This window comes from Arvicanthis niloticus, chromosome 9, assembly GCF_011762505.2.
Source record: "Arvicanthis niloticus isolate mArvNil1 chromosome 9, mArvNil1.pat.X, whole genome shotgun sequence".
In the NCBI taxonomy this organism is placed as follows: Eukaryota; Metazoa; Chordata; class Mammalia; order Rodentia; family Muridae; genus Arvicanthis; species Arvicanthis niloticus.
This window is the reverse complement of record NC_047666.1, coordinates 60,191,027-60,335,205: the sequence shown is the minus strand read 5'-3', so window position 1 is coordinate 60,335,205 and position 144,179 is coordinate 60,191,027. Positions and strand designations below refer to the sequence as shown.

General features: G+C 43.3%; 2 protein-coding genes, 1 non-coding gene and 3 pseudogenes across 7 annotated transcripts; 3 read left to right on the top strand and 3 right to left on the bottom strand.

Moving 5' to 3' along the window:
• Positions 1-14,708: 14,708 nt before the first annotated feature.
• LOC117715739 (dnaJ homolog subfamily B member 11-like) lies at positions 14,709-17,971 on the top strand (annotated as a pseudogene).
• Positions 17,972-31,985: 14,014 nt separating this feature from the next.
• LOC117714667 (alpha-ketoglutarate dehydrogenase component 4 pseudogene) lies at positions 31,986-32,277 on the bottom strand (annotated as a pseudogene).
• A 3,561-nt stretch (positions 32,278-35,838) lies between these two features.
• LOC117715738 (alpha-2-macroglobulin-like protein 1) lies at positions 35,839-103,655 on the top strand (annotated as a pseudogene).
• Phc1 (polyhomeotic homolog 1) lies at positions 103,427-125,133 on the top strand. 4 transcript variants are annotated; one of them, XM_076940516.1, is made up of 15 exons: positions 103,427-103,747; positions 106,180-106,337; positions 107,903-108,013; positions 108,842-108,922; positions 109,553-109,702; positions 110,288-110,443; positions 116,558-117,050; positions 118,748-119,550; positions 120,096-120,243; positions 120,778-120,989; positions 121,848-121,962; positions 122,557-122,665; positions 122,834-122,984; positions 123,374-123,605; positions 124,252-125,133. In XM_076940516.1, the coding sequence occupies exons 1-15, from the start codon at positions 103,711-103,713 to the stop codon at positions 124,404-124,406; spliced, it is 3,111 nt and encodes a 1,036-aa protein (XP_076796631.1). In that variant the 5' UTR covers positions 103,427-103,710; the 3' UTR covers positions 124,407-125,133. The 4 variants fall into 4 exon arrangements, with proteins under 4 accessions (XP_076796631.1, XP_076796633.1, XP_034367252.1 ...); XM_034511361.2 differs by having other exon boundaries at positions 103,429-103,651; XM_076940517.1 differs by lacking the exon at positions 103,427-103,747 and adding an exon at positions 103,763-104,773.
• A 56-nt stretch (positions 125,134-125,189) lies between these two features.
• M6pr (mannose-6-phosphate receptor, cation dependent) lies at positions 125,190-133,882 on the bottom strand. 2 transcript variants are annotated; one of them, XM_034511364.2, is made up of 7 exons: positions 133,587-133,882; positions 130,427-130,606; positions 129,594-129,760; positions 127,846-127,955; positions 127,584-127,714; positions 126,717-126,843; positions 125,190-126,561 (listed from the first exon to the last, which is right to left on the bottom strand). In XM_034511364.2, the coding sequence occupies exons 2-7, from the start codon at positions 130,603-130,605 to the stop codon at positions 126,439-126,441; spliced, it is 837 nt and encodes a 278-aa protein (XP_034367255.1). In that variant the 5' UTR covers position 130,606; positions 133,587-133,882; the 3' UTR covers positions 125,190-126,438. The 2 variants fall into 2 exon arrangements, with proteins under 2 accessions (XP_034367255.1, XP_076796634.1); XM_076940519.1 differs by having other exon boundaries at positions 130,501-130,606; positions 133,587-133,880.
• Positions 133,883-141,077: 7,195 nt separating this feature from the next.
• LOC117715901 (U6 spliceosomal RNA) lies at positions 141,078-141,184 on the bottom strand. The gene has a single exon (XR_004607687.1). It is a non-coding gene; the product is annotated as a U6 spliceosomal RNA (small nuclear RNA).
• Between the last annotated feature and the right edge of the window lie 2,995 nt (positions 141,185-144,179).

Below are 144,179 nucleotides of genomic sequence, written 5' to 3'. Positions count from 1 at the left end.
TATTGGAGTTCTTCCCAGAAAGCCCTCGTATGCAGACTGCCTTGAAGCGCATCCCCTAGTCTCTCCTGTCAGTTTCAGTTTTGTGTTTAGGTGATCAACCCATTTCTCATCAATTTTTGAACAGATTGAAACTTAGAGAACTGGTTTCTGTTTCCGATGGATGGATATCCAGTTTCCCCGGTACACGGGCTGTTGTCCAGTCTGTGCTTTTATAAGGACCTTTGTTGAGAGATAGCTGACTGGGGCTGGGGACTTGATGTAGCTGGTTAAGACTGATTGATACTGCCCAGCAGTGGTGGCACACACCTTTAATCCCAGCACTTGGGAAGCAGAGGCAAGTGGATCTCTGTGAGTTCCAGGCCAGCCTGATCTACAGAGCAAATTCTAGGACAGCCAGGGCTATTATACAGAGCAACCCTCCCTGTGTGCTTAGATTTTTCAAAACCTACTTTATTTAGGATTCTCAAACACTTTAACCTCCTGTCTAGCTCAAAGACCAGAGGTGTGTGTGTGGGGGGGGGAAGGTTAATAGGAAAAGGGCGGTGTGAACCTGTTCAGAAGTAGTTCCTTGGGGCAATTCCACTCTTCTTTGTCAGGATACCAACAGTCCAATTCAATAGCAAACACCAACCATGAATCAGTAGCCCAGCCTTGATCCAACAGAAACAGCAAGGCTCTGCTGAATCACCATATCATTTAGGATACTTTTTCTGGTTTGAGAAGAAAGTGGAATTTTTTATGGTGGTGATATTGAGTTATATATTGTTTTAGGTAGAGTAGCCATTTCTACAGTATGAGTTCTACTGACTGTTGATCACGAGAGATCTTTCCATTTGCTAAAGTGGCTTTCTGAGTTTCTCTCTTCATGGCCTCACCATGTTCGTGGCAGGACTGGTCCACACCCTTAGTTATGTTTATTCAAATATATGTGGATCTATGTGAACATGAAGATGCAGGGACATAGATCTTTCATTTTTGTTAATGACCCTTTCCCCTGACCTCTTCCTTTGTGAGTTTGCTATTGGTATATAGAAAAGTTAGCAATTTTTGTATGAAAAATTTTATATCCTGCTATTTTGCCAAAAGTGTTTTTCAGGGCTATAGTCTTTATGGTCTTTTAAGCATAGAGTCATATGAACCGGAAATAACTTTTTTTTCTTATTTGTATTTTTTTAACTTATTTTTCTTGGTCTGAAACTGTAGATAAGACTCCATGTACTGCATTGAATGAGAGTGGAGAGACTGGACATTTCTGTGTTTCCATGGTTTTAGAGGAAACCTTCCCCATTTAGTATAATGTTGGCTTCCATTTTGTCTTGTAAGCTTTTATTAGGTTTGTATTGGTTACTTTTCTATTGTGAAAATACACTATGACCAAGGCAAATTATTTTAAAAAGCATTTAGTTGGGCTTACAGTTTCAGAGAGTTAGAGTCCATGACCACCATGGCATGGAGTGTGGCAGCAGGCAGGCAGGCAGGCAGGCAGGCAGGCAGGCAGGCAGGCAGGCAGGCAGGCACGGCACTGAAGCAGGCTGTGAGCTCACATCTGGATCCACAAACCGGAAGAAGCAGAAAGTGTACTGAGGATGGCTGGAGGATTTTGACGCCTCAAAGCTTTTCAAACTATTTCCTAATGGCCCTGTGAATTTTATTGGTATCTGTTATAAAGTCCTGTGGGGAAGCGATGGAGCCCTGATTGAATGTGTGTTACTGACATGACCAGGGTCGTGTCAAGGACCTCAATGCCCCAGACCCATGAGTCCAGACATTGTATGTTGAGATGATAGGAACCATAGCTTTGTCCTCCTGGATGACTGCAGCCTGACTGCTCTCCTACAGAGACTTCCTACCAAGATGGGCTAATTTACATTTATTATATAAATTTATCTAATTAATTAATATAATTATTAATTAAATTAATTTATATTAATTTATTTAATTTATTATATACATCCTTATGTATATAATAAACTTTCCACTTCTTTCAGCTGTATATAAGGGTTTCTGAGCTGCTGGCGTGCTTCCATCAGAGTACACTGATCCCAGCTTTTCTATATGCACGGCTGCGATGTCTTCATTCCACACTGGTTCAGTCAGTTCAATCCCAAAGCCATGTGGGTCATGGCTGTGTCTCATTTCCCATCTCTACTTTTATTAATTTGGATATTTCCTTTCCTTTGATTAGTTTAGATAAGAGTTTGTTGGTCTTGCTTAGATTTTTCAAAGAAGCAATTCTATTTCATTGAGTCTTTATATTCTTTTAGTCTCTATGTAATTGATTCTTTCTCTGACTATTAAAAAAAACTTATCATACACATGTGTATGGGGATGTGTGTGTGAATGCAGGTGTCCATAAAGGCCGGAGACATTGGATTCCCTGGAGCTAAAGTTATAAGTTGTTGTGAATTGCCTGATACGGGTGTTAAGAATCAACCAGAGTCCTCTGGAAGAGCAATGCATACCCTTAACCCCTGCACCTCCTCTCTAGCCAACCCTGACCATTACTTTCCACAACTAAGGCTTCTTTGACTGCTCTGGTTTTCCTAACGCTTTGGGGGTGTCTTTACACTGTTTACTTGAGATCTCTCTGACTTTCTAATATAAGCAGAGCCATAAACCTTTCTATTGGTCACATCTTTTATCCCTTTGACAGACTACCCAAAAGAGGCAATTTAAGGGAGAAAGGGATTATTTGGGGGTTCATAGTTTAAAGGATACAGCCTATGAGGGCAGGTAAGACAGAATTCACAATGGCTGTAGCCTGTGACTTAGCTTCTTTACATTCCTATAGACCAGGAAGCAAAAAGCTCAGGTCAGAAACAGGACTGGGCAATAATCCTCAAAACCTGTTCCCCAGTGACTCACTTTCCCCAACAAGGCTACACACATCTTTTCTCATTTTATTTTTTCTTTTCTTTTTTTTCTTTTTCTTTTTTTTCTTTTTCTTTTTTTTTTTTTTTGAGACAGGGTTTCTCTGTATAGCCCTGGCTGTCCTGGAACTCACTCTGTAGACCAGGCTGACCTCGAACTCAGAAATCCACCTGCCTCTGCCTCCCAAGTGCTGGGATTAAAGGCATGCACCACCACTGCCCGGCAGTCGTTTTATTTTTTCAAGACAGAGTTTCCTTGTATAGCCCTGACCACTGGCTCTCTTCAAAGAGCTCCACCTGCCTCCCAAGTGCTGGGATTAAAGGTGTGCACCACTACTGCCCAACCACGGCTACACCTCTTAAAGATTATACCGCCTCCCTAAACAGTGCTGCCCTCTGAAGACATGGTGTTCAACACGTGAGCCATGCGAGACACTGCGGATTCAAAGAATAGCACATTAACTCTGAGAGCTGTCGTGCCTGTACCCCAGTGTTCTGACAAATTGTGCTTTCATTTTATTATGTAGGGGTTTTTTGTATCCCTCAAAAACTACTTTGTGTGTGCATGGTACATACGCACATACACACCACGGTACTCAGAGGGCGACTTTCTAAAGATGGTTCTTTCCATCCATGTTTATGTCATTTCTAGGGATCAAATTCAGGGTCAGTAAGCACATTTACTCACCTGAGCTATCTCCCCAGTCCAGTCTCTGGTCTTGTTCTAGTATGATTTGTTAAAATATAGAAATCATCTTTTTCTTCTATTTCTTATACAGTCTACAATGTGATCTGTTTTAAAGACCATTCTGTAGGCATAATTTTTATTGCAACCTACTTTTAATAAGGGTTCAACCTCTCCTCCAGTCCATCACCCAGCGAGGTTAGTAGAAGAGAAAAGTTATTAGGATATAGAAGTGGACCTGTTCTGCAAAGGTTCTTTGGGAGCAAGCTTGATCTTCTTTGACAGCAGATCAGTCTCATAGCAAACACTAAACATGTCTTAGTGACTGCAGACCAGTCCTCTAGGCAGGCAGATAAGAGGCACGAATCAGCAGCTACAGTTCGGTCCTCTCAGTGAGCTGACATCATTAACAAACAGACAACTGTAGTTCAGTCTTGAAGAATCTCGCCAACCAGCCTGAGGTGAGGCTGCTGAAGCAGTAAGCTGCCACAGGAACCTTGAGAGTAGTTCTTGGTTGAGTTTCTCTCTGTGTCAGAGTTATCACAAGCTGAGCTCAACAGCACTATATGAGGAGAACCAATGCGTGCATGTTTTTAGCGAAGAGTAGTGAGGCGGAGCAAACCAAACCAATGCTCCTCTCCCACTGTCTGTGGGGTCATATTTACACTTCTTCCTCAAGTGTCCTTTTACGTGTCTGCTATATCCAAACATCCTTTCACTGGTGTACAAAACATCATTTGACATAACTAACTTTCCAAAGAACCAGCAATTTCCAAGTCGAAGTTCTATATCCAACTAACAAGAATGTGTATTTTATAGCTGTAGGATAGAATATTCTATAGGTATTTGTTAAACTCGTTTGATCCATAGTCCAGATTAATGCTAATTTTTTTAGTCTGTTGCTTGGTTTTAATTTTTGGCACATATTTTGTATTACAGAGAGTGGAATATTAAAACCATCACTATTTTATGGCCTTATCTGTTCCTTTACATCAATAATGTTTGTTTTATGATATTGAGTACATCAGAACTTGCTGAATATATATTTGCAATCGGTGGCAGTTTGAATAGGCATGACCCCCATAAACCCCAAAACATAAATGTGTTTATGTCTGAATGCTTGGCTTACAGGGAGTTACACTATTAGGAAGTGTGGCCTTGTTGAAATAGGTATGGCCTTGTTGGAGGAAGCATGTCACTATAAGGGCAGGCTTTGAGGTCTCTTATGTTCAAGCTACACTCAATGTGGCACAGAATTCTACTGCCTGTGGATCAGCACCAAGTCTGCCTGGCTGCTGCTACACTTCCTCCATGATGATGATGACAAACCTTTAAAATCCTAAGGCAGCCCCAATTAAATATTTTCATTTATTTTTTTTCTTTTTTTTATTAGATATTTTATTTACACTTCAGATGCCATCCCCTTTCCCCATTCCCCCCCTTAGAAAACCCCTATCACTTGCCCCCTTTTTCTTTTTGCACATATACATTTTTAAAAAAATGTTAATCATAGGCTTTATAAGTTTGGTATTGCTCAATCAGAGGTGTAACCCACTACCCAACCTAGATATATCAACTATCTTTGACTGGTGGAGACACGTGATCATCTGCCTCCCTGTCTCCCCCCTCTTTCTCTCTTTCATCACCTAGCTTCTCCTCTCCTTCTTCTCTTCCTCTTCTTACTCCTTCTCTTCCTCTCAGTACTCCTCCCACCTTAGCTCCTCCTACACATCACCCTTCCTGTTAAAATGAAACTTTTCTCTCAAAATACTATTAGAGCTTAATTATGCCAATTTGTACCTGTGAGGTACAAGATAGTCCTAATACCCAGTCCATCCTTTTGTTGACTAACCAGAACCTCTGTCGTCTCTCCTAACTATAACACTTAGTTCTGAACCTGGCTTTTTCCTTGGCTTTAGGATGAATGTCAGCTGACGACCATCCACTCAAATCTTTTCTCTCAAGGTAAATAGCCAGAATTGGCTATGAGGCTATAAGTTTTCAACCCCGTCAGAAATCCAGAATGACTGAGTTAACTATAATTGTGGGAAGCACAAAGGATAGCTTCTAAAACTTAGCCAATTTATAGAGACCTCTGAACACCTGAAAAGCCCCTATACTACCGAACGTTGGAGCATCAAATCTTTAGCCTTCTGGCCCAGAATCATCTGACAGACCTTGGTGATGCAGGATTATTAAGGACTGATTACTCTGTCTAGGCAGATATAATCAGTTGACTGTTCTCCTTTTCTGGACAGTAATTTGTCTGCAGATGGAAAGAGGCAGTTCTTGTCTAGTAGCTGTCTCACCACAACTGGAGTAACTCCAAAGATGCTCAATTTCTTCTTAGAATTCAATATATGAAGCTGTCAGGAGCAGACAGGTCTCTAATCAAAATGAACATTAATACAGAAATGTTTGTCATGTCAATTCTGTGGATTTCTGATGTTTTGAAAACCAACTATCCATGTAAGGTAATCTGGACTGTTGCCTGTTAACTCCACTCAGCTATTTCTAAATAAAACATAGAAAACACCCTAACAATAAACTCCCACCCATGAATTTGCTGTAGTCCCTTAACTCACAGGCTGACCATCTCAAATCTGTTAAAAAAAAGTTAAAGAAGGACTGGGTCTAAGCCTTGTATTCCTAAGTGTGTTATACTGGTACAATGCCTATAAGGGTAACAATTTTCATCTCACTCTTATATCAATAAGAAGCTCGTACCAATGAAAACCTTAAAATTTGTAATCAAAGTAAATTGGTGCCATTTAAGAATTTATATCTTCATCTTGATACTAATTATACAGATTTCTACTAATAGGTTATGGCTATGCAATAAACCCTAGCTAATCCTCTCTATTCCCACAAAACCACTACTTTTCCCTAGAAAGACAGTCCAACATTTACCACCTTAGTCCCCAAGCCCAGGGAATAGGGGCGTTGACTCTTCATTAGTTTCTTCAAGCTGACTATGGGCATTGAGATATTAGAAGAGGAGTGGGGGGAAGAGCAAATTGATAAGTCTCTGATGCTGTGTCTTCACTGCCTCCAGATGGAATTCCCATACCTCAGAGGTTTGAGCAGGTCTGCCCAGCTTGCTTGTTGAGTAGATACACCAAGGCTGATCATTCTGCAATATACAATTCTCAAAACAAATTTTAGTATCAAGATAGTTTTTTTTTTTAAAAGAGGGCTGACATTTTATTAAGGATGTTGGTTCTAACCGCTTTTCTTTTTTCCCCCCTCTTTTATTGGATATTATATTTACATTTCAAATTTTATCCCCTTACCGCATTCCCCCCACCTCCCAGGAACCCCTTATCCCATCCCCCCTCCTCCTGCTTCTATGGGGGTGTTTACCCACCTACCCCCCAATCCCCCTCCCCACCCTCAGATTACCCCCACACACACTCAGTGCTCAGCCTTCAAGGTACCATTGACCTCATCTCCCACCTATGCCCAACAAGGCCATCCTCCCCTACATGTACAGCTGGAGTCATGTGGCTCTCCATATGTGCTCCTAGGCTGGTGGTTTAGACCCTGGGGAGCTCTGGCTGGTTGGTATTGTTGCTCTCTTCATGAGGCCACCAACCCTTTAGGCTCCTTCAGTTTACTCTCTAACTTCTCCATTGGGAACCTTTGATCAGATTAATGGTTAGCTGTGAGTATCTGCCTCTGGGTATGTCAGACTCTGGGGGACCCCTAATGAGACAGCCTTATCAGGCTGCTGTCAGCTTTCCCTTCCTGACATTTTTGGTGACTGCACATAGAATGAATACCCAGGTGGAATGGTCTCCATATAACCTCTCCTTCAGATTCTGTCCCACACTTTGTCTCCATATTTGCTCCCTTGAGTATTTAGTTACTCGTTCTAAGAAAGACCTAGGCATCCTCACTTGTTCTTTCTTCTTCATGAGCTTCATGTTGTCTGGTAGTTGAATCTTTGTTGTTTCAAAATTTGGGCTAATCTCTGCTTATCAGTGAGTAAATACCATGTGTGTTCTTTTGTGATTGGGTTACCTCACTCAGGATAATATTTTCTAGTTCCATCCATTTACCTAAGAATTTCTCGAATTCGTTATTTTTAATAGCTACGTAATATTCCATTGTGTAAATGTACCACATTTTTTGTATCCATTCCTCTGTTGAAGGGCATCTGGGATCTTTCCAGCTTTTGGCTATTATAAATAAGGCTGCTATGAACATAGTGGAGCATATGTCTTTGTTATATGTTGGGGCATTTTCTGGGTATATGCCCAGGAGTGGTATAGCTGGGTCCTCAGGTAGTGCTATGTCCAATTTTCTGAGGAAGCGCCAGACTGACTTCCAGAGTGGTTGTACCAGTTTGCAACCCCACCAACAATGAAGGAGTGTTCTCTTTCTCCGCATCCTCTCCAGCATCTACTATCATCTGAGTTTTTGATCTTAGCCATTCTGACTGGTGTGAGGTGGTATCTCAGTGTTGTTTTGATTTGCATTTTCCTGATGACTAAGGATGTTGAACATTTCTTAAGGTGCTTCTCTGCCATTCGTGTTTCCTCAGTTGAGAATTCTTTGTTTAGCTCTGTACCCCATTTTTAATGGGGTTATTTTGTTGTTTGGTGTCTAATGTCTTGAGTTCTTTTTATATATTCGATATTAGCCCTCTATCGGATGTAGGATTGGTAATGATCTTTTCCCAATCTGTTGGTTGCCGTTTTGTCTTGTTGACAGTGTCCTTTGCCTTACAGAAGCTTTGCAATTTGATCAGGTCCCATTTGTCGATTCTTGATCTTAGAGCATAAGCCATTGGTGTTCTGTTCAGGAACTTTTCCCCTGTGCCTAAGCATTCGAGGGTCTTCCCCACCTTCTCTTCTATTAATTTCAGTGTATCTGGCTTTATGTGAAGGTCCTTTATCCACTTGGATTTGAGCTTTGTACAAGGGGATAAGAATGGATTAATTTGAATCCTTCTACATGTTGACCTCCAGTTGAGCCAGCACCACTTGTTGAAAATGCTGTCCTTTTTCCACTGGATGGTGTTAGCTCCCTTGTCAAAGATCAAGTGACCGTAGGTGTGCAGGTTCATTTTTGAGTCTTCAATTCTATTCCATTGATCTTCTTGTCTGTCTCTGTACCAATACCATGCAGTTTTTATCACTACTGCTCTGTAGTACAGTTTGAGGTCAGGGATGGTGATTCCCCCAGAAGTTCTTTTATTGTTGAGAATAGTTCTTGCTATCCTAGGTTTTTTGTTATTCCAAATGAATTTGTAAATTGCTCTTTCTATCTCTATGAAGAATTGATTTGGAATTTTGATGGGTATTGCATTGAATCTGTAGATTGCTTTTGGCAGGATGGCCATTTTTACTAAGTTAACCCTGCCTATCCAGGAGCATGGGAGATCTTTCCATCTTCTGAGATCTTCAATTTCTTTCTTCAGAGACTTGAAGTTCTTGTCATACAAATCTTTCACTTGCTTGGTTAGACTCACTCCAAGATATTTTATTTTATTTTATTTTATTTGTGGCTATTGTGAAGGGTGTCATTTCCCTAATTTCTTTCTCAGCCTGTTTATCCTTTGAATAGAGGAAGGCTACTAATTTGTTTGAGTTGATTTTATATCCAGCCACGTTGCTAAAGTTGTTTATCAGGTTTAGGAGTTCTCTGGTGGAAGTTTTAGGGTCACTTAAGTATACTATCATATCATCTGCAAATAGTGAAATTTTGACTTCTTCCTTTCCTATCTGTATCCCTTTGACTTCCTTTTGTTGTCTAATTGCTCTAGCTAGGACTTCCAGTACTATATTGAATAGGTAAGGTGAGAGTGGGCAGCCTTGTCTAGTCCCTGATCTTAGTGGGATTCCTTCAAGATTCTCTCCATTTAGTTTGATGTTGGCTACTGGCTTGCTGTATATTGCTTTTACTATGTTTAGATATGGGCCTTGAATTCCTGATCTTTCCAAGACTTTTAACATGAAGGGATGTTGAATTTTGTCAAATGCTTTCTCAGCGTCTAGTGAGATGACCATGTGGTTTTTTTCTTTAAGTTTATTTATGTAGTGGATTACATTGATGGATTTCCGAATATTGAACCATCCCTGCATTCCTGGGATAAAGCCTACTTGATCTTGATGGATAATTGTTTTGATTTGTTGTTGGATTCGGTTTGCAAGAATTTTATTGAGTATTTTTGCATCAATATTCATAAGTGAGATTGGTCTGTAGTTCTCTTTCTTTGTTGGGTCTTTCTGTGGTTTAGGTATGAGTGTAATGGTAGCTTCATAGAACGAATTGGGTAGTGTTCCTTCTGTTTCTATTCGATGGAATAGCTTGAAGAGGATTGGTATTAGGTCTTCCTTGAAGGTCTGAAAGAATTCTGCGCTGAAACCATCTGGCCCCGGACATTTTTTGGTGGGAAGATTTTTAATGACTGTTTCTATTTCTTTAGGAGTTATGTGACTGTTTAGATGGTTTATCTGCTCCTGGTTTAACTTTGGTACTTGGTATCTATCTAGAAAATTGTTTATTTCATCCAGATTTTCCAATTTTGTTGAGTATAGGCCTTTGTAGTAGGATCTGATGATATTTTTAATTTCCTCTGTTTCTATTGTTATGTCTCCCTTTTCAGTCCTGATTTTATTAATTTGAATACTGTCTCTGCACCCTTTGGTTAGTCTGGCTAAGGGTTTGTCTATCTTGTTGATTTTCTCAAAGAACCAGCTCCTGGTTTTGTTGATATTTTGTATAGTTCTTTTTGTTTCAGCTTGGTTGATTTCAGCCCTGAGTTTGATTATTTCCTGCCGTCTACTCCTCTTGGGTATATTAGCTTCTTTTTGTTCTAATGCTTCAGGTTTGCTGTCAAGTTGTTAATGTATGCTCTTTCCAATTTCTTTTTGTGAGCACTTAGAGCTATGATTTTTCCTCTTAGTGCTGCTTTCAGTGAGTCCCACAAGTTTTGATATGATGTGTCCTCATTTTCATTTAAATCTAAGAAGTCTTTAATTTCTTTCTTTATTTCTTCCTTGACCAAGTTATCATTGAGTAGAGCATTGTTCAGTTTCCAAGTGTATGTGGGCTTTCTGTTGTTTTTGTCCATGTCAAAGACAAGTCTTAGTCCATGGTGGTCTGATAAGGTACTAGGGATTATTTCAATCCTTTTGTATCTGTTGAGGCCTGTTTTGTGACCAATTATATGGTCTATTTTGGAGAAGGTACCATGAGGTGCTGAGAAGAAGGTATATTCTTTTGTTTTAGGATGAAATGTTCTATAGATGTCAGTTAAGTCCAATTGGTTCATAACTTCTGTTAGTTTCATTGTGTCTCGATTTAGTTTCTGTTTCCATGATCTGTCCATAGCTGAGAGTGGGGTGTTGAAATCTCCCACTATTATTGTGTAGGGTGCAATGTATGCTTTAAGCTTTAGTAAAGTTTCTTTTATGTATGTGGGTGCCCTTGCATTTGGGGCATAGATATTCAGAATTGCGAGTTCCTCTTGGTACATTTTTCCTTTGATGAATATGAAGTGTCCTTCTTTTTTTTTTGAATTTATTTATTTATTTTGTGTAAGTACACTGTAGCTGTCTTCAGACACTCATATGAGGGCATCAGATCTCATTATGGATGGTTGTGAGCCACCATGTGGTTGCTGGGATTTGAACTCATGACCTCTGGAAGAGCAGTCAGTTCTCTTAACCACTGAGCCATCTCACCAGCCCATGAAGTGTCCTTCTTTATCTTTTTTGATTACTTCTGGTTGAAAAATGATTTTATTTGATATTAGAATTGCTACTCCAGCTTGTTTCTTGGGACCATTTGCTTGGAAGATTATTTTCCAACCTTTTACTCTGAGGTAGTGCCTGTCTTTTTCACAAAGGTGAGTTTCCTGAATGTAGCAAAATGTTGGGTCCTGTTTATGTATCTAGTCTGATAGTCTATGTCTTTTTATTGGAGACTTGAGTCCATTGATATTAAGAGATATTAAGGAGAAATAAATGTTGTTTCCTCTTATTTTTGTTATTGGCAGTGGAGATATGTTTGTGTAGCTACCTTCTTTTAAGGCTTTTGGAAGATTACTTTCTTGCTTTTTCTAGGTTGTAGTTTCCCTCCTTGTGTTGGATTTTTCCACCAATTATTCTTTGAAGTGCTGGATTTTTGTTGAGATACTGTTTGAATTTGGATTTGTCATGGAATATTTTGGTTTCTCCATCAATAATGATTGAGAGTTTTGCTGGGTATAGTAGTCTGGGCTGGCATTTGTGTTCTCTTAGGGTCTGTATGATATCAGTCCAGGATCTTCTGGCTTTTATGGTCTCTGGTGTGAAGTCTGGTGTGATTCTTATAGGTCTGCCTTTATATGTTACTTTGCCTTTTTCACTTACTGCTTTTAGTATTTTTTCTTTGTTTTGTACATTTGATGTTTTGACTATTATATGGCGGGAAGTATTTCTTTTCTGGTCTAAACTATTTGGAGTTCTGTAGGCTTCTTGTATATTTATGGACATCTCTTTCTTTAGGTTAGGGAAGTTTTCCTCTATAATTTTGTTGAGGATATTTACTGGTCCTTTAAGTTGGGAGTCTTCCCCCTCATCTATACCTATTACCCTTAGGTTTGGCCTTCTCATTGTGTCTTGGATTTCTTGTATACTTTGGGTTAGTAGCTTTTTGTATTTTGCATTTTCTTTGACAGTTGTGTCAATGTTTTACATGGTATCTTCTGCACATGAGATTCTCTCTTCCATCTCTTGTATTCTGTTGGTGACACTTGTGTCTATGACTCCTGATCTTTTTTTAGGTTTTCTATCTCCAGGGTATTGTCCCTTTGTGATTTCTTTATTGTTTCTACTTCCATTTTTAGATCCTGCATGGTTCTGTTTAATTCCTTTTCCCATTTGGTTGCATTTTCTTGCAATTCCTTAAGGTATTTTTGTGTTTCCTCTTTAAGAGTTTCTATCTGTCTACCAGTGCTCTCCTTAAGTTCTTTGAGAGTGTTATTTATGTCTTTCTTAAAGCCCTCTATCATCATCATGAGAAGTGATTTTAATTCTGATTCCTGCTTTTCTGGTGTGATGGGGTGTTCAGGGCTTGCTCTGATGGGGGAGCTGGGTTCTGATGATGTCATGTAACTTTGGTTTTTGTTGCTTACGTTCTTGTGCTTGCCTTTTTGCCATCTGGTTAACTCTAGTGCTGCCTGTACTTGCTGTCTCTGACTGAAGCCAGCCTTTCCAGTTATCTAGCTTGCGTCTGATCTCCTAGGGGTCCAGATGTCTCTGAGATCTTTTCCAGCTGCACTGATTACAGTGGTACCTCTAGGATGCCTCAGGATATGGTGCCTCCAAGGTAGCAGTCCAGCTAGGTGTCTGCTGTTCTGGGTGCAGTGTCTCCTCTAGAATATCTCAGGATATGTTGTCTGACGCTCTGAGTTCAGTTGTTCCTCTGTGGTTGAGTGGACCTTCCAGTATGTCTCAGGTGGAATCCAGGGTCCACACAACAGCAGACCTGGCAGAGGTCTGGTCCAGGCCTCAGATCTGAGAACTAGTTTCTAAGACACTGTCCAAGTTAGAGCGCCTGGGATCCCTGCTTCCTCTGGGTTCTTGGAGGTTGGAGGCAGAGCTGCCATCCAAGATCTGCTCAGTGCTCTGGCCCAGACCGGAAGGAACCCAAATATTTTCATTTATAAAAGTTGCTGTGGTCATGGTGTTGCTTCACAGCAATAAAACTCTAAGACTCTAACTAAGTTGGTATCAGAGACAGAGCTATTGCTGTGATAGGCCTGGCCATGCTTTTGTTTGAAGAAATGTGGATTTTAGGATTTTGTATGAATAAGGCAGTAAGATGCTTTAAATGGGGCTTAACGGGCCACAGTACTAGAAGCACAGAAGACAGTGGTGCCGAGGGTGATTTGTTTGACTCAAGAGGTTTCAGGAGAGAAAAATTTTAATACGTTGCTTAGAGATCATTCTTGTGATATTTTGATGAAGAATGTGGCTGGGTTTTGCCCTTGTCAAACAAACAAACAAACAAACAAACAAACACCCAAACAAACATCTGCTTGAGGCTAAGGTGAAAAGATTTAGATTAATTACATTGCCAAAGGAAATCTCAAAACAGCCTACTACAGACTCTGTCTTGTGGTTTGCTCTTATGAAAAGTGTTTTGATTTCCATTTACTGGAGCAAGCTGAGCAAAGAAAAATACAAAACATGTGGTTCAAGGAGAAAATGGACACCAGGAAGTAGAATAGAGCTAAATCCTGTCTTCAAGGAAATAAACAGCTTAAAGATATTAAATGTAATTGAGGGATTAGTGACCTTGGGATAAGATTCCACCCAGCTAAGCTTCCATCTTATGAGAAGGAATTAAAGAAAAGCTTAGGTCCAGGTATAGTGGTACATATGTTTAATCCCAGCACTCAGGAGGCAAAGGCATGGAGATCTCTGAGTTCAAGGTCAATCTATAGAGCAAGTTCCAGGAAAGCCAAGCTTGGAGAACTAACGAAATCACTGAAAACAGAAAGCTGGTGAAGATACAATTGAACAAGGAGCCGTGTTCCATCCCCCAGCAAGCAGCAGAACTTGGCAACTTCAGTCATGTGGCTCTAGCTTTAGAGTCAAAAATAGAAGAAAGGGGTTATGGAATCTCCGTCAACAACTAAGGAAATCCATTGAGGCCAAGCATGTGGTAGCAGTGTCCCCTCATGGAGGCCCAGAAAGACCATGGTGTGGAACTGTGAAAGGCCACTGTGGAAGCTGTGAGGGTAAAGGGTGGAGCCTGTATTGCTTTGGAAACCCCAAGATGTTAGACATATCAGAGTTATGGGATACCTGTTGTGGGAAAGCTGTTAACAGGGAGTGGAACCAGCCCAAGAGAAATATGTATGTTGTAGTCAACAAGGCTGAAAGGAGTTGAAGATCTGCAAAACTTCTTGATATCAAACATGGAGATACAGGGTGTGGAGTTTGCCCAGCTGGTTTTCAGTTGCTTTGGTCCAGTATTTCCTCACTATGTTCCCTTTTGGAATGGTAATATATATTCTGTGCCATTGTATGTTGGAAGTATGTGATCTGTTTTTTACTTTTATTTTACAGGGGATCACACTTAAGAAATTGTATGACTCTTAGAAGAGACTTTGAACTTTGGACTTTTAAACATTGTTGAGACTGCTATAGACTATGGGGACCTTTGAAGTAGGACTAAATGGATTTTGCACTGTATTATGGCTACAAGCCTATGGGGTCCAGGGAGTGGAATGTGGTGGTTTGAATAGGCCTGGCCCTGTAAGGCCCCCACGAAGGGAGGACCTCACCCAAGCCTCAGGAATTCATGGCCACCCATTAACTCACAAGACACCGAACTTGATGTAATCAGCAAGAGGTATATTTTGATCAACATGTTGAGGTCAAGACCCATGACCCACATAGGGGCAGTGGGGTCTGACCCCAGGGCTTTGGAGACAGAGAGAATTTAAAGCCAAAAACCACAACTGGGTGGGGGAACCACAACCCAGGGGGAGTGAAGGAGGGTTATTGGAGAGCACCTGTGGAAAGTCCCAGCCCATTATTCAGTTTGTGACAGGGTCCAAGGAACAGTCATGGGGAACATTTTGTATAGGCTATTCTCTAAGAGCCTATTCTTAATCAACTATCTATCTTGTGGTCAGCCAAGTTCCTGAAACACAGAGCTCACGACCAAGCTGACCTGCACTCTTGGTTCTGTTCAGTCTGCTAGGAGTTTTTGAAAAGTTTTAACCCTTTCAGCCCCTATAGATTCATGTTTAAATGCTTGGCCCATAGGGAGGTGCACTATTAGGAGGTATGGCCTTGTTGGAGTAGGTGTGGCCTTATAGGAGGAAGTGTGTCACTGAAGGGGAGGACTTTGAAGTCTCTTATGCTCAAGCTACACCCAGTGTGGAACATAGTCTCCTTCTATGTCTCCTTCTATTGTCTCTGGATCAAGATGTACAACTCTCAGCTCCTCCCCCAGCAGCATGTCTGCCTGGATGCTGCCATGCTTCTCACCATGATGATAATGGACTAAACCTCTGAATTTTTAAGCCAGCCCCAATTAAATGTTGTCCTTTATAAGAGTTGCCTTGGTCATGGTGTCTCTTCATAGCAATTGAAACCCTAACTAAGATATAATCATTATTTTTCAGACAGGGTTTCACCATGTAACCATGGCTGTCCTGGAACTCACTATGTGGACCAGGATGGCATTGAACTCACAGAGATTTACCTGTCTCTGCATCCCAAGTATTGGGATTAAAGGTGGGTGCCGCAATGCCCAGCCATTATTATATCTGTTATATGGATTGTTCTCTTTATTAATGTGTAGTGACTCTCTCTCTCTCTCTCTCTCTCTCTCTCTCTCTCTCTCTCTCTCTCTCTCTCTCTCCTTCCTGAATAGTTTTCCAATGAAGACTACCTCATCAGATAACAGAATAACCACTCTAACTTGGTCTCACCTTCCATTTTCTTGGTATAATTACTTTTATCCTTTACTTTAGTCTGTAAGTGTGAGGTGAGTTTTATGTGGACAGCAAACAGTTGGATCTTGTTTTTAACCAAGTAATTCCTTTTACACTTTGAGGGTTTTAGTGATTTTTAAAGATTTATTTAGAGGCATTTGCTGATTCCTGTTGAACTCACTCTGTGGGTCAGACTGGCCTCAGATAATCTTCCTGCCTCTACTTCTCAAGGACTAGGATTAAAACAGTGTAGTTTCTGTATCCCTATAATTTTTTAAAAATCGCTTTTCTTATTGGTTATTCTTATTAGTGTCTGTCCTTTTACATCACCCCTATCAGTGTTGAGAGTTTTCTGGTTTATGGGGTTGAGAACAAACAATTGCTTATTTCCTAGGTCCCCTTTACTTGTCTGTTCTTTATGAGAAGTTTTTCTCTATTGTGTTCTTATGATTGTGACTGTTTTTTACTCTTTTCTGTGCTTAGGATTCATTTAAGAATCTTCTACAGTGCCCGCTTGGTGCTCACGGACTGCCTTAGTTTGTGTTTGTCTGAAATGTTCTTATTTCTCTGTTGATTTTAAAAAGATAACTTCACTAAATACATCAGCCCTCAGTTAGTGCTATTTGCTATTTGCTATTTGATACCACTTTGTGCTCCCCTCGATTTTAGTATTTCTGCTGGATTTGCCATAGTATGTGAATTGGCATTTTTCTCCTGTTGTTTTTAATGCTGGTTCTTTGTTGTGTAGTGTTAGCATTTTGGCTATGTGTCATGGAGAGGTTCTTCTCCAGCACTGGCCAGCTGACAGCAGGCTGAGACGCGTGTGGCCCAGGCAGTGTAGAACCATGGCCCTGCACAGGCTGGACGCTTTCTGTTGCTGTTGTACCTCACATAGGAGCTGGCTACCAGGAGAGATTTCTATAAGATCTTGGGGGTGCCTCAATAGAGGATACTAAAATGGCCTATAAGAAATTAGTTCTGCAGCCTCACCAAAGCCCAAGCCCAGGGAAAATTCCAGAATCCAGGCTCTGATCACGAGGTTTTGTCAAATGGTGAAAAATGAAAATAGTGTGACACTCGTGGTGAGAAAGTCTTGACAAATGGTCATCAGAACTCCTATGGACACATTTTTTTTCATACTTCCATTATTCTTGGAGGAACCCCTTGTCCACAGCACAAAAATACTATAAGAGGAAGTGATGCCATCATAGATTTGGAAGTCATTTCTGGAAGAAATGTATGGAGGAGATTTTGTGGAAGTACTGAGAAACAAGCCTGTAGTCAGACAGGCTACTGGGAAACAAAAAATATCCAACTGTTGACAGGAAGGAAGTGTAAACCACACAGCTGGGCCTAGGGTGCTTCCAAATGACCCCAGAGATGGCCTGTAGTGAGCCTCCTAACATCAAATTAGTGAATGAAGAACAAACACTAGAAGTAGAAATAGAACCTGGGGTGAGAGATAAAATAGAGAACCCCTTTATTAGAGAAGCTGAGCTTCGTGGATGGGAACCCAGAGACCAGTGGTTCCAAATCAAAGTTGTCAAGCACTGAATATTTGAAAAGAAAGGCATAATTAGTACACAAATGTGGTAATCTCACTAGAGGAGGATGTGATTGGCTTTGAGATGGATGTTACTTACCTGGATAATCACAAGATACATATTTTCTAGGATTAGATTACAGGGCCAGGAGCCAAGCTATGGAAGAAAAGGTATAAATGTATCATTTATTTACCTGCTACAGTTGTCATTTTGGAGGTTTACTACTGAATAAGTTCACCCTTTCTAGTTCTTTCTGAACTCTGGCTGGCTTGTTCAACTCAGATGTTCTGGCTCAAACTCTTCTCCAAGCTAGCTGATTCAATCTGGCTTCTCTCAGCTTCTCACTGAATTATTCTGCTTGACCTCAGACTAACTCTGGTATTTGTTCTAATCTGTCTCCTTCTTGTTCTCTAGCTTCAATTAACTCTTGACCTGCACCAAACTGCATGAACCCATGAACAAACTCAGCTCCAGTGCACGGCGCTCACTGCACTGACTCCCTACTGACTAAGCAGAACTGACTCTCTCCCTGAGCTGCTCTTAAATAGCTTTTCTCCTGAGAGCTGGGTGTATTCTATCTTTGACTTATTCTGTCAAATCTTTCTCTGATTTGTTATTTTGTCTGCCCCACAATTAGACATCAATTTGGGGGGTGGGGCTTTAAAGATGTGTAACTAAAGGATTACAGCTAGAGGGATTAAAGGTTTGTACTAAAGGCATGTCTGCATTCCAGCCAGATCAGAGCAGCCATGTTGCTGGATTAAAATCCCTCTATATCTCTCTGTCTAAGCTAAAAATCATACATAGATTTGTACAAAGCCTATTACAACAGAAACAATTATCAGTTCCAGAAACTTAACAGTCCAAATGTCCTCATGAAGATTCGTTGACGCTATGATCCTTCATAACTGCAGTCCTGATCATCTGACCATTTCTGCATAAAGGTTTTCAGTCTGACAGTCTGATGAACAATCTGTCTGTCTTCAGCTAGTTAGCTGAGCTGTCCCCATGCAGAGGGCTTAACTTTCATCATCATCTGCATTGCTGTCTTTTTGCAGCTCTTGCTTCCTGGAGTCATGCCTTTCAGGTGGAAGCTTCTCTTACTCAAATTGGATCTTTATCAATTTTGATGGAACCCATAGTCTTGTATTACCTGTGGAAATATAGACAAAACCTTTTCCCCGTTCTGATATTAAAACATCTTTAAAGTGTACAGGTTGATCTAACTTAGCAGTTTTGTTTGTTTGTTTAGCTAATCTTATTCACCATTTCCATTTATCAAGGTCAATTAGATATTTATTAACCCATATTTATCAAAATCTAGCACTTCTTACCTTTTAAATTAGACAGATACTCACATTCTACACCTGGCTCCATGCCAGCGAGCTAAGCTTCTTACCCACTTAAGTACCTATTAAGACTGTTAAACAATCAAGCCATATTACATAAGATGCCAATATACAATGTCAGTAAAAATAGACATCCATTTTCTGAGATTGAGGGAGTATTAATCTGAGCTCCCCATTGTTGTATTAGGTCTCTTCCCCATTGGTTTATGGCTATATCTACAACATAAAGCTTTAATTGTCCTATTTGACATTCTGGTCCCACACATTTAATTTGTCTTACTCTTTATTTTTCTTGGGATAATGTTCCAATCCCAATATACTGTGTAGATACTTTCTGAAGGGGCCAATATGGATTCTAAGATTCTCATGAGATTATAGTTACATCAGTTCTTGTTCACCAAACCTTCAATTTCAATACCATTTAATTTTGGTCTCTGGCCATTGATAACAGTTTGCAGGAAAAAAAAAATCCCTGTCTTTCAGAATCCTCTTGTTCTTTCAGTTGGAGGTACTTTACCTTTGATGGATAGAAGCAGCAGAAGCTGAGCAATTCTGTCTCCAGCTTAAAACTGCATATTTTTCTTTACATAAGGTATAATTTCAATCTCTCCTTTGAAGTCTTAATCTATAATTCCTGGATGCACAATGAATCCTTGAGCTGTTAGTCTAGTTCTTCCTAAAATCATTCCCATTGTCTTTGGGGTAGAGGCCCATGGACTCTAGTGGGTATTTTATAGTATGAAATTTTTAGTGACAGTGTGAGATTTCTTTACTTGTGGCTAAATCTAGGGCACTGCTTCCTTCTGTAGCATGCATTAGGTCTCTAATACTAAATTTAATTTTCTCTAGTTGCTCTGTGGATTGTTGTCAAGAAATATCTGTGTTGTGCTATTTGTTGCCAGGGTACAAGCAAACCCCTTTTGGGAGTTTCTCATAGTTACAGGATTATCTCGTAGGTAGTTACCAATCAGTAAGGGATTACCTCACAGATTTCCTGGTAATCTGCACTCATTTGTCTAATGCCTACCCTTACCACATCTTCTACAAATCCCAGAAGGCTGAGGTCTTCTAGAGAAGTCTCTGGGAATTCCTTGTCTACAATCCCTTCTCAAATGACTTTGTCTCCCACAGATAAAATAACAGACTTGTTGGTATCTAGGATTATTGGCCATTGCTTGTTCAATTACATAATCATAAGGGTTTTTAAAATTTTTTTCTTTAATATTTATTTATTTATTTATTTAATGTATATGAGTACACTGTTGCTGTCTTCAGACACACTAGAAGAGGTCATCAGATCCCATTACAGATGGTTGTGAGCCACCATGTGGTTGCTGGGAATTGAACTCAAGACCTTTGGAAGAGCAGTCGGTGCTCTTAACCACTGAGCCATCACTCCAGCCTTATTAATCATAAGGGTTAATATCAGCAGTACTTCTAATTCATTCACCCATGGGTCCTGATCATGCTTCTGTAGATCTAAGAACTTTTTTTACACTCTGCATTTGCATTTTTGAAAACTAAAGTTTCCAATTAATATCTGTCTTGAATTTGGATCTGATATTGCCCTTTTCATAAGTGGACACTAATGTAGACTTATATTTTTTTCAAAACCTACTTTAATAAGTATACTTAAATGTTTTAACCTCCCTTCTAGCCCACTACCACCGGAGGTAGTAGAAAGGAAAGGTTAGTAGGGCAAAGGAGGATGAGGACCTGTGGACCTGCTTCAAAATAGCTTTTTAGGGCAAATTCAATCTGTGTTGTCAAGATATCAAAAGTTCAGTTCACATGAATCAACAGTGGCAGCTGAATCCACTCACAAACTTCATTCATGAATAAGCAAACACAGTTTGATCTAGAAAAAACTGAAAGGCTCTTCCAATCTGCCTAAGTCTGAGGAAGCAGCAAGAAGCTGCTGGCACACTACCATTTCTCTCTATGAAGTCACAACAAACAATGATCAGCAAAGAGTGGCAAGGCGAATTAATGCCACACAGCATTGTCCACTGTCTGTTGAATTATATTTTTACCCTATCCAAACATCACTGCCACACAGTGTTGTCCACTGTCTGTTGGGTTATATTTATACCCTTTCCAAACATCACATGTTCTCTCAAGTATTTGCTCTAGCAAAATATCACATGCCCCTTTTCCAGACACTTCTAGAAAAACCACACGTCTCTGTTCTCTGAAAAATATCTTTTCATGTTTCTGCTTCAGCAAAAATATCCTTTCATAAGAGTTTCCAGAAAAAAAATCACATGACACAACTGAGCCTCCAGAAATTTCCACTTTGTATTAATCTATGTAAGAAATCAGTAAAAGTCTCTTTGGGGCTTTGCATAATCTTTGTGAATGACATAGACCCTTTGCCTTGTTGCTCCACTTTAATTCTAAACTGTTAAAGCTACTATAGTACATTGCATAATAGTAGAGTCATCACTTTGCATCTGTTGTCTTAAATCAGCAAATTGACCTTCACCTAACAACTGATCTTTCACAGTATTAACACCTTTAGATTTATTATCATTTTCCATAATTGCAGCTTCTTCTTGCCATCATATCAGCTGTTGTAATTGGAAGCCAGCTTCTAGTATAGCTGCTGCTAAATCTTTTCAGTTTTGGGGAATAATCTTGTTTGGGGGTAGCCCAAGTATTTAACATCTACCTCACATTCCATAAGTTATTATTGTTTCTTAAGAATGTTTAAGATTTTGTCTTTTAAAAGTATTTTAGACTAGTGCATTCTTTGAATTTTTACCTTTTTCTGGCATTTGTTCCCAGGTACCTGGGAAAGCCAGTAGGGGTGGTTACCTTTCCTCAGTTTCATTAAGAGGTGGTACCATAGTTCAATGGGTTGTCTATCTTGATCCTTAATTTCACAAATAACCGTTTCCTGTTCTCTTTTTTCCTCTGTCTCTTGTCTCTCAAGACTTTGTATTATCTAATTTTTCTTGCTGTACAACTGTTTTTTCAACCTTTTTTTGAGAATAAATAAATAAGGATTGCAATTGAAAGTAGGGCAGTTGCAATGAGTACTGTGATGGTCTTTTTGTTTTTTAAAAAGATTTAGTGTGTGTGTGTGTGTGTGTGTGTGTGTGTGTGTGTGTGTGTAAGACACACCAGAAGAAGGTATTGGGTCCCATCATTACAGATGGTTGTGAGCCCCATATAGTTGCTGGGAATTGAACTCAGGACCTCTGGGAGAGCAGTCAGTGTTTTTAACTGCAGAGCCATCTCACCAGCCCCCTGTGATAGCCTTTCCAAATAACCTTTCTATCCCCTCAACTCCTATCCTTAGTGTTAAGGGATCTGAAATGGAGTTTTACTGCAGGAAAAGTCTGTCTATATAATTACAATTGTCTTTTTGGGTGGTGTACCGTGATTCACTCTCTCAGAGACTCCTCCATTGTTTCCTGTTCTGGGCTCAAGGCTCCCACTGCTTCAGAGTCTCCAAAGTCTCTCTGGGAGTCCAGAAAAACTTGAAAAATTGATGCTTCCTCTGGGGATGGTCGTAGGTGAGTTTCTCCTCTGTGGCTTTCTGTTAGACGTCTCCTGTCCCCTGTGACATTTCTGTCAGATGTTCTCAGTTTTCTGCAACGTTGGTGGGCTTCCTTCTCAGATCAAGTTAGGCACCAGATGTAAAAGTAATTTTTATTTTTCCTAATGTAGTTGTTGTTTCAGAGACTTACTGCTCACTCTAGTTCTTTCTAAACTCTGGCTGGCTGGTTCAACTCAGCTGTTCTGGTTCAAACTCCTCTCCAAGTTGACTGATTCAATCTGGCTTTTCTCAGCTTCTCACTGAATTGTTCTGCTTGACCTCAGACTAACTCTGGTATTTGTTCTAATCTGTCTCCTTCTTGTTCTCTAGCTTCAATTAATTCTGTTGACCTGCACTCAACTGCATGAACCCATGAACAAACTCAGCCCCACTTCACTGAACTCAACTGACAGAACTGAACTGACTTTCTCCCTGAGCTGCTCTTAAATAGCTTTTCTCCTGAGAGTTAGGCATATCCTATCTCTGATTCATTCTGTCAAGTCTTTCTCTGATTTGTCATTTTGTCTGCCCCTCAGTTAGACATCATTGTTTGGGATTAAAGGTATGTACTAAAGGATTCCAGCCAAGGGGTTACAGGTGTGTATTAAGGGCATGTGTGCATTCAGATCACACTGACCTAGAAAGCCTTTGAATGTGTTCACAGCAGCCATATTGCTGGATTAAAATTCCTCTATAAAGGGAAAGGGCTTCCCAGCAGTGACAAGGATAAGGGGTTCCTTGATAATCAATTTCAATGTGGATTTTCCAAAAGAACAGCCGATAGAAAGTGGAAGAACATATCCAGCAGCTACTCAAGCAAAGATCAGTGCAGAAGGAAAAAAAAATGGACTGGAGTGTTATTAGGAGTGACGAAAACTGGGCTCGGTTCAAACAAGTCAGTCAATGACACTTATTATCTACAGGTAGGTTTTTTTTCCCCTTTATTTTCAGCCTGCTAGTTTGATTTAAATTCCCCTTAATCATCATAACATGAATAATAAAAAGGCTTAAGGATCTGTCTATTGCATTCAGAGTGAACAGCAGAAGGTTAACTAACACTTCTTCCTTTGGGGATACAATGTCTTGTGCTGCTACCTGAGTTTCAAAAAGTCTCAAGAGAGTGCCAGAGAGAAGAAACCAGATAAGGGTTAGAGACAATTGTTAGCTATTTCAAAATGCAACTGGAGAAGTCTATTTTAAAACACACCCTAGTTTTTGGTTTTGTTTTCCCTTGACTCCTGTTTCCCTTTCCTGTGAGCTGAATGGATAATCCTCCCATCCAGTAAGATGCACACTCAGAGTGCAAAAAAAACAATGAGACTGGGCTATATAAATTAAGGCTATGAAAAGATCCTGTTGTCTTTGAGAGAATGCATTTTCTCATTTCCTTTGGTAATAATAAAATCTGATGTGAGTATTTTACTGTTAAAAATATAACTCTTGCCGGGCGGTGGTGGCGCACGCCTTTAATCCCAGCACTTGGGAGGCAGAGGCAGGCGGATTTCTGAGTTCGAGGCCAGCCTGGTCTACAGAGTGAGTTCCAGGACAGCCAGGGCTATACAGAGAAACCCTGTCTCGAAAAACCAAATATATATATATATATATATATATATATATATATATATATATATATATATATATATAACTCTTGAGCTTGAATGTTGATTTCTTTCTCTAGACTTAGGAAAATGTACATTATAATTTCATTGGATAGATTTTCTATGATTTCAGTTTAGTTTAATTCACTCTTCTAGGGATGCAAGATTTTATCTCTTAATTATGTCCCAGAGATTTTAGAAATTGTGATCATACTTGCTTGTTATTTTTTCATATATATAATTTTATTTTCTGTATGGATGATTTTCTTGCATGTATGTCTGTTTACCACATGTGTGCTTGATGCCCATGGAGGCCAGAAGAAGATTTTGGATACCCTAGATCTGGAGTTACAGACAGTTATGAGCTTCTACATAGATTTTGAGAATTAAATATGGATCCTCTGAGAACACAACCAGTGCTGTTAAGCCATCTCTCCATCCTGACATCCATTATAAAAAAGAATGATCTATTCATTATTCATTGTTGTCCTGACTTCTTCCTCTTTCTTTCTTTCTTTCTTTCTTTCTTTCTTTTTCTTTTTTTTTTCTTTTTTTTTTTTTTTTTTTTAAAAAATGTTCCTCTGTATAGCTCTGGCTGTTCTGGAACTTGCTTTGTAGGCAAGAGATCAGCCTGCCTCTACCTCCAGAGTGCTCAGATTAAAGGTGTGCACCACCACGCCCAGAATCCTGACTCTTTTTGACCAGCATGTTATATGAAGGCATCTTCTAATCCAGAAATCCCAAGTGCTCAACACCACAAAGGATGAATTGGAAATGTATAATAATACATCTGAATAACAATTACAGATTGAATATACACAACAGTTATACCTAAGGCAATATATGCTATATGTTAGTGTTCTGTTGATATAACAAATATAACACAATAGCTGAGATAGTTGATGTGTAAAAAGAAAATTTTCATTTCTGCTGATGGTTTCAAAGCTTTCTGTCCCAGACTGTCCTGTTTGGGAAGTCCTATTCTTTGGGCGTCTGATGGACCTGCTGGAATAGACCCTACAGACATCTGCAAGAGCACATGCTACAGTGACTTAAGAACCTCCCACTCAGATCCACTTCCAAAAAGTTTCACCACCTCTCAATAAAGCCATCTTTAAAGAGGGGCTCTTGGGGAACTTAATGGTTCATAATGCTTTGCAACTTGACAGGCTCTAGAGTCATCTTAGAGACTAATCTTTTGCCTTATCTGTGAGTGGGTTTGTAATTGGGTGAATGGAGGTGGAAAGACCGATGCTATAGCTATATATGAATGACGTCACTCATGAGCTGGGGAGATTGGACTGCGTAAGAAATAGAAAGTGTGCTGAGCACCGGCACTCGTAACCGTCCTCCCCACTCCTCTCCCTCATCCCCATCCTGGTCTCCTGTCTGCAGGTACAAGGTGACCAGTTGCTGCAACTTGCAGCTATCATGACTTCCCTGCTATGATGGACTATACCCTGGAACTTCCAGCCTCCTTCCTTCAGGTGCAAGTAACATAAGTAATATAGACTGACTTACCCAAACCATAGCATAAGACAATATACTATTATGATAATACAGAATTGATGCAATTCTTGTTCTATAAATATATTTGTTTACAATAAACGTCCCAATAGAAAAGCCCTTGCAGGTAATATGATATGTCTAAATATGAGAGAACTCTGACGTCAGAATTCTGGTGTTCTTTCTATCTATCTATCTATCTATCTATCTATCTATCTATCTATCTCTCCTCTCTTTTTGTTTTTGTTTTTTTGAGATAGGATTTCTCTGTAGCCATGGCTGTCCTGGAACTCACTCTGTAGACTAGACTGGCCCCATACTCACAAAGATCTTTCTGCCTCTGACTCCTTGGTGCTTCTATTAAAGGTGTCCTCCTCCGCCGTGCTCCCCTTCCCCCAGCTGAATCCAGACCAAAGCCATGCAAATCAACTCCTTTACAGGATATCTCTTGACATTGCTCAGTACTTCATTCAAAAGTAAAACTGATAGAAAAAAACTGTACCAACTATTTTACATTCTGAAATACTTATATCATGTTAAACACCTCTGTCTCTTCAAACATTTGATTTCTTTACTAGTGGAACTGAAGGAAACACCTTTTTCTTTTGTCACCTGAGACACTCTATCATTGAATAGAGTTTATCTACATCAGGGTTCTCTAGGGGAACAAAATTGACAGAATGTGTGTGTGTATTCATGTGAATACATATGAATACACACATCTATACATCTATATAGATGTACAGATACATACATACACAGAGAGAGAGAGAGAGAGAGAGAGAGAGAGAGAGAGAGAGAGAGAGAGAATGGCTTACAGGTTGTGTTCCAATTAGTCCAACAGTAGTTGTCCACCAGTGAAAGGTCTAAGAATCCATAGTTGTTCAGTCCATGAGGCTGGATGTCTCTGCTAGTCTTCGGCACACTGAAGAATCTTGAAGAAGTAGGCTCTAATCCCAGCAAAGAAATGGACTTGCCAGTGAGAGTGAGGGCAAGCAGGCCAAGAGAGCTTCTTCTTTCATGTTATTTAAATAGGCTGCCAGCAGAAGGCATGGCCTAGATTAAAGAGAGACCTTCCCACCACAAAAAAAAAAAAAAAAAAATCCAGATTAAAAGTGGGTCTTCCCAGTTCAAATGAATAAACACACACACACACACACACACACACACACACACACACACACACACAAACAAACAAAACCTTTCTCACAGGTGTACCCAGCTGCTGCTTGGGTTTTAGTTAAACCCAAATGTTGACAAGCAAGGACAGCGTCACAGAGCTTCGGAGTTCCGTGCTCCCGTGCAACAAGAGTTTGTGCTCATTAGTGTACTCTCCTGCCTCCTGCTCCCCGCCACTTCCCCTGTGGACGGAGATAGATATTAGTAAACCATTATGCAAAACATCATGGAGGTTCCTCAAAAAAATCTAGAATGGAACCTCCTGTGACTGAGCAACCCCACTACGGTGCAAAGGAAAGTGGCCACCGCTCTGCTCCCGGCTTCTAAGACATCACTTTCCAGAGGTCATGTGTGCATGAGATCGAGTGGCTCTTGTCTTTCTGTTCGTCCCTTAATTCACTTAAGGTGACATTCTTCAGTGCAGTGAGCAGTGCTGCAGAGAGCGCACGCACTGTCCTTACTGACACTCCGTGACAGACACTTCCAACACTTCCTTTTGTAGCTGTTGTGAACAGCCGAGAACAGGGTAGTGTGGTCTCTTTGGCGCAATGGGTTCATTCCCTCTGTAGTAAGGTTTCTAGGTCACATGGCCATTTCATTTGAAAAAATTTTTAAAAATTAAGTTCTTAATCTTTTTTAAGGCATCAGTACTGTTTTCCACAATGGCTGGACTGATTTCCAATCTCACCAACAGTGTGCAAAGGCCTCTCAGTTTAGTCCACAGGCGCTGTGTACTGTGCCAGGGAGAAGGTTAGATTCAGCTATACTTGGAATTACTTAACTAGACAATATTTTTAAAATATTTATTTTTTTATTTAATGTATGTGAGTGCACTGTCACTCTCTTCAGACACACCAGAAGAGTGCATCAGATCCCATTACAGATGGTTGTGAGGAATTGAACTCACAATGTGGTTGCTGGGAATTGAACTCAGGACCTCTGGAGAGCAGACAGTGCTCTTAACTGCTAAGCCATCTCCCCTACCCCTTAACTAGACATTTTTCCCCCACCAAATTCCAGGCAGATAATCTGTCTGATAAGCGCCCCTTAAAGAGAGATTTTAGAGTAGATGAAAAGAGATTAAACACAATTAGGGGACCACTTGCCTAGTGTAAGCAGTAGAGTGGACAACAGCCCCACAGGGGGCCACGTGGTCTCCTACAGCAGAGGTGGTCATCGTGAGCCTGGGTGCTGCCCCAGGCAGTGGCAGAACAGAGAAAATCAAGACTTACCCAGTGATCTTTCACGTGTTTCTAACCTGTGCTGGTGATGTGACTGTGCCTTTCTCATGGGCCCTCTGGAGATCTCATATTCTGAAGTTTATTTCAACTGTAGTCTGATTCCAACTAAAAGCAGACATGGAGGGATTCTCTGATTCCAACCCAACGTAGGTAATTTAATTAGACAGTAAATGTAGTTGATTGGAAAGTACTGAGCTGAATGAATCCAACCTAGCACTTAACTATTGAAGCGTAGCTGAAGCTCCTGAGAAGCGAGAACCGCTCTGCAAGCAGTTCAAAGCTGTAAGAATATCCATCTTTCAGGGCACCCCAGGAAGGGGTGGGGGGAAAAGGTACTTTGTATATGTGTTGGTGAGGTTTCAATTGCTGTGACAAAAATCCCTGAGGGGGGAAAAGTTATATAGAGGAAAAATTAATTTTTATTCATGGGCTGAGAGGTTTTAGTCCAAGTTTTTGGACCTGGGGGTGGGCAGCATATTGCTGTGGGGAGCCTGTGGTTAAGCACTGGGCCTACACCATGGTGGTCAGAAAACAAAAAGAGGCAGAGAGGAGACGAGGACATAATTGCTCCAAAGAGCATGCACCCAAATCAAATAACTGTTTTTCCTTTCAGTAAGCCACACCTCCTGAAGGTTCCCCCGGGTCTTTTCTGGGAAGCATTTAGGATCAGAACCAGAACAATATAGGCTGGAAGGTGTATTTAGAGAGAGGCGCTGGGGGCCTTATGGTGGTAGACTTGTCCAGCATGTACCAAGTTTGGTCACAGCACTACAAAAACCCAAACCCAGAAACTCTGGAAGATATTCTAGGGGGAAAAAATAAAACATTCAATTTCATGTTTTTTAAACCCTCATATAATATTACAAGGAAGATTATTTGTAGTAGGCAAGTGTTTGTTTGAGGATTTACTTGGTGTATATCAAAACATTAATTGGATGCAATAGTTTTCCCTTGTGCACAAATCAATCAAAGCCTCCAGGGAGAATCGTGAGGCCTCTGTGCTCAGCAGGCAATGCTAACATTAGCATGTGTGCTCTGCCTGCTGTGTGTATGCGGCAGGAGACTTAGGAGAAATACCAAGGGGTTCTCTTGGATTGTGGAAACAAGTTCCCAAGAGTTTACCTAACGAGGCTCTGAAGGAACACTTATGTCATGCATAACCAGTCTTATGCATGAGCGTACACACACACACACACACACACACACACACAACGTGCGCAAGCGCACATCTGTGTATGTGTGTGTGTGTGTGTGTGCACAGTTGTACCAATATTAATTGAAAGCTTCCAGGTGCCAAGTACTATACAATTACAATTCTTGGGAGACGGAATTAGCCAAACACAGTCTGCCTGGGCTCCAAACATTGCCCAGGGGAGAGCTTTGCAAAGTATAGATTTGAGTCACATTCTGGGTCTTCAGAGGTGAACCAAAGACCCTAAGGTGTGGATTAAATTTAGCATTCATTGTTTTACTATGCATCACTGCTTACGTGGATGGGTTTCAGAAGAAAATTACACACAATAAGACCTTGAAACAACCTCTCCTAGTTTTGAAGTAACTCTCTTTTCCGTTAAAGGAAAATACATCTGGATTCGTTCCATGGAGGGCTCATTAATTCTGGCACCCTGTTTCTTCCACCCCACATGGTTACTATTTTCATTTCCCTCTGGGGAGCAGAGTCCCAATCTAAAATTGCTGATAATAAGGATAATAAGCTCAGAAACGTCCTGGGGGGGGGGGGGACAGATGGAAAACAGTTTCCTGGCCTCTCTCTGTTGGCCATTGGAGAGGGAGAGGTGGGCTTTCGGAAGACTTCTGATCTAAACGCCAGGAGGCCTTTCTGGCCACTGCTCCCTCTTACACTCAGCAGTGGTTCTCAAGCATCATCCCTGGACCAGCATCATTGGACCAGCATCACAAGTTCCGCCTGAGAATTTGGTGCAATATCCAAATTCTTAGAACAATGGACCAAAGAGCCTGAGACAGGGACCTAGGAAAACGTGTTTTACCATTGGGCTGTATTTCCACTACTAATAAAGTAACCGAGACAAAAGCTCCATTCTCACCACATTCTAGAATAGAATATCTGTGGTGGTTTGAGCATGCTTGGCCCAGGAAGTGGAGCTTTCAGGAGGTGTGGCCTTGTTGGAGTAGGTGTGGCCTTGCTAGAGGGAGTGTATCACTCTGGTAGTGAGCAATGAGACCCTCCTCCTAGATGCTTGGAAGCCAGTCTTCTCCTGTTTGTCTTTGGAACAAGATACAGAACTCTCAGCTCCTCCTCCCTGCCTGGATGCTGCCATGCCATGCCACAATGATAATAGACTGATTCTCAAAAATCAGTAAGCCAGCTGCAATAAAATGTTGTCTTTTACAAGAGTTGCCTTAGTAGTGGTGTCTCTTCACAGCCATGGAAACCCAAACTAGGACAGTGTGTAATGTTAGCCATCAGAATGAAGAGTCAGAACGCTAGCAGTCATAAACTCAGCAGCAAGCAAGAGCTCCAAACACACAGACTATTGAGAAGGTCTGGGGAGCAGAAACAGAAGCACTAACTGTGAAAGACACAGAAAGGCAGACAGAAAGTAAGTAAGATACACACACACATACAGACACACAGACACATACACACACATACACACACAGATACATATAGACATACCTATACACGGACACACATATACACACATACATATAGATACACAGACACATACACACACAGAGATACATATAGACATATACACACATATACACAGACACACATATACATACACACTCACACAGACATACACACAGAGAGATACACACACACACACACACACACACAACCAGCCATACCCCATGCTTTCCAATTAGATGCCACACTGAGTCCTTAGGCAAATATGGTAAAACAGTGGTGTCACTCCAAAGGGCTCCGTAGTGTCAGGGTGGAAAGAGTAATGCTCATGACAGGTGACAAAACAAAAATGACCAATGCTGTGTCAGGCTTACAAGGTGCCTGCCATCTCAACACTCAGCCCTGAATAGCTGCTACTGACCCCTCAAGTGTAGTGTGGTGCACAAGGCCACAGGTAACATACAGATGAGTTACTCTTACTGGTTCTATCAAAACCTTACTACAAATAGACCGCAGGCTGCATTTGATCTTTGAGCCACAATTAGCCCCAAACCTGCATATTTCTGACTTAAGTGTTTCCTTTAATATTACTGTTGGCAATAAATTCTCTTTCCTTTCCTTTCCTTTCCTTTCCTTTCCTTTCCTTTCCTTTCCTTTCCTTTCCTTTCCTTTCCTTTCCTTTCCTTTCTCTTTCTTCTTTTCCCCACTGTCTTAAAAAATGTTTTTCTGGGCTGGAGCAATAGCTCAAGGGTTAAGAACATCCTTAATTCTTAACCCTGCAGGCCGCTCCTGCAGAGGATCTGGTTTCAATTTCCAGCACCCACATGGTGGCTCATCAGCACCTGTCACTGCAGTTCTAGAGGATCTGACATACTCTTCTGGCCTCCATGTGCCACAGGCACGCATGTACAATAGAGACATACAGACAGACAAAGCATTTGTACGCAGAAAATAAAATAATTTTTCTTCCTCTCATAGTAGGAAGATACACAGAATTTTGGATTTCCAAGCTTCTTTTCTTTCATCATTTAAATGTTATAATTGTGTCTTTCTGGCTTATGTTGTTTCTCATGAAAACGGTAAATATGGGTTGGACAGCCAAATGAGGTAGCTTAAATTCTTTTTCTAAAACATTATACTCTTTTAATAGTTCATCACTGGTAACATTACACAATCAAGAATAAATTAACAGGTTGGCATTTTAAAATGTTGACTTTAATAAGTGTACAGGTCTGCTTGTGGGGAAGCCACAACGTAGAGATACAAGTGACTACCTGGAGTTTCTACACTTCATTCTTCTTGCAGAATATGTATTAAGGTTGTTTGATATATGATTTTTCATTTGACACTTTGGAAGTCCTTTATTGTAGAGATAACCCTTCTGATGATGAACAGCAGCCATCATGATCACTCTGGACTTCCATACTGGGTAAATTCCATTTCTTCTTGAAGTTTCCTTCCGTATTTCTGAGATAATGTTTTTGTTATTTCTGCAGTGTCTGATGGACCCTGATGCATCAGCAAACCTGGGGACATACTTCCTTTTGAGTGCTATGAAATTACAGGGATATAGAAGGGTAACACAGCACCCCAAAGCTTCTGAGGTGCTGTTATCTCTTCTGTTAGGGAACCTTATTAATGGAGCCTGTGGCTTCGCTACCTGCACGACCCTGCTGGCAGCAGCCATCTTGCTGCCCATCCTGACCCCTGCAGCCATAGCTTGAGTTCTTATCTTCCTGTATGTAGGATATCTGTCTTCCATGATCACCTTTGAGAGTTCCTGTTTAACTCTCATTTTTTTTAACAGTTTGAATATGTGTTTAGGTATATTTTATTTTAATATTTGTCTTTGGAAGTCTCTGACTTGTGAACTTGTTTGACATCTTCCGTTACATCTGCAGGCTTGGCTATAGCTTGGTGACAGAATGCTTGCCTCCCATGTAAAATGTCCAAGATTCAATCCCAGTGCTGAAAAAAAAAAATTATAAAAAGTGCTTGGTGTGGTGGCAAATGCCTGTAATTCCAACTACTCTGGAGAATAAGGCAGGACAGTTTCAGGTCTCCGGCTAGCCTATATATATAGTCTGGACTGTATAGTGAAACCCTGCCTCAAAGTAATTTTTTATTTATATTTGTTTATCTATTTGGTGGGGCATGGGGTAGGGAACATGTCCCAGTATGTTATTCATAGTCAAAGGACAACTTTCAGAAGTCCGTTCACTCCTTCCACCATGTTGGTCTGGAGATTGAATTCAGGTCATCAGGTTTGGCAACCAGCAGTCTTGCTGTCTAAGCCTTTTCACTGCCCTCAAATGCAATTTCCAAGTGGGGTGGGAAGTGTCGAGGATGTACCTCAGAGGTAGATAGCTTACCTCACATGTACAGCTATATGTTGGTCTCCATACCACTCTAACAACAAAAACAAGAATTAAAACAAACAAACAAACCAAAACCATAACAATGTATAACAAAAGAGTAAAACAGCAACTGTTTCCTTTGTGAAAATACAAGGTAGTCGACGGTATCAGACTCAAAGACATCTTAGATATTAGTGCTACTAAAGGAAGACTTTAAAATATATAGAAATTGTATGTTATAAGATCTAATGATGGGCTGGAGAGATGGCCCAGCAGGTAAGAGCACTGACTGCCCTTCCAAAGGTCCTGCGTTCAATTCCCAGCAACCACATGGTGGATCACAACCATCTATAATAAGATCTGGTTTCTGGTGTGTCTGAAGACAGTCACAATGTACTCATAAATAAAATAAATAAATCTTTAAAAAGAAACGATTTAATGAAAAATATGGGTCACGTGCATGAACAGGTAGGGAATTATAAAAGAAAGATGGAAGTTGCAGAATCTAGAAAATAAAAACACAGGTGGGCATGAGGCTATGGGTTCTACGTCAGCTCGAGGAAAGAGGAGGAGGAAGAGGAGGAAGGGTTGGGAGAAGAGGAGGAGGAGATAGTGAACAGCGTGAGAGATGAACAGCTTCCACAAGCCCACAAGGACGTCTAGCTCATGAAACAATCAGTCACTGAGGATGTAAGGCCACAGAAACGAACCAAAGTTAGTGAGGAAGAAACACTGAGCAGAGCACCCGAGGGCTGCAGGACGAAGTCTCGAGCTTGTAGGAAGCTTGGGAGAAGAGAGGACGAAGCAACAGGAGAAATGCGTAGGGTCTGGGGATGTAGCTCAGTTGGCAGAGAGCTCGCCGAGCACAAACCTTGGGTTCAGTCCCCAGCCTAGAGTAAAACCGGATGTGGTGACAAATGCCTGTACTTAATTTCAGCACCCAAGACGCATAGGCAGGAGGGTCAGGAGTTCAAAATTGTCCTCCTTTATTTATGGAGTGAGTTCAAGGCCAGCCTGGGAAATGTGAGACCCTGTTGCTAAATAATAAATAAATAAAGTGTTTGAAGCATGAGAGTCTTCTAGTTTTTTTATCGAATACCCAGCACCATTTTGTATGTGAAATGAAACAAAATTAAGAAAATAGTACTTGTCCCTGGAAATGAGCACGTCTCTCCACAGGTGCGCAGGGCAGTAGACTGAGTCCGTCTCATTAAAAAGGTGTGCTGGAATGAGATTTGGCCAGGATTGCCTCTACTGAACCAGAGCCTCCCAGTTCCCTTGTACGTAGGGCTGTGTCTAGATGTCTCAACACTCCTGTTCCATGGGGTTCAGGCTTCCCATGTACATGCGGATGTACCACATAGGAACCTCTCTTCATGTTCTTGCCTCTCTGTCAGTAAGAGGCATACAGCTGGTACTTTGACAATTGCTGTTTTCACTAGGGTGAAGGGAGCAGAAGCAATGTCCAGAAGAGGGCGTTGGCTCTCAACTGTGTGTGTATAACTCCTCTTCCGTGGGATCCACTATGTGGATGCTGGAAATCAAACTCTGGTCCTCCGGAAGAGCAGCCAGTGCTCTCTCTTAACTGCTGAATCAGCTCTCCAACCCTATAAAACAACTTTTCTGGTTTTAATTTTTCTTTTGATATTTGAGATAGAGTCTTACTATGTATGTAGCCCAAGCTGACCTTGAACTTGAAATCTTTCTCCCTCAGCCTTCTGAATGCTGGGATAACATGTATGAGCACCATACTTGGCCTAAGAAGCATTTTAAAAATTATTGTCATTAAAAAAAAAGTTTTATTTTACATTTACTTATTTGTAACGGGAGATATTTAGAAAATCCATGGGGTGGGCCAGCTAGCTAATCGGCTGGGCGGCTCTGCTTAGCTCCGTCCGCCATGTTCCACACTAGAAGCAGCCAGAAGCCAAGCTCGCCACAGCTAGAAGCGGCTACGCGCACCACAACTAGACCCATGAGATGTCAACCCACCACGCTGTCCCCACAAAGCTCGGCTGAGCCACAGACAATACCCGCCATCCTTGCTGTACCCGGTCGAATGAAGACTCTTAATGCTTAAAGATTATCCAATAGGTCTATATATATTTGGAAATGTTCAATTAACAAGATGCCCACACAATTAGAATTGTTACCCAATATCTAACCTTTTGATAAGTAGCTATCCAGGACTGTTCTCGAACCATCCGTCCTCCTCCATGGTTGCTACGCTCCTTCTCTTCTCCCAACTCCTCACGCTGCCTACTTTTCATACTGCCCAATCAGCAAGCTCCACTGCATATACAATGTAGCAGTAGCAGGAAATTATCTTGCTACACTTATTTATTGTGTGTGCGTACGCACATACACATCTGCAAAGATGAGCACATGGAGGCCAGAGGACAAGCTTTGGGAGTTGTTCCTCTCCCTCTACAATGTGGGTTCGGGGATTAAACTCAGATCATCAGGATTGATGGCAAGCTCCCTCATCTACTGAGCCATCTCCCCAGCCAAACAAGCATTATCTTGTGATGGTTGTATAGTACTGCTTTATGTTAAAATGATAGCTTATTCAACCAAACCTGTATGATTGGGCACTGTATAGACTGAATGTTGTATTTTCTGGGCATCTCACTCCAACTTGTTTCCCCTGGGTAATGGTTTCTGCTTTCTTTGGGGTGTTTCCCTTGCTAGCTCTATGGGTGTCTAGCTAGATTGCCAGTTCTGGTGTCCTATCAGCCTGGCCTTGGGGTGAGTAGGAGGCACAGGCCCTGCTGAGCACAGCACCTTGGCTCTCAGGACTCTCATTGTGATGGCTGTGAGCCACTGTGTAAATGCTGGCATTCAAATGGCTGATTTGAAGTGAAGTAAGTGGGAGCTGGGGCCACAGAACTGGAAGACTGAGCATGGAGGGCCCAGAAACCATCTTTGTTACCCTTGAAGGCAAGTCTGAGTGTGTAACACAGAGTCTGGCCTGAGAGTGGGGACTCTGGAGACAACCTGACAACCTAAACCCAGCTCATAAATAGTCTTCCATTGTTCTGGTTCTTTCCACTCTTTCTTCATGTCCAAAGTGCCTAGTTTCCAGAAGCCTTTTTTGTTTAACTTGCTTTGCTATGGCTCAGATGTTGGACCAGGAAAATATCCTCACTGACTTATATAGCCCATACAACCTGTATTATAAAGAACACAGAAGAACTGGAGTGGCTGCAGCTCCTCCTGCCTCCCCCAGTAAGATGTGTTCCCAGACTAGGAGATGCGAAGACAAAGAACACGCACATCGTAAAGACTTCTGCTGCATGTGGCCAAATTGCTCGCAGCAGGCTATAGGATGTATTTTTTTTTCTCCAGTTCTATGTATGTCTCTATTTCCACACAGTCACACCGATACTAAGAAACATTGACACTTTAAAAACTCCAAACTAGGGGTTGAAAATGGAGCTAGTTTAGTCGATAGTGTGCTCGCTTAACATGTACAGACGCCTGGACTGGATGGCTGGAAACACGTATACCAGGCATCTTGAAGGAAAAACAGAAGTTCCTAATTTAATAGAGGACCATTGCTTTCCTCTCTCCTTCCTTCTCTCCCTTGATCTCTCTCTCTCTCTCTCTCTCTCTCTCTCTCTCTCTCTCTCTCTCTCTTTCTCTCCCTTTCTTTCTTTTTTTATTTTTTTCCTTTTTTAGACTGGATGTCATGTAGTCCAGGGCTTCAAATTTTAAATTCAGTCAAGGCTGGTATTAAATTTCTGACCCTCCTGCCTATCCCTCCAAGTGCTGGGCTTTGTGGCATGAGCCACCACCCAAGGCTACATTTGACTCCCTGCACTGATGGGGTGTCTGTGTTCCTCAGTGTGCTGAACAAAATGATGCAGAGGTGAAGGAGATCCAGGGAGAATGTGAATTTGAAATGAACAGAGAAATGAAAGGAGTACAGGATGTGTTCTGTACTCCTTTGTCTTCCAGGAATATTCAGCCTCTCCCAAAACTAGTGTTGAGGACTGGCTGGACCAGGAGGGATGCTCTAAAGAGTCGAGGATCAGTGGCTCTGTCCTGCTCTACCAGCCTGGCTGTTTAGGATTTAAGTGTGGGGAACATCAGAATTCCTGATTGCTGATCCTGGGGACACTGAGCTCATTCACAGAGATGCAGGCCCCGCTCCTACTGGAAACACTGGTCCTAGTGGTGGCAGCAGGCTCTTTCTGTGAGTCATGGTTGTCAGAGCTGACTGGAGGCCAATGGCTTTCCTCCTCTTCCTCCTTTTCCTCCTCCTCCTCCTCCTATTCTTCTTCTTCTTCTTCTTCTTCTTCTTCTTCTTCTTCTTCTTCTTCTTCTTCTTCTTCTTCTTCTTCTTCTTCTTCTTCTTCCTCCTCCTCCTCCTCCTCCTCCTCCTCTTCTTCTTCTTCTTCTTCTTGCTTGTCTTTCTTAAGCATAAACAAGAGAAGACAAACCCAGAGTTTACTTTACTTCTGTTTATTCTTTTTCCTTTATTCTTTCCCTACAACGAAAATCTGAAACACTAAACTTGAGTATAACAACAAGAAGACTCTATTAAAGTGTGGAAACGTGTGGGCTCTTTGTATCCTGTTCTCTGTGGTAGGCCCACCTTCATCCTCAATACCCCAGCCATGCTTGGGCTTTCAGTGATGGCCACTGGGAAGTGGGGGGGTTTAGAGCTGGGCACTGAGACAGGGGCTGTGTGTCTCTTTCTCCTTTATTATAAAAAATAAGGTTCATGAAGGCAGGGTCTTACTCAGCCTATCTCAGTGCTGGACACTTCTAACGGAAGCAATTGGCTTTTCATTGATGAATGAATCACTGCTGTTCTGAATTTTTTTTCCCTCTGAGTAGAAAAAAAGTACTTGGTAACAATACCAGCCCAGCTTGCCTTTCTCTCTACTCAGAAGGTTCGTTTTGATCTGAGCCCTGGGAACTGTGATATAAAATTCACTATTACCCTGGAGATCACAAGACACAGAAATTACTAGAACAGTTTGGATTGAAGAAGAACTTACACTTGTACCTCATATTCAAAGAGTGAAAAAAGTAAGACTAGACCGTAAAACTAATCCCTCTCTTCCAGGTCTCCTCCCAGGCTGCTCCATAGTCTGACTTCAAATATGGTTCCTGCCATAGAACTTCAGCTGGGTTTTTAATTTTGTCTCCCTTAAACTTCCTTAGTTCCAGGTGGGAGCTTACCCACAATTCCCTTGCCCTTGAATCTCCTTCAGTTCACCCCTAACTTCTAATACTGCTTTTCTTCTTCAAGTGTTGTCATTTTTTCTATTCCTTTATTTTCTTTATTCACTTTACAACCTGATTGCAGACGTCCTCCCTCCTCCCCTCCCAGCCCCACCCTCATGGTCCCTCCTTCACCTACCCTCCTCTTCTCCTCAGAGAAGAGGTGCCCCCTCATGGGTACCAACCCACCCTGGCAGATCAAGCCTTGGCAGGATTAAACACTCCTCTCCCACTGAGACCAGAAAAGGCAGCCTAGATAGGGGAAAGAAATCCAAAGGCAAGACAGGTTCCTCCCACTCCAATTGTTAGGGAACCCACATGAAGACCAAACTGCATATCTGCTACATATGTATAGGGAGCATAGGCCCATCCCATGCATGCTTTTGGTTGGTGATCGAGTCTTTGTGGTCCTGTCTGTAAGCATGGTGGAGTATCATTAATAGTGTGAGGATTTGGCTCTCTTCCATGGGTGGGACTCACATTGGGTCAGTCATTGGTTGGCTCAATCCCCGCTCCATCTTTATCCCTGCAAATCCTGTAGGCAGGACAAATTGTAGACCAAAGGTTTTGTGGGTGTGTTGGCATCCTTTCCTCCACTGGAAGTTTCACCTGAATACAGGAGGTGGCTATTTCAGGCCACCTGCTGATAGGAGTCTCAGCCAGGGTCACCCCATATCTCCCAGGAGCCTCCCCTGTCCCAGGCCTCTGGCTTGTCCCAGAGATGCCTCCCCCATCACTGATTTCCATTCTCTCTCCCAGCTCTCCCTACACCTCTCGCCTCCCAACCAGTTCCCTCTCTCCATACACTTCAGGTATCTATTTATTTCCCCTTCTGAGTAAGAGTCAAGCATCCTCCCTTAGGTCTTCTTCGTTACTTAGTTTCTTTGGGTTTGTGGCTTGTAGCGTGGATATCCTGTACTTTATGGCTAATAGTATCCATTTATAAGTGAGTACATACCATTCATGTCTTTCTGGGTCTGGATTACCTCACTCGGGATGGTGTGTTCTAGTTCTATTCATTTGTCTGTAATTATTCACTGAGGATATGATAACATACATAAGTGATCTCCAAAATTCTACCAGAGAATTCCTACTGCTGATAAACACCTTCATCAAAAGGGCTGGATACAAAATTAACTCAAAAAAAAATAGTGTTAACCCTTCTTTATACAAATGATAAACAAGCTGAGAAAGAAATTAGGGAAACAACACTCTTCACAATAGCCACAAAAAATATAAAATAGCTTTGAGTTACTCTAACCAAGCAAGTGAAGGACATATATGACAAGAACTTCAAGTCTTTCGAGAAAGAAACTGAAGAAAATATCAGAAGATGGAAAGATCTCCCATGCTCATGGATAGGTAGGATTAACATAGTAAAAAGGCCATTTTATCAAAAGCAATCTACAGATTCACTACAATTCCCATCAAAATTTCAACTCAATTCTTACAGACCTTGAAAGAGCAATTCTTAACTTCACATGGAAAAAAAATAAACAGGCTAGCTAAAATAATCTTGAACAATAAAAGAACTTCTGGAGTTATCACCATCCCTGATCTCAAGCTGTACTACAGAGCAATAGTGATAAACAACAACAAAGCAAAACAAATGAAAAAATAAACATGGGATTGGCATAAAAACAGACAGGTTAATCAATGGAATAGAATCAAAGACCCAGAAGACTACAGACACTTGACTTTTGCCAAAGAAGCCAGAACCAAACAATGGACAACAGAAAGCACCTTCAACAAATGGCGCAGGTCTAACTGGATATCTGCATGTAGAAGAATGCAAATAGACCCAGAGTTATCACCCCGCACAAAACTCAAGTCCATGTGGATCAAAGACCTCAACATGAAACCTGACACACTAAATCTAATGGAAGAGAAAGTGGGGAATAGCCTTGAACGCATTGATTAAGGGAACAACTTTCTGAACAGAACGCCAACGGCTCAGGCACTTAAGATCAAGTGCCGTCTTAACACTCTTTATACCTCCGTTTGACTCAGTTCTCACCATCTGTTCTCTCACTGCTGGGTCAAGACTGTTGATTATGTCCCCCCAATGCCCCTACTCTTCTCTAGGGTTCTCCTCTTCTGCCCAGGTCCCCCCACCTGCTGGCGGCATGGAGGATGTGCCTACCATTTGTGTGTCAGGGGTTGGAAACAACCTCAGCTTCAAGGAGGAAAAAAAGTTCTAATTCAAAGGCAAGAAGGGAATGGTACATTTGTGCAGACTGACAAACTAGTCTACACCCAGGCCAGTAGGGTAAGGTGTGCTTGCGTGCATGAGTGCGTGCACGCCTAGGGACAGACAAGGCTAGGGAAATGTCAGTGCATAGTGATGGAGATTTGTGGATTGGATAGCAGGCTTACAAAATATGGAGGGAGACACAGGAAATTGAGGGGATGAAGTTTTCTGGCTTGCTTGTGAGTCTTACTTTAGTAAGCATATGAGTGGAGTTGCTGGTGCTTCCCGTGTCTAACACAAAGATATGGTATCTCCCAGAGGGTGACATTATCACCTGTAGTTGGGTTAATTAGTGGTTCTTATGGGTGAGAAAGTGTCTAGTGTTGGGCTAGAACCCCGTTCTTTTGTTCATTTTTATTTTGCAAGGCATTCCACTCTGAGGTCTCACACTCAGGAGCCCTGGAGAGAAACTGAGAAACTGTGGGCTTCACCTTTCTCTCACACTAAAAAATAAAACAACCTCCCCTCTCCACAGCCTAATGGGGGTTTTCCCGACTCAGAAATATGTGTGAGGAAATAAAACAGGAGGAGGGGAGATTCTGGGAGGGGAGACCCTGCTTGCTAAGGATGCCCACTTCTTTTCTAGTGTTTTCAGAGTTATCACTATGAGCAACAACCTCATTCCAGTGGAGGACAAGGTAAGAGTTCAGCCCAGAAGAGGGAAAGGTGCTCAAACGGCGGAGAATGTAGAGAAGGGGATGCGGGGATGCGGGGATGCGGGGATGCGGGGATGCGGGGATGCGGGGATGCGGGCTGTAGAACTCATGCAGGAAGGAGTACTAGCCTCAGGCACCACACCCCAAACACGAAGCCATGTTAGTGTGGGAAGCCACATAGATGGGAAGCCAGGTTTCAGCGTTACATCCACAAGTCAGTTAGGATAATATTTCCAAAAGATGGCTGCATTCGCTTATGTTTAAAAAGATCTTTCAGGCTGCAAGATGGCTCAGTGGTTAAGAGGCATTGCTGCTGTTCCAGAGGACTGGGGTTCAATTCCCAACACTCACTTGGCAGCTCACAGCCATCTGTAAATTCAGTCCCAGGGGATTTGACACACTCTGACCTCAGCAGGCACTGCGTGAGCATGATTTATGAATGACGTGTTCATACACCTATATGTAGGCAAAATTTCACACACATAAATTAAATAAATCTAATTTTCTCAAGAACTGCCAGATTGATTTCCAAAATGGTGTTACCAGTTTGCAGTCCCATCAGCAATGGATGAGTGTTCCTCTCTCTCCACATCCTCACCAGGATTTGCTGTCACCTGAGTTTTTGATCTTAGCCATTCTGACTGGTGTGAGGTGGTATCTCAGGGTTGTTTTGATTTGCATTTCCCTGATGACTAAGGATGTTGAACATTTCCTTAAGTGCTTCTCAACCATTTAAGATTCTTCAGTTGAGAATTCTCTGTTTAGCTCTGTACCCCATTTTTAATGGGGTTATTTGGCTCTCTGGAATCTAACTTCTTGAGTTCTTTGTATATTTAGTATATAAAATTGGAAATAGTTCTACTTGAAGCTATACCACTCCTGGGCATATACCCAAAAGATGCTCCAACATATAACAAGGACACATGCTCCTCTATGTTCATAGCAGCCTTATTTATAATAGCCAGAAGCTGGAAACAACCCAGATGTCCTTCAACAGAGGAATGGATACAGAAATGTGGTATATTTACACAATGGAGTACTACTCAGCTATTAAAAACAATGACTTCATGGATGGAACTAGAAATATCATCCTGAGTGAGGTAACCCAATCACAAAAGAACACACATGGTATGTACTCACTGATAAGTAGATATTAGCCCCAAAGCTCACATTGCCCATGATGCAACCCTCAGACCGTATAGAGCTTAGGAGGAAGGAAGACCAGGGTGTGAATGCTTCAGTCCTACATTTAGGGGGGAACAGGATGATTGTGGGAGGTAGAGGGAGGGGACCTGGGATTGAGAAAGGAGGAGGAGGAAATAAGGGAGGCAGTATCAGGTACTGGAGGGGATGGGAGAGAAGTACAGAGGGTCAGGAAGTGGAATAAAAATATGTAGCAGTGGAGGATGAGGAACTGGGGGGCAGCCACTGGAGGATCCCAGACACCAGGGAGGCTAGAGCCTCCCAGGACCCAACAGGGATGACTTTCGCTGAAATGCACAACGAAGGGGAGATAGAACCTGAGAGACCACCTCCAGTAGATAGAAACGGCCCCCAGTCGAGGGATGAGGCCACCCATCCATGTCAAAGTTTTTAACCCATATATGTTCCTGTCTAAAGGAAAGACAGGAATAAAAAATGAAACAGAGACTGAAGGAAGCGCCATCTAGGGACCGACCACCTGGGGGAGCTATACTGTCTGCAGACACCAAACCCCAACACTTGCTGTTGCCAAGAGGTGCTTGCTGACAGGAACCCAATGTGGCTGTTCCTTGGGAGGTTCTGCCAACAACTGACCAATGCAGATGTGGGTGCTTGAAGCCAACCATCAGACTGAGCTCGGTGACACTGGTGAGGGAGCTGGTGGAAGGACTGGAGGAATGGAGAGGAATTGCAACCCCATAGGAAGAATAAGGTTGGCTGGCTGGACCACCCAGTGCTCCCAAGGACTAGACCACCAACCAAGGAATGCTGTACAAGGGAGGATCCATGGCTCCAGATACATATGTAGCAGAGGATGGCCTCATCTGGCATCAATGGGAGGAGAGGCCCTTGGTCCTCTGAAGGTTTGATGCCCCTGTTGGAGCAGTGGGGTGGGAGATGGTGGGTGGGAGAACACCCTCACAGAGGCAAAAGGGAGGGGGGCAGACAGATGTGAGATGGGATTATTTATGGAGGGTTAACCAGGAAGGGGAATATCATTTGAGATGTAAACAAATGGAATGAATGATTAAATAAATAAATGAATAAATCTAAACAAAAAAAATATATAAAGTCTTTTTTTTCCAGGAATAATAATTTGGCTTTGCAGTTCAAATGTTAAGACATTAAGACATGTAGTTCTGGGCTGGTGAGATGACTCAGCAGTTAAGAGCACTGACTGCTCTTCCAGAGGTCATGAGTTCAAATCCCAGCAACCACATGATGGCTCAAAACCATCTGTAATGGGATCTGATGCCCTCATATGGGTGTCTGAAGACAGCTACAGTGTACTTTGGGCTGGAGATTGGGGCTGGAGCAAGTGGGGCCCAGAGCGAGCAGGGGCAGAAAGGGAGGGAGGCTGCAGTGAGCAGAGCAAGAGGGAGAAGGAAAGGGGGAAAAAGACATGTAGTTCAGTGGTTGGGATAGAGAGAACAGGGTTTACTTATTAAAAGGAAAAATAAGAGTATGCACTTCTACTATCTTATAAAAATCAAGAGGCAATGCCTTTAATACCAACACTCAGGAGACAGAGGCAGGCAGATTTCTGAGTTCGAGGCCAGCCTGGTCTACAGAGTGAGTTCCAGGACAGTCAGGACTACACAGAGAAACCCTGTCTTGAAAAACAAACAAACAAACAGAAAACAAATAAACAAAAATTAAGAGGCAAGATAGTAAATAAGGTGATTTATAAAGTAGTCAGCTTTCTTCTGGCAACATTAAATGTGAAAAATTAAAAGTACGGTAACTAGGCAAATATACTTCCATATTCCTCCAACTCAGTCCTTACCATTTTGTCTTTTCCTAAAAATCTATATTTTTCGTGTTGCTGGAGATAGAACCGAGTCTGACCCATGATAGGCAAGCACTCCCCCACAGAGTCACATGCTGATTGTAACTTTTTATAATGGGTTTGATCTTATTCTGGGCAAGTTGTGGGTTTTATATGCTTTGGTCCTTGCCTTTGGATGCCCCACTGTAGTCTTTCGGTTTGTTAGAGTGGAACTTAAGTACAGAAACGGCATTTTTTCTGTTTTCTGTCTCCATGGCTTCAGGGGTTCCTTTCCCTGTGTACTTGTTACTGACTGGCAGCCAGAATTACATTGTTCCCCAACTTAGAGTCTTCTAGCTTCTCTGTCCTATCACCTATCACTTCTTTAGCAGAGTTTGATAATGCTATTGGGTTTGGATTTCAAAACTCCAGGGGTAGTCTCAGCCAGTGCTTAGACTCTACTGCCCCCTGGAGGTTGATCAGTAGCTACCTCTGTTAGACTCTTCTTTGCCCAGATTGTTTAAAGGGTTGTGAGTTTTATTTTAAGGCTTGATTTCTCTTCTAAAAGGATTTTTCCCTCCATATTCCACTTACACGGGTCTAGAACTGACATTAACAAAAGGAATTTTACTAAGAAGCCAAAGGAAGAAACAACAAGTTTAAAAAACACGGTAATTTCATACTTGGGACAAGACAGGAGAATGAGTTCGAGCCAGTTTGTCAGTGCTGGGAATTGAACCGGTGATCTTAGCTGCAGAGCCATCTCTCCAAACCCTACCTCTTTTTCTTGGATCCAAGCCTGAAGAACAATGGGTAGAATTAGTTCCCTGCTTTTATCACACAGAGCAGAAAGCCACATATCCAGCCATGTTGTGAACTTTCTCTTTATTGGACACAGCACCCAAACAACAGGATTGCACAGTAGCTGGGAGAGACATCCCAGCACAGCATTGTAGACTTATCCTTTCTACTGGCACCAGAGGCAACGCTGGGCATCTTGACAGTGACAGTGACTGAGGACAAGGCCTTCGGCACCTTCATTGTGGAGGAATGTGGTAGGTGGGGAAGAAACAAGTCAAAAAGCCTTAGGCACGGTCTTGATACAAAATCAGCAAAAGAATCAAGGGGAAGGGGTTGTTTATCCATGTTTTTAGCCAGCGCTGAGTCCAACTTCAGGAACACTGTTTAAACAAGACTCCATTAATCAACTAGCTACTTGCATTACCATTGTTCTCTACACTCCTCTATCAGGTAGCTATGCCAGGACTTCTGTGCCTTTCCCTGTTCTCTATTGTTGCCTAAGTTCAAGGTAGAAGTGTTGGAACTAAAGCAATTACTGACTACGGAGGGATTCTTCTTTGTGGAAATATGTTGCAGATAAGTTCCAGAGCTTTGGTCCTGATGGGGATGAAGTCTTTATCAATGGAGGCCTCGGGGGAGTGTGCGGGGAGGGGTTCTACGGGTGATTTAATGCCACCTGGAGACACAAGTCATGGAGGAAGCTTATAACCGCCCGTGTGCTCTTACTCTCTGTTATTAACTCAGTCAGGATTATGGATTTAATTTCTACTCTGCATGGTGTACCACATTGATATCCCTGGGGAAATGAATGAAAGGAACGTTGGATCTGGTGGCGCAGACCAGTATTCCCAATAGCTTTGGAAGCTGAGGCAGAAGGAAGAAAAGTTCAAGGTCTTTCAGGGCTGTGGAGAAATTTTAAGGCCCATGTCTACCTTCGATCTCATTGGATTAATACTATGGCTTTGGTGGTGGAGGAAGGGACAGATAGGAGGGGTGATGCTTGAGTCATAAAGCAATGACATAAAGAAGTGCCTGGAGATGGCATGCACCTTTAATCCCAGCACCAGGAAAGGAAAGGAAAGGAAAGGAAAGGAAAGGAAAGGAAAGGAAAGGAAAGGAAAGGAAAGGAAAGGAAAGGAAAGGAAAGGAAAGAAAAGGAAAGAAAAAGAAAGGGGGAAGGAAAGGAAAGGAAAAAGGGAAGGAAGGAGAAAGAGGAGAGGCCAGCAAGATAGCTTTGTGGATAAAGGAACCTGCCACTAAGCCCAATGAACAGATTGAATGCCTGAGGCCCACATGATAGGAGAGAATCAACTCCTATAAGCCATAGTGCACACAAACACACACACACACACACACACACACACACACACACACACACACACATACACACACACCTCAAATTTAAGACCAACTGGCCTTATAGCCAGATCCTACTGAAATCAACATTTAAATGAAATTAAACCAAATGATACACACACCCTCAGAGAGGCTGGGCCAGTAGAGGGCTAGAGAGCCCCACTAACTGTACGTACATCGAGTTCTGTATCAGATTGTCACTCTGTGTGTTTCTAGCCTGGGTGTGTAGCTCAACTGTCAGAGTATTGCTCACCATGTACAGAGCCAGATGTGGACCTGACCCCCAGAATCCCACCTTCCAGGTGTGGTGGTGTGTGCCTGAAATGGCAGCACTTGGGAAGCAGAGGCAGGAGAATCAGAAGTTCAGTTTTATTCTTGGCTCCATGATGAATTCCAGGCCAGCCTGGGCGCTGTAAGAACTCCCAAAGCCAACCAAAACCAACAACTTCTGTGTGTTTCTCCAGGCTTGAATCACACCTGCCATTTCATAGGCTTTTTCCTAGAATGTGTTCTTGGAATTTCTGTTATCGCTTCAGTTTGCCTGATACCCCAGCCTCCTCCTGACCTGACCTTAAAACCTGAGAACTTCGCCCCTCAGGTCAGAGTTAGAAGCCACGATGACTCTTTCCTCAAGAACCATCCAGTATTCCTGGCGATTTACAGTGTAAATGGACCCAGCAAGCAGAGCCCAACTGTTGACTACGATGTCCTTGCTCCCTTCACACTGGACACAGCCACCTAGTATCCTATCCCACAGACAGTTGTCTGGAGGTAAACTTACCCCCCCAATGGCAGGGGCATGGGGGGAGCACGCCAGAGAGGAGCCTTCCCTGGAGGAAAAGCTCAAGATTGTTCTTTATAGTTCTCCCTTGGCATATGACTCCCAAACATTCATTTGACGGCCTCACAGAAGGTTTTCCTTAGAGTCTTCCTATTTTTTGTATTAATGGAATGAAAATCCTCATACCTGAACCACTACACACTACTCTTATATTTGTGGTGGTACACACTTTTAACCCCAGCGTAGGCAGATGGGTCTCTGAGTTCGAGGCCAGCAAGCTCGGGCTCTATAGATTAAGTTCCAGGACAGCTGGGACTACACAGAGAGATCCTGTTTCAAAAAAATAGAAACAAACAAACAAACAAAAATCAGTTCACCCTCATTTCTGAGTGATGTTGCATATGAAGTCTGAACAGGGAGCACAGTGGGTCTGACCAAAGTTTCTTCCCTCCTTTCCCTCTTACTTGTAAAAATGGCTCTCGTTGGTCAGTTTTCCACTTTTCTGACAAAACACCTAAAATAAGCAACTTTAGAAGAGGAAACATTTGGGGCTGGAGAGATGGCTCAGCGGTTAAGAGACTGCTCTGCCAGAGGTCCTGAGTTCAGTTCCCAGCCACCACATGGTGGTGGCTCACAACCATCAATAATGAGGTTTGGTGCCCTCTTCTGGCCTGCAGGCATACATGCAGGCAGAACGATGTATACATAATAAATAAATCTAAGAAGACAAAAGAGGAAACATTTAGTTTGGTTCATGGTTTCACAGTTTTTAATCTATGGAAATGTGGTTCTCTGTGTCTGTGGTGGCAGAGCACTTGTGATGGGCAGAAACTGTGTGTGTGGAGGGTCAATATATCCCTTCTCTCATGACCTCACTTCCTGTCATTAGGTTCCATTTCCTAAAGGCTTTTCCACCTCCCAGGAGTGCCACAGGCTGGAAACCAAGCCTTCAATATATGGCCTTTGGGGGACATTCATGATCCAAGCACCAAGCGACCTGCAGATTTTAGATGATCCGTAAGGAAGGGGGATTATGTCAGTTACTAGCAGAACGGCTGTGCAGCGAAAGCCATGAAGCACTCAGTCACTGCTATAGAACAGAAAGTACTCAATGCTTGCCCATCCACAGTGGTCAGTCCGGCAGATGATCTGAGTGGGTTTCCGTATATGTCTGTGAGCTGCTGGCTGAAAGCTGGTGTTCCACTTGTCTCTCGTATTCCGACCTGCTAGCCCACGTGTATGCTCATAGCAGCATGATGTACAGATCCAGAGCTGGCCCACCAGGAATTTCCTGAGTCTCAGGTCAGTATGTGCTAACATCCTGTAGCCATCAATAAGTTACATAGCAGGCATACAGTCAGGCAGAGAGGATGCCATAGAATTACCTGGTGAAAAATATTGGTGCAGGAATGTGATCAATAAGAACCACTGCGGCAGTCATTCTGCCGTGGTATTTAAGCAAGCACATATAATTTGTCTTGTAGCTAATTTAACTAGGTCTTTATTCTAAGCTTCAGTCAATCATTGCATTCAGAAATAACTATTTTTCAATCTCCTCATACTCTATACTTAGTTTTCCTGTCCCTAAAATACAACTTTGGCCATGCTTATCTACCCAGCAGGCACCAGTCTTATGAAGGTATATCACTCACAAGTACCCATTACTTGACAACTATAATTGAGCCTTCTTAGCCCTGGCTTCCATATTGCAATGTTACTACACACCGTTTCATGGATTCTTCACCTGTTTCTTGGCTGGGCCTCTAGTGAAAAACCCAGTTTTCATCTGTCGTTCTTGAGAAGTGACATTTGGAGAGAATTGAAGAGCTCTGGGATTAAGAGCATATATCTCTCTTTCTCCTCCTCTCCTCTGCTCTCCCCCTCCCCTCTTCTCCTTTCCCTTCCCTTACTCTCTTCTTCTCTTCCTTTCAGGGTAAGTTCCACCTGAAAATTTTGGTATGTAACCCAGAGTGTTGGGATTCAGACCCAGGACAAGCAGCTGAGGTACCTAGTTTACATACCAAAGTGGACCTGACCTCTATGTTCTCCCAGCATCCCTCAGTACCTACCTGTTACAAGGTATGGCTTGCTTACCTCACCCTCTACCCTGAACTCTCCAGCCCAGGGGCTGGGCTGCCCTTACTCCAGGAGTTCTTCAATGTATAATCCAGACATATTCTCTTTCTCTCTCTCCCTCCCTCACTTCCTTCTTCCCTCCCTCTGAAATTCCTCTCTCTGTCTCTCTCTGTCTCTGTCTCTGTCTCTGTCTCTCTCTCTCTCTGTCTGTCTCTCTCTCTCTCTCTCTCTCTCTCTCTCTCTCTCTCTCTCTCTCCCTTCATTGCTACCAAAATGCTTGTCTGCACCTACATCCCTCCCACAAAACCACCTGAAGCTTCCAGGGCATTCAGTAGCCAAGAGGCCTGGTGAGGTGTGGCCAGACCCAGGAGGCACTAGTGCACTAGTGGACAATTCCATTGATCCAAAGGATCAATGACCAAGAAATCATCTTCTCCTACTATGTGAGTTGGAAAATGAACACTTGTGAAAGGATGTTGAGAGGGAGGTTAGCCCGAGATGAGAGACAGCCTGGATGGAGATGGAGTACAGGACATGTGTCTAAGTTCAGAATTTTACAGACATTTTTTAAAAGTTAAGACATTGGAAAGCTGGGTATGGTGGTATAGACCCAGAATCCCTAAACTCAGGAGGTCAGAAGTTCAAGGTTGTGATGGTTTGAATAGGTGTGGTCCCCAGAGACTCATGTGTTTGAACAAGCTCATGGCAGCCAGAGAGTGGAAGGTAGTGGTTTGAGTATGTTTGTCCCACAGGGAGTGGTACTGTTAGGAGGTGTGGCCTTGTTGGAGGAAGTGTGTCACTGTGGAGGTGTCTTTGGAGTTCTCCTCCTATGCTCAGGTTCCACCCATTGCAGAAGAGAGATTCCTCCTAACAGCCTGAGAATGCCAGTGTCTCCTGGTTGCCTTCAGATCAAAATGTAGAACTCTCAGCTCCTTCTCCAGCACCATGTCTGCCTGCATGCTGCCATACATTCTGCTGCGCCTGCAATGATGATGATGATGATGATGATGATGATGATGATGATGATGATGATGATGATGGACTAAGCCTGGATCTGTAAGCCAGACCCAGGTAAATGTTTGCCTTGGTCATGGTGTCTCTTCACAGCAATGGAAACCCTAACTAAGACAAAGGTCATTCTTGGCTACATAGAAAGTTCAAGGATAGCCTGAACTACACAATTCCCATCTCAACAAACAACAACACCCAGCTAGGCATGTGCTCCGTGCTTGTAATTTCAGTATTAAGAAGGCAGAGGCAGATGGATCAATTGCAAGTACAAGATCAGATTGACCTCCACACCAACGTCCAGTCTCAAAAAGCGAAAAGGATGAAAGATATTTAGTCCTTTTGTTCAATTAATTTTTTTCATGCAGCACACATTTAATCCTTAACACATACCTCAGTTACAACTCACTGTACCTTAGGAGCCATGAAGATGCTGGATGCTGTGATGTGTTCAGAATTTGCAGGTACCTCCTGGCAACTGTATCACACCATCTTGAAATAAAACAAGGGATGTGGGGGAGAGGATTGAAGACAGAGAAGTTTTGAAGAAGAAACCTAGGGTAACTGTGTGGGCAAACAAAATGAGAGATTAACCCAAAATGTTGCTGGCCAGGGCTGAAGAGAGGAGGGGGAATAGGAGGGGAAGGAGGGAGACTGTGGGACTCAGGCACTGTGCCCCCAGTCCTTCACTGCTGTGTATATACACGGTCACACATAATACAATCTCTGTCTGTCTCTGTGTCTGTGTCTCTCTCTCTCTCTCTCTCTCTCTCTCTCTCTCTCTCTCTCTGTGTGTGTGTGTGTGTGTGTGTGTGTGTGTGTGTGTGTGTGTGTGTGTTGAGCATATAGAGACATCTGTGAGTTCCGGGGTCTTCCAGCCCTAGAACATATTTTGTTTATTTGTTTGTTTGTTTGAGTCAGGATTTTTCTGTGTAGCCCTGCCTGTCCTGAAATTGGCTCTATAGATCAGGTTGGCATTGACGTAGAGATCCAACTGTCTCTGCCTCCCAAGTGTGGGGGTTTAAGGCACGCACCACTATTGCCCAGCTTCTGGACTACGTTCTTAAAGCAAACTAAGAACTGGCATCCATATTAGCCTCATTCGGGAAGCACTACCCCAAATTGGCAGACAGAAAGCAGTGTGTAAAGACTAGCAAGTTACTGGCCACTCATGGTGACAGAAGGAACTAGACTCAAATAAACCTTCAGAAGAGTGACCCGGAGTCTTTCTGTTCCCTTATCTTCTCAATTTCTATGACACTGTCTCCTCTGGATCATTCCAGTTGCTTCTGTCTTCTCTCTGTCTCCAGCAAGCTAAAAACAAATGTCGTGACCCAGCAGAATGAAGGGAGGTGTGCAGAAGATAGCAAGTCACTGAGCATACAGACAGGGTCCTGAGAACAGCAGGGGTCGGGGCTGTGGGGGAGGCCTGGGGGTAATCGAGGGTGGGGACGGGGCCTGAGGTTCAGGTGAGAGCACACAGAACGTGTGTAGGAAGTAGCTTTCTCCTCCTGAGAGCCAGATGCCTGGTCAGCTCTAGACAGCCTAAGATCCATCTCCACCGCACTGGACCACTGCGTAAAGAACGACTGGGAGGATGAATTTTAGCTGACTTTATGCTACCAGGATTGTTAAATGATAAAACTTGGAGATCCTAGGGAAGTTCTGGAGAATGACCTGCCGTGGGGCATCTCTTTTGTTCTCTCTGGTCCTTTGTTTCTGTCCAACCTCCACTCTGGTTCTTAGCCAAGCCTCCACTTGGACAACCGCCATCATCAGGCCCTGTGGGCAGCCCCCTGCCTCCGATAAGCAGATGGCTGCAAGGTAAGGTAAGGTACAGGCTCTGGAAGTGTGACAAGAGCTGGTGTTCACAGTGAGATAGAGACACGGCCCCTAAGTGGGGCCCAGAGGAAAGAAACTGACTTCTGAGCTCTGAGTTGTCTCTCTCTCTCCATTAGTCACCAGGGAAAGGGAGTTCGCAGATGGAAGGGAAGAAACACCTGAGGGTTAAAGGGAACGGTGCGTGCACATACTTCCGGGAGAGAGAGGCGTTACAGTCCTAGTTCCTATGCACAGAGGCAACTGGAGGAGAACGCTAATGATAACCAGAGACTGCGAGGCAGTGTGGACCCCGAGGCCTCATAGACCCTGGAGCAGAGCAGAGGTGAGTGTAGAACAGCTTGTGCAGGTGAACATGCGGCTCTTGTTTCCTCTGTCCCTCTTCTATTTCCGGCCTGAAAACTCTTGCTCTCTCTCGCTGACCTTTATCTCCAGACCGGCCCCTCCCCCTTCCCTCATCATCCACCGCACATTTCCAGCAGAGCTGTCAGAGCTGACGAAATGCTGCAGTTCTTCATGGAGATGTGCTCTGGCAATCAGGTGAGAGGGGAGTAGAGAAGAGGAAAGCAATGAGTTGGGCCGAGCAGCGGTGGCGCGCGTCTTTAGACCCAGCGTTCGAGAGGCGAGGAGGCAAGCGGATCTCTTGAGTTCCATGCTGCCCTGGTCTACAGAGCAAGAGAACAAGCAAGCTTCAGGACTGCCAGGGTTACAAAGAAAAACCCTGTCAAGAAGAAGGAGGAGCCGGGCGGTGGTGGCACACGCCTTTAATCCCAGCACTTGGGAGGCAGAGGCAGGCGGATTTCTGAGTTCGAGGCCAGCCTGGTCTACAGAGTGAGTTCCAGGACAGCCAGGGCTACACAGAGAAATCCTGTCTCGGAAAAAAAAAAAAAAAAAAAAAAAAAAAAAAAAAAAAAAACAAAAAAAAAAAAAAAAAACAAAAAAAGAAGGAGGAGGAGGAGGAAAGGAGAGGGGAGGGGGAAGAGGAGGAAGGAAGGAGTTGGACAAAGAGAAAGATCTTGTGTGTTATGGAGTTGGAGACAAAGCAAGTTCAGTGCGGTGTGAAGAGAATATGGAAGTCGGTTGTCACACTGTACCTGCATTTAGAAAATCTTTAGTGTTTAGATCTATGCTGAAACCTCTTTCTACACACACACACACACACAAATCCTCCTTCTGGTCTCCATCCTCCTGATTCCCCGCTTCCTTCTTCTTCTTCTTCCTTCTTCTCCTCTTCATCCTCCTCTTGCCACCTCCTAAAATCATATCAGAGCTGGGGGTGGATAAGATGACTGTGAATTCAGGAACACTTTAAAGAATGGTTTCTGCTCTCAGAAGTCAAATTCTGAGGACTATCGTTTGTAGAAAGCATAGACATCTTTATTTTTAACGACTATGTGGCTGAGCTAGATCTCATTAGTCATCACATTGAAGTCTCATGCAATGTCATCTTCTTCTCCTTGTGGTTTGGGGACTGGAACTCATGCATGCTTTCTGTCACCCAGCTGCTCACCAAACCACACAAGTGATCTAGTAAGTGTTCTGTCTCCAAGGGAATACGGGTAATAATCATTAGTTTCACCATCAATAAGAAAAAGATATTTTGGTTCAAACCTTGTAGGGTGGAACTCCTTGGCTGTCGGTCTGGTAGTAAGATAAAGACACCTTCCTCGAAGCTTCATTTGTTGGTGTCTGGTGATGATCTGGATATGGGCTTGAAAAACTTTATTAGATTCCCAAGTCAAGAAGCAGTTGCCACCCTCCACACTACATCACCGCTGTTCAGGGAGGTAGGCTGATGCTGTGGGATCCGGGATTCTGAAAACCTCCTCTGCTCTCAGACTGCAGTCTGTCACGTCGGATTAGTTCTGTGTTGTAGACGCAGGACATTTCCAGAATGTCTCTCCAGGAAGAGCCTTTGAAGCCTGGATCCCTTATCCGTTCAATCTCTGGCCACAGCTCTTTGTCCGTACTTCCCCAGTGGCCTTTCTGATCTCTCTTCTCCGTGGAGACCCTTTTCTTTGTATGAGTTCTCTGGTTGGCTCTGAATGTCGTACTAGCCTCCTCCATCATAGCGCGTCTTGTTTTCCAGCGTTTTCTTCTTAGCCTCGTCAGCAGATGGCGGTGTTGCCCCGAAGGCTGGATTAGCATCGCCATCGCCTTCAGACAGAGCGCTCTCAGAGACCTTCCCAGAGACCAGGCTGTGGGAACTGGTTCCAGTAAGTTTCCTGTGAGTGACTGGCGATGGGGGAGAGTGTGCAGAAAACTCAGAATCGTCATTTGGAAAATCTCCGTGTCAGGAACTCCTCCCCCCAGAGAACAGACTCCACACCTACGAAGCGCAGACTGCATGCTCACCCTAAGCCCACATCGATGCTTAAAACCACTATGTTCTCGTTTTGACAAGTCACAAGCCACATAATCATGTCACCCTTCTTTCGTGCCTGAACATCTCCCTTATCGGAAGACTCACATGCAGTGCGGACGCCTCTACTTTTCCTTTTGAAGATCAGTTCTTTCGAAGGCGCTCCCGCTCCTCCTCCTCCCCCCAGCAAACCGCGCTTAGGTTCTTGTGTGTTCTTGGGAAAGGTGATCCAGGCCACGGTTCCGGGTACCATCACTGAGTGGAAGGCTTTGACAATCTACACCTCCCATTCCAGAGCCTTCAGCTGAGCAGACAGCTTTCCGGCCCTTCTCTGTTGATCTGACGCTGCTTTTAAAACTCAGCCAATCGTGGGAAATCTCTCCACCTTACTATCACCGCCTTCAGTTATCTAAAGGACTGTATCAAGGTGAGAGTGGGGATACCGGAAGCAGTGCAGCCCTGGAGTCTCAGGCCCACACCACAAGTCTGACCCTAAACTGGAAGCATACCAGATTTCCCCCCGGAAAGGCCATGTAGGTGTCTCAGGCCCCCGAGTTTCCCTACCACTATCTTCTATGCTTACAGCCACCCTTCCCTCCCCACCCCGTCCCCTCCCTCCTCCCTCTTTCCTTCCTTCATATGTAAGTTGAGTATGTAAGTTGAGCACATGGTTTCAAGTCCCCTAACCAAATGCTCTACCATTGAGCACTTTTTAAATGTATGTTCATTCTTTGACGGTTCCGTATATGAATACATTTTTATCCTTCCTACCTCCCATTATCCTCTCTCATCCCATTCTCACCTCCCAGCCTGCTTTTTATTTTGAGATAGTCTCCATGAAGCTGCTTCCACTGGCCTTGAACTCACTCTGCAGCCCAGACTGGATTTGGACTTGAGCTCCTGACCCAGCCTTCCAAGGAGTGTTTACCGGCCCACACTGCCATGCTCCACTTGCCTATCCTTTATCTCTTAATCATTCAGGTTCAGACTCACGTGACCCCCATCAGATGAGTACCGTGTAGAATCACAGATAAATTATCTGGCCTCCAGCTGCCTGTGAGCTGAGGAAGCAAAGACCTATCAAATTGAGAAATCGAGGACTGGACAGGCTGGGAAGCAGGCAGGGTTTGCTCTGTTTCCTGCTGCATTCACTTGTTTCTGCTTTCCTCCCTTTTGTTTGCCTCTATCCTTTCCTAGGCTGTGTGGTAAGTCAATGAGTGAAGGCTCAAAAGGACCTTCAAACAAACCCATCCAATCTGGAATATCCTGAGCTTTCGTGAAAAGGGAGTTTTTGATACTTAAAACAGGACAAGGACCCACCACAGGACAGTTATTATTCTTTTTTTTTTTTTTTTTTTTTTTTTTTGGGTTTTTCGAGACAGGGTTTCTCTGTGTAGCTCTGGCTGTCCTGGAACTCACTCTGTAGACCAGGCTGGCCTCGAACTCAGAAATCCACCTGCCTCTGCTTCCCAAGTGCTGGGGTTAAAGGTGTGCGCCACCACTGCCCGGTGACAGCTATTATTCTGCTTTAATGTGTTTACCCATTTTTAAAAAATATTTTGTCGGGTTGGAGAGATGGCTCAGTGGTTAAGAACACTGACTGCTCTTCCACAGGTTCTGAGTTCAATCCCCAGAAATCACAGGGTGGATCTCAACCATCTATAATGAGATCCGATGCCTTCTTCTGCTGTGTCTGAAGACAGCTACAGTTTACACATATACATAAAAATAAATAATTAAAAAAATATTTTGTAATAATGTCTTTTCTTCTCCTGTTGTCATTGTCATCTCTGAGGCTTACTGCCTCCGCCTGCTAACCTAGGCCTAGTTCTGGAAACCTGTAGCCTCTGTACACTCTTATCTGGGCTTAGAATGTGTTCAGCCTCTGAGACTTACTGCTGAATAAGCTAACCTTTTCTTTTTTCTTTGTGAACTCTATTGAATCAGCTGAATTGCTCTGCTTGGCCTCAAACTAACTCTGGCAATCTGTTCTAATCTTCTGGCTCCTTCTCATTCTCTGGCTCATTCTGTCTAGCTTGTTCTTTCTTTAACCTGTTTCTGTAAAACTCTTCTGATAAAACTGCCCTCTCTCTCTCTCTCTCTCTCTCTCTCTCTCTCTCTCTCTCCTTTTTCTTGTCTGCACTGCTCTCTTAAGTATCCTCTTTTTCCTGTCTGTTCTTGTGAGAGTTGGGCATATCCTATTCTGTCAAATCTTTCCTTGATTTGTCACTTTGTCTGCCATTCAATTAGACACCACTTTCAGACATGGGCAATGCCCTTCTACAAACTAACTTTACCTTCATGGTTTAGGATTAAGGTGTGTACTAAGGGCGTGTCTGAATTCCAGCCAGAAGGATGAAATGTGTACTCAGACTGCATCACACCACAACTAGAAACAGCTTTTTCAGCCAATAACCCCATCTCATGGTTCACAGTGTGATCAAATATCCTGGAACAATATTCATTTTTTATTCTATGTGTAATGTGTCCATGTCTGAGTGTGTGTCCATGTACCATGTGCATACAGGATCCTGTGGAGGTCAGAAGAGGACATCAGATCCCTGGAACTGGAGTTATAGCTGGTTGTGAGCCATCGTGTCAGTATTGGGAATCGAACCAGGGTACTCGACAAGAGCAGCCAGTGTTCTTAACCTCTGAGTCACCCTTCCAGCTCCTATGCCAACTCATTTAATCTTCATACCAACCAACTGGCTGTTCTCCTGGAGTAAGTACCTGCAGTCAAAATATGGCCTTTGATGTATTAGTTATAAACCACTGTAAAACTTAGTGGGTTGGAAGAACAAACATTTATTTATTTATACACAGTAAGATATATTCCAGGTTGGCCTCATATTGGCTTTGTAGCTGAGGATGGTCTTGAACTTCTGATCCAAGACTCCAGCTCCCAAGTGCTAGGATTATGGACACACTTGGTCTGTATGACATCCAGGTCTCTCGTGAAGCAGTATGGTTGTGGTCTCACCTGAAGACTTGAGAAGAGAAGATTTGCTTTCAAGCCCACTTCAAAGCCTCTGTTTCTGACAGGCACATGGACTGAATGCCACAGTTCTTGGCTTCAGCTGTCAGCTGGAGTTCTCATTCTGTAGCTCACCACAGGAGTCTTCTCTGGGCTGCTTCAACACAAAGCAGCTGCCTTTCCACAGAGCTGGCAAGCCTGCATCCTAGAGAGAACCTGCAGTCTTTGTCTAACAGTAAGAAGAGATAACAAATTACTTCTGCTCTGTCTCTTCAATAAAAATGAGTCACTTGGACTGAGAACCTGCTTCAGTGGTAGAGTGATGATGGCCTAGGATGTGTTACAAGGCCCCCAGTTTCATCCTCAGCACCAAAATGACAGCATAAAACCAAACACCCTTCCCTACTCAATGATGTCACTCAATCCATCCCTGACCTCAAAGCAGGCAACCATCAAAAGGCAGGGCTCCTGCACTCTTGGAAGTCACCTTTCATACTGCATACTACTCACTGGCATCACCCAGGACTATCTGAGAAATGCAGAGTCCAGGCTGCTCTCCAGGCCTCTGAATTTGCACTGTGACAAGATCCCGGGCCTTGCCAGTCTGAGATTCTAAAGGAGAAGAAACCTCCCTGGTCCCTCTGACAGCTGATGCCTTCCCTTCCTTTGTCTCCCCTGAGGTCACGTTAACTCCACTGATATTACAAAGACTCTGCGGCCTGAAGGGAGTTGTCTCTAACAGAAGCTGGAGTGACACTCTCATTAAATCAGTTCTTGTCAAGGTGAGTGTCCTTCAGACGTGGTATCAGAGGTGGAGAAGACAACCACACAGAATGCTCAGTGCCCCTTCCTGCCAGTCAGTTTCACAACCCACATACTCTACCCCTAGTCTGGAAATTTCTGTGTTGTCCTCCCTTGGCCCTCTTTTTTAACCTTTTGACTAATTCGTACCCATAGCCTGTGAAAGTACTCAGTGTGAAGACTGGCTCGCTGCAAATACCCAAATGAATGTTTGCTTCCCTTATTAAAATTAAAATTAAAATTAAAATTAAAATTAAAATTAAAATTAAAATTCATGACTTCATCAGCTGCTGGGTTTTTTAAAATGATTTATTTGTTTATTTTATGTATATGAGTGCACTGTAGCTGTCTTCAGACACATCAGAAGAGGGTATTGGGTCCCATTACAGATGGTTGTGAGCCATCATGTGGTTGCTGGGGATTGAACTCTGGACCTCTGGAAGAGCTCTAAACTGCTGATCCGTCTCTCCAGCACCCAGTTGCTGTATTAATCCATTATTAACTCCATTGTTAAGCCTCTGAATTTTTTTCTAAAGTTGTCCCTAGATGTAGGCTGTGCCTAGAAAGAAATTTATAGACAGAGCCCATCACTAGATTGAAACAAAGTCCTTCTATGCTTTGAAGAAAATCTCTCCTCTTAAATTCTGAGGGAAGCCATGAGAACACAGGGAAGGGCTTCCTCCCTGTCCTTCCTGTTTCTGTTCCCATCATGCTGTTCATCTGATGCTCACCTCATTGTATCATCTCATGGAGAAGACTCACAACCCAAAAGGTGGGCGGACCCGAGAGCATGCCTAGGAAGACATCTCTTGGGCAACGGGATTTTCATAACCAAAAGGATGATTATGCTAGATGCAACAGTGCAACCTGTAATCCCGTTGAGTGCAGAAGCAGGAGGATCACCACAAGTTTGACGTCAACTTGATCTAAACTGAAACTTGTAGGCTACTCAGGGAGAGATCTTGTCATCAAACTAACCAAACCAAAGCAACCAATCAACCAACAAACCAAGCAGAGGAATGTGCAGGACTAGAAGGGAAGGTAGATCTGGGTTATAACCCCTAATGGGATCAAGGAACTGAAGAACAGGATTAAAAGAAGAGGAGGAAGAGGAGGAGCAAGAGGAGAAGGAGGAGGACGAGGAGAAGGAGAAAGAGGAAGAGAAAGGAAAATTCTAAGGAGAATATTTATGACTTCTTGAAACCTCTGTGTGCCACGTGCAGAAAGTACTGGAAAGCACTGGTTATAGAAAAACCTGGAATTCAGAGCTCAACTCAGAATCCCATGATTTTCACCACCCGTTTCTTGTTTCCTCTGTGGTCACAGGAGAGACAGCTTCAGAATATCTCTCCTTAGAGCTCCCTGTGGGTGTTGTTCCTTGCTCCACCTAGGCTTACTTACTGCTCTGCATAAGGAGAGTGGCAGTCTTGCTCAGAAAGGAAGAGGCAGGCTGGATGGAGACTGTACAGGTATAGTGGGGTGGCACATGGACACAAAGTATCCCCAGTCCAATGGAATGAAAGAAGAAGGTCAAATCCTGAGCAACAGCAGTGCCATAGATGGGACTGCCAACCTAGCTTGAAATGAAGCATGGTTTGGGGCTGCAGGTTAACAACACATTCTGCTCTTCCAGAGGACCAGTTTAGTTCCAAGCAACCATGTCAGTTGGCTCAAAATTGCTTGTAAGTGTAGCTCCAGGGGATCTAGCAAACTATTCTGCCCTTTGAGGATATTTGCATGCGCGCGCGCACACACACACACACACACACACACACTGATAAAATACGTCTCTTTTTAAAGGAAGGAGTTGGGGCAGGAGGAAGCTCACTTGTTACAGATATTTGATATATACAGATATCTGATATGTATTTGAGTTTAAGTTATCTATGAACTGGGTAGAAAAAAAGGTAAAATGTTTGCTGCAGCCATTCAACTATGAAGTACTTGTGCTCCACTAGGGAAGGTGATGACCACAGTCAGACAAATAGTGCACTTCACTCCTTTGGGAGAACACTGGGAGTGGACATGGAGTCTGATGTGTCCATCCTGCCCCTGAACCCCTATGTGACCTGAACACGTTCACAGATAACCCCAGCCTTCTGTTCCTTCTGTGAAACATTGATTGTAACCATGTCTCAGGACTGACATGCAGACTAGACTATGCGATATGGAGTTGTCACCACAACATCGCACACCAGACAGGATCCATGCAACTGTTCAGTACTTTCTTTATTCTCTCGCTCCTTCAGTCACTTCTGCTGTTGTGACTGTGGTGTATCAGAAACTCTGACACTGCAGTCATTTGCCTCCTGAGCATATGCTCATGAGACTGGTCTTCACTCTTAAAACATGGGTTATAGCTGGGCAGTGGTGGCGCACGCCTTTAATCCCAGCACTTGGGAGGCAGAGGCAGGTAGATTTCTGAGTTCGAGGCCAGCCTGGTCTACAGAGTGAGTTCCAGGACAGCCAGGGGTACACAGAGAAACCCTGTCTGGAAAAAAACCAAAAAAAAAAAAAAAAAAAACAAAAAACAAAAAACAAAAAACAAAAAAACAAAAACAAAACCCATGGGTTATGTCTTTTGCTTCCGGTCTCTGCCAAATTCTTTTAACACAGTTGATACCAAGTACATGTTTGCAGATCTGAAGTGAACCTAATGTCTGGAACACCAATGAGTCATAGTATCAGGGTAGCTAGCTTATGGGCTGTGTGCTGCATCAGTAGTTATAACTCAGAGAAAGTATCAGCACTCTGGTGTCTGGGCAAATGCGCTTATTTGGGGATAAATTTACGTGCGGTTGAGGAGCTTAAGGACCAAGTAGGGCAGTTTTTGTACTTCACTTGTCATCTCTGGCAACAAAATCCTGCTACTCCCTTAGATGACCTGTGTGCTTTCTCGAGCTCCTGCATCTTGTACAGTCCTGGTGTTAGACTTGCTTGTAAGAAATGTAACTCTTTCCTGATACTTGTTCTTTCGACTGTGAACCCCTTTTTGTTTGTTTTTCTGGTTGGTTTGCTGTATGCTTATGGATGTTTTGTCTGCATGTATGTGTGTATGCATGTTGTCTGGTGCCCACAGAAGTTAGAAAGAGGCCATCAGATCTCCTGGAACTGAAATTACAGATTGTCGTGAGCCACCGTACAGGTCTGGGAACTGAACTCGGGTCCTCTGCAGTCAGAACTCTGAACCACTGAGACACCTTCCTAGCTCCTGGCTCTTTAAAGGTAGTTAAAGTGTAAACTTGTTGTTTTTCCCCAGGACACACAGCAATCACTCACTAAATCATAGCTAATATGTATTAATAAAAAACATAACTCCTCATAAGAATTCCTTCTTTTCTTTTTTTTATGACATCCTTTATTCCTCTATTTGAATCCCAGGAGACCTCATGGACACAGCTCTGTGGCACCTAGGTGGTCTGGTGGAGATGCCCAGAGGCTGTGGAGAGCAGAGCATGGTCATTTTTTGCTCCCATCATCTATGTACCTGGAGAAGACAGGGCTGCTGACAGAGGGGATCCAGTCTCAGGCAGTGGGCTTCCTGGAGACAGGGAAGTTAGGCCATTCTACATTGGACCATCTTTTCTAAGGCTTACAATAGGTTTGTAAGCTAGAGAGAAGTTTAGTCTCTGAAGTGTCCCACATCCTGGAACATCTTAAAGATGTGAGTTGAAGTTGTCATGAGCTCTAAAACCACAGCTTGGTCTGTCGGGGTCTCAGAAGGAACTGTATAAATACAGCAATGGCTCATGTAGTACCTTTGGGAACAGGATAGAAAGAGTAATACATGCTAACGCTGCCTGCTTTCTGACAGGTCCTGTACTCCAAAACCTGTTGCTGGTTACTTGAACCACCCACTCTCTCTTCCTTCTCTCTCTGCAATCTCTGTTCCTCTTGTTCTTTTCCTCTGCCCTTTAATGAGGCTCAGTTTAGCTCACACTTGGTCAAGTTTCTCACTCTCCTCCTGGACCTCATACCTGCCTACTTCACCCTTTTCTAGGTCTCTACTACTCTGTGTCCCCCTCTTGGCCCCCTTCTAGAACCAGAACAAACTAAAATTATGTGCTGTCATCTGGAGACTCCCCTACTTCCTGCTGTGCTTTCTTCTTCAGCCATGTAGGTTGACAGCCTTTGTCACAAAGTGTTTCTGCAAACCTCAGAAACTCATCTTCACTGATGACAAAAAGTATCCAGGATGCCCTCAAGTGGATGGCAGGAAACTAGCTCCCCCGTGGCTGCTGCTACACTATGTGGGAAAGCTCCTGCACACAGCTATCAATGTGGAGATCCACCCCAGGGCCTGCAACCCCCACTGAGTCCGGGTTTAGCCCTACTGTGGGTGATCTTAGTCAAGTGCTTACCAGTCTGGTCCTCAGTCTTCAAATCTGTAGAATGAAAAGAGTCTTTGGAGTTTGATGTTCAGATCAAGGGCATCAGTTGGGAATTTGCCTGAGATGCAAATCCTGACTCCTACCCCAGACCCAGTGAGTGTGAACTGGGAGGTGGAGTCAGGAGTCTGTGGTGATTCTGTTAGATGCTGACATTTCAGACCACTGGGCAGCCTCTGGGTCTCTTGCTATTGCCTCAAACCTAAAGCAAATCCATTTCTCAGTGTCCTTTGTAAGGGGTTTGTTTACTCTGTTCCAGGTAGTGGTTTCAGGACTTGTTTATTTCTTACTGCTTAGAACAAATCATCGAGCTAAGAACCTGTATGCTGCTATCAATCTCATTTACAGATGAAGGCTCAGAGACACAGTAAGTAACCTAACTTGCTCCCACAAAACCAACCCCCTAAAAGTCCAACCACCTCCCAGTAGCACCACAGGCAGGGGACCAAGCCTTCGACACTTGTGCCTTTGCTCTGGCATGTCATTGACAGGTACTTCAAGGAAGTACACAAAAGGAGTTGACCAGAACAACATTCCAAGATTCTGTTTTTTTTTTCCTTTCTTACTAGAGCCAAACAGCCCTCTAAGAAACTCATCACAGGCTGGGCAGTGGTGGCGCACGCCTTTAATCCCAGCACTTGGGAGGCAGAAGCAGGCGGATTTCTGAGTTCAAGGCCAGCCTGGTCTACAGAGTGAGTTCCAGGACAGCCAGGACTACACAGAGAAACCCTGTCTCAAAAAACTAAACAAAACAAACAAACAAAAAAACCAAACAAGAAACTCATCACAGGCTGAATAGATGGCTCAGCCGTTAAAGGCTAGGCTCACAACCAAAAATATAAGAAATTCATCACAGTGCCAATAAGTTCAAAGCATTGGCATGAAAACACCAGTTAAACTCTGTGTCTTTAAATCCTGGGCTTACAGTATTTACAGTATTTTAGCTGTGCAACTGTGGGCAAGGCATTTCATCTTTTTAAGTACTTGTTTTCTTATCTATAGAACAGGGATAATTTAGATTCAGTGCTTTTTTCAAATTTGCTAAGCTCTTTCTAGGAAGGTGGTGTCTTAGTTAGAGTTTCTATTGGTGGGAAGAGACACCATGACCAAGGCAACTCTTTTTTTGGGGGGGGGTTGTTTTGTTTTTCAAGACAGGGTTTCTCCGTGTAGCCCTGGCTGTCCTGGAACTCACTCTGTAGACCAGGCTGGCCTCGAACTCAGAAATCCACCTGCCTCTGCCTCCCAAGTGCTGGGCGTGTGCCACCACCACTTGGCCAAGGCAACTCTTATAAAGGACAACATTTAATTGGGGCTGTCTTACAGGTTCTGAGGTTCAGTCTATTGCCTTCATGTCAGGAAGCATGGCAGCATCCAGGCAGGTATAGCGCTGGAAAAGCTGAAAATTCTACATCTTTATCTGAAGGCTGCTGGAAGACTGACTCTTCAGGCAGCTAGGAGGAGGGTCTCAAAGCCCACCCCCACAGTGACACACCTCTTCTAACAAGGCCACACCTCAATCATGCCACTCCCTGTGTCAAACAACCACAGGTGGTAAGCAGGAAGGGTTTCACTTAACCTTCCCTGGACCAGAGGCTGGCCTGCGTTCTTTGGGGAAGTTCCCTGTGAGACACTTATTCCTTCACCTTTAACTTCTAATCTTCAAACTTCTCTTAGATTTTCTAAATGCCCACTGGGCTAGCAGCTGGCCATCTCAGACTGCCGCATCCTATGGCTCCTTGGCTCACTGTATGTCCTGGGCACTCAAGGCTGCAGAAAGCTCCAATGGAGACCGTTCCTTCTTGCAATCTATGCATTATTCTTGGAGTGTTGACTGCTGTTCTGATATCCCATCTCCCTGTTCCCTGCTAGGGTAGTGTTGATGATGAGGTTTCAATGTGAGTTTCCTAAGCCCTTGTATTGCCTGTTCCTAGAGACATTTATTCATCTTTGTCCCTAGTCACCTTGTTATTATATATCTATATCTATGTCATCTACTTTGTCTGTATCATCTATATCATCCAATCATCAGCTATGTAATCATTTGCATCATATATCATCTATATCATCATCTATATATCATGTATATCATCATTTATATCATGTATATCTAATCATCTATATCATCATCTATATTATCATCTACATCATCTATATCATCATCTACATCATCTATATCACCATCTATATCACCATCTATATCACCATCTATATCATCATCTATATCATCTTCTATATCATCATCTATATCATCATCTATATCATCTTCTATATCATCATCTATATCATCAATATCTATATGATGTGCCCATGTGTAGATTAGAAGACAGTTCACAGGAGTTGATTGTTTCCTTCCACCACATGGACTGTAGATATTCAACTCAGGTCAACAGGTTGGTGCCCAGCAACTTCATCCGTGGAACCACCTGGGTCACTACTTACAAGGTTAAAGTCAAGGAAAATGTGATGGCTTCCGTATGGCTTCCCATTTTATGAGCAATACCTTGTGAATTCGGTTGTTCATCTTTGACCTTTTAGGACGCCATGGTGGGACAAGGTCTACCATGCTTCAGAAAGCCTTCCACTGGCAGCCTCTTCACAAGGCCCTGATTGCTTATAACTTCTCTCTGGCTGAAGAAATGGAAACCAGAGTCCCTTTCTTCACAGGTTAGATCCATTGTCTCTGGTGCGTTGGTCATGCTGGCCGTTCTTCGAAATTGTGAGAGTGTACTGTGAATGAGCCACCATTTTCTGTACCATCCTTTGCCTCACATATATTCAGATTTAGGAATTATTTTGGTAGAAGTTGAGTCATAAGCTCATCTTTGGAAGTTTTGAGAGAAAACCCATTTAAGCCCTCAAAAGACATTGTCATATATTCTGAACATGGGGAATGCATTTCCTGAAGCTGGTCAGATTTATTAGTGGTTAGAATCACTGTTTTGGAGATCTTTTGTGCAAGATCAATTTGGGTATATTTAGAATAATATTAGAAGTTACAACAGAGTCCTAAGTGAAGCATGAGTGCATTTTCTTTATCTGTGTAGGTGGAATTATATCTCTAGGTAACATGTCATCTCAGTTTCCATCTCTGTGAACACCACTACCTCACTGTCCTCTCATATGAACGCAGGATAGATTTTTGTCTTATGTGTACATGACTCTTGCTGAGAGTGGGTGGCACATACCCATTCCCCATAAGATTGATTTATTATGGTTGTCTCCTTTGCCTTATCTTGAGTTGTAAGTAACGTGTTTGCTGTTTTGTTCTTCTGGTTAGATTACATCATTGGGTTATTTATTATCTCAACTTCTTTATACGTAGTCATCTTCCACTCTTCTTATTCCCATGTGTTCTTTTTCTCAGGTTATCCACTGTCATGCTTTACTACTGCTCCAAGTTCTACCTGTCTGTGCTCCCTTGTCTACCTGTCTGTGCTCCCTGGTCTACCTGTCTGTGCTCCCTGGTCTACCTGCCTGTGCTCCATGTTCTACATGACTGTGCTCCCTGGTCTACCTGTCTGTGCTCCCTGGTCTAGCTGCCTGTGCTCCATGTTCTACATAACTGTACTCCCTGGTCTACCTGTCTGTGCTCCATGTTCTACATGACTGTGCTCCATGTTCTACCTTGTCCAGGTCAGCTGGACAATCAAGTGGGACCGTTAGACCCTGTGGAGAGGACTGAGATGCGTGAGAAAATAAGGAGGCACAGCAAGTCAAGAAGTCTGATCAAGCTGGCACAGATTTTATTGTTCACACAGGTTATATCCTCTGAAAACAGGATATGGGGAGGGGTAGGAAAGGAAAGAGGGCTTTGCAGGTAGAGGAACCTAGCTGCAGCTGTGGGGTCTAACTAAGTTATTCTTACAAAGCCTTGCCATTACCAGGGGTTCTAAAAACATCTGTCTAGCAGGATGTTGGCTAAATCTAGAGATCAGGAAGAAGGGTTACTAAGGTGGGTTGCTATGAGGCCTTGTTTGAAGTTGTGAGAACTGACAAGTGAATCATGGAAGGTAAGCAGAAAGAAGAACAGTAGATAGGAAAGCCAAGGGTGAGTGTTTGCCAAGAGTAAGGCCTTGCCATGGCTTCCCACACTACCTGTGTGTGCTCCATGTTCTACCCGATTGTGCTCCATGTTCTACCTGACTATGCTCCCTGGTCTACCTGCTTGTTTTCCATGTTCTACCAGTTGTCTGTGTTCCCTGGTCTACCTGTCTGTGCTCCATGTTCTACCTGACTGTGCTCCATGTTCTACCAGTTGTCTGTGCTCCCTGGTCTACCTGTCTATGCTCCCTGGCCTACCTGACTGTGCTCTATGGTCTACCTGACTGTGCTCCCTGGTCTACCTGTCTGTGCTCCATGTTCTACCTGACTGTGCTCCATGTTCTACCTGACTGTGCTCCATGTTCTACCTGACTATGCTCCCTGGTCTATCTGACTGTGCTCCCTGGTCTACTTGACTGTGCTTCCTGGTCTACCTGATTGTGCTCCCTGGTTTACCTATCTGTGCTCCATGTTCTACCTGACTGTGCTCCATGTTCTACCTGACTGTGCTCCCTGGTCTACCTGACTGTGCTCCCTGGTCTACCTGACTGTGCTCCCTGGTCTACCTGACTGTCCTATCAGTATATTTTATTTGATTGCCCTCATTAGCTTATTTTCTTCTATGGTTTCTTAGTATTTATATGAATCTTTTATCATTTTTTTAAAGATGCTCAGCCTTTGTCTAAATGAAGTAGATGGAGAAAAATTACTGAAATTTTGTTCAGCAACAACTACAAATGCCCCAAACACATAAAACTCTCTTATGAGAAGTTTTTGCCTACTTAATTGCATTAGCCTTGGAATCTATAAACTAATAAGAATGGTTTTCATGTGTTTCTGCATCAAGAATATTTAGAGACTTATGTGTGGTTGTAAGTATGTGTGCATGCATACACATATACACACTCAGGACTAATTAAATCAGCTGATTCTGAGAAATATTTTCTAACCCACAGTTGATTCTTGGCTGACACTTCTTTACTCTACGGTGTGATCTTTACTAAGTGAAAATGAGAGAGGCTGTCAGTTCTTTGCAAACCTTTGCAATGGTGCTCTTTGCTCTGTAAGAGCATTTGTTTCCTGGAGTCAGAAGCCTACTGGTCCAGATGCCAGTCCTTGAAATGAGTCTTTGGATGTGGAACTTACAGCCTATGTATTATTCAGCCCAGGTCACCAAGGACAGCCTGACTCAGGAGGAAGTAGCCAAGGCCATTAGCACAGTGGCCTGGTTGGCCAAGCAACACAATGCATATAGAGGCTTCTCTTCCACTCAGGGGAGCAGCCAACTTCCCTGCCACAGTCAGATAGGCTCACATCAGTGGAGATGGGGAAATATCTCCCTTGCCCTTTGGGCCCTTGTAATCTTATAGAAAGGGAGGAAAGGCTATGAAAAATATATGGAAGGGTTAATAAAATCAGGCTGTGTGACCATGTTGTTTTAAGGTAAGCCTACCAGAGACTATCACATTGGTACTCTTCAAACAGAAAAGAGTACTGCTGGCTGGCAGCTGTGAGGAACTTCTCCAAATCCTGTATCTCGGAGTCTTACAGACCTTTTTCCTTTATGCACAAAAGCCACATGGTGGCTGTCACACTTCAGCCAGCAAGAAACAGAACTACAGAAGTCAAAAAGCAAAACATTCTGGGGCTTTCTTGAAACTATGGATTAAGTCTTTGATCGACTGAGTCTTTGTTTTTATTTTGACAGATACTGAGGGCCTACATGCTGGGTTTTAGTGTCAGAATGGTGTTTCTAACATGATGTCAGTTATGCTAAGGTCTGGCATCCTGCAGGTACTAGAAAGTTAATAAGATCTTTACTCCGAATGTTCACAGTATAGAAGGAAAGCTAGGTCACATTTCATATAAAGGAAGAAGCCAGGCATCATGGTGCACACCTTTAATCCTAGCACTGGGGAGACTGAGACAGGCAGAAACTGTCTCAAAACATCATGTAAATGAAGGAGGATCTGGAATCTAACATCATAAAGGTGCAAAGTATATTAAATTGAATTGACAGAGAGTGTGAGTATGTGTTCACTTCATCAGCTTGAAGGATAAGAGTGGTTTGTGTGTGGCAGGGGTGAGGGTGGGGGTGGGAGGTTGGATCAAACACACTACCATTGAGCTACATGCCGGGTCTAGATTCAAACACACACACACACACACACACACACACACACACACACCCCGGCAAAACAAAACAACAAAAAACCCTAAAAAACCAAACCAAAACCATTTCATAAGTGGTTAAAGGAGAGAGATCTAAATAATATATATAATATATATAATATAATATAATATATATTATATATATTATATATATTATATATAATAATAATATATAAATTATATATAATAATAATATATAAAACTTTGGTAGGCAGGTGTGAAGGGAAAGGGAAATGGTGTGAACTGAGACACCAACCTGTAAAAATGTAAATTGGATACTGGAAAAACTGGTTTAGTCGGAGCCAATGGAACAGAAGTCAGCTGGAAACCAATGAAGTTCATATTATGAAGAGCCTTAGATGGCAGGCTGGCACTGCTGTGCCCATTTCGTGAGCCCCCGTAGACCACCAAGGAGCCAACTCTGATGCAACGTACACAAGGGTCTTTATTCAAGGTTGAGCTCAGGCCATGCCATCATCACTGACCTGGCAGGATGGAAGGGTGAAGCCTGAGCCCATTGCAAGCAAGCATTTATAGAGGCAAGCAAACAAGCAAGGGGGTTTTCAGCTTAGCACACTTCTGATTGGGGGGTTGTGGGGGCTATTATGGAATCTGTTGCCTTTAAAAATGATTGGCTGGTTCTGGGAGCTAAACCATAAACTTTCATAAGTAACTATCACTGGGTACAACTGTAACTTCTGCTTTCCTCTTGATTGGTGGTTGTTAGGGCATGACTTGGAGACCAGTGCTAGGTGCAGGCCTGGTGGTTAACTCCAGTTCTACCTTAGGTCAGGTTCTCTAAGATGAAAGCCTGAACCCAAGATAGAGTTGGTCTGATCTCTCATTAGCTGGTGGTGGCTGTTTTGGTTTTCAACCTGTTGCTTGGTATGTGGTATAATTTAGAGGAGGGAGACCCAGCACCTGAGAGAGACCAGGAGACTTAAATAGAACTGGGAGAGTAGCAGGAAGAGATAAAGAAGAAAGATAGAATTTATGATAAATTCGAGTGTATCAAAAATTATATTAGAAGCTGGGCAATGATGACATATGCCTTTAATTCCAGCACTTGAGAGGCAGAGACAGGCATATTTATGAGTTTGAGGCCTTGTCTGCAGAGAAAGTTCTAGGATAGTCCAGGTACACAGAGAAACCCCAGGCTCAACAAACAAATAATCTTAGTGCTCAAAATAGCACTTGCAAGGCCTCAGGTTTGTATAAATGTAACTTTTATTTTCCAGATGTAAGAGAATGTCTTGGAGGCTTACTGCTGAATAAACTCACCCTTTCTAGCTCTTTCTGAACTTGTCTGGGCTGGTTCAACTCATCTGTTCTGGCATAAACTCCTTTCCAAACTGATTCAATCCAGTTTCTCTCTGCTTGTGACTGAATTGTTCTGCCTGGCCCCTTATTACCTCTCTCTCTCTCTCTCTCTCTCTCTCTCTCTCTCTCTCTCTCTCTCTGTCTTTTCTGTTTCTCCTGTCTCTCTGTGTGTCTGTCTCTTTCTGTGTATGTGTCTGTCTGTGTCTCTCCCCCATGTGTGTCTGTCTCCATCTCTCTCTCTCTCTCTCTCTCTCTCTCTCTCTCTCACACACACACACACACACACACACACACACACACACACACAGATCCTGGATCTTCAGCCAGTAGGAAAGCCCTTCTGTTGACTTGCTTTGGGAAACTGAAACAATAATGATGCCCTGGCTTCTGCTCACACAAAGTTAAACATAGCTTTACAGGGGAAGCTTGTCTGCAGTGTCCACAGGACAGCCCCACGTTCCTACTTCACAGGGCAGTAATGCTATCTAAATATATTTGGTCTTTTGAGGATATGAAAAGTGATGTTCTTTAGTCTGTAATATATATTTTACAGTGTCAAGCATGTAAAAATTCTCACAGTAGAGAGTAGAATATGACAAGTTTTACTGAGGACCGCATTCTCTTCCTCTTTATTGTAATTTATATAAATTGTGTTTTTGAAATGGATAGCTTCAAGCTATACAATATGATACACTCTTAGTGATGGCCTGTCTCTTTCAGAGCTAAAGATTATTGGGACTAGAGAGGTGGCTCAGCGGTTAAGAGCACTGGCTGCTCTTCCAGAGATCCTGAGTTCAATTCTCAGCAACCACATGGTGGCTCACAACCATCTGTAATGAGATCTGAAGACAGCTACAGTGTATGCATATAAATAAAATATTTTTTTAATAAAAGGATTATCACATATCCCAACAGCTAAGAAGCCTGGGACTGAAAGGAAGGATGTCCAAGTGTTCTGGTACTCTTACCAGCCAGCCAGACGCCATCACACAGACTACAGAATAAATAACTGTAGAAGTATGAATGTTCTAGAACTCTCAAGTCCTTGCTGGTTTCTGCTCCAACAAGAGGGCTATAAGACATACAGTGAGCCATTATCTGCTTGCTTCTAGAAATAACCCCTTTGAAGCTAAGTTCTATTTCTAAGCATGAATTTACCAGAATGGCCAGATAACCTAACGCTGTTCAATAACAATATCTTGATGACGCTTATCTATATGTGTAAGTTGTCTGGGTTTCCGTAATAGCTTTTATAGAAGAGGTGAATATAATTCTCTGTATTCTTAGGAGTGTTGTCACCCAAGTTTGCTTCAGCCACCAGGCATACATTTATAGGTCCTTCAGGTTAACTTTCATGGCTCACAAAACAGTAAGCATATGCTTGTTTTACTTTGGGATACTGCAATTGCCCTCCAAGCACTGCGAGGCATCCAGCAATTGCCTACATGACATCTGAGAAAGACAGCGTGGTTACAGAATCTACTGAAAATTTTCAATGCACTTTCAGCACTGAGTCAGCCAACCAACTGGTCCTGCAGCAGGAGGCGCTGCCTGGCATCCCTGCAGGGTGCACTGTGGAGGTCTCTGGCTGGGGTTGTGTCTATGTGCAGGCATGCAGAGAGCCTTGAGAATGGAGTACAAGGAAAGGGAGTGTCGGTACATTCTTTCCTCAAATACAACTTCTCTCTACCTCCTCCCTTCCTCTTTGTCCCTCCTCTCCCCTCCCCCCTCCTTTGGTATCTTCCCTCCCCCACCCTGCCTGCCTTTATCTCTCTCAAGGAAAGTTTTCTGAGGTGCACAGATTTGAAGCCCTTCCTTGCTCTGATTTGGTTAATCTTTCTGCCAGACAGTATTGAGACACACTTTCCCTCCTAACATCAGAGCGGCCTTTAGCCTTCAGGTGGCAACAGGGAAAACTAGTTGTGAACAGTTCACTGCCCCCAGGTCTTTGACTCCTGTTATTCAGACCAGGCAACGAAAGCTGGGGACACCTGAGTCTTGGGAACTGAATATGTGTGTGAAGAGGGGTTTGGGTGTGTGCACATGTTCACACATGTGTGTGAAGATACAGAGTCTATTCTTCCTGCCCGCAGTTATGTGAGGAGTCGCAGCTCATCCAACATGGCCATGTGGAAGTGAAGATGCTGTCTGGGTTCAGTCCATGGAGGGCACCAACCCGTTAGTAGGTGGCTTCTGTTTGTTTGTTTTTTCCCATTTAACTATCTCTTAGGGGACTTGATATTGATGAAACAAAACCCGGCAAAATAGGCACTGTTCTATATATCTATTACACACATGCACACATTTACAATTCAAGATCGGATTATCTGAACGGGCTGCTGAGGTGCATCAGATATATGAAATGGAAGCAGTAATAGTCTTGGTTCTTTTATCCTTTCTTTCTTTCTTTCTTTCTTTCTTTCTTTCTTTCTTTCTTTCTTTTTTTTTTTAAACAGAGTTTCCCTGTACAGCCTTGGCTGACCTGGAACTCATTCTGTAGACCAGGCTGGCTTCAAACTTAGAAATCCACCTGCCTCTGCCTTCCAAGTGCTGGGATCAAAGGCACCACCACTGCCTACCTTGGTTCCTTTTTCTTACTTGTGCAAGGAATGGAACATAGGGCCTTGCACATGCTAGGAAAATACTGTACACCTAGCCTACATAACTCACTTTTTTTTTTTTTTTTTTTTTTTTTTTTAAATTCTGGAGCATTTGAAAGAGGCCAGATGAACAGAGTCATGTTGGCCATGTACAACAACAATATGTAAAACATACTGGAATTCAAAGGTGTGGTAAAAAATAAAATCCATACTAGTTAGTATATATCACATGATAAAAGTAAAATATTGGAAGTTTAAAACTGAATAACACACTTTACCCCAGGGATGGTAAAGAGACTGGCTTTGGTTCTCTCTCTCTCTCTCTCTCTCTCTCTCTCTCTCTCTCTCTCTCTCTCTCTCTCTCTCTCTCTCTCCTCCTCCTCCTCCTCCTCCTCCTCCTCCTCCTCCTCCTCCTCCTCCTCCTAAGTCTGGAAAAGACACACTTAACATTTATTTGGAAGAGGTAGGCACTCAGAACTAACCAAAGAGCTGGACTGTGTTTGCACCCTCAGGCTTCCTTTCAAGTCTGCAAGTCCTAGTGTCATATACACAGACACGCAGGACCTGGGAGTGTGTGGACTGGGGGTGGGGGTGTCTGTTCCATGATGGTACACCATGGAGCCGGTGCCACTCCTGGAGATGAATGTCCTCCACAGACTGATGCCCTGAGCTCTTTACACCATTTGAGATGTCGAATGGCCACATTTAAGAAAGGAAACAGGATATGAAGAGAATTATCATTGTACCAAATGTTGAGAATGTTACTAATCCTCTGTTGAAGTGAAAAATTAAATACATGTTGATTTTAATTATATTTGCAGTGCTGAGGATGGAACCCACAGCTCTACCCTTGAACTATATGCTAAGCCTGTAGTGCTAGCAAGAAGATTAAGTAATTTAGTGATTTAAGACTATAAAAATATTTAGAAGTGTTCCTCATACAAAATAAATCCTCAAATCATGTAGTGTGCCCAGATTCTTTTATTGTAATGCTAAGATTAATTTTAATTCAAACTGTTTTCATTTCAATAAAATTAGAAGTTCTCAAGGACCTACTAACAGTCTAAAATTCGATACAATTTGAAATTTCATCAAATGTTGTTCCACACGGGGAATAAAGTCACCCTTATTTTAGAGCCAACGGACAAGAATGTACCAAACTAAAATTTACTTTTACTATGAATATCCATGTTCCATTTCCAACCCTCTGCCTGGCCCATTCATCTTCCAGAATGGTTTGTTTGCTTGTCATACGGAGGGTCACACCCAAGGCCTCCGCAGTGCTCGGCAAACTCCCTACCTTGGAGCTAGTCTTTGCCTCCTTTTCACTTTGGTTTGTTCGTTTGTTTCTTTTCTTTCCCATTTTTTGACTTGTGTATTTTTACATTGGTGTTTTGCTTGCATGTATTTCTGTGTGAGGGTGTCAGATACCTTGAAACTATAGTTATAGGCAGTTGTGAACTGCCATGTGGGGGCTGGGAATTGAACCTAGGTCTTCTAGAAGAGTAGTCGGTGGTGCTGCCAAACGCAGAGCCATCTCTCCAGCCCCACTTCAGTGTGGTCTGTAGAACAAAGAAGACCATTGTTCTCGTGGAGCTGATGGTCACTGATGTTTTGGCTGCCGTTAATAATTTTCTGTAACACACATGCTAGCAACTGAAAGTTCCTGTAACTCTAAATGTGCTCGTGACACATGTTGACATCTAAAAATGGCTAACGCAGCATTTTCCTCTGAATGAGGACCTCTGAAATCCCCCAAGAATAACCCGCCAATTCATTTCACGGAGGAACAGGCAGAGACAGAAGTTTGGGGTGCAGTAGTATAATTCAGAAAGAAGGAACTTTTTGGAAGGAAGTTTTTGGGGAGAGAACTCTCCTTTAAGATACGGTTATTGTCTTTGTACACTTTTTTCATGAAAGTGTGCTTCCATGGGGTCTTGCTATGTGGCTCAGGCTAGCCTTGAACTTGGGAACCTCCTGCTTCAGTTTCCCAAGTGCTGCATTACGAAATCATGCACTCTTGCATAATATCTCCATAGTTTACATCAGAAAAAAACTAATGGTGGCATTTGTGTGATTCTTTCTATGGGATCATGAATGTATTGGATGTGAGTACATGTGTCTGCCTGTGTACGACCCCACTCCATGTAGGGAAGAGGGGTAGAAGACAACCTTCTACGTATATTTTAGACATAGTCTGTCAATGGCCTGGAGCTCACTAAGTAGTCCAAGATGGCTGCCCACTGAGCCTAGGGACTGCCCTGTCTCCACCTTCCCATCACTGGGAATGCAAGTATGCAGCACCAATCAAGATTCTTTTTATACGAGTTATGGGGAATGAACTCAGTTCCTTATGTCTAGAAGGTAAGTACTTTGCTGACAGAGCCGCCTTTATAGCCTCTTGGGTGATTTTTGTTTGTTTGTTTGTTTTTGGAGACAGGGTTTCTCTGTGTAAATAGTTATGCAACCTTCTTGTTCTTACATTTTTAGAGTTTCTGATTGGAGAAAAGGAATGTTCTCATATAGCCAGTTATCTACATGTGTGAAACAGAGACATGCTGCCCTGTGTGCTGGAGGGTGTTTTTTGTGCACTGTGTATTCAGTGCTGATTTCCATGCCCAGACATCAGGGTGGCCTGGTCAAGCATCTCCAGCCTCAATGCTATATAAAACTTATCTTCCATCCCCCTGGATTGGTTAAAAGTACTGATCAACCATGAGGACTCGTGGACCAGATCGAAGGCCTACTCAGGGTAGAATAGATCAGAATCTGCCCAGTTCTTCATGCTTGCAGCGTTTTTAATAAAAATACCAGGTCTCCAGGTCTTTATTCAGGACTGCAGCAGGTGTAGTAACTGCAGTTATTTGAGAGCAAAAGGGTGTAGAGCCCCCCCCCCCAAGAATTACTTTTACATCTGTGTATTGACTTCCGTGTGTAGACAGACAGCCTAAAGTTGAGTTTTACATATGGATGGAGTTAGGCTTATGCTGCCTTGTTTTCCTGTGTGACTATCCAAGTGACTGAGCATCAAATATAGAAATACCGCCCTTTCCCTAGTCCACAGGTGTGCTACTTTTAAAACAAATAGGGGAATCTTATAAGGATTTTTTGATTGATTTTAGTGTTTTCCAGTGATTTGCACCAGTAATCACAACAGTATCAAGATAAACACAAAAAGTATGCTTATTGTAGTTCTTAATCATTTATGTGTGTGTGTGTGTGTGTTGCGCGCGCGCACATGTGAATGCTGTAGTGCAAGCTGAAGTCAAAGGACAATTTGTAAGAGTGGGTTTTTTCCTTCTACTAGGTGGCTCTCAGAAATTGAACTCAGGCCATCAGGGTTGGTGGTTGTTAGCATACTGTCTAAACTCCACCCCCACAGTTACCTGGCAGCAGGCAGGTATGCTCCGCCCCTCAGTTACCTGGCAACAGCCTGGTAGGCCTGGCCCACTATAAAAGGGGCTGCTTGCCCCCCCTTGCCTCTTGCTTCTCCCTGTCCCCTCACTCCTTCCCTGTTCCCTTCCTCCTCTCTCCACGTGGTCGTGGTCATGCTTGGCCTTCTTCTTCTTCTTCTTCTTCTTCTTCTTCTTCTTCTTCTTCTTCTTCTTCTTCTTCTTCTTCTTCTTCTTCTTCTTCTTCTTCTCCTCCTCCTCCTCCTCCTCCTCCTCCTCTTCTTCTTCCTCTCTCTCTCTCTCTCTCTCTCTCTCTCTCTCTCTCTCCTCTGACTCTTCTGGCTCCCTCCCCATGCCCTGAATAAACTCTATTCTATACTATACCTGTGTGTGACTGGACCCTCAGGGGTTAGAGATGCCTCGCCCTGGGCCCGCTTAGACATCCTCTTAACTTATACTTCTCTACACGCCCAGAGAACATACTCTCTTTAACCGAACCCAGTGACATCACATCTAAGCGACCCCCACAACATTGCCATGGCAACTGCCATACCTTCTCAGAATCCACCTGGCTACCTTCCACCTTTACCTGCGAGAGGCTACATTCACCGCCCATATAAATAGGCAGAGCTCCCTGACCTCTTTCTCTTCTCCCATCTCCCTGCCCCCACCTTTGCCCTATCTCCTAAATAAACCTCACTTGGAACCGTTTGGTCTAGTATGGCCTGTCCTGAGCCAGGTACACACTGAACAATATCAGTGGCAAGTGCACTCACCTGCTGAACAACCACCTTGCCTGCTTAAACTGTGTGATTCTTCTTTAAGATAGCCTGGCTAAATTCTACATTCATTTGAACCTCCATGTAAATTTGATTTGGTTGGAAAAAAAAACAAAAAAAACAAAAAACAAAAAACAAACAAACAAAAAAACCTCTGATGGAAATTTGGGAGGATAACGTTGTTCAAGGTACAGATCTGAAAATGACGAACATCTTTACAATATTAAAATTTTCATTTCACTAAGTGTTAAGGCGAGCCTTGGTTTATTTCAGTAATATTTGCAGATTTCAGCGTCACAGTATCACAGATCTTATATTGAAATTCAAGGCGTTTGGGCACTTTGGGGCTGTCATATTTATTCTTTTTGTTTGTTTGTTTGTTTGTTTTTTGTTTTTTTTCGAGACAGGGTTTCTCTATGTAGTCCCGGCTATCCTGGAACTCACTCTGTAGACCAAGCTGGCCTCGAACTCAGTAATCCACCTGCCTCTGCCTCCCAAGTGCTGGGATTAAAGGCATGCATCACCACCACCCGGCTGTCATATTTATTCTTACATTTGTTTGATATTTAGATTTAAATCCATCAGCCTTGCCAAATTCACTTGCTGTGATGGTTTTCCCTTAGATTCTTTTATATCATCTTGGTCTCCAGTCTAACAGTCCTTGAATAACAGAACCGCAGAGTGCTCTGTGGCGCATGCTCCAGAACCACCACGTCTCATAACAGAAGCACAGAATCCTTTGGTTGCTGGGAGTCCTAATAGTCGACGAGTTGCCATAGATTCTCTGCTAGCTATTGTGCCCATTTGCCAAGGACGGCTCAAAATCAACAACTGGTTAACGTAGGAGATAAGGCTCCACCTTCTTGCCTCAATTTGGCACCATTGTTCACAAACGTCTCAGCTCCCAGACCTTTACAATATTTGTTGTATGCGATTGCAACCCGTCTCTCTCCTTCTCTCCCCAAATCTGCTTTCTTTGTTTCTGTCAGTGCTGATCTGGGAAAAGACACCACTGGCTGCATCCAAATCTGTATCTCAGACTCTGTTTCCTTAACAACCTCATCAGGAACTGTACAGGCAGAGACCGTTCAAGAAAGCAGCCTCTAAATTGTGCTTTGGGGGCTAAGTTACCAACTGACCAGCTGTTAAGGAGAACCTGGTCCTGGTCACTGTGGGTAGATGGACACTTAGGAGCATTGTTATATATGAAAGTCAAACAAACAGTCAGCTTCTCTAGCCAGGGTGTGGGAAAAGCTGAAGACCGAATTCAAACTTTCGTCCTAAGAACAGAGAAGGTTGGCTTCCCAGCAACCAGCCATCTGGTAGACGCAGGGTCAGGTTGGGAGGAATGAGACTTTAAGCCCCAAGATACATTCAAACATTGTGAATAGCCAGCTTCTCCTCAAGCTGATTTGAGGCCTCAAAGGATCTGCTCCTTCCTGCTACCAGGCAGCATTTCTTCTACCTCAAGACACACATGGTCCCTCAAGCATAGGCCTTCTAGTCTTCCACTGGTCACTGTGTGTCTCACTAAAAGCAGAAGTGACAGATAGTGCTGTGGCAGATAACTGAGAAAGGGCTCAAAGGCTCAGAGAGGGCTCATATTAAGGAGTCTGACCCAGAGTACATTGTGCGTGTGATACTGGTTGAGTGAAGCTCTATCAGGCTGGAGGCTAAAGAAGGATGTTCGCAGCCAATGCAGTGTCACGTGCTGCCAACCTCAGCTGCTCAGGGGCTGAGCCAAGATGATCGCAAATCTGCGGCTTACATAGAAAGTTCAAAGGCCAGCCTGCGTAACTGCGTGAGATCTCATTTCAAAATTAAAATTAAAACTTGGTTTGGTATGTGGCTAAGTGGCTATGCTTAGATAGCATAGAGATGGACAGGGAATGGAGCCTGGCTATGAAACGCCAACCTCCCTGGGACCCACATGCCATCCCCTCCCCCCAGGGACCCACATTCTTCAGAGAGGTTCCACCTCCTAAAGAGTCCCACCCAGAACCACTGATTGGAGACCAAATATCCCACATTCAAAGCCCAATATACGTACAAATAGCTCTATGTGTACGTAGCAAAGGAATTTTAAGTAAAGTGTCTAACCTACCTACAGACCAATTCTTCCTTTGTAAAACAGGAGAAATAATATTAACCTCAAAGAGCTAAGAATGAAATGAAATTATATATGTAAAAGCCAATGGCACACATGGGATGCAGAGAGTAGAAGATGACCCAAAAGTTTAAGGCAAGCCTGAACTACGTAGTGAGTTCCGGGTCAGCTGAGGGTACAGAGACTAGACACCATATCAGAACACGTGACTGATTATAGTCTGGTAAACAAAGGGAACTGGAATATTTTACCACGCCACCAACTACTTTTCCAGTCTCCAAAAACCCTCTACCATCAGACTCAAAAACTTTCTCCACCATCAGACTGGTCTTACTTCAGCAATCACAACCGAACTGGCTAAAAGACTCCGACCAGGAAATTTACAGGAGTTATTGATGTGTTTATAAAAAGATAAAGAGATATAGGACCTGTTCTATGGAAGTGTGTGGTGAAGTCCAGGAGAAGGGGATGTTTCAGTGGGCCCATGCATCCCTTCCCCCTGAAGGACCAGCCACAGGGTATAGTATAGAATAGAGTTTATTCAGGGCATGAGGAGGGGAGTTAAGAGGGTAACAGTCAGAGAGAGGCAGAGGTAGAGAGTAAAGAAGTAGAGGACAGCCATGAGCACGTGGAGGTGGGGGGGGGCGGGGACAAGGGGGAAGGGAACCAAAAGATCAAGACATCAAGACAGCAAGAGCAAGAGTGCAAGAAATCGAGAGAGATCGAGAGAGAGAGAGAGAGAGAGAGAGAGAGAGAGAGAGAGAGAGAGAGAGAAGGGGCAAGCAGCCCCTTTTATAGTGGGCCAGGTCTACTTGGCTGTTGCCAGGTAACTGTGGGGAGGAGCATACCTGGCTGTTGCCAGGTAACTGTGGGGGTGGAGTTTACACAGAATGCTAACAGTTCTACTAGCAGAGATTTCATAGAAGGGACTGCCAGAGACTTCTGTAATGGCTAAAGTAATGTTCTAAGTTTAAATTACTGTGCTTAAGAGAGCTATAAAACAAAATGCCGCTAACCCGTGAGCCTTGCTTGCTTAAGGACAGATAGCTCCCTGGGATTCTTGGGGCCGTTGTTTCTGTAAGATAACAAGCCCAAGCACTTTGCTTCTGTAAACGTGCTTGGATGCCTCAACTACATAGGATGTGCTTAATCACATGTAGGTAGAGGTAGGTGGTAGGTACATATGCAGGAAGTATTTCACGATGTATGCCTCTGATTGGACAAATGGAGAAAGTATGTAGCCTTGTGGGGTTTGCCTTTATAACTATCTGACTAAAATAACTTGATACCATGCTCTGGGGATGGACCCAGCCAGTGTCCATTGTTCTGGCCAGCATTTAATAAAGCTTGCTCTAGATTTGGCTCAAAAATTGTGGTCTGGTCATTGTTTTATTCTCACCCGGTGGGATTAACACACCGCAGGCGTCATTAGCATCCCAGCAGCGGCGCCATCAGCATCCCAGCGGGGGACGGAGATGCTGTGGAAGCTAAGCACAAACTCTAGTCAGTTTGAGCACAGCAGTCCGTGTGAAAAGTACAGCACCTGCGGCAGGGAGAGCGTTTTTTCCTCAGCTAGCCACAGTGTAGGGAACAGTCTATACACAATGGGAGCTGGAACCAGGGTTAGTAAACTACCAACATTGAATGAGTACAGCCCAGATCAAGATCAGAGAGACAAAGCAATGGATCAGCCAAGCAGTGGAAAGAACGTTCGAGCCAGTCATCCATCACCTTGGACCCCACCAGCTCTACTTCCTCCCCTGTAGCTATTTCTCACCAGAGTGTGGTAGTGTGGTAGGTCATTGCAGCAGGTGTTCCCAACTCTTCATGCCGCCGCCTCCTCCTCCTCCTCCTCCTTCTTCCTCTTCTTCCTCCTCCTTCCTCTTCTTCTTCCTCCTCCTCCCTCTTCTTCCTCCTCCTTCCTCTTCTTCCTCCTCCTTCCTCTTCTTCCTCCTCCTCCTCCCTCTTCCTTTTCTTCCTCCTCCTTCCTCCTCCTTCCTCCTCCTTCCTCCTCCTTCCTCCTCCTTCCTCCTCCTTCCTCCTCCTTCCTCCTCCTTCCTCCTCCTTCCTCCTCCTTCCTCCTCTTCTTCTTCTTCCTCTTCTTTCTCCTCCTTCCTCCTCTTCCTCCTCTTCCCCTTCCCCTTCTCCTCCTCCTCCTCCTCCTCCTCCTCCTCCTCCTCCTCCTCCTCCTCCTCCTCATTCTTCTTTTGTTACTCTTCTCCAAGCCCCATTTCTCTCACTGTTACACCTCCCAAAGCCCAGAAGTCGACCTATTATATGAAATCTGGGTCGCTATTTTTACCCCCTTCCCCAAACACCTTAAGTACCCGCCTCCTTCATGCCTCCTTCTCCTCTACTTCCCATCTAACAACCTAATACTTACTTCCATACCGTGCTCACTTTCTTTACCTCCTACTCACACTAACATGTTAAAATACACAGTATTACAGGAGTCCCTTTCCTCTCTAAAAACAATTGGTACTTGACAAGTGTCTGTTTTGTGTAAGAAACATTAAATATCTGTCTTTTCTGTCAAACACTGTAAAACCTTGCTTTGAGAAAAGGAATTTACCCCTCCCATAAAACCTTTATGCAAATGCTTTAGCAGCCCCTCACCCTGCAAAGCTTTTGTTTACACAAAGGCCCTGCTGCACTCTCAGAACTTTAGTGACAACCCCTTCCCAGTTCCCCTCCATTCCTTTGAACTGATTGTTTTTAAACTAGCCAGTCATGAAAGTCTGTGAGGTCAGACCCCAGCCAAGACGAAAGTAGCATGAAGAACCAAGACAATTTTTTTCCTCCCCAAATTACCGATCCCACAGTAAGGATCCTCAGTGAAAACAACTAAGACAAAATTCCAGATGCAGAATTCAAAAGAATGACTGTAAATATGATCAAACAACCCAAAAAAAGACATGACTATTTTCCAGGACAAAACAGACAGCTGAAGAAAATATCCAAGTTAGTTTGCAAAATGAAAATAAAACTCAAAAGTGAGATAGAAGACTAAGTATAGAAAGAGGAGGAACCCCTGAATGAATGACGTCCTGAGGGGATTTATAGCTCTGACATAGGCATGGTCATATCAAAAACCCCAATGTCAGGACCTCAGCACCATGGGAGTGGCAGAGGCTTCCCTGGGCAAGGCTCCAAGGGATGGCCAAGCTTACCTCGGGAGTGAACAAGTGACTAGTGTGTACAAAAACTAACAACTAAAACTTCTTTGTTCGGTATGTTTATAGCCTGAGAATACTGGCCCACTGACACTTCCTATTGAGACTTTCCTCTGTGCTCTACACAATAAACACACCAAGGTTGTGGGTTGTGGTAGTATAGGTGCCGTTCCAATGGAGTATGCATAATCCACCTGACCCCAACTTTTCTATAATTGTGTCTGTCCTTTCTTTGTTCCTTTGACACCTCTAGTCAGGCAGGGTTCTAGGACCAAGCCATGAAGGCTTGAAGAAGACAACTGAAGAAAACCAAAATCATGAGAGAAATGGAGAATACAATATGTCAAATAAAAAGTTCAATGGAAACCCTCCCGAATAGAATAGTTCATGTGGAAGAAAGAATATCAGTGTATGAAGACACAGAATTGGAAGACTCAGTCACGGTTAATCATAAAATTTTTTAAATGGATGGATGGAACATATGAGAACTTTGGGACCTTATGAAGAAGCAAAACATAAGTTATAGATATACAAAAAGAATTTTATATGAAAGGCATAGAAAATATTTTTAATAAAATCATAATAGAAAGTTTCTAAACTATAGGGAAATTCTAGATATAAGATATCGATATATACAAGATATCTATATCTATAGATATAGATATAAGAAATACACAGAACACCAAAGAGACAGAACCAGAATAGAAAACACTTATGTCATATTATACCTAAAACACTAAATGTACAGAGAAATGTACAAAGAAAGTATATTGAAGGCTGTAAAAGAGAAGGACCAAGTTGGAGACAAAGACATCCATTAGAATAATTGCTGACTTTTTATTTTAAAACACATAAACAAGAAAGTCTTAGACTGATATCTTTCAAACTCTAGAAAATTACAGTAGCCAACCCTGTTATTAATACTCAGCAGAACTGTCTGTCATAATTGAATGTGAAAGGAAACTTTTCATGAGAAGATCAGGCTAATGAAATTTATAACCACCCAACCATCCCTACAGAGGGTATTGGGAAGAATACTACAGTCTGAAGAGAAACACTCAAGAGACAACAGCAGGAAAAACCCAAATGATCTGAAGTCACCGATTAAACAAAAGAGGACTAAGAAAAGTTTAAACACTACAAAATGAAAAACATGACAGTGAGCAATGCATATTTTTCAATAGTAACTCTGAGTATAAATGTTTTCAGTTTACCCATGAAAAGACACAGCTAGCAGATTGGTTTAGAAAACAGAATCTCAGCCTGGCGGTGGTGGCACAGGCTTTTAATCCCAGCATTTGGGAGACAGAGGCAGGCGGATTTCTGAGTTCAAGGCCAGCCTGATCTACAGAGTGAGTTCCAGGATAGCCAGGACTACACAGAAAATCCCTGTCTCAAAAAAAAAAAAAAAAAAACCAAACAAAAAAACAAAAAACAAAAAAAACCCAAACAAACAAAACACCAAAAAACAAAAAACAAACAAACAAACAAACAAAAATAGAAAACAGAATCTCTTCTTTTGCTGCCTCAAGAAACACATCACAGATAAACACCATTCAGAGGTGAAACGGTGTGAAACAATGTTACAATCAAGTGGAACCAGGAAGCAAACAGGTGTGGCTATTCTAATATCTGACAAAATAGGATTCAAAGAGGGTTATTTCATACTAATCAAGTGAGACACCATCAAGAATATGTCACAATTCTAAATATATATGATCTGAATATAGGTTCATCTAACTTCATAAGGCAAACACTATTAGGTTTAAAATCACACGTTAATGCCAACACAGTAATAGTTGGTGACTATTATACTATAGTTCAGTGCTATACTGTCATCAGTAAGGCTAGAGGGGAAGACTGGAAATCAACAAGAGACTCTACAGAAAACATACAGATGCTTGGAGATTAAGCAATGCACCACTATCTGGGCATTGTGGCACACACATTTAATTTATGCACTCAGGAAGCAGAGGCCAGTGGATTTCTGTGAATCACAGGCCAGTCTGGTTTATATAGTGAGTTTCAGGACAGCCTGGGATATATAGAAAGACCTTGTTTAAAAAATCAAAACAAGAGCCAGGCAGTGGTGATGCAAGCCTTTAATCCCAGCATTTGGGAGGCAGAGACAGGCGGATTTCTGAGTTCAAGGCCAGCCTGGTCTACAGAGTGAGTTCCAGGACAGCCAGGGCTACACTAAGAAACTCTGACTTGAAAAACCATAAATAAATAAATAAATAAATAAATACAACAAACAAAAGCTCACCCTATTGAGGAATGAGTCATTAAAGGCATCAAGAAAGAAAATTTAGAAGTCCTTATAATTAAGTAAAAATGAACACAAAACATAGCTAAAGCTATGGGGCCAGTGAAGTCCTAAGTTAGACATGTCTCACATAAACAGCCTGATGAGGATCCTTAGAGCAGTGGAAAACAAGAACAAGCCAAGCCCCCAAACAGAAGATGGAGAGAAATAATGACGTTCAGAGCAGACACTAATAGGGAAAACAAAACAAAACAAAAAAGCAGTACAGAGAATCAAGGAAACAAAGACTTGGCTCCTAGCTGAACAAAAACTGACAAACCTTTAGATAAATCAGCCAGAGAAGGAGGGTGTGGACCCAAATTTATAACATTAAAGATGAAAAGGAGACATTATAATAGACACCACAGTGGCTTAACGCCTTTAATCTCAGCACTTGGGAGGCAGAGGCAGGTGTATTTCTGAGTTCGAGGCTAGCCTGGTCTATAGAGTGAGTTCCAGGACAGCCAGGGCTACACAGAGAAACCCTGTTTCGAAAAACCAAAAAAAAAAAAAAAAAAAAAAAAAAAAGGGGGCTGTGCCCAGTGGTGGGGCAGACTCCGACCCACAGTTGTGCAGTATATTCCACATGCTGAGGTGGGCTTCAGTGATGCAGTTATCTATAAGTCACTTCTGCTCCTGTAAGTAATCCCTCTCCCACATTCCTGTAAGTACCCCAATAAATCTCACTGGTTCATCAAACTGGACTTTGGTGGTATCCATACTTTGGTAGATTGTTGGTTTTCTAACTGGAATAATTAGACATTTGTTCATATCTCCCCCTGAGAATAGTGACACACAGTGGCTTCTTACGCTCATTGTAACTTGTAGGCCAAATTAGCTATGAGACAAGACAACATCTCAGTGGCCTTCGAGGTCCTTATGGAACACTTCCCTAGCCTCAGCAGTACTCCCAAACCACCATGATCTTGACATATACCTGATTGACCCTGGGAGAAGGCTGTGTCTATGCCTGTCTGTTGGGGATAACATGAGATGTTTAACTGAGTTTGATCTCCTTGATAGAAAATCCCATGGAAAATTTCCCAACTCTATTCTAGGAACCTGAAGTCAAGATGCCCAGATAATCTATCTTAGCTTCTGTTAAACTGCTTGCTTATATAAAACCTCCCCTTGCAGCTGTTCAGTGACATAGAAGGATGTGGTTTTTGCCCTATCAAAATTTCTTACTGGAGCTGGAGAGATGGCTCAGCGGTTAAGAGCACTGACTGTTCTTCCAGAGGTCCTGAGTTCAACTCCCAGCAACCACATGGTGGCTCATAACCGTCTGTAATGGGATCTGATGCCCTCTTCTCGTGTGTTTGAACACAGCTACTGTGTACTCATATACATAAAATAAATAAATAATTATTTAAAAATAAAATAAAAGTTCCTTACTCCAAACACCCCGTGCTACACTTGGGCCCTGAATACCTGAGTGCAGTCTCTGTTGACTAGAATAAAGACTTTCAATTGGTCACAAGGTGTAGATAAGCGGCCATCTCTGACAGGCTGTCTGTAATAGGCTCATATACTTGAATGTTTGGTTTCCAGTGTTTGAGAAGGATTAGAAGGTATAGGCTTCTTGGAAGAGTAGTATCACTGAGGATTGGCTTTGAGATTTCAAAAGCCTATACCAGGCAGGCCCAGTCTCTCTCTCTCTCCCTCTCCCTTTCCCTCCTCCCTCTCTTTCTCCCACCCATCTCTCTCCCCTCTCCCTCTCTCTCTTTCTCTCTGCCTTCAACTTTCAGATCATATGTGAGTTCTCAGCTATTGTTTCAGTGCTATGCCTGCCTGCCACCATGCTTCCACCACGATGATCATGGACTAACCCTCTGAAATTGTAAGCAGAAGTCCAATTAAATGCTTTCTCTTATAAATTTTCTTGCTCATGTTGTCTTCTCCTAGCAGTAGAACAGTAACTAAGATGAGCTTCTTAGCCTCCCAGTGATGTCACAATCTGGTCTTGAACCTCTTACAATAACCATTATCTACACTCTCCAAAATGCTACGGGAACCTTTCTTACTTTATCCTACAACACTCTGACAAATCAACAATGCTACGGCCTCCTCTTGTGCTCCTTTTCAGCTCTTAAGAAACTCCAGAAGACGATGTTTGCTTCTAGTTGGTGACCTGTCTTTGCTGATATGTCAGAGAAGGCGAAAGAGTGGAAGAGCCAAAAGAGACAAAAATAAAAGCCAAAGTTCTCACACTTTAACAATCTGTCCTGACCACTTGTAACTTTACTCTAGTTACCTGTGATGATATCTCACACAAACATTAGGAGTCATTAGTCATTAACCTAACTCCTAATGACTCCTAGGCTTTACCCCAAAGAGACACCCTCAGGAAAGACAACGGATGCTACAAAAACCTGCTACTCAACAAGATCCTGAGATGCCCACTTCTCTGTTCAGATATGACTCCCACACAAACGGCATGTGAGAATTCAGTAATTTCATTTAACTGTATAAAATACCTTCCATTCCTAATGGAAGGAAGCAAAATGTAAATATCAGAACAAGGAAAAAAATGACATAAAAATTTACTAGTAAAAGCATTTCCACTAAGGACTGGCATACAGCTCAGTGTTAAAGTTTGTGCTTATATGGATGAGAGCCTGAGTTCATTCCTAGCTCATTCCTTGCAAGGATGAAGCAGAAGAAGTCATGAATTTGAGGCCAGGTTGGACTACATGGTGAAAGCCTGTCTCACTTTGCCTCCTTACCAATCCTAAGGTCATCTTCATATGTATTGTCTCAATTCTTTTTAAAAAAATATTATTTATTTAATGTATATGAGTACACTGTAGCTGTCTTTAGACAACTACAAAAAAATAAAAAATAAAAAAAAAAGATTACTTCCTGTGGTGGTTTGAATAGGTATGGCCCCATAGATTCATGAGTTTGAATTCTCAACACCATTAGAAAGTGTGGCCTTGTTAGAGTAGGTGTGGCCTTGTTGGAGGAAATGTGTCACTGTTGAGGTGGGCTTTGAGGTACCCTGTATTCAGTGTGACACATAGTCTCTTTCTGCTGCCTGTGGATCAAGATTTAGAACTCACGGCTCCTTATTTAGCACCAAGTCTGTCTCTATGTTGTCATGCTTCCAACCATGATGATAATGGACTAAAGCTCTGAAGCTATAAACCAGCACCAATTACATGTTTTCCTTTATAAGATTTGCTGCGGTCCTGTTGTCTATTCATAGCAATAAAACCCTAACTAAGACAGAAGTTGGTACCGGGGACTGGGGTATTGCCTGCTTTTGTTTGGGGGAATGTGGATTTTAGAATTTTGGGTTAGGAAAGCAGTGGAATGTTTTAAGTGGGGCTTAATGGGCCATCCTAGTAGAAGTATGGAAAACAGTGGTGCTGAGGGTGCTATGGGGGCCTGACTCAAGAGATGTCAGAGGAGCAGAATTTTAGTATGTTGCCTAGAGATCATTCTTACAATGTTTAGGTGAAGAATATGGCTGCTTTTTGCCCTTGTCCAACGAATCTGAGTTAAGACAAGGAGATTTAGATTAAGTATATTGGCAAAGGAAATCTCAAACCAACTTAATATTGACTCTGTGCTGTGGTTCACTCTTATATGAAGAGTGTTTTGATGAAAAGGAGCACACTAAGAAAGAAAATATACAAAATGTATGGTTCAAGGACTAAAGGGATACCAAAAAGTGGATTGGAGCTAAATCCTGTGTTCTAGTAGATAAACAGATTAAATATATTAAGTGGAATTAAGGGAGTGGTGACCTTGGGGCAAGATCCCACCATGCTTGGCTTGTGAAAAGGAATTAAAGAAAAGCTTAGGTCCAGGTGTGGTGGTACATAACTTCAATTCCAGCACTCAGGAGACAGAAGCATGTAGATCTCTTAGTTAAAGGTCAGCCTGGTCTACAAAGCAAGTTCCAGAACAGCCAAGATTAACCAGTGAAGAAAACCACTGAAAACAGAAAGCTGGTGAGCATGTAATTACATGAGGGGGCCATGTTCTAGCCCTAGCAAGGAGCAGAAGTTGGCAGCTTAAGCCATGTGGATCTGTCTTTAGTCAAAGATAAAAGAAAAGGGTTATAGAATCTCCCTCTATGACTTAAGGAAAACAACTGAGTCCAAATATGTGGCAGGGGTGTCCCTGTATAGAGGCCCAGAGGAGTCATTGTATGAAACTGTTAAGATGAACACTGGACTGCCTTGGAGACTGTTGTGGCCCGAGCTGCCCCACATTGGGCGACAAAAATGTTGCGAACCAAGCTGCCCTACGTTGGGTGCCAAAAATGTTGCAAGCCTCTCTAGCCCACTTTTGGGGGCCAGAAATGTTGAGAACTGCACTACCCCACGTTTAGGGTCCAAAATGTCTTGGACCGTTCTGTCAATGTTTGAACCCGCACTACCAAAAGCCTTGGGAGTTAAACTGTTAGAGCTCACACTGCCCCAAGCTGTTCAGGTCCGAGGGTTGGGGTTCAGCAAGAGAGAGAGTGAGGATGGATGCTAAGAATGGAGACCAGACAGAGTGTGATTCAATCCCATTTATTCTTCAGTTTCTCTTCCTAGTCCAAGTCCCAAGTCTTGAGTTCCTAGTCCCTAGTTCCAAGTTCTTCTTCCCAAGCTCCCTTCCAAGTGCCCAGACTCAAGTGCCTAACACCTAATAATATGTTGTTCTCTTCTGTCTGCCTCTGACTTTTTATATGTCTCACTTCTAAGCCATGCCTCTAAGTCACGCTCTTAAGTCACACCCTTAGGTCTTATCTCTAAATCACACCTTAAGTCACATCCTTAAGTCTTGGCTCTAAATCTGATCTCTAAGCTCACACACCCAAGGGAAGATCCTGGGTATCTAAAACAAGATGTTATCAGAGTGTGCACAGCTGTTGCAGGCTGTTGTAATCAAGTCTCTTATCGGGTATATGGCTCAAGATGGGTGCAAGGATGATATCAGCCTTCTGTCGGCTCCCCACAGTTATGGCCTTGTTGGAGTAGGTGTGGTCTTAGTGGAAGAAGTATACTGCTTTGGGGGTGGGCTTTGAGGTTTCCTAGGGTCAAGCTATGCCCAGTGTGAGACACATTCCCCTCTATTACCTCAGTTCAAGATGTAGAACTCTTGCCTCCTCCACCAGCACCATGTCTGCCTGTATACTACAGTGCTTCCTACCATGATGATAATGGACTACAAAGCCTTTGAAACCATAAGCCAGTCCCAATCAAATGTTTTCCTTTATAAGAATTGTCTTGGACATGGTGTCTCTTCACAGCAATAAAACCATAACTAAGAACTTTTACCAAGAAAGAGTGCCTGAACATTGACTTAGCAATGTAAAGAGAATATTAGCAAAGCCACTCCTTATTATCTATAGAGATGGCAGGTGACCCAGATCCCTATGTATCTCTCATTCATAAAAGCCCCTTTCTCCCTCCCCTCACCCACGACCACCTGCAGCAGTTGGAAGAGCTGGTCTTGGACTCATGAGAGCTGGAGAGTTGGCCCTAACCCTCACTTGCTCAGAAGAGAGTGGACCCTGTACCTCACCTGGGCAGCACAATAGAGTTGGCCCTGATGGTAAAGGCATAGGTGAGCCAGCCCCAAGGGCATAGCCCCAAGGGAGAGCTGGCCCGGCCACTCCTGTGCCATGAGGTAGCTTGAGTGAAGGGTTGATGCCCTCTTCACCCTTGCCAGCTGAAGCAGTCAGAAGGGCTGGACCTGAGGTAGTGAGAGTGGGAGACCTACTTCTGCCCCAGCCAGTTGCAGTATTCAGGAAACTGAATACTGACAAACACAGTAGAGCACCTTTCAACAAAGGTGCTAGTGAGCCATCCCTGGGCATGTGAGAGGGGAAGTGCTGTCCCACCCCTTGCTGGCTGCAGCACTGGGTGAGCATCTTGGTAGTCCCGGAGTGCTCGCCCTGGTGGTGCAGGTGCAAGAAAGCTGGCAGGTTGACCAACTCAGCTACCACCCAGGCACAGATCTCCAGGGCTTTGAGTTGGCCCAACCCAAAATCTACCTCATTTGTGAACAGCTGGAGCAAGTGAAAGGGCCAGTTCTGCAGATCCAAAGCTGCAGTTTCAATGAAGAGATGTTTTACATGCTTTGTTTTGTTTATTTAAGTGTATTTCTTTTTCCTTCCTTCCTTCCTTCCTTCCTTCCTTCCTTCCTTCCTTCCTTCCTCCCTCCCTCCCTTCCTTCCTTCCTTTTTTTTTTTTTTTTGTTTTTTAAAGATTATTTTACACACGAGCACTCTATCTGCATGTACACCTGCATACCCATACCAGAAGAGGGCATCAGATCCATAATAGATGGTTGTGAGCCACCATGTAGTTGCGAGATTCAAATTCAGGACCCCTGAAGAACAAAAGTGCTTTTTGTTTTTCGAGACAGGGTTTCTCTGTGTAACCCTGGCTGTCCTGAAACTCACTATGTAGACCAGGCTGGCCTCAAACTCAGAAATTCGCCTGCCTCTGCCTCCCAAGTGCTGGGATTAAAGGCGTGTGCCACCACCACCCGGCTCATACATGTGTTTTCAAACATGGTTTTGAAGTTGGTGTCAGCAGACAAGTCTTCCAGATGACATCCATGCATGCTTTGATTTTGTGTGTTCTTTACAGTGCTAGGGATGGAACCAAGGCCCTTAGTCCTTGTGGGAGTGATAACCATTGAATTACACTGTTGCACTGCATCCTTTGTATTGGGTCTCACATCTTGTGAGTCTCTTAGTGTCCATAGTGTCGCATTGTCACTGCACGTCATTTTCATGGTTCATGTCATTCCATTGACTAGACCAGATTCTTGAATCTAATTTTGTGAGATAATGCCAAATTCTTAAAAATGTTTGTGAAACAGTTTACGCTACCACTATCAAAGAAAGTAAGCCACACTACTTCATGCTAAGACTTGGCACTATCAGATTTATTTTTTAAAAATCAGTTAATTTGGAAAACACAGTGTTTCTTTCTTTCTCCCCCCTCCCCCCCCGGCTTTTTTTTTCTTTTATTTAATGTATGGCTCTTTCTTGCAGCACCTTGGTTATTTGGAAGTCTTGTCATGTAGATTGTCCTGCCATGTTCAACTCTGGTAATAGGGTTATTCTTCCCTTCCTGCTACAGAAAAGGGAAAGCCTTCTTAGAAACTGAAGCCCTGTTTTCTTAAAGTGGGAGAGGATGGAGTGTTTGTCCTTGGCTTGATTTCCTCAACTGCCTTCAGCTCAAAATAACCCTTGTGCCAGAGTGACATATTTTAGGGTGTCGTGCTGATTTGTTACTGGCCACCGGGTTACTGAACAGTTTTTATAGTGTAGAAGGTTAAAAATGCAACAGCCATTATTTTAGCCTTAGAATTCTTAATCTAGGCCCACGGTTTCAAAATGTAGTCAGTCTCTAGACTATTTTACTCCTCTCGGGTCTGTGTGTCAGTAGTTGTCTCCACATTTCCTTCATCTCTTAGCTCTTTCTCAATTTAATTACAAGCATGTCAGGCTGGCTAAGCTGTCTGGCACAGCTCTACCCTAACCATTTTATCTAAGTATCTCCGTGAGAGGATCTGTTGAGTGAGCCCACTCTGAGCTTTGATTTGATCTTGCCACAAAGCCGCAGTCTAATTAGATTTATTCTTCAAGTTTTCCACAAAATTGCCTACAAGTCTCCAAATACATGATTGTAGAAGTTAGGCCTGGGTCTTCCTCCCAGCTCCATGCTCCCAGATGTAAGACTCAGACTCAAAATATATTTACATATGCTTGGCCATATATCTAGATTCTCCTCTGACTAGATCATAACTTATTATAACCCATTTGTTTTAAACTACATTCTGCCATGTATTTGGTTACCTGTGCTCAGGTAACCATTTGTCTGTGTCCTCACATCATCCAGGGCAGAGCTTCTGGTACCTGGCTCTGTCCCAGAATCCTTTCTCCTACAGCATGTTAAACCTCCAGTTTTTGCCGAAAAAACAAATAAATAAATAAAAAATAAATAAACCCCCCGTTTTTCTGCCTAAGCCATAGGCCATAGGCTTCTTTTTGTTTGTTTTTGTTTTGTTTTGTTTTTCGAGACAGGGTTTCTCTGTGTAGACCTGGCTGTCCTGGAACTCACTCTGTAGACCAGGCTGGTCTCGAACTCAGAAATCCGCCTGCCTCTGCCTCCCAAGTGCTGGGCCTCTGCCTCCCAAGTGCTGGGATTAAAGGCTTGCGCCACCACCGCCCGGCTGCCATAGGCTTCTTAATTGACAGGTGATGCATTCATACAATACACAAGGTATCTTCTCTACATATGACCTTAATCTGTTTTTGTTCTGACTAAAAATCATCTGCTAGACAGCCATGGTGGCTTCCAATTGTAATTCTAGCACTAGGGAGATAGAGGCAGGGGGATCATGAATTTGAGGCCATGAGATCCTATCTTGAAAAATCAAATCCAAACTAAACCAGACTAAAGCAAACCAAGCAGAGCTCGTCTTCACTCCGGTCATTTCTTCCTTGTAGTCCTGGTCAGCCCCAGCTGTATGAGCCTAAACTCATGTTTCCTTCTTTTCTCTAGAGTTGTAAGACCATAAAAGTACAATAGCCACCTCACAAGCAAAATACTTCATCCCAGACTTTTAGTGTCCAGGAAGCTTTCTCATTACTCACTAACTGACCCTTAGCTAACACTTACAGCTCACTCTTATTGCAGGCCCTTGAGGCCTACAAACTCTGATAGAAGGTCTGCACTGAGACATTATAAAGAATGATTCTGTGGTCTAAATGAGAGCAGCATTGTCTTTGTTAGAGTTTCTATTGCTGTGATTTAAAAAATAAATAAATAAAATAAGATTAAAAAAAAAAAAAAAACTTCGGCAGGAAGGGGTTTGTTTCACTGAACAGTGTTGTTCCTCTCACAGTTGATCACTGCCAAAAGCCAGTGTAGGAACTCAAGGCAGGAACGGAAGCAGACGCTGTGGGAGAGTGATGCTTACTGGCTTGCTCCTCCTACCTTCCTTAGTTTGTCTTATACACCCCTGGTCTTAGCCTGAGAGCTAACACTGCCTAGGGGTAGCACCAGCTGCAATCCTCAGGGCCCACATCAACCTTTAATCAAGAAATTTCCCCCTCAAGAATCGATGGGGGTGACCTTACCTGTGACTTACAACATTGGGGATATGGAACCTGAAGAGGCCATCTCCTGTAACCAGACAGGAACCCCAGTGGAGCAATAAGGACACCAACATACCCGCAAAACTTCTGACCCAGACTTTATCCCGTTTACAAGAAATGCAGGGACAGGGAGGGGAGCAGAGACTGAGGGAATGGTTCACCAATACCGGCCCAAGTTGAGACCCATCCCTGGACAAGCACCAGTCCTTGGCACTATTAATGATACTTTGTTATGCTTGTAGACAGGAGTCTAGGAAGGCTGCCCTCTGCGAGATCCCATACAGCAGCTGACTCAGACAGATGTAGACACCCACAGCCAAACAGTGCCTGGGTTGAAGACTCTTGTGGAAGAATAGGAGGAAGGATTGCAGGGGTCGAGGTGGGGATACCTGGGATAGGAACTCCACAGGAAGACCAACAGCATCAACTAACCTGGACCCTTGGGGCTCTCAGAGACTGAACCACCAACACGAGCTGGACCTAGGCCTCCCCACACATATGTAGCAGATACGTAGCTTGTTCTTTAGGTGGCTACTGAATAACTGGAGCTGAGGCTATCCCAAAAGCTGCTGCCTGTATATGGGATATGTTCTGCTAGCCGGGCTGCCCTGTCTGGCCTCAGTGGGAGAGGATGCACCTAGCTTCAAAGAAACTTGATGTACTAGGGTGGGAGGATGTCCAGGGAGGCCCCGCCCACTCAGACTGGAAGGGGGAAGGGGGAAAGGATTGTGGGAGGGGGTGACTGAGAGGGGGCAGTGAGTGAAATGTAAGGTGAGTAGGTTAAAAAAAGATAAAAATTAAAAAAATTAAAAAAAGCAAAAAAACAAAAAAAGGAGACTTCCCCATAGGCTTGCTCACAGCTCCATCTTATAGAGGCATTTTTTTAAAGATTTATTTATTTATTTATTTATTCATTCATTTATTTATTTATTTATTTAGTGTATATGAGTATACTGTCACTCTCTTTAGACACACCAGAAGAGGGTATTGGATCCTACTACAGATAGTTGTGAGCCACCATGTGGTTGCTGGGATTTGAACTCAGGACCTCCAGAAGAGTAGTCAGTGCTCTTAATGGCTGAGCCACCTCACCAGCCCCAATGGTCAATTTTGACTCTAACACCTTAGGCATTCACCACCCAAAAAATCACTAATGTGACTGGGCTAAAGGAGGGGAGTCGGTAGCTCACGAGGGCCTTTTCACAGCGTTTTCTCTCTGGATCTGGCTTCTTTTAAGGCTTTCTAGGCAAGCCTCTCAGAAGACACTCAGAAATACAGGCTCATTAACAAACCCCAAAGCTAAAGTAGGTACCGAAACAATGAGCTCTCAGGACATAAGCGAAAGTTAAATGGATTAAAAAAAAAAAATGAAAATGAAAATCAGCTACAGAGTTATTTAATATATATGACTGCAAAGGTCAACATTTGTATGGGGGTGAGGGAGTAGGAGACAGGAAGGATCTTCCTGGATCTTGCTGGCCAGCTGGTCTAAACAATTAGTGTGCCAGGTTTAGAGAGAGACCCTGCCTCAAAAAAATAAGATGGGCAGAGATAGAGGAAGACACTTAGAGAGTCACCCTCTGGTCTCCTTATACACACATGCGCATACACACGAATGTACATAGGCACAACACACACACACACACACACACACACACACACACACACACGGGGATGGGGGAGCTAGGCATCTTGGTACATGCTTGTAATAAGAGGCAGGAGAATCAGGAGATCAAGGTTAGCATAGGCTATAAAGTTCAAGGCTAGTTCAGATCCTGTCTCAAACAACGAACAAACCACACTACCTGTGTACACTGGGACAGTACATTTTTCTGAGCAGGGCTATCGGACCAGTTCATTAGGGAACAGACTGTACACTGCCTAGGACGTTAAGGGACACCTACAGCTCCTGTTGTGCTTACCAGGGGTCAATGAATAGTGGGTGCTGGGAATTGAACCTGTGTTCTCTGGAATAACACCTAGTGCTCTTAACCACTGAGCCATGTCTCCAGCATACAAATTGAATGTCCAGGGTGCATTTTTTTCAGAGAGCCATCTGTCTGAGGTCACATGTTAATACCCTAAAACATTATCCCAGTTCAGACATGAAGTTAATGGAGAGATGGGGTGAGGGGTCGTGGAGAACAGGAATAAACTACAGCAAGGACACTCAGTTATTCCAGAGCTCATCCTTGTCCCTCAGGTCAGGTCAGGTCAGCGCATCTCTGTGCTTCTCTCTGTATCACTTCTTGTGTTCTTCCTTTGTCCTGTGAGTGTCTAGGCTCAGGCTCTTATTGAAACACTGAGTTAGCTAGTGATTCTTGGTATAATCTTTATTTTCCTCTGGCCCTGACCTCCTCTCCAGGGCTTCCTGCAGCACTTGGTATGGTCTGTTCACATTGATTTTTGTTCTTTTAGCCCACTGAATATGTCCCTCTGCCTGATGCCGAAACACAGGCCTCCCTCCCAGCCTTGCCATGTTCTTTTCATTAAAAAGTCCGTTTTAGAAGTATTTATTTTTGTGTGTATGAGTATTTTAATTGCATATATGTCTGTGCACCTTGTGTATGCCTGGTACCCTCAGAAGTCAGAAGAGGGTCCTGGATCCCCTGGAACTGGAGATACAGATGTTTTTGAGTCATTATATGGGTGCTGGGTATCAAACTGGGGTCCTCTGGAAAAGCAAGTGTTCTCAACCGCTGAACAGTCTATCTTGCTCCTTGTCTTGTCTTTTCTCAGATGCCACTTTCTCTGTGAGGTCTTCTTCCCTGGTCACTTCTCTTAAACACTAAGACCCAGCCTTCAGTTTCCCAACAACAGCCCTTAATGTTTCCTCCGGTTGCACTGATAATCATCTAGCAGGCAGTAGGCCTGAGTGAGTTGGTCATCGTCTAACAGGCAGTAGGCCTGAGTGTTAGATTAGTCATCGTCTAACAGGCTGTAGGCCTGAGGTTCTATATGCAGTTTCTTCCACTCCTACTTCACTGTAATACAACCTCCAAGAGGGGAGGAGGCGTTGTGTCTCATCTGCCTCGATGGACATCCACACACAGACATGACTGTCTCTTAGGAGATCTGCAACACAGTCCTGCTGATGCTGAATAAAAGGATGGATTGGATCTAGGGGAGTGGTGTATAGATGAAAGTCCCAGGGTTTCTGCCTTGTGTGAGGGGGAAGCCATTTGCCACCCCTAGGCAGGAGACAGTATGGCTGTGCCTGCGCCTAGTTGTTTTCTCTGATTCCAGCAACTCTAATAGTTACTCAGATTTTTACTTGCTAAAACAATTACCTGAAAGTTCGAACTAGAAGGCAGAAGTTGCTCTCCATTGGTTCTGTCTGGGCTTCATCTCTGACTGATTTCCTATTGACTCAGTTCCTTTATAACTTAGAGAAGGGTATAGATTATTTTACAGGTACAAGTATTTCTTTTGTTGTTGTTGAAGCAAGTGTTTCAAATTCCCATCTAGTGTGAAAAGATAACCCTGAAGTTTTCAGTTCATGTGGGTTGCTAACTGGTTGTATTCAGACCAGCCACCTGCCTCCTGTCATTCTTCTCAAATGCATGTGGGCTGACTTCAATACAGCTTCCTGCATCAATATAAAGTCTTGACCTTCACTGTAAATTTGCATGACTTAAGAGTCTACCTTCTTGAAAATAATACTTTAGAATCATTTTTTTTCACACCACTGAAAGTTGCCATAAAAGAGGATTTCTGTGTGTTTACTTATTAGCACAGACTTACGAGATACCACATTTAGCCCTGTTGCTTTTAAAAATAAAGTCTGGCTCTTATCCGTAGAGGACATGTTCTCTGACATCTCATACTTGCCTGAAACAACTGCAGATAATACGGAACCCTATATATGCTGGATTTTTTTCCCCGATACATACCTAAACAGGATAGTGTCACTTACTAGTACAGTAAGAGACTAGTCATTATAAAACAGGCCAATCATAATCACATACTTCAAGAAAGGTCAGGCAAATGTAGACTGACATGTCTTACTGTACTACCCCCACCTGTTTCGGATGATATGAGAAATAAATGAGGTGGACTGACGTAAGCCTTCCATCAGCATTGTACTGTGTTAGGTGACTATGTAAGGCTTTCTTGAAGACAGGTACTGTACCCAGGGGAGAGTAGAGGATAGTGACACTCATCAGACAGGCCCCATTCTCATCCTTTTCCAGAAGCTGGAAATGCCCTCAGGCCTGTCCTGGACAGAGACAAGAATACCAGAAGGAGCTCTGGCCTCTTATCACTCTCTGACATCACAGCTGCCTGGAAGCTGTGAGGCCTGCTCACCAAGAGAAACTACTGTCCCTTTTAGTGACAGCTTTAAAATTGAAGCTCTGGATTTTCATGGTGAAATTGGTTATATCTATTCCCCTATTATATCAGCCTATCTCTGATATGATTTCAGGGTCTCAGCTCTTGAGGAATGTGGGTATCTAGATAGGGATTAATAGCCTTAGAGATTATTGAGGATAAACCCTCCCTCATGCCCAGATTTGCTCGCCACTTCCCATTTCTCTAGTAACATTAGAAAAGAAAACATCATGATTGTCCCTAATTCTGCTCTGAAGATTAAAAAATTAATCACATACTACTGTCTCCTAGTTTAAGAGTTAATTTAGCTGCCTGGACACATACACCCCAGCATGGTTGTTCACATTTTTAATCCCAGCACTCAGGAGGCAGAAACAGGAATTGTGTTCTAGGCCAGGGCTACTTAATTAAACCATGTCTCAAAACTCCCCCCAAACAACAAAAATGTTAATCCAGCTGGACCTGTCAATCATCTGGCCAAAAGTTTAACCCCCAGGAAAGTAGATTCACATGAAGATGCATATGAAGATTATCCTCTTAAAGAGATAATACCAAAGCAGTAGCTTTTGGGTGGATCTCCACTGTTATGCCCTCAGCTTTTGTGTTTGTGTGTTTCGAGACAGGGTTTCTCTGTGTAGCCCTGACTGCCTTGGAACTCACAGAGATCCACCTGCCTCTCTGCCTGCCAAGTTTTTGAATTCTCTTAAGAAGTTTTCCACGCGCCCCCCCCCCCATCCTTTTCTAAAAGCCCAAGTACCTTTCTTGTTCTACTGCACTTTCCCCGACATTCTAGGCTTCTTGCCTGGTCTCTGACACTCCCTACTCTCCTCTTCCACTAAGCAGCTGCTCACTGACCTCCACTGCTGAACATGCTGACCTTTTTAACCCTGACTCAGAAGCCTGGCTTAGTCTTCTTCTCCATCTTCCTCCACTCAGCAGACATAGAGATTTATATCTTGTTTGCCTTGTTTTTCTTTTAAGCTCTATTCAATAAAATGGTCATTGAGCTTCCTTTTGAGACAGTTAAATTATTATTATTATTTATTATTATTAAGACTAATAACTCATGAAAGGGGACCCTGGAGAACTTGATAAAACCATGACCTGGAGTCAATTTGCTAAGAAAGTTGGACTAAGTGACTGACAGGTAGCAGTATGTTGTGGTCCACCGGAGGGATGATTCAGATCCAGAGTGAGATGAAACAAGGGGCCTGTGGTACAACACAGTATCACTTATGGTGCTACTCAGAGTGTTGCACAACTGAAAGCTTGATTATTATTTGTGGAAAACATTCTTTTATTACATATTTTTGAACATGAGTTACTTGTTATATTACAGCTAGTGTAATACTCTGTTGCAAATTTCCTGCCTTAAATTGACACATGTATTACTTTATAGTTCCACAGGTTAGAAATTTGACATGCATTTCATTGGGTGAATGTCAACGTGTTAGGAAGGCTGTGTTCTCTTTTGTCAGAACTGGGGTGGGGAGGAAGATTCATTCAGTTAATTTTTTTTCCCTAGATTCTAGAAGAGTGGTCCTCAACCTTCCTAATGCTAGGACCCTTTAATACAGTTTTTCATATTGTGGTGACTCTCCCCCCCCCCAAACCACAAAATTATTTGTTGTTACTTCATAACTGTAATTTTACTGTTATAAATCATAATATAAATATCAGATATGCAAAATATCTGATGTGTGACCCCTGTGGAGTCGAGACCTACAGGTTGAGAACCGCTGTTCTAGAGGCTTCTCACGTTGCTTGCTTCATTGCTGCCTGGTGTTCAGCAAGAATGGACTGAGTACCTCTCAGGCCATGCCAACTGCTCTGCATCTTCTGCTTCCCATCCCCGCTTTCACATATATCCCTATCACACTGGGGCTGCTCTGATAACGCTCCGGAATCTCCTGGTGTTTAAAGGGCAGCTGATAAACAGCGTTACTTCCCCTTTGCTGGGCAACGGAGCATACTCACAGGCTTCATGACTGGAAAAAAATTAGGTTCCATTATTCTTATCCCAGCTTACAAGTCGACAACACCAGAAACAAAATTTAGGGAATCTGGGTGTACGTTATTTCTCTTGTTTGCTAAGGCTTCCCCCAAGTTCTTATCCACACAGTGTCTTTTGGATCCATAACTGGAGATATCAACTAAGTCGGAGTGGATCGTCCATTGCAGGCACTTTTAAATGACAAAGACCAAGCTTCCCTACATATTCAGAGCTGAGCACCTGAGAGGAAATTTCACACCTAGCATGCTGTGGCTGGTGGTGGTTCTGAGCTGCGCTGTCACAGACTTAATTTATAATTCGTTCCCCAAAATGAAGGAACACTGAACAATTTAACTTTCCCAAGCTTTATGTTCTCCTTCTGTAAACCTTATAATTGACCCCGAAACAATTGTCTGGAGGGCTAAATACCAGGAGGCCTCTGAAGCTGCAGCAGGAGCTTGAGGCATATTTTGAATTGTTTTCCCCTTAGATGGCTTCCCAAATGCTGAGCTTTCTTGGCCTAGGGAACATGACCCTAGAGAGTATAAATCTGGTGTTGGATCTCATCATGACTCTGTATTCTAACTTCTGAAACACTGACCAGGAGAGTACACTTGAAGCCTTGTAAACATAAATGTAGTGCCCAAAGAATGCTCTTGTCAAATAAATAACTTATTAAACTTACTGATGCATAAATATCACTAAATTATGATTAAATAGTGGTGTAAGCTAAATAAACCATAAAGAATGATTTAGGTAAACTGGAGAATGACAAATATTTATTGGGTTAGCTCTAGCTCTGAAATGCCCTTTTCTCTGCTGAAAACCAAGGGACTTGGACAGTGCTTGGCTCTGAGTCTCAAAATGCTCTTAATGTTCATCTTTCTCTCTTCCAGCTAGACCTTAAGAAGAACTGCCACAAGATGGGATGTGGGAGGTGGGTGATGTGCTGCATTTTAGAATACAGGAGGTCATTGCCTTGTTTCCCTACTACATTCTTCCCATATTTGCATAAAAATGTGCTCCTCATTGTCGCTTCATTAACTGTCACAGGCTTCCCTTGTCAAGTTAGGAGCTATCTCTTCACAGATCAGCTTGAAGAACACAGCTCGCTCAATGCTCAGTGGATGGCCGAGATTCCATTCCCTTACCTTCCGTTTGTTTTAGTTGCAGCCAAATCCCCTTCCAAATCCCAGGAGTTGCAGGAGGGCTTTGCTCTCGCAAAACAGGGCGAATGCATATCCTTTACACCTGCTTAGGCTAATGACCTCCAGTGTCATGTAGAGCAAAGACGTTACCTAACCTCCTCTCTATTGAACCGTTTGTTTTGAAAGAGAAAAGCCTAATTCCAGAAGAACCTTTAAATGAAAATGAGAAAGTTTAACCAAGAGGGGGAGGCAGGGGATTGGAGGGGAAGGGGGTAAGGGGGCGGGTGCTTAAGATCTATTAGGGAACAAAATTGTTTTGCTTGCTTAGGTGGAGGTGAACTGTTCTCAAGGTAATTCAGGGTATGGAAATGATTTTCCTGTGGATGGAGGCTTTCCTGTAAGTTTAATTTGCTGTTGATACTTTGTATCCCCCCCACTAAGTTAAATTTATTTTGGTGGAAGTCACTTAGACCTACGACCCAGAAAACTTAAGAGCTTTGGTGATCTTTACATGATCAACACAGCTTGTGCTGCAATGGGTTATTCCTAGGTTAAAGTCAGATCAGAAGCTGAAAAAAAAAATTATGCCACTTTTCAATCCCCTACTATTATCCAGTAGATAATGAAACCAACGATACTGGAAAGGAAAAAAAAAAAAAAAAAAAAAAAAACCACCAAAAACCTTGAGGTGGATTGTAGCTCTATGTAGCAGTAGCAACTCTTCATTGTTAAGGGGCCTTGGCACAATGGGAACGGGCCTTGACCTATATAAACCCTATAGGTTATTGTAACCTCTGGCATCTGGATTCTTTCTTCTGTGCATATATTACATTTCATATTCAGACTCATTAGTGCTGATAGTTTTCCATAGTAGCTGTGTTTCTTGTCTTGGAGGGATATATAAATCTGAAAACCATCTTTAGATTGTTCTTCTTTGCTATTAAATACTGTCACGGCTCAATAAGCCATTCATAAGCCTCTGCAAGAAAGCTTTAACCTTTTTTGACCTGCCAAAGTTCTAGGTTTGAATTAAGTGGGTAACGTGCCACCTGGTTTTTAACCACGCTATCTCCTTTGCCAGAATGTTTCCATTCATCCCCAGCCAACACCTATCATCCTTGGCCTGGCTGCAAACCCTTTCACCTCTCCACGCCCATTACTACCTCTCCAGTCCTTTGGCTGCCCTTTGGGGCTTGCATACTTGTTTAACTGGTTCCTAGAAGCCTAAAGATCTTTACGGAGATCTGGCTGTACAAATTAAGAGTGGGAGTGATTCAAACACAAATACATCTAATTTATAACGAGAATGCTTCAATTTTTTTCTCTAAATACAAATTAATTACACACGGATTTTCAATGAAGAGTGGACTCGAGAAAACAACTAATTATGGCTGAGGTTAGCAAAAGATTACAGAAAAAGCACAAACCCCAGCTGTTATCACAAGGTAACACCCTACGGTAGGTAAAGGTTAAGGAAAGCAGTTATCTTTGCTGTCTGTGCACTGGTTAAAAAAAAAAAATTCAAGCTTCCATGAGTGACCGGCACACAGTAGGTGTTCAAAGAGCATTGACAGACTGAGAATAACTAAATCCTGTTAAATTTGTGTTACAAATAAAACGAGCCTCCCCCACCATACACTCAGCCTTCCCAAAGGCAGCACCATTGTTCATCTCTTTACACCCCGCCTTTTCCATTGTTTTGGGCGTTCTGATTCTTTCACATGTGCGGGTGACTTTAGAGGTTCAGAAGCACACAATCAACCCTGAAATCAGACTTAAATATTTTTCAAAGCAAGTTGCACCGGGTCCCTGCTTTTAAATGAATTGCAGCTTCTAACGGGTTCAGTTTCTGTGCGGCGTTGTTTCCCGCCTTCTTGGAGTTGAGGCGAGGGATTAAACAATCAGCATTCTCTCGCCGTTCCCTCAATCTCAAAGTTTTTCTTTTCTCCTCTTTCCTTCCCTTTGCTCTATTTCCTTGCACAGACCGTCCTTTCTCAAGCGTCTTTGCTCCGCTTCCTCCCTCTCTGCCTGCTGGTCCCTTTGATCCTTTCTTTCGAGCCCCTATTCCCAGAAGCTGCAGAAAATACCTTCTTTTTCCCCCCTTTCACGTCACTTCCCTCCCCTCTCCTATCTCCCTCTCTTCTCCGAGGTGAGTCCCCCTCTAGAGGCCAGCGCTCTTTTAGCTTCGTGCTTTCAGACGGCGAGCGGAATTCGGAGAGAAAGAAGGGGGGAAGAAAGGAGAAAGAGAGCCAGAGCCAGGGGAAAAAAAAAAAAAAAAAAAAAAAAAAAAAACCCACTCGGGCCTAAAGCGCGGAGGCCCGGGAGCAGCGTCGCCATGGCAACAGGCGCCGACAGGAAGCGAGGGACGCGCGCGAGGGCGGGCGCGGGGAGGGGGCGGGCCGGAGGAGGGGTCGGCTGCCCCGGAAGCACCTCCCCGCAGCCCCCTCCCCGCCTGCCCGCGGCCCCCCGGCCTCGGCCCCCACCCTCGCGGCGGGGCAGGAAGTGACAGGCCCGCGCGAGCCCCCGGCCTGGCGGAGCCGCGGCGCGGCCAGCACCCGGACGGCGGGAGGGGCGGGGAGCGGCGGCCGCGCCGGGCACCTCCCACCGCGCCTGGGCCCCCGCCCCTCCAGGAAGGGGAGGAGGCGGCGCGCCGCCGAGGCCGAGCGACCCCCCCTCCCCCGCCCCTGAGGTGGACGCCCCCCGCGAGGACTCGGGTGCGGAGCCGGGCGCGAAGGTAACCGGGCGGCCGCGGGCCGGGGAGGGGCCGCATCCCGGGGTCTCGGCGGCGCGGGGATGTTTCCTCAGCCACCTCGGCGTGTGCAACGCCCAGGTACCTCCCCCAGCCGCGCTCCTGCCTCCCGCTCTGCTGCGCTCTGCGGTGCTTCGGTGCTGCGCGTCCCGGTCTCCGTGCTTTGCGCTCGCTGTGTTCGGTGCTGTCTGTCCGTCACCTCGTTGCCTCTGACCGCTCGTCTTCTCATTCATTTCTCCCTTCCCGACTTTGGTCCTCCCATCCGAGCATGCTGTCTGCTCATCTCCCTGCCTCTCGCGCTTCGCCGGGCTCCGGGATCTCCCAGTTCCTCGACTTCTGTGTCGCCCCCCACCCTCCGCCTCCCCCTGCTTGCCTCCCTACTATTAGAATGTACATTTTCCTGCTTACCGAGTCCGTTCGTTTCGGGCACAGCACTGTATCCACCCCCTTCTCCCGGTGTGTTTGGTTTCTCTCTGGTTCTGTGAAGAACAAGAACCCCTGGGAGTCTTCCCGAGGCACCCCTCAACCCTTGCTTCTCACTCCATTCTTACTGCAACAGAGTTTTATACTCAAGGGTATTGACTTCTTCCAACACCTGACCCAATAGGCCCAGTAGTATGTCCACCTCAATATTACTTTCTAGTCCCTTCCTATCGGTGTGCATCTTCCCCAGTTGAATCCTTACACACCCACACCCAAATAGTGGTACCGTTTAGGATGGCCTTTCATTCCTCTCAGTTTTAATTATTAATTGAGTTTGCCACCTAAACGGTTTCGCTCTCTTCACTTTCTACATTGAATCTGGAACTCACAACATTCATAATTGAAAAGTGGGGATTTTAAGACATAGATTTGTGTGCCTTCGAGGTTTTTGATGGCAGTTTCCCTGGTGGAAAGACTTTAAATTGGCCCTTCTCTGTTTCACGATCTGGGGGAAATGAGGGCGGCATCGAATTGATGAACGTTTGTTATATAAGCCTCTATTGCAAGTAACAGGGTCTTACGTCTCTGAGTCCAGTGAGATAAGTCCAGTAATCTGTACAACTGTGCTGCCTCTAATCCTTACCCACTTTTTTTCCTTCACATGCTGATATTGAGGATTCATGGGTCTGTATCTGTTCAGTGCTTTGATATTTTGGCAAAAGATGTGGGGAGAAAGGTAGACTGAAATTGGTAGAATTCCCTCTCTGTACCTCTTCCATTATATTCTTGTGTGGAGTGGCATTTGTTCGTTCCTAAAATGGATAGAGTTCTCTGTGGACAGTTAGGTGATGTAGTGATGCCGGGAAGAGAATCGGGAGAAAAAGCAACTTTAACCACCAAGGCCAAGACTTTGACTTTTGCTTACTTGTTTGGGATGCATTCCTGAGATAAGTCCATTCATCTAATGAAACTAGAGATAGCCCGTAGCAGAAATTATGGTCGGACGTTTATATTCCCAAGCCAAATAGTGTTTGGGTGACCTGATATTTCTAGTAGCCTAGTGTTTCAAAAGTAAAGAATATACAGTGTAAGTTTAACGAAAGAACAAAAAATAAGGAGTAAAATGTTATTTTCATGCTGCTTTAGGAAAGTGTCTGTTTGCTTCTCTTGTTTCTTTTTCTTTTTTTATATGTATGTTTTTTTTAAAATTTATTTTTGCTAGTTTTAATGTAGCTGCCAGAGGGTAAATTCTCACACTTTAGTAAAGTTGAATCTTATTCTTTTAAGTTAGAATGCTACTTACTGTTACATACTTGGGAGTGTGTAACATGTTTACTTTGTTACCTTATTTGCTAATAGAGACACTGAATTATATAAGGAGAGGTAACAGTCCTGAGGCTTTAATTAGTAGCTTGGCGTGCAGCCAGTCAGCTACTTTGGGTATGTGGGCAGTAGGCTAGCTCCACTTCCATGACCTGTCCACTCTGTCTACCTCAGCAGTGTCTCAGGGTTCTCCTCCATGAAGTGAGGATAGGGAATGCTCACACCGGGTGACACTGCTTTGAAGACAGATTTTTGTTTTTATTGTTGTTGTTGTTCTGTGAAGAGTAAAAACTTTATACACAGAAGATCCTTGTTCGCTCTATTATAAAATGGGGACTATGCTATTTACCATACAGCACTGTAAAAAATAGCAGAGGTGAAGGGCCTGTGCTGGGCAAGGAAAGAAGGCAACTAGAGGCTTCACCGGGAATGCTGTCCATTGTTAGCGTGATAATGAGAGATGGAGATAAAAATAACAGCAAGGTTTGAATGGGTTGATTTTGAACTGTTGAGAAGTATTGGGGGACGAAAGGTGGCTTTAGTATTGTAGGATTGTGAGGTGCCTTGTTATAGTCTGGCCAGTTTTATTTAATGGTAGCCAGGAGGGGGGTATGTAAAGGTTCTGAAGTGAGCAAGATAGGATTGTGGATTTGGGAATTCTAAGACCTCAGAGGAAGATTCACTTACTGTGATTTTGAATAATAATGACATGAAATGACATTTTCCGCTCAAGGTGTAACTTTAACCTTTTACTGATTCCTGTCTAGGGCTTGAGTCAGAACGCCATTCTTGGGCACCCTGGAACGCTGTCATGGAAACGGAGAGCGAGCAGAACTCTAGCTCCACCAATGGAAGTTCCAGCTCAGGGGCCAGCTCTCGGCCCCAGATAGCACAGATGTCCCTGTATGAACGGCAAGCAGTGCAGGTGAGGCCCAGCTGAGAGGTCTGAGAGTATTGACTTGGGTTAGGCAAAGAGACAAGAAGATCTTCATCCTCAGATTCTTTCCAAGTAGATAAAGAATGAGCTTTCTTCCACTGCAGAATCTTAGCAGTTTACAAAGTTAGAGCAAGCACACCCAGAGTGAAATTTGGTCATTTTGTTTTGTTTTTAGCAATGTACCAAGTTCAAGGCCAGCATGGGCAACTTCGTGAGAACCTGTCTTGAAATAAAACTACAAAGAGATAGATCTGGAGAATGCAGTTCATTGATTTAATACAAAATTCTATAAACATGAATAAATAATAAGGATCAGTGTAGTAATTAGGTTTTAATTAACCATTTCTTTTCATTGTTTAAAAATATTTACTTAATGTGCGTGTGTGTGCGTGCGTGTGTGTGTGTGTGTGTGTGTGTGTGTGTGTTTATAGTGCTGTGTATGTGGAGGTCAGAGGACACTTACGGGTTTTGTTTATGCTGTGCAGTATATACAGGTGCTATTGGCCCCTGAGCTTCTGGTCACATCTCCTGTCTCCATCTGCTGTCTCATAAAGAGTGCTGGGATCATAGGTGTTTTCCACTACACCTGGCCTTTTGTTTTAAGTTGTTCTAAGACTTGAACTCAGGTCCTTACGGTTGTGCAACAGGTACTCTTCCCACAGAACTCTCTTTTCTGCTTCAGTTGTCAGGTTTTCAATTTTGGGCCTTATAAATTATTCTGAGTAATAGAAGTATCAATGACCTTTTTAGACATTTACTTTTGGACAAATAGCAAATTCTATACTTTAAATACCTGTTTGGAAATGAAACATTTTTCTTAAAAGACTGGTGGAAGATTATAATTATTAAAGAATAAGAACATAGCAAAATCCAGCTGACACTAAAATGATCACTGTCATTTTTATAACTAGCCATTGACATTATACAGTAGATATTTGGAAATGTCAGTTACTTGAGAGTGTTGCCTGGTAGAATTGTTCAGAAGTCACTGCTATTTTTTTGGTAGAATTGTTCAGACTGCATTTCTGCCATCTATCTCTAAACACTTAAGGATCTATATCTCTGTGCTAGTTACCTATGGCATATAGCTGTTTCCTTTCATTATTAGTTTGTGTATTTGTTTGAGACATGGCTTACTCTGTTTCCCTGGCTGCCTGGCACTCATCATCATTTTTCTGCTTTCACTTCCAAGTGCCAGGAATATAGGCATCCGCCTCCATGTCTAGCTTCTTTTCCTTATGTCAGTCAGTATCCCATTTATTTGTAGTTTGTCTAGATCTTGTGATATATTTTCAGGTCTTATTTTGAGAAGTAAAAGTTCGTATGCACTGGTTTGCTTTCCTTTCATGTGAGGACAGACCATATAATCAGTTGTCTCTGCTGTTTTAGATGGCTGAATAGACTACTGGATCCAACATTGTAAGGACAAATCAGATGCTGATGATGTCCGTCCTTTGTCTCCTATTGTTCCTCTCCTTCCTGAATCCCTTTGCAACAGGAACACACATAGGAGTTAGGAGTGATGCCTCTGAATATTGTATCCTGTCTTCTAGGCTCTGCAAGCACTGCAGCGGCAACCTAATGCAGCTCAGTATTTCCACCAGTTCATGCTCCAGCAGCAGCTCAGTAATGCCCAGCTGCATAGCCTGGCAGCTGTTCAGCAGGTGAGAGGTCAGCAGCCATCTGGGACAGGAGGGAGGGGTGAGGCACTGCAAGTTTAGGGTAGGGAGTAGTTTGGGCAAGCTGCATCCCACACCAAAGCCTTCCTTTGCCACCAGTACTCTTTGGAGAAAGGATGGTTCTTAGATTATGGGGTTGCAGTATCAACTGTGGGAGACTCTCTAGAGGTGGAATAGCTGTGTTGTAGACCTGTTCTGTCTAATATGTTAGCTACCGGCCATATGTAGCTATTGAGTACTTGAAATGTGGCTAGTTCAAATTGAGGTGACACTGAAATTTTAGAAGACGTCAGTTGACAAAAAGAAGGTAAGAACTCTCGATAATGTCTATGTCAGTTTAATGTTGCGCTGATTATATTTGGGGGCAGAGTTGGATCTCTGAGGTAAAAGCGTATACCTTAAATGGGTAAAACTCTGGTTTCAGTCGCATCTGCCATCCCTCCCCCAAATGATAATATTTGTTTTGTATGTATTATATTAAATAAGTTACTGAAAATTTCATCGTCCTGCTTAATACTTTTTAAGTCTACGTGGTAGCGAATGGCTCATTTGATGCTGTGTCAGACTAGTCTGCATTAGATTGTCAGTGACTGATGTGGGCTGAAGCCGGACTAGCAGAGTACAGGTTGCCTGTCTGCCCTGGTGTTCCCGGGTAGGCTTATGACATATCATGGGTAGTGATGTATTTATTTCATACTCCAACATACAGTCTCTCTGTTCTTATCTGAAATCTCTGTTTTGTTCTATGACTTAATGCTAGAAGACAGGGAGACACAGCCTTTTCATTGTTTCTCTTATACTTCCCTTGTACAGGCTACAATCGCTGCCAGTCGTCAGGCTAGCTCCCCAAACAGCAGCACTGCACAGCAGCAGACTGCCACCACCCAGGCCTCGGTGAGTGCCGCCTCTCCCTGAGGGTAGTGTCTGTCAGGGTCTGGTCTTTGCAGCTGATCTGGGAGGTTGATCCTGTCATCAGTGGGCATTTATTGCTCTTAAGTAGAGATTGGCAAAAAGAACAAAAAGGCCTATTTGAACCTATGTAGAAGTCCTGGTTTTCAGACTGACTTTCCTAGCTAGTCCATACTGGCCTCATACTTACAGGGATCCTCATGTCTCTTCCTCCTGAGTGCTGGTATTACAGACATGCACTACTATGTATGACCTATTATGCATGAGTCTTTAAATGGGCAGGCCTAAAGAAGGAAGGAGAAACTCTTGGAGAAGAAGAGATAAGAAACAAAATGTCGCTTTTCCAGAGAAAGAAAATCTGTTTCATTTCTTTACATTGCCTGCTCAAGTATTAAAATTGGTGATTGTGGGCTTGCTTTCTTTTTGATTGTCTGTTTGCTTTGGTACTATTTCAAAGTAGCTAGGATGAAGGTTTGGATGGAAGTTACTGTTTATTTCCCTTGACTTCATGAAAGTAACATCCTGTTCTTGATTGTTCCTCTCAAGTTGTCAGCGGTGTATTTTCTTTGCTTTCCCCTCAAGTCCTCAGCCCTGGTTCCTTTCTGTACTGTACAGATCAATTTGGCGACGACCTCAGCCGCTCAGCTCATCAGCCGATCCCAGAGTGTGAGCTCCCCCAGTGCTACCACCCTGACTCAGTCTGTGTTACTGGGGAACACCACTTCCCCACCTCTCAACCAGTCCCAGGCCCAGATGTATCTGCGGGTAAGTCATAGCCACAGCCACCATTTCCTAGGGGCATAGTTCATAATTTCTGTTTCCTGGCAAAGGGTGAAAGTATTTTTTTGGTGTTATCGAGGGAACCCAGGGCCTCATGCATACTAGGCAAGTGCTCAGCCCCTGGGCCATCCACATTTTAAGACAAGCCAATCTACTTCCCATGCCTTACGTAGGCTAGAACAAAATGCTTTTAGATAGCATTGAGATCCTCTGCTGGAAGATATGGCATTGATGTTTGCTAACCAGTGTTAGGTGTAGTCTAGTCTTTAAACGTGTGGCTTGGGTGCACACATTACAGGTATCTCTCAGCTAATCTATTTCTGTGTAGAGCTATGTGTTCTGAAATCCTTGCTGTCTAAATGTCTTTGATGTTGACTCTGTTATCATGTTATCATTCGTAGTCATCTGCACATTCTAGGTTTTCCTCTGGATGATTCCTCACGTTTGCAGAAGGAGAGGTTCTGGCTCAGCTGTCTAATACCTGCTGTTTTTTGTCTTGTGGTCCTTTCCTTCCATTTCTTCTGTCTTCTCTTTTCTTCTTTTTACTCTCCTTCCTCCTCTCCTCGCCAGCCACAGCTGGGCAACCTATTGCAGGTTAACCGGACCTTGGGCCGGAATGTGCCTCTAGCCTCCCAGCTCATCCTGATGCCTAATGGGGCAGTGGCTGCAGTCCAGCAGGAGGTGCCACCCGCTCAGTCTCCTGGAGTTCATGCAGATGCAGATCAGGTCAGTGGCACCACTTACTGTGGAGAAGCCCGGGAGCATGAAGGGGATGACCATAGGCAGGCCCCACACTTGGCCCCTTTATTGATTTTTATAATTTTTGTGTCTGTTTCAGCTTCCCTTTTCTCAACTCCTATAAATAAAAACTCCCTTAAAATATTTTGAGTTGATTTGAGCTAAAGCCGGAAGTAGAATCACTTGAAGTGATCCCTATGGATCTGGACGTCTTACAATACAAGTTGATTTTCAGGGCATCCTTTTGTCCTCTGCAGCTTAGTGTCTAATCCCCTCATAGGAATGTCACATGATGATAGGGATGTTGGAGGGAATTCTGTTTAAGTTAGATGTGAAGTAGGCCTGGCTGAGTTGCTGGTAGGATGTTTGGTTCCTTCTGCTCTTGACTTACTATAGTTCTCAACTTTCAGTCTCCTATTCCTGTTCATGTTCCTCAGTAAAGTCTTTCTTCCCATTGCTTTTTGTGACTTTTCCCCAAAATCCATATATTTTAATTTTAAACATGTATGAGATGTAAACTGGGGCCTTATAATGGTTGTCTCATTCATCTAGTCTGTCAAAAACTATATAATATATTGTGCTTGAATATGTGTTTAGAGTTTCAGAGCACTAAAGAGAGATGAGCCAAATATTCAAAGAGCTTATTAAGGGGACAGCAGTATTGTATTACATGCTGCTAACCCTAAGTAACCCCTCAGTTTCCAGAACAGGCTAGTTACTTTACCAGATACTTTAGTGGAGACTTAAGGGCTCGGCTGACTGATATGGAGTGAGGCGAGAACTGAAGAAGAGCAGATCTGAAGGCACCATTCATTTAAAGAAATCAGACCCCGGGGGAGTCTGGGTAGTAAGGACAGCAGGGCTCTGATGTGAATCTGCAGCAGAGCCTGTCATGCATACTGGGTTGATCTCCAGTTTTGTCAAAAAACAAAGAGACAATGAGCTTAATGGTGGAAGGTGCCTAATGGTAGAAGATGTCTGATGGTGGAAGATGTCTGATGGTGGAAGGTGTCTGATGGTGGAAGGTGTCTAATGGTGGAAGGTGTCTGATGGTGGAAGATGTCTAATGGTGGAAGGTGTCTGATGGTGGAAGATGTCTGATGGTGGAAGGAGACTAAAAGCCAAGGAAAGGAGGTTGTAGTTAATTTTATAGGCAGCCGGGCAGTGGTGGTGCCTCATACTCTAGAGGCAGGGCCAGGCAGATTTCTGTGAGTTTGAAGCCAGTCTGGTCAACAAAGAGAGTTCCAGGAGAGCCAGGGCTACACAGAAACCCTGTCTTGAAAAATCACTCCTCAAAACAACAATACCCCCCCCCCCAAAAAAAAAAAAAAAACCAACAAACTTTATAAATAGCAGAGATCATTATTACTGGCTATTAGACAAGAGATGAACAGAATAAGAAAAATTCTTCAGAAAGAATCAAAGGAACAAGTGCCTGCTAAAAGACTCTTGGGAACATCTAGCTATAAAATACCTTTGCAAGCCGTTCAAGCAGTAGAAGGCAAAGAGGAGGCTAGTTATGTTTTCATATCAGTTTTTTAGTCTAACCATCCATCCATCCATCCATCCATCCATCCATCCATCCATCCATCATCCATTCCTTGACACTCAGTATGATCATAGTGGCTACAATGTGCACCTGGTGTCTGGGTTAGGCCCCAGCTCTGCATTTAACTGTAATTTAGATCACCTTGGACATGTGATCTAAATTAAATTAGTCTTTCTACTATGATCTCTTCTTAGATAGAGTGTATGTATGGTGTGTTGTGAGGACTGATTGAGTTGATTATAAGTTCTTGTATCATATCTAGACTAAATGTTTAAGATTGTTAGCTGTTATTATTAGTTAACTATTATCACTATGTAGTTTTGGATGCTTAGGAAAGTCATGATACCTACATTTATGGAGATTGTGGACCTTTAAAGTACTATTAAGCAAACAGTTACCTAATTGGTATACTAATTGCGCCATTAGCAAGATTAAGGTATTCTAAGACTAAAGAAGGGAACTTAGTCTTGGGATGGGCTAGAACCAAGGAGGTGACATTTAAAATGGGCTTTAGAGAAGTTGTCCTTGCATGGTTGTGAGGAGATGCTGAATGCCTGGAGAACCTTTAGACCTCATCTCAAGATCTTAAAGAAGAGTTGGTTTGCTTGAGGACGTACAAGGTGGCTTATTTTCTTGGAGGACTAGACCATTGGAAGGAACCTCACCTCATGGATGGCTTGGGCTTTGTTTAGGATTGTAGGCCTTATATCAAGGATAATTAGGCAGCTTTAGAAAAGTATAAAGCTATAGAAAGGCTTTAGTATGAAAGTAACAGGGAGAGCCGTGTTGTATGTGTTCCTAGGGAAATGAATAATTTAATAGAGAGAGATGGTGTTTGGGTGCACAGCACTGAGGATGGAGGAGTCCATGGATAGGAGAGTAACAAGAGTTACCGAAGGTGGAGGAAACTGGTACAGAGTTTGGGGGACTGAAGGAGTGCCAGGTGGGAGGCCTGAAACGGCACTGTAGAGTGATGGGATGAGCACTGGAGAAGAATTAGGTTAGAGTTCAGTTTGGGACATGGCAAATTAGAGATGTTTTTGAGACATACATGAGGTACTGAGACAGCAGCCCTGGGTGTGATCCTTGAGTTTAGGAGAGCTAGCTTGGAGCTAAATGTGAAAACGGTAGACGTGAGTGACATATCTATGGAAGTTAAGGAAACAGTAACCATTGTAAAGAGAGCATATGGACTGAAGAGAACACATAGTAGAGTTCCGAGGGTTGGGATAAACCCCTGGAAAAGTTGAAGATGTTGGGGTGACTAAGGGAAGCAGGAAGAACAACAAAGAGAAGAGAGGAAAAACGTCTAGACTGTAGTAACATGAAGACAAAGGGACAGTTTCTTACTAGACTTGGTGTGGGTGTGGGTGTAAGGGTGGGAGCCACTCATTTCAGTGTAAAGAGGAAAACAAGAATGGATTTGTTAGTTTGGAGAGAGAACTACTTTAGAGGAGTTGGAGGGGGATTGGACTTGAAGGAATATTGAGTTTAAAGCCAAGGTGGAGAGTGTGAATGGGTACAATGGATGCACAATTATTAGTGGGGGAGGAGGGGGAGGGAGGAGGCTGGGGAAGGGAGAACAAGTAGGGAGAGGGGCACAGGCAGATCACACAGCCAGGAGAGGCTGATAGAGCCAGAGTAAGAGAGTTGTTAGGACAATCTTGAAAAGCAGGAGGACGAGGCTCTGAGCAGAGGATTGTCTTTGGTAGGAGGAAGGGGAGTGAGAGAAGGGTCTGGTAATGCAGGGTCTGGGGTCTTTATTGTTTCTGCAGAGGTAGACGGAGGGGAGCAGAGAGGGTAGCTGTGAGTGTAGGGAGAGTGGAAAAGTGCAATGGCCATTGCAGAAGAGAAGCTGAGGAACCAGGCTAGTTCTCCCTACTGAAGAGAGTTCTAGGCACCTCTGCAAAGCTGGCCTTCTCTCTCCCACTCTTCTGGATTCAAGTCCCTACTTCACCCGGCTGTACTGTTCTGGTTTTCTAAGTGGTTTTCCTGACTAGTCATGACTGCTTATTGTCTTCCATGTTTCTATCAAAGTGACTTTAACACAAACAAACCAACCAACCCTCAGGGATAGCCCAGGTAAAGTGTTCCTGGAAGTGTGAGGGCCTGAACTCAGTATTCACAACCCACATTAAGAACCAGAGCAGAGCATTACATAGGAATAGTGGTTGCTTGTAATTCCAACTGTGGTGGGACAGAAGCAGATGGATCCTGGGCTCCCTGGCCAGTTAGCCTAGTCCATCCAGTATGTAAGTTCCAGGACAATGAGGAACCTTGTCTCAGAAAAGGTGGTGCCTGAGGAATTGCACAGTGGCATCTTTTTATCTACATATGCATGTGTACACATGTGTCCTGTACCTGCATACACATGAGCACCTACATAGACGTGAACACTCACGTAGACACAAAGAAAATAAGAAAAGCATTTTGTTGCTGACTTTTTAAAAAATTATACCTCTAGTACACAAAATTTGATTGGCTCTAGTAGTCTGGTTTATTACCGTCTTACTATTGTTCCTCTCATGCTTCACTTTTTAAAAAATTAAGTTTTAAATAAAAATTCCTTATTTTTGTACTTGTGTGTGCCTGCATGAGTTTATGAAGCACATGCATGCAGGGCTGGGAGGTATAGGTTCTGGGAACTGAACGTGGGTGCTCTATAAGACCAGTAAGTGCCTTACTCTGAGCCATCTAGCCTTTTACTCAATTCTTACTAGAAGTAGCAAGCAGGCGGGGTGGAGCTCAGTGGTGAAGTGCTGGCCTTGTATGCAGAAGAGGTCCTGGTTGAATCCCCAGTGCTACAATCCAAAAACAATGTAAGAAACATTTTCTCACTGTGTCTGTCCTTACCCATGGTATTGAGTGCAGGTGCTGATTTCTAGGGTCATACTTCTCTTGGTCCCCTTTAAGATAGCTTTATTATCTCTTTATGTATTTCTAAAATTTACTTTGAAAATTAATTTTAATAGGAAATTCAAATGTATACACAAAATTTAATCTGTGTTTTTACCATTGAGTTTCAGTAATTACCAATGGGTAATTACTAGGCTCTTGCCCTGACTGTGGATTATTTGAAGCAGATTCTAGATACCATGTGTTTATATATAATATATAACATTATATGTAACAATGTGTAAACAGCATCATGTAATATAAATATTGTTATGTCTTTTGAAATATGTTTTATTTGTATTTAAATTTATAGGAAACTTAGCTATATGTAATCTTTCTGAGAATCCAGTTTCACTTGTGTTTTGCGACAGAACCTTGCTGTTGGTCAGACTAGCCTTAAATAGTGGTCTTGTTTTCCTCTGGCCTCGGCCTCAGTCACATGGACAGCAGCAGCGTGCCTCTGCACCTGGCCTGAGAATGCTTTCTTCATAGCATATTGTCAAGATACTTTTGTTTTCTAGTCATTATTTATAATTTTAATTTTTGTGTAATATTCTGTTGTTCGAATATAGTCCTCTTCTGTGGCTGTTGGTTTGGGTTGTTACTCTGCATGGTCCATCTGCCGTGTGCAGTGTCTCTTGTGCAGTTCTAGTGTGGATGTGTGGGTGTGTAAACATCTGGACAGTCATCATTAGGGTATGCTGACAACAGTCATCATTAAGATGTAGTGACAATTTTTCCTTCACAATATTTTTAAGAAATGAGCGCAGCTACACACTTTATTGTGTTTGTTCTGATTATTATTAATATTGATTGTGATAGTATTCTGATTAATAGAATTAACCAGGTAGCTGTTTTTCTCTCCTTTTGTGTTCATGGCACGCAGCCCTGTTATATTCTGGGACTGTTGATAATAAACAAGACAGATTAAATTTGCTGTTTGTAAGTTACAATTCAGACTGTTTATTGTAACACTCCAGACCCCTAGTGACCTAGCAGAGGGCCTTTGTATCTCCCTAGCCACAGCTGCCTTTCTTGTTTCTTATTTTTCTGTTCCCTGTAACTCAACACAATGAAGTGTTTATATTAAAACATGACATTATGTTTTGGTTCTATGGCTTAGGTATGCCTTTGGGTCTTTCCCTGTGCACCCTCTGAGCCTTGGGACAGACATCATCTGTTTTAGACTTTGGCCTCCCAGTCAGAGTTGATTTTATGTTCTTCTGTAAAGTTGGTCATATTCATGTGTATATTACTGGGTTATCCTTGCTGATTCTCTACTCTAACAAACCGTGCAGCAGGAGCATTTAACTCTTGCTTTCCACTATCCAAGCCAGTACCTGAAGTGTGGTAGGGATTCCATAGATTCTGAGTATGAGAAAAGAAAAAGTCAGAGATATATTTTGAAAGAATTTTGTTGAAATTTGATGATAGACTTGATTGTACATGACAATGTGTTTACAAAGAAGCTCTTTGAAAGACTGGAAAGATCTAATTGGTGTAGAAGTCAGGGCTCCATCAGGTGGACCATGGAGTGTTACGGCGTAAGTAAGTTTTCTTACTTATAAGTCAGTTGCAGGAATCTACACATACACACACACACACACACACACACACACACACACACACACACACACGTATATATTAATATCTTCCAGGTGCAGAACTTGGCAGTGAGGAACCAACAGGCCTCAGCTCAAGGACCCCAAATGCCAGGCTCCACTCAGAAGGCCATCTCTGCTGGAGCATCTCCTGTTTCTGGCCTCTCCCAGGCTTCTAGCCAGGCCCTAGCTGTGGCACAGGCTTCTTCTGGGGCCTCAGGCCAGTCACTCAACCTTAGTCACACTGGTGGAGGCAGTGGGAATGGCCTCCCAGGCACCGCGGGTCCAGGTGGAGGTGGCCAGGCGCCTGGGGGCTTGGGTCAGTTGCCTTCTTCAGGACTGGCTGGTGGAAGCTGTCCCCGGAAGGGCACAGGAGTGGTGCAGCCCTTACCTGCAGCTCAAACAGTGACTGTGAGCCAGGGAAGCCAGACAGAGGCAGAAAATGCAGCGGCCAAGAAGGCAGAAGCAGATGGGAGTGGCCAGCAGAGCGTGGGCATGAACCTGACTCGGACAGCCACACCTGCCCCCAGCCAGACGCTTATTAGCTCAGGTAAGGTGTCACCTTTCATGATGATGTCATTAATTTCTAAGAAGTAATTTGAAATATTTAGAGCAGCCTCACACACATACAAACACTTAAAAAAAACCAACCAACCAACCAACCAACCAACCAACCAACCAACCAACCAAAAAAATACAAACCTGTAGGATATGGAATGGCAGAAGAAAAGAAAATCTTGTCAGTCCTGAACATGCTATCTCTGAGACAGGAGAGTGAATGGATGAAGATCTTAGTCTGCTCTAAGCAGCAAACTACTTATAAAGTATTTGGTGGTTTTTTTTTTTTTTTCAGTTTATTCATTTCTCTCAATTCTGATGGAATTGACAAATGTGCTAGAGATACATCTTTGAAAGGCAGATTTCCTGGTCTTGTGTTACATATGGTACTGAATAAAGAATGAATTCTCTCCTTTTCAGTAGGTAGTTCATGTAGCTATAGTGTAAGTACCTAAGGACACAAAAGACAGCAAGTGGAGCTGTGGCTTAGTGTGGTTGACTTGTGGTTGTTTGTATCAGTGATAAGGACAAACTTGAATTAATAATAACAATAACCCTAGTTTGTATTTGCTTTGAGACTGGGTCAAATATAGCCTTTGTCTATACGTGGTAATGTTGGATTTTTGTTTGTTTGTTTCCACCATGCTAATTAATCATTGATGTAATTGAATAATTTCATCACAAAAATTACCACTATTAGATACTTACATACCTTAGCTTTTCTGTTCCCAAAGAGCTTTCAGAACACATGCATTGTGTGTTGTTTGGACAGTCTGGTAACATGCAGGGCAGAGACTGTCAACTCCAGTTTGTACCAGAGGAGACAGTGGTCAGAGCCTCTATCTGCCTTTAAGACTTTTTAGGTGGTGACTTAATGTGATGAACTTTAAAAATGGAGGCATCAGAGAGGACGGTGATAACTTTAACTCTGGGTATTTATTCTGTTGGTAAATATTAAATACATCTTATATATTAAACACCAGAATGAGTTCTAAGGATATCAAAGTGACTAAACATGAATTCAACCTTGAGATAATGAAGGAAGGAGTCAACTGTTCTTTGCAGAGTGGAAGGGTAGGGTGGTTATAGCAAAATAAAGAACAGAAATGACTGAAGATTACTGCTGATTTAGGGGGCTACACTGCAGTCATCGCCTCCTTCCTTTCTTCCTTTCTTTCTCTCTCTCTCTTTCTCCCTCCCTCCTCCTCTTTCTTTCTTTCTTTCTTTCTTTCTTTCTTTCTTTCTTTCTTTCTTTCTTTCTTTCTTTCTTTGATATTTGGGGTGAATCTAGGCTTTGAACATGCTGAACCAAGTTTCTATCACAGAGCTACACCTAGTCCTGTCTTTTTAACTTTGTAGTTTGAGAAACAGTTCACTGAGTTGCTCAGGCAGACCTTGACTTGCCTGAGGACTCCTGAGTACTTGAGCTTCCAGGCTGCGCCCTTTATTTTAGCCTTGAGATCTTTGTCCTGGAGGTAGTCAGTAATATCTGACTCAAGAGAAGAGAGTGTGAATAAAGGGATGTTCAAGCTCCAGGCAGGCTAGATTTCCATTCACTGTCATGAGATTTTCATTCATTGAGTCTTACCTTAGATATAATTTACAGAGATGCTTTTGTTCTAATTTATAAGGAGTATTATTGTCTGCTTCTTTAATTCTTTGTCCCATCCTGGCTTGCTTCACACATAGCTACATACACACAGATCCAGCCCCATTCACTGATTCAGCAACAGCAGCAGATTCATCTCCAGCAGAAGCAAGTGGTGATCCAGCAGCAGATTGCCATCCACCACCAGCAACAGTTCCAACACCGCCAGTCCCAGCTGCTTCACACAGCTACACACCTCCAGTTGGCTCAGCAGCAGCAGCAACAGCAGCAGCAGCAGCAGCAGCAGCAGCAACAACAACAACAGCAGCAGCAAGCAACAACCCTCACTGCCCCTCAGCCACCCCAGGTCCCACCTACTCAGCAGGTCCCACCTTCCCAATCGCAACAGCAAGCCCAGACTCTGGTGGTCCAACCCATGCTTCAGTCTTCTCCCCTATCTCTTCCACCTGAACCAACCCCCAAACCACCCATTCCCATTCAGTCCAAACCTCCTGTAGCTCCTATCAAACCTCCTCAACTAGGAGCTGCTAAGATGTCAGCTACACAGCAGCCACCACCACATATCCCTGTGCAAGTTGTCGGTACTCGGCAGCCAGGTACAGCCCAGGCACAGGCTTTGGGATTAGCACAGCTGACAGCTGCTGTACCTACTTCCCGGGGAATGCCAGGGGCAGTCCAGCCTGGCCAGGCCCATCTGGCCTCCTCGCCACCTTCATCACAGGCTCCTGGTGCACTTCAAGAATGTCCTCCTGCATTGGCCACTGGGATGACTCTTGCTCCTGTGCAGGGAACAGCACATGTGGTAAAGGGTGGGCCTACAGCCTCCTCTCCTGTTGTGGCCCAGGTTCCTGCTGCTTTCTACATGCAGTCGGTGCACCTGCCGGTGAGTGATGCTTGGTCATTTTGAAGGTATTACATCAACATCTTAGTGGGCTTGGGACTGAGTGGAAATAGCACTTAGTTTAATAGGAGAATGAAGAGTTGGGAAGGCGAATGATGGCATGCATGTGCTCTCTTTTTAAAAGGGTGAGATGTTTATATATATATACATACACACATATATATACGTATATATGTATATATGTATATATATATGTATATGTATTTATATATAAAATGTTTAAACTTCAAATTCCTAAGTTACTCTCTTGGGGTGTTTATATATACGCTGATACCGTCAAGAGCTCTTTAACTAGATCCAGCTTTATAAAGCCAACAGTTCTTAGTTGGTCTAAAATGAGTCTTTCAGTCCCCTAGCCAGGACTTAGTGATGACTTTCTTGTCCTGATGCAGAAGTTACACATATTGGGGTGACTAAGAAGTTTAGTGTATCAAAGGAAGTAAACAGATTTGGGCATCTGGAACCGCAGTTAAAGTTTTTCTTTCACACCCAAATCCTAGCTACTTTCTTAGTTATTCCTCTTCTAGGGTAAAGCCCAGACCTTGGCTGTGAAACGCAAAGCGGAGTCTGAGGAGGAGAGAGATGACCTCTCCGCTTTGGGCTCTGTGCTTCCTACAAAGGCCTCACCAGCAGCAGACAGCCCGAAGGTAATAGAGGAGAAGAACAGTCTTGGAGGTGAGTAGCAACTTCTAAAAGCTTACTGGTGCCAGAAAAACAAACAAGTATTTCAGTGAGTCAAAAGATAAGTCTAATTTAGTAAAAAAAAATGGGCCAGAACTTGGTGAGCAATAAACAAATACAGACAAGGGGCTGGAGAGATGGCTCAGAAATTAAGAGCACTGACTGCTCTTCTAGAGGTCCTGAGTTCAACTCCCGGCAACCACATGATGGCTCACAACCATATGCAATGGGATCTGATACTCTCTTCTGGTGTGTCTGAAGACAGCGACAGTGTACTCACATACATAAAATAAACTTTCTCTCTCTCTCTCTCTCTCTCTCTCTCTCTCTCTCTCTCTCTCTCTCTCTCTCTCTCTTTCTTTGTTTCTTTCAAACCCAAAAAGCCAGAAACAAAAACAAAAACCCAAATATAGACACATGGGCTTCGTGGTGACTGATGGGAGAGAAGAGCCTGTTGTGGAGCATCAGGCTTGGTAATGGGCGAGTCAGCTGTGTCATCTACATGCTCCTTCTGTGTTTGTTTTTCAGAGAAAGCAGAACCGTTGGCCAGTTTGAATGCTAACCCTCCGAACAGTGATCTAGTAGCCTTGGCCCCCACCCAGTCAGCACCACCACCTACTCTGGCCTTGGTGTCCAGACAGATGGGTGACTCAAAACCCCCACAGGCCATTGTGAAGCCCCAGATTCTCACACACATCATCGAAGGCTTTGTTATCCAGGAAGGAGCTGAGCCTTTCCCGGTGAGGGCAGGGCCTGCCTGGAAGTGGGACTGGGAAGGGAGAGGTGATCTCATTTTTTTTTTTTTTTTCTTTTTCTTTTCCTCACATTCCTCTAAAAGAAGGAAAGTGCAGAACTGTTTCATCATTAGAGAATGGTTCATTACGCTGCTTACTTAGAGGGTGAGGGACACAAGTGAAAATACTGAGAACAGAAGAAAAGGTAGCTTTTAAAACTATAGTGTTTGGTTGACTCTGTTAGGTCGCTTTGTAATGAAGGAAACCAGGAGCAAAACCCAGTGATCTTGACTCTTGCATTCATTGCAGCTTTGTGGAGGAAAGGTCATGCATGATATGGGGGGGTTAGTGTAAGAACCTAATTCTCCAGTGACTTAGATGGAAAAAGCCAGCTAGAGGCCTTTGTCTGCCGTCTTGAAAGGTCCTGGGGCTGGAGAGATGCCTCAGCAGTTAAATGAATATATTGTTCTTTCCGATGACCTGAGTTGCGTTCCTAGCACCCATGTCACCAATTGTACCAACTCTAGCACTTGAGTGTCTGACTCTAGGCATGGCGCACACTTTTAATTTGATCCCTTAGGTGGCAGAAGAGCAGCCAGATCTCTGAATTCAAGGCCAGCCTGGTCTACATAGCAACTTCCAGGATAGCTAGGGCCATATAATTAGACTGTACCTCAACCCCTGCCCCCCCTACCCACACCTCCTTAAAAAAAAAAAAAAGAAACCAAGAAAATAATGAGATTCCCTTAGAGGCATATTTGGTCATCAACTCAGAGCTTATCCCAGCAGGGACAAGGAGACTATAAAAGGCTATAGAGGGCAGAAAGGGATTATGCTGCCTTAACTGCTCTTTCTCTGGGACAGGTGGGATGTTCTCAGTTCCTGAAAGAAACCGAGAAGCCACTACAGGCTGGCCTTCCAACAGGGCTGAATGAGAGTCAGTCAAGTGGCCCTTTGGGAGGCGACAGCCCCTCTGTAGGTAAGTGTAGGATGCTCATGGCGATACTTGATGGGTGTGAGGATTGAGCCCAGGGTGTAGCACACACTGTGTAAGTTCTACAAGTGACCAGCATCCCTAGATTTCATCCTGTAGAGACAAAGGCTCATCATAGCCCAGACTGAGCTTTAAGTTGAAACCCTTCTAAGTCTGCGGATTTATATGCATGGGCCCCCACACCCACTACCCACATTTCCACACACACCCAGTCAGTCCTTGTTTATTTAAAGGAAGAATTTAAGTAAGGTCATTCTATGCACTGCTGAGTATGTGGAACCATACAAAAGAAGGAACTTTACCAAGTAAAAGGAATGGGGGGCTTAGTTTATACCGGTTAAGGCTATAGTCACCTTCTTGCCTCCATTCCCTATGTGCTGGGGTTATAGGCCTGTACTCATGTTTCAGTCCATATACTTCTTGAGAGTCAAACCTTTAAGGTGTTTGCTGTTAGGGATTTTCAGTTACACTGTGTAGATCTTTGCAGAAAACTCTGAGGAAAATTAGTACTGAGCTATGGACCTAATAAATGAGGGGCAGCAGAAACCTGTGGTGAGTCAAGAATGCCTTGTTTTTCAGAGTTAGATAAGAAGGCAAATCTCCTCAAGTGTGAGTACTGTGGGAAGTACGCCCCAGCAGAGCAGTTTCGAGGCTCTAAGAGGTTCTGCTCCATGACGTGTGCAAAGAGGTACTGTGGCTACCAGCCAGCTCACCTTCATGGGGTTTCCCACTGAATGCTGTCCCTTCTCATAGCCGATATTTTATATATACCTCTTTGCTTTTCCTTCTGTTCATCAAGTTAGTATGTCATTCCTACAGCACTGTGACAGCAATCTTGTATGTCCCTCATCTGTAGGTACAATGTGAGCTGTAGCCACCAGTTCCGCTTGAAGAGGAAAAAAATGAAAGAGTTTCAGGAAGCCAGCTATGCACGCGTTCGGAGGCGTGGACCCCGCCGCAGCTCCTCTGACATTGCTCGTGCTAAGATCCAGGGCAAGCGCCATCGGGTGAGCTGCTATTGCAGAGCCAGCTAGCGTGTAAAATGCCCCCTCCCCCGGAGTTCCTTTCCTGAGGTAAAAGCCCTGGATACAGAACTCTGAGAACTCTAGTTTGACACTGACTTTATTGATCCATATTGTAAGCGGCTCTGTCCTGTCTCCTTTCACCTGACTACAAGTTTGTGTAACCATGAGTCCGTTACTACACTTGAAAGAATTCAGGGGACACTCCGCGAGTTCACACTTGAATGGTGCTTCAGAGTAGTTGTGCATCAGCAAGTGAAGTACAGCTTTAGCTGACCTGTTCAGACAAAGCTTTTCTGTAGCCTGCTGTAGTTGGGGAGAGAAGGAACTCATGGTGCTGTTCTTACTGGCCTGTTTTGCTATCTCCTCTCAAGGGTCAAGAGGACTCTAGCCGGGGCTCAGATAATTCCAGCTATGATGAAGCACTCTCCCCAACATCTCCTGGGTCACTGCCAGTAAGAGCTGGGCACGGAGAACGAGATCTAGGAAACACCATAACAACCCCATCCACACCAGAGTTACAGGGCATCAATCCTATGTTCTTGTCCAGTAACGCTAGCCAGTGGAGCGTCGAGGAGGTCTGCGAGTTTATCGCTTCTCTGCAAGGTACTGGGGGAGGTGGTGGACCTGGGTCTGCGGAAGGGCCACATTTTCCCTAGGTCATCCAACCAGGCTGACTTAGAAGCTGCTGGGCTGTCTGGCACTTTCTCAGTCCTATAGTGTAGCTTACTAATTACCTCCTCAGTCGACACCATTGATCAGTGTCCACAGTTCTTTGGTATGTTTTTACTTTGAATTAACCATATTTCTCACTTGGAGTTTTTGGATGATGTCTCTATTTGGTGTGAGTAACTGAGTATACATGACTTCCAGAGGAGTCCATTAGGAAAGACCTCTGACTTTGTCCAAGGCAGGACTGTCCCCATTAAACACCATTGTTCTTTGGTATTTGTCCCTCTGTGAAAATGCTGGAAAAGTTGTTCATCTTTTAACTAGTGTTAAAGAAACCATGAGTATAGCTTTTATCTTTTTGAGTTTTGAGGTTACTTTTTTGATGAACTTGTTGCTTGCTTGATGGTATATGGAGTAGCTTGCAGCTCTGATCTCACTTGCGTTCAGAGCTTGCTTCAGACCTTTCTACTACTGAAGTGAGGACAGTGTTTTGGATAGCCATCACTAGGCCTGTTTTAGTTTCTTTCCGTCTTTTGATGCTACCATGCAGTTTCACATGGGTTCCCACCTTTTCTTTTAGGCTGCCAAGAGATTGCAGAAGAGTTTCGTTCCCAGGAGATTGATGGACAGGCCCTTTTATTACTTAAAGAAGAACATCTTATGAGTGCCATGAACATCAAATTAGGTCCTGCTCTTAAGATTTGTGCCAAGATCAATGTCCTCAAGGAGACTTAAGTGACCTTCTGCACAACTCAGCCTAAGGCGGACGCCCAACTGTTGCGATTATAGCCTGGGAAGAGCTGTTCCTTGTGTGACCTGTGGGGTTTGGAGGCAGAACTGCAAGGATTGGTTGCTGGTGCTACACAGTGGCAGCTTTGACACTCTCTGGGTTTCACTTAAACAACAAAAACCTCTCACTATTCACACCTGCCCTAATCCAATTTTTAAGCAGGCAGACTAGTGACTAACTGCTCAGCCTTATCCTGGAGTGGACTAGCCAGCATCTCACTTCCCCAAGGAGGAATGTCTTGTATGGTAAAGCAAGGAAATGGGTGAAATGTAGGTTTGCCTCCCCAATGGGAGCGGTCAGCTGTCCTAGCTTATGACATGAGTAGCAGACTTGGCACTCTCCTGGAGTCTCCTTGTGGCTATAGCTCAGTTTTCTTTTATTGTTTTCTCCCTTAATACTCCTGAATATTTCTTTGGCATCCATGGCAGGGTCACCAGCCATTGGAGACACACTTGGTTGGTATCTGCTTTGCTGCAGAGACAAACAGTGTTTGGCAGGTGTGTGGCTGTTGTCATCTTCAACCCTTTCTTTTCCATTCCGACTCCGCTGTCCTAGCTTTACACACAGGAGTGTGTGGGGCTGAGGTCAGGATTCTAAGCACCTGCCTTAGGCACTGTTCCTTATTAAACAAAATATTAAATATTTTTTTCCTCAGTAAAAGGATGAAAATTCGTCTCCATTGTCTTACTGAATTGCAGTTTTCTCCTTAACAAATGACAATGCCAGCAGGTTTTTTATGTTTTTTAATTATTGTGTTTTTGTACAAAAGTGGTATATTATTTTTCACTTAAAACACAGGGGTTGGGATGCAAACAACAAATGAGAAGCTTTTTTAAAAAATAACATTATTTTTCCTGTATAGAAAGAAAACAGAATTTCCACTGCCATTGCAAGGGTATTGAGAAGTAGGAATGACATCATTTTCTCTAAAGGTAACAAATGGCCCTGCCTTTTCCACATCTGCTGTGTCCAGAGGAACTGTGCTGTGACTCAGTGGCCTAGCAGTTCACTATTACAGAAGGATCAGCCTGTGATTCTGGGCACATGGCCTAAACAGAAATAGGATTAAAAACCTTTTCCCATAGATAAGTGGGTCAGACACTTCCCTGAGCCAGCAGGAGGGACAGGTGCAGCAGTGTCCCCACCCACAGCAGCGACCTGCAGAGCCTCCATGTCCACTTCTGCTTCCATTCCCTTCCTTTAAGATTGGGGAAAGTATAAAAAGCCAAACTACAGACCTGTGAGAACAGTGCAGCTCAGGTTTACAAGTGCTAGGAGGAGATGAGGAGGAACAAGGCTGGCCAGCAAGACCGCCACAGGGTGACACATAGGCTGTCTACTTTTTAAAAAAGGACTATTTGATTAGGCATTTGGGTTACCTGGATTTATAACCATAGCCCAGGGCCCAATTCAAACTATCAAGCCACTCAAAGACCTTATAAACAACCTGATGGTGCCTTAGAATCCTATGGTTGGGAAATTTCGTATTTTTTTCCCCTGTCATAATCCCACACAAGGGACAATCGGGTGACTGATTCCAGGCTCAAGGCAAATAGGAGTATTTGGGTTACAGCCAGGCAAGCACTGCAGAGCAACTGAGTCACACAAGTCCTCACAAGACTACTGCAGGGACAGAAACAGCGTGAGGCGATCAAAGATACAAGTAATCCAGTGTCTCAACTTAGGAAAATGTTTACAGCCAGGATTCATGGCTTTCTGCCTATTTAGCTGTCCTTGCTCTTCCTGGGGTGCAGGAATCTGTCCCACAGGCCCTATGTCTGTCTGCCCTCCACTGTACTTGTGCAGAGGAAAAACAATGGGAGCAAAGGGAAGCAGCTGGGGGTCAAATCAAAAGCCAACGGGAAAGCAAAAATATTAATGGCGGGCGGGCGGGGTGAGCAGAGACTTGAGAATCTGGCTGAGTATGCTTTGGTTTGGGGACTGAAGAGGTGGTTAGACATTAGAAGTTCGATCCAATCACATCGGTAGTAAATGATCATCCCTTTCTTCTGACTCCTCCCCCAGCTGGTCATCTCCAACTCCACGGTAGGCCGCAGGCACATTGCGGGGTTTGGAACGGCACACAAAGTCACAACCATCCTGGAGGTTAAATACAAAGGAAAGATAATCTCGATTATCTGTTTTAGAGTGAAACTGATGATACAGTTGCAAACTGACAAGGGTGGTGGTGGTGGTGTTTCTTTCAGAGAACACCCAAAATCCAAGGCTTAGCCCAAATTAACTTTGCTACTTACAGCTACTAGGTTGCCAAGATCCTGCCAGAAGGCCAGATGAGGAAACTGCTCCATTCCCTTGGCCCCCACTACCAGTCGCTGGTATAAGAAACCCCCAATGATATAAACAGCAACCAACGATGCAAATCTAGACAAGAAGACACACACTTAAAACTTATCAACCCTGAAGTGGCACCATATTCCTCTAATAGCACTGAGAAGGCCAAGGCTAGACTGTATATTCAATTTTAGCTATACTCTATTAAAAACAAAAAGGGCTGGTAGCTCCTCAGAACAACTGCTTGGGAGTGCTGTCAAACACCCGGAAGAGGGGGCAGGTACTTAGTAAGTGATTCAAACAGCCATAGATCACTACTAAACAGGACTATTCTTCATACAAGTTTTACTGCTGTAATACAGTACTGAAAAGTATCCAGCCTTCCTGAGAGAAGCTCAACCGTTGGGTAGAGTGGTGAATGCCTTTAATCCCGGCACTTGGGAGGCAGAGGCCAGCCAGAGCTACACAGGGAGATACTGTCTACATAAACCAACCAATCTCCAAATGCAAATCATTTATTGGGACTAAACCGTTTTAAGAAGCCAGGTCTGGTCAGGTACATCTTCAATACCAGCTCATGGAAGACAGAGATTCTCTTGAGTTTGAGGCCAGCTATGGCTACAAAGTAAGACTGTCTTTAAAACTATTTTCTATGTTTTACTATTGCCACGGGTTGAACATAGGACCTCATGCATACTGATCAAGCAATCTGCCACCAAGCTACACTCCACAGCTTAATTTCTTTGAATGTATACAGTCTATGAGTGAGTCATTGCCAATTTTGTATTTGTAAACACACACATGCTACTGAGGGGGTGCAAAGTACTCACATGACAAGTAAGATTGAGCCCACACTGAGGTGTGAGACCTCTGGTGAACAGGCTAGGCTGCTATCCATCTCAAAGAGGTAGAAGCAATCGTGGACTTTGCCTCGTTCCTCTGACACTGGGTTAAAATTATCCTGACAATGAGAGGACCAAACAGTAATTATGTATGTCTTTCAACTTGCATCTATCAAGACTGCCTCCCAATAAATACATAAACCCCAAACATTGGCTGCTCCTGGTTCCAGGATGTCCCAGGACACCTCACCGCTAGTGTGTGTCGATTGCAGGAGATCATCACCACTGCACGACGCTGCTCTTTGCCACAGTGGTTGTCATATTCGTCACCCCCTTTATATATCAGCATGATCCAATTACCTGAGGAACAAGAACAATGGCACTATGGAGTGTGGGGGAAGCAGAGGCAACAGTGGGTAGCATGGCAGAGTGGAATAAGCGGAACTGTTTTTAGTTAACAATACGATCTGTATATCTGAATGCTAAGGCAAAATCTTTTTTAAAAGACAAGAGTTTTGCTATGTAGCTCTGGCAGGCCTTAATTCACTAATTATGTACATTAGGCTGGCCTCCAACTTGTGATCTTCTTGCTTCTGCTTCCCAAGTTTTGAGGTCACAGGCATGAGTCTCCTTACCTGGCCTTAAAACTTGTTTCTTGAGAAGTTTTTTGTTCCCTTGTTTTAAGAGAACAATAACCACATATGTAAGATTAATCTTATTTTTTTTTTTATATTAAAGGTCGGCAACAGACTGTGTAAAGACAGTTTCTATCCAAGCTTTTAACACTGATGTACATTTTCTCAACACAATGCAAAAGAAAAGGAGATTCCACAAGATTGTCAGGTAGCAGGGAGATGGCCAAGTATTTATTTACCATGTTTAAAGTTCTTTGTACGTTACTGCTTGACTGACAACCAAGTAAGGAGTTTTTCAACTTTGCATATGAGAAAACAAGATTTTAAAATTAGTGAGCTGGTGTCTTAAAGCCATCTGTGGTGGTCTGAGTAAGAATGGCCCCAAAGGCTCATATATTTGACTGGTTAAGTCACTAAAGAGTGGAACTGTTTGAAAGGACTGTAAAGATAGGAGGTGTGGCCTTTTGGAGGAAGTGTGACACTGGGGGTGGGCTTTGAGGCCCAGAGTCCTTTCTCCATCTTTTTACCTAGGTCAGGATGTAGAACTCTCAGCTGCTTCTCCAGCACATGCATGTGTGGCTGTGTACTGCCATGTTCCTCTCTGCTGACAGAGGACTAACCTCTGAAAATGGGACCCTCCAATTAAATGCTTTCTTAAACAGTGGCCTGGGTCATGGTGTCTGTTTACAGCAAGAGAACAATGACTAAAACACCATGGCACTAGGAGTGAGTTGGGTCGAGAATTTGTTTTATTCTTTACATAGTGAATATCTACACTGGATAATTTATCTGGTTATGGGAAGAAATCAGACCACAGGTGTCCCTCCAGCATATACTTTCATGACATTTGAGAACTACAGCTGTTAGTACAAGTAGTAGGAGCCTTTTTCCCCCTTAAATAGACTTACTGGTTTGTACAACAAAAGTTATCTTAAAATTTAATATTGGTTATTGATGAGAAATGGTGGTGACTGGTATGGAACTGATTAAGTATTTGGGTGACTAGAAAGGACTTCAAGTTACGTAAAATTCTGGCTAGATTCAGAGTCACTTTCATTCAGTCATTCATATTCATATTTGTTTTTTCCATCCCTTTTTCTGTGGTATTAAGGATCAAAGTCAGAACTTGGTGCATGTGGGCAAATGCTCTACCTTGAACTGTATCCCCAATCTTATATTCTCTTTGTGAAAGTTTTGCACTGTCTTCAAACAGAGATGGCCTGAGCAGCTCGGGAACTAGGTACTGTGAGTTACAGTCTAGACCAATTCCATATAACGTGGCATACTCAAAAAACACAGAAGGCTGAAACATACAGGGTTATTGGAGGACTGATTTGGGATTAGTCAGCAGGAAATATCTTACTTCCATTGAAGATGTGAGTCTCATTGATTCTCCCAACCACCGTCTCCTTCTCATTGCTTTTGTTGATCTGGACCAGGCCGGCCCCAGAGGAGTGGTTGCCAGCTTCCCGGCATACTCTGAATATGTAGCTGTATGTGTCTGAGCCCTGGCCCACAGTACTCTCAAAACTATACAAGACAAGTAGGAAGAAAGAAAGCAAACAGTATTACTAGTTACCAAACTCAGGAAAAATAGACCCCCCTCCCATCAAAGGTATAACATCTGTTGAATTACCAGTTATTTGTGGGCCCATAGATGGTCCTACTTGTTGAAAATAAGTTCAAACATACCACCCAAGATAGCAATACATTCTAGAATACCCATTCTAGCTATGTAAAAGTGTTAGCTGCTTCCCCACAGCAAGGGGCTGTCTGTTTTCATGGGACAGTCCCATGTGTAAAGAATACTTTGATGTGTATGTGAAGATTCCCTGACAGATACAGACAGACTTAGACTTGTGCATGTTTAAATGTGTCTGTTTATGTTTCCAAAGTCGTCTTATACGAAGCTATCAAGTAATGCTCCGATTTCTGCAAGCTGGTGTTTCAGACCCAGTCTTTAGAAACGGATACTTTTCTGTCAAAAAGAAGAAAACTATACAGGGTAACATGGCTGTGAACTTGTTGTCATTAAAGAGGAGAATATATTACAGCCAAATAAAACTAGTAATTGCTAAAGTTCACACTAGAACCAAATCATCCATGCACTCCTTCCACATTAAAGCTGAGGTAAACCCATTAAAGAGAAGAGACCCTTAAGAAAGATAGCTTCTTCCCTCTCAGCTTCTCCTCTACCTTTTGTCAAACAGTGGCCGTAACCTCTCCAGGAGAGCCACCTCATTCTTTGACTCCTTATCCTTTTCTCCTACCAGGTCACAAGATTTTTCTTCTATCTGCCAGGATTCTCTCACAGCCACAGCCAGGAGTAGCAGCAGTAACAGCTCAGTCCTCCAGCAGCCAGAGAAGGGGAACATCCTTTTGGAAGAGTGTGTTGGAGGTGAAGGCAGGATCGGGAGAGAAAGAAAATAGATCAGTCACACAACTGCAAAAAGTAGTGGCATTTTGATTATGCAAAAAGCATGACTGCTTCAAAACAAGCGGGGGCTAGTGTAGAATCAAGTGTCTTTAATCTCTATGCCCAGAGGCAGATGCAGATGGACCTCTGTGAGTTTGAGGCCAGCGAGAGATGCTTGGTGAGACACCCTGTCTCACAAACCTCTAAAACCCAGCAAAATAAACGGGGAGGGGTGGGATAAGAGGAAGAAATAATTATAATAGCCAAGGTGCACCCATCTTTGCCTTGTTACTGTTTGATGAAAATTTCTGTTGTATTATCCCGTTTTTCAAAGTCAAATACTAGTTTATAAATAAAGCCTAAGTCAGTGGCCTTCCCTGGAACATCCCAATCATGACTCAGATCCTCAACTATGTCTAGCTTGAAGTTATTAGGAAAGACATAAAGTAGAGAGAGAAGCTTGACTATTGGGTCCTAACACATCAGTAGGGAGGATGCAACAATCTTTCTTCACATTCTCTGGAAGCATGTGGAGTGTGGGTGAAGCAGTCATAGTACCTTAACTCAGCTCACTCACTTCTGTGCCACTTCTCTGAAAAACCACCCAATCATAGAAGAAAACTCACTAAGTCAAAATGAGTGACTAGAAGTCTTCCAAAATCTACCTTCGCCCCTCCAAGTCACAAATCTTTCAGTGAGTTGGCTGTCTTACATTCTAAAGTTCTGAGTTCACTTTCTGTTTGTAGTATTCTAACAACTATGGCCCACTGGACACATATATCCCCAGACATCTGTGAATGCAGCCCAACATATTCATGGATGACAATGTCCTATTTTGATGTTGAAAAGTTGGCTATCTTCATAGTTAGGCCATGGTGATTGATGCTTGCACAAGGCTTGTATTAGTAACCCTTCAGGACACTGGCATTGTTAATTTTATAATGGTTTCACAGTTTGTTTGTTTTGATAGTAAACTCCTCCAGCCATTCTCCACAAGAAAGTGAAAGCTCTAAATTCATTTCTCTTTCTCCCTGAAAGGTACAATTGAGTTTCTATTTCCCACATGCAGGGAGGGCAACACACTTACCCATACCCCACACATCAACTCACTAATGCAAACAAGGCATTTCCACACAGTAATCACAGGTAGCCAAGAGGTCAAAGGCACTCCTAACACATCTCAAATACGACACTACAGGACATATTTAGTAGAGTGACAGCCTTCAGCCAGACACGACCTGAAATGCTAACATACATTATTAGTCAATCCTCCCCAAACCTTATGTATTAAATTTAACTGTCTCTATTTTACAAATAAAAACCGCAGGACAAACAGAACAAATACCACCAACACAGCTAATGGAGTAAGCAAGACAGATGGCTCCAGAGCCATGTATCCAGCAGGGAGCCAAAGCAGAGCTGCCTTTCTTCTTTGTAAAACAGAGCAGGAAGGGGAAGTAGCTCTTTCCCACAGCTAACTGTAGTGTAACAGAGAGCCCAGATTTAAGCTCTCCCCTTCCCTGAGCTCAGCTATTGCTCAACCAGTCAACTCACCTAGGGCTCCTTTGTTAACCTACTCGTGCCATTTTCCTTGTCAAGTTCTCTCAGGATTTTAATTTAAAATGTTAACATTCTGGACTCTGAAGTGCTTGCTCCCCAGGACATATTTTGGAGGGATGCTCTCACAGAACGAATGCAGTACACTTTGGCCTCAAAAGTTATTTCCTCATTTGTTAACTGTTGCTGCTTTCTCTTCCCAAATTAGGGCAAAGAATTTCACAAAATTGGGACAGGATGAAGAATTGAGTGGAATTGCTCCTCAATTGCTTATCTGTTCAAAAAGTTAGAAGAATAATTTTACACTCTTCCCAGCTTAAGGTCTGCCTGTAAGTTTGAGCTGCTTCTCTTTGATTCAGTGTGGTGTATGCTTTAAATGCTATATTTGTATTATATTACACAGCCTAGAAAAGATGAGGGGTCTGACACTTAAGAGTTGCCTACTGAGTTACATGTCCCAGGCTATACAAATATAAAATGGGTGAAGTTGCTGGATCAACCAGGATGACTTATGAATGACATGAAGGCATTTGTGGACAAACTTCTGATAAACACTGACACAAACAGAGAGCAATATGAAACTGAAGCTTTTAACATGGTCCAAAGAGATCCTCAGAGTGCAAACATTTGTTTCGATGCTGTAAAACAGGATCTTATGCTCTTGAAAATTCCCCTTCGATTTTCTTATTCTATAGAGGCAGTGCTGAAACACTCTTTACAAGACGGCCAATGACTAAGTTAGGGGTTGAGAAACTGCTGACCTCACTCAGCCTTGCACGCACTTTCCCACTCATGGCCGTTTTCCATTTTCTAATGGAGGGCCTTATTTTCTTCCTCCTGGTTATTGCAGCCAACACTTTTAAGATCAGTCTCAACTGGCAGGAAGGCCCGATGTTTAAAGTGCCTCAAGGAGGTAGTTCTATGCTTCAAAGTCTCCACAGAAACACAAGATATCCCCTTACTCTTCCACACCACGCTAACAGACCTTCCTCGAACTTCGTCCAGGATTCTGGAAATTCTCGCCTTCCATCTGCTCAAAGTCATACCTTACCCAAATGACGCCATGACGCCACTTTTCTCCCATGATACAGGTAAAAATTCTCTCTACAAGCACCCAGTAACACTTCACACATGGCACTTTCTTTTTCCCACTTCACAATTCAAAACATCTTAAATCTCTCTCTGATCTTGGAATTCCTCTTCCTCACTCCTAGAAGCCTGACGTTCTCGGTTCTCATGTCTTTTGCCTCCAGTCCACCCTAGGGCTCCCTAGCAGGATCTCCGGCAACAACCACGGACAAGCGAGCCTCCTGGTCTGCATCTTCTTCAGTGCAGAGGTGTGCAAGGACCCCAGCCCGCTCCCTCCACGCCCCCAACACTCACGTGTCACGGGAAAACAGAGCAACCGAAGCTCAGAAGCCCCCAAGAATGTGTCTCTGGGGTTGGGAGACGCAGCCGGAGATCAGGGGTGCGGGGGCGCAGACCCCAGTCCCTCGATTCCTCTCTGAAGCCAGCGCTCCCCTAGGCGCCGCGATGCGCCCCGCTCCAGAAGCCGGAAACAGGAAGCAGCGAGAGCCTGCTGAGCAACTGCTCCTCCCACTAGGCTCCGCGGCATGTGACCGCAGAACCTTCGCTCCCTGGTCTTTCTTCTGAACTCTGATTGGTCAGCAGCCTAGTTCGCTGTTTCCCCGGTCCCATCAACCCCAGTCACTCCGTGATTGTCAAGATCAGTTTCTTCTTTTCGCGTCACCTTTCTACCAATGAGGTTCGAGCTCCGCCTCCAGGGACTCTGGGCGGGCGCTCCCCATTCACCCTGGGGGTCATGCGCCAGGTGTCCCGATAGGTCTGGTTGAAGACAGTAAATGAAGGCGAATTGTGGAATTACGGAGTGTCGCTCCATGGGCTTGCTGGGAGTTGTAGTTTCCTCTCCCAGAGCTCTCTGGGAGTTGTAGTTTCTAGGACTCATCTGCTACCGTGGTGGCCTCTGTGCGGCGCTGTCTAGCCATCAGTCGGCTGGGATCGCGTCTGTGTGGCAGTTGACTCTGCCACCCAGACAGTGGAACGTTGGAGTCCTGCATGTCTTGATTTTCTTTGTTCAGAATTTTGTAATTCAGGACATAATTATTGTTACTGTTATTTCTGCAATGATTTTGTCCTCTTGTGGCATCTTGCTAGATAAGCATACTCTGTTTATCAAAGGTGCCTGCCCTATGTGTGCCTGTCCTCTAGCCTGTACTTCTGTTTGGGGGGCCGTGTTGTCTTTGTGCCTTTGGTAAGGTCATTTGAAGGCTGCTTGGATTTATTATCCGCTGTCTCAAGCCCTAGTTGTTCTTAGAACTTGGTTTAAAACTACTACGGCTTCCTGGAATCGCTCTCCAGGTTACTCATTTCTTCCTCTCAAGTTTCTTTTGGCTTTAGCTGATCATGCCCTTTTGACTCTCACGTGCTTTTGCATGCAACTCCCTCACTCTGCTTAAACAGGGATTCAAGTCAGAGGGGTAGTATTGTGTTTGAAACTGCTAACACCGTAGTGTCCTATACTTTTTTAAAAAGTTAACTTAGAAGTTTTAATACATTTTAATAAAATATAATTACTACCCTTTCTTCTGTTCCTTTCCTTCTTCCGGTTCTTCCAAAGACCAGGTCACCTAGCTCTTTCCATGGCCCCCACTCCAATTGATAGCCTCGTTTACTTTGTTATTTTACATATATTTACATAAATACACTGCAACCTGCTGAATCTATTTTTATGTTTGTATGTATATAATTTCAAGAATGATCACTTTGTATGGGATAGTCACTTAGTGGGCTCATACTGGGAAGGGGTTAATCCTTCCTCTCCCGGAAGTCATTAATTGCCTGCAGTTCTTTGTTTAGGGGTGGGACTATGTGGGACTCCTCCCTTTCTCTGTTAACATCTTGATATAGCCATTTTTAGATCTTGTTTATGTGGCCATTTCTATGATAGAATGTTTCACACCAGACTTCCTGGTATTCCAGATCTTATGGTTTTTCTTGTCCCCCTCTTTTTTATGTGCCCTGAGTCATAGATGCAGGAGCTGTGATGTAGCGGTATCCACTGTGGCTGGGCCCCTCACCACTTGCTGATCTCTGCACTGTGTCCTGCCATGGTTTTCTGTGATGGTCTGTATTGAGAATTTTGGAATTTTGGTTTCTTTTTTAAACACACACACACACAGAAAAATTAGAAGAACATATTTTCATTTTAATTCCAGGTGTGGTTTTTGGAGCTGCTTCAGATTGTCCATAGCAGCTGACTACGATTTGCCTTGTGCTCTAACAGGGGCATGGTTTTTGCCAGCTGCAGATGGTTTCTGTGGTGTTTCTGAGTTTCTGAGAACTTTTCAGAGGGTATACGAAGGGAGGCAGGGTTGGTTGTTGGTCATGGGGGTGGGAGGGTTGGTTGCGGTTTGTTAGTAGTTGTGCTCAAAGAAGAAACAAGAAGAAGGGAAATTAGGTTTCAGAGATCTCTTTCCTTTCCTCTCTCCCCGCTATCCTTTTTTCTCCTATGTTAGGGGGTTGAAGGAGTGGAAGAGAGGTGGAGAAGGGTGTAGGAAAGAAGAACCCACAAAGTCACAAAGACCAGCTACAGTGGTTTCCATTTGCTGTAAACAAAAGATTATTTAATGTGTGGTGAGACCACTTATCTGTGGTTATAAGGATATGATTTAGAATGCAGTTAGGAATTATGCTGACCTTGCAAAGTGGTAGTAAATTTTTTTTTCTAAGGTCCTACCAGCCCTAGGAAGTTAGATTTCTAGTACCAGGCATAATTTTCCTTCTGCTGAGTGGGCCTTAAGTCCAACTAGAGAGCTGTTGGTTACCACCAACATATGAGGGACATTTACTGTACCTTTATGGATTTCTTGCTATGCTGGTCATTGTGATTTAAAGGTATCACGGTGGGTAGGACTGTTAACTGCCCCTTCTCCTGGCACCTTGTATAGTATTTTCTGGTACCATGGAACCTATACTGCAGGAATGAGGCTTTCAGGTTAATCTAGCTCATGTAGTCTGAGCCCTGTATCCTAAGTGTGTTAAGTCTTCAGCAAGAGGAGCTTACCTTTGACCTCTGAGGGGCAACCAAGGGCAACAGCCATAGTCGATACAGTTTTGAGAGTCACTTGAACTGCCCTGACCAACCATTTGAGAGACATCGCATGGTTTCCACTGGGGGATTTGTTAGTTTGTGATTCTTGTGGGAAGCATGGTCAGTCCAAGTGGCATAACTTTTATATATGTAATGTGATATATAAGTATGTGTGTGCATTATGTATAATTTTAGGTAAAATATTAAATAGTAAAATTATGTGAGGGCTTATAAAAAAAAAACAAAACCTTGGTGTTATTTGTCCCTTCTGTCTCCTTCTGTGCTGACCTCCTTCCCTCGGCTTAGCTGAAACTTCTGTTCCACTTTTCCATTTCTCACATCATACCACCTGTGTCCTGCTATTCCAGTGTCAAGTGGAATAGCTATTCATCCGTCACATGGCCCTGGACTCTGCTGTTTGCCACACATATGCTCACACCCGAGGATTTGGAGCTAGGAACCACAGATGAAAGAGAAATGCAGCATTTGCCTTTCTGAGTCTGCGTTACCTCACTCAGTATAATCTTCTCCTAGATCTAGCCGTTCCCTTTCACCTTTCTGCATCCGTGTTTCTTTACAGTTGGATAGTGTTCTGTAGTGTACGTGTACCACATTGTCATTAACCATTCTTCTGCCAAATGGCATTCAGGTTGTTTCCACTTCCTAGCTGCTGTGAACAGAGCAGCAATTGACATGGGGGAGCAAGGATCTGCAGAGTAGGATACTGAGCCTTTTGGGTGTGTGCCAAGGAGTGGTGTAGCTGGGCCATGTGGTTTGGTTGTTGGTTTGTTCATTTATTTACTGAGATACGTAGATGTGTAGACACTGTATAAATCTGGTTGGCCTGAACCTCACTATGTAGACCAGGCTGGCCTTGAAATCATCCCCATCTGCCTCTGCTTCCCCACCACACTTTTTAAAAAAGTACTTACAGGATTCTTCATTTAAAACCCCACTCTAACCTTATGAGGAAGTATCTTGGTTTATAGATGTATAAATTAAGCCAGATATATCAGATGTAAAACCACGCCAGAAGTTTGGTAAAGTAGAGTAGGTTGAGACCTGGAAACTCGGAGGGCACACACCTGAACCTTAGGCAACTCCCTGATCCCTGCCAGACTCCTGGCCTGGTACACATGCCATGCTCCTCACATAAAAGAAACCTGTCTATGGTCATGTATGCTCAAAGCAGAGTTCTCCTTGCTAATGAGGTACTCAGAGGCCCAGAGGGCTTAGACAATAAGCTTCCCTTCCCAGACATTCTTCCCTGCAAAAGGTATCTAATCTCAGATCCACCCTGAGAAGTAGGTACAGTACAGTATGCATCCATTTTCCACCATGAATAGTCAATAAACTGTCTATAACCACTGTCTCTTTCATCAAGATCCACCATGGGGAACTATGGAGAAGGCATTCGCCTACAGAACAGCAGCTTAATCTCCTGTAGAAGGCCTCTTTGTGCTCCCAACCACACCAAGCCTGCCTGTGCCAAGCTAAGGATAATCACTGCTGGGACAAGCCAGAGCTCCCTTTTCCCCCTGGCCTGGGGCTAGACACTGTCCCTAGCCTACCGGCTCCTAACTCCATTCTTCGCTTTTCTGTGACTCCCAGGAATGCCTGGAGGTCTGAGAGCCTGAGAACCCCACAGCCTCAGCCTCATCTCAGGCCCAGGAACCCCCAAACCAGCTCCAGCTTTCCCACATCTTAGACTGTGCTTTCCCACTCTCAGAACGGTGTCTCTGTGTTACCTTATAGCCCAGCACCTGCCCTGTGGCAGTGTGGGATAAACGCACTCAAACTCCCCGAGTTCCAGCTCCCCAAGCGGCTGTGGCCAGCAGCAGAGCAGATTCGGATTGACACTGATAGAGATAAGTGTGCATATGTATCATATGTATCATATGTATATGATATCATATGTATCATATGTATGTATCATATGTATTCATATGTATCAGTATTTATTATTGTTTATGTTGTTACAGTGGTTTTGTTCATTCCTGTTTTTAGACAGGATCTTGATAAGTAGCCCAGGGGAGCTGGGAGTTTGAGATCTTCTTTCCTTTTCTTCTTGAGTACAGAGATTATAGCCATGCATCTCAGAGTTGGCTCAAATTATTAATTGAAACATTCATTCTAGGCTTGGTAGATTTATGAGGTGGGTATTGAATATTTACTTTCTCCGGGGAGGGTGGATTAAGTGGGAAAAAAGCCCTGAATTTTGTAATGATTAAATATAGTTTAATATTGGAAAATAGAACAAACAAAATAACAACCATACAAAAACTGACCAAAAACTTGTATATTTCCTTCAAACATAAAGTTGTTCCTTAAAAATAAAAAATTAAATTTTCTTATATCATTTAACTCTACAAGTAAATTTTTTCTTCAGTTTTGGAGTTCATATTCTGGGTCTTCACATGTCAAACAAATACTTCTACTGCTGAGCAACGTCCCCAGGCACACAAACACACTTTCTAATAGTTGCATATTATTTAGCTTCATAGATTACTGTTAAACCAATGCTATTAAATGTTGGGCATCTGACTTATTTCTGACTTAATCACCCAACAAACATTAATGAGCAATTACTATATGCCACATTTTGATGATAAAGTGCAGAACAATGCACTTCTATTCAAGAACTGCTACTCTTTTTCTTTTTTTGTTTTTTTAAATCTTTGAAAATGTTTACCTATCTATCTATCAATCAATCATTTGGACCACCCCCAACATTTATCCCTCCCAATCTAAATAATCTCCCCAATAACCCGCTGAGTCTAATCAGGGACACTCATGTGCGGATATACTGGTATGAAGTCATTTGCAGGGTCACTGGCAACCTAACAGTAGCCATCTGCCCTGAGAGAAAAAGCTACTCTCCCTTTCCTACAATCCACTAGCTGCCAATAGGTCCTCAGCTGGGGGTGATCACAGCTGTTCATGTGTAACAGCCATGTCATGTCATGTCATGTCACTTCTGCCCCTTGTTTGATTTCTTTTTGTTGCTGGTTTTGTTTTTGCTTTTGGAGACAGGGTTTCCCTGTGTAGCCCTGGCTGTCCTGGAACTCACTCTGTAGACCAGGCTGGCCTCGAACTCACAGATAACAGCCTGCCTCTGCCTCCTAACTACTGGGATTAAAGTCGTGCATCACAAATAGCCACAGTCCTCCCTTTCTTTCCACTTCTCTCTTCCAAATGTTCTCTCAGCTTTAGGAGGCAGGGATTGACAAAGATGTCCCCACCCGGTACCGGGCATTCAGTCACACTTACTCAGTTTTAGCATTTTGAATAGTTATGAGTCTCTGCATTGACCTCTCCCACTTGCAACAAGAAGCTTCTCTAAGGGAACAGCTCAGTCTATGAATATAAACATAAATACTTAGAAGGCAGTTTGATAGCACTACTATTTAACAAAACAATATTGTCAAATTCCCCCTGGGGCCTATACTTTTCCCAGCCTTGGGTTTTGACAATACCAGACCTCAATATCCTCCTGGAGGAAGTCCTCAGGGCCAGTCAAGAGAGCAGTTGTTACTCCTTTCAACAGTTTTGCCACTCCTGTGCTGTTATATAACGTGTTTCTTAGCTTTATAATTTTTTCTCCAAATGGAAACATTTCTTCCAGGAGGTACGGGAAGACACAGGGGCCTCAGGAGGTAAGTAGAAGCTCACGTGTACTAAATAACACAAGCATGGAGGACTCATTAGGGCTTCATGTCCACAGTGAAGAAGGGAGTAGAGAGTTGCTGGGTGGAGACTCTGACCACCCAAGCTAAGGTCAGAAAGGTGTTTGGATTAAGTAGGCAGAGAACTCCAGGGCTGTAGTTTTTGGAGTCATCAACTATGTTGGGATGGGCTTTCTGATGACGAGGCTGCTGCCTTCCAATCAACCCTACTCCTTGTAAGGGACCCCTCTTCCACGTTCCTGTTAGTAACTCCAATAAACAAACCCTCACTGGTTCATCATATTGGACTTCAGAGCCAGTAGTTACATTGGTCTTTCACAGACTCCCATTCTGGGGTGAGCACCAATGTGCAGGTGTGTCATGACTCCCCAGGAAAAGTCTGTCACACACCATGAACCCGTAGGCACATCTTGCCTTCTAGTTCAGCATGCAGGGTCCAGTGCTGGGTAAAACCAATGATCGGTTTTCTTCAGCAGTCTGCAGAGCTCTTTCCAGCACTGTGAATGCTAGCCAACGGGGGTGGGGGTGGGGGTGGGGGTGGGGGTGGGGATGGAGGTGGGGGTGGGGGTGGGGGTGGGGAGGCCCTCCTCAGTTGAAGATCAACTTCTTGGTATCCTGGAAGTGTGCTGTGTCTACTAATAGAGTCTTACCCAGTTAGTTATGGTGAGTATCCAAGAGCAGTGGTAATAACCTATATTGTATTAGGTGCCTCTGGAGCTCTACTGACCAATAACTCATAGGAAAGCAACTCATGCCTGGCATTGCAATTTGCATTTAAGAACTCATGTCTTCTGAAGGCAGCACTGCTCACCCACATAGGGCGCATCTGTTCAAACTCCTTTAAAAATATATTTTTAATTAGCTTATCAACTACTGTTTTTCTTTCTTTCTTTCTTTTTTTTTTTACATTATAACCTAAATATATTCTCATTTTAAAAATCAATTGTGCATAGACTGGACCTCTCTTATACATGACATTATATATTTATTGCTTCTAGTCTGATGATTCTAGCAGGTTTTTTAATTATATAATTTTTATTATTTTTTATTCTTTTATTTGATATTTTACTTATTTACAAAAATATGGAACGCTTCACAAATTTGCATGTCATCCTTGCACAGGGGCCATGCTAATCTTCTCTGTATCACTCTAATTTTAGTATCTGTGCTGCCGAAGCGAGCATGAACTACTGGGGTTTTATAAGCCTCAGTATGCATCCTGAATTTTTGGCTATCCCTCCCCGCCCCTCCTTTCTCTGTCTTCTTGTTTCATCTGTTTTTATAAGTTTATCTCCCAGGGTCCCCACTGGCTTTGCTGATTACTTCAAATTCCACTTCAGAAATCTTGCTTCTAGGCCGGTGTCTGAAGTAGTGTTGGGCTGCAGAGAGAGGAGCATGTTGGAAACAGGGATCCAGCGTGAGTAGGCTGGGTGACCAGTCTTCTGTGGGAGTGGAAGCAGAGTGGACGCTCCCCAGACTAGGGCTTCTGTGCTCATCCCAAGGCTTTGCATGTTTGAATTTCTACCTCACAGAACAGACTCCAAGGCTCCCGACATAGATACAAGCTGTCCAGCAGCTGGGGAGCTGTGTTGGGAGTGGTCCTTTGACCTCTCGACACTTCACTGTGTTAACAGATTCTGCTCTGGTTTTGCTGTCAGACACATCCTTCCTGAGCTCCACCTCTGCTCTGCCTAGGGGTTTTTGGAAACCAGTACTTTCTTGTTATGCACGCATTTAACTTGCCATCTAGAAGCAGATTTGAATTTTGATATTTATCGATGCCTGTCAAACTGATAACATTGAACATATTTCAAAAGATAAACATATTTTCGGTCTCTGCAACTTTCACTTTTACTAATTGACTGTGTGTGTGGACAAGATGCAAGAAAGGAGTACAAAGGTGACATGCCTGGTGGCGAATAGCTGGATCCCAGCACTGGAGAAGCTGAGGCAGGAGGATTGTAGGTTCAAAAGAGTGCTTGGGCTACATAGTGAGTCCTGTCTCAAAAAATAAAATAAAAATAAAAATAAAAATAAAAATAAAAATAAAAATAAAAATAAAAATAAAATAGTATTGAACTTGAGTTCAATTGTTTAAATGTTGTCCCATTTATTTTATTCTCTTTTTTCCTTGCTCCCTTCCACATTAGTTGACTTTTGAAGAATTTATTGATTATTGCCTCCATAACCGTTAGACATACTAGGGTGTATTTCCTGGGAACAATACATTTTTTTTTGTAATAATAGTAAGATTACCAAAATCAAGAGCTACGAAGTGAATTCAATAGTATTATTATCTAATCTCCAGTGTCAAGCACAATTGTACTGGCTGTTCCAACAAACATTCCTTATAATAATTGACTCCCAGGCCCCAGCTATAAGAGCCAATTAAGAGACACGTTGCAATGAGCTGTCTTATTGAACTTTGAAAATATTGGTCAGTTACACAATGTCTCACTTTACTTTTTTGTCTTTACATGATACTTGTAAAGATTTGTTTTCTAGTAAGATGATCAACTACTAAAAGATAAACGATTCTTTATATACTGAAATAGTGGTTTTACAGTTGCTGTGACCTCAAAGACTTGAGAAAACACCTCAAATATGCAAAGGAAATACTTCCTTCCCACATGTCAGAGACTCTGACTTCTTGGCCAGGGTATGGTTTCTGCCACAGAAACATGTAGCACGTGGAGGGCAGAGAACTTGTTTTTGGACGGTGTAGGATGCTGCTAAGAATAAATGGGTGTCTCCTTATGGGGGCTCCTTTGTCCTTTTGATTCACCCACACTATTTTAGAAAAAGATTTTTTTTTTCCGTGTGTTATGAGTGTTTTGCCTGCATGTATAGATATATGTTGTGTTTGTGCCTGGTGCCCAACGAGGCCAGAAGAGGGCGCTATATATCCTGGAACCGGAGTAATAGGCAGTTGTAAGCCATGGATGTAGGTGTTGGAAACTGAACCCTGGTCCTCTGTAAGAGCAGCAAGTACTCCTAACCACTTTACCATCTCTCTAACCTGACTGCTCCCTCCCATCCTTTTTTTAACTTTCAAAAATGTGATGCTCGGTGTTTATTTTGTAGATCTCAGTATGTATCCTTGGCTGGCCTAGAAGTCAAATATATCGCCTGACTCTGCCTCTGGGAATTAATGTATGTGGGAAACCAACCATTGTGAGGAGACCCCAAGAGCAAGGGGGGGGGGGTTCTTTCTACCCTGGATTAGGCACAAACCACAGCCAAACACCTGTTTTCACAGAGAGATCCTTTATTAAGCAGGAAAGCAAAGTTAAAGTGGCTGCTTTCTGACTCAGACAGAAAAACAGCAGCAAATGACCTTTCAGTTGAAACTTGTAAGAAGAGAAAAGGGGAGGGCTGTGTTAGGATGGGCTGGGACACAGAGGTATATTTTAATTGGGCATGTTAATTAGATCAACCAAAGGGGCCTTTTGGTTGTTGGACTTCAATTCTTTGAGAACTGGGCCTTGGTAGTCAGCCTCAGGAGAAGAAATTAGTCAAATAAGAGAATAGACCTTGCTGGTTAGCTTTAGGAATGTAATCTAACAGGTTTTCTGTTTGTTTGTTTGTTTGTTTGTTTTTGCAAGGCAGAGGGAATGAGGGAGAAGGGCAAGATTTGTCAAGCATGCTGTCCGGAGTCCCTTCAATCATGCCTGGCAAACTGAGATCTTCATCTAGGTCCTAATGTATACAGACTCTTTAGTTAACTGTAAATACACTATTCTCTTGCTATGGAAGTAGATCTTAGGGTCTTTAACGAACTTCAGCTACAGTGCACTTAGCTCTTACCACGACCCTCTTTCCAAGTTCAAGTGCTGCAAACTGTTTACAATCCGGTAAGCATTGTCTAAGTCTGTCAGACAATTGTGTGAGAACAGTCTGACCTTGCTGACTTGGTTTTGGTTCTGTAGTTTTGATAAAATACCTTATGGAAACCAACCTAGGAGAGAAAGGGTTTGAATAAAAGTAAAATAAATACAATTCCTGATTTCAGTCCATCACTGCAGTGAAGTCAAGGCAGCAGGAACGCGAAGCAGCCTGTCACACCCAGAGTCAAGATAAAAGACAAAATGTATGTGCACATGTGTGTGCTTGGCTCACTCCCTACTCTTACACAGTCCAGAATCCCTCGCCTAAAGCATGGGGGTTGCCCACAGGGAA

Bases quoted from the DNA above. Each gene is read 5' to 3' on its own strand.
- Phc1 (XM_076940516.1), top strand. From the start codon at position 103,711: ATGTTTCCTCAGCCACCTCGGCGTGTGCAACGCCCAG. The intron at 120,990-121,847 runs GTGAGGGCAGGG...TCTCTGGGACAG, and splicing joins AAGGAGCTGAGCCTTTCCCG to GTGGGATGTTCTCAGTTCCT. The intron at 122,985-123,373 runs GTGAGCTGCTAT...TCTCCTCTCAAG, and splicing joins TCCAGGGCAAGCGCCATCGG to GGTCAAGAGGACTCTAGCCG.
- M6pr (XM_034511364.2), bottom strand. From the start codon at position 130,605: ATGTTCCCCTTCTCTGGCTGCTGGAGGACTGAGCTGTTACTGCTGCTA. The intron at 127,956-129,593 runs GTAAGATATTTC...CTTGTTCCTCAG, and splicing joins GACTCACATCTTCAATGGAA to GTAATTGGATCATGCTGATA. The intron at 127,715-127,845 runs GTGAGGTGTCCT...TCTCATTGTCAG, and splicing joins GCAATCGACACACACTAGCG to GATAATTTTAACCCAGTGTC.